This window comes from Amblyraja radiata, chromosome 3 (assembly GCF_010909765.2).
Source record: "Amblyraja radiata isolate CabotCenter1 chromosome 3, sAmbRad1.1.pri, whole genome shotgun sequence".
Taxonomy (NCBI): domain Eukaryota; kingdom Metazoa; phylum Chordata; class Chondrichthyes; order Rajiformes; family Rajidae; genus Amblyraja; species Amblyraja radiata.
This window is the reverse complement of record NC_045958.1, coordinates 110,876,436-110,998,331: the sequence shown is the minus strand read 5'-3', so window position 1 is coordinate 110,998,331 and position 121,896 is coordinate 110,876,436. Positions and strand designations below refer to the sequence as shown.

At 46.3% G+C, this 121,896-nt stretch overlaps 2 protein-coding genes across 2 annotated transcripts; both read right to left on the bottom strand.

The window, feature by feature from the left end:
• Positions 1-3,094: 3,094 nt before the first annotated feature.
• On the bottom strand, positions 3,095-19,995 carry ccnb1 (cyclin B1). Its single transcript, XM_033018579.1, has 9 exons — positions 19,852-19,995; positions 15,933-16,058; positions 15,464-15,553; positions 10,952-11,122; positions 9,187-9,345; positions 8,266-8,502; positions 6,095-6,235; positions 5,903-6,013; positions 3,095-3,315 (listed from the first exon to the last, which is right to left on the bottom strand). Exons 1-9 carry the CDS (start codon positions 19,873-19,875, stop codon positions 3,205-3,207), a joined length of 1,170 nt encoding a protein of 389 aa, XP_032874470.1. The 5' UTR covers positions 19,876-19,995; the 3' UTR covers positions 3,095-3,204.
• Positions 19,996-24,537: 4,542 nt separating this feature from the next.
• Positions 24,538-68,547, bottom strand: slc30a5 (solute carrier family 30 member 5). Its single transcript, XM_033018578.1, has 16 exons — positions 68,259-68,547; positions 61,045-61,167; positions 57,866-57,932; positions 56,586-56,671; positions 53,808-53,895; positions 52,903-52,990; positions 52,697-52,773; positions 46,506-46,676; positions 42,003-42,291; positions 39,755-39,963; positions 38,505-38,662; positions 36,329-36,458; positions 35,873-36,110; positions 31,161-31,387; positions 28,113-28,241; positions 24,538-25,487 (listed from the first exon to the last, which is right to left on the bottom strand). Exons 1-16 carry the CDS (start codon positions 68,327-68,329, stop codon positions 25,317-25,319), a joined length of 2,322 nt encoding a protein of 773 aa, XP_032874469.1. The 5' UTR covers positions 68,330-68,547; the 3' UTR covers positions 24,538-25,316.
• Positions 68,548-121,896: the final 53,349 nt, after the last annotated feature.

Here is a 121,896-nt window from a genome sequence, read left to right as displayed (position 1 = left end):
CATCTACACTAGCCCCACCTCTCTGCGTATGGTCCATATCCCTCTAAACCTGTCCTATCCATATACTTGTCTACCTATTTCTTAAATGATGGGATAGTCCCAGCCTCAACTACCTCCTCTGGCAGCTCGTTCCATACACCCACCACACCTTGTGTGAAAAGGTTACCCCTCAGATTCTTATTACATCTTGCCCCCTTCACCTTGAACCTATGTCCTCTGGTCCTCGATTCCCCTACTCTTGGCAAAAGACTCTCTGCATCTACCCGATCTATTCCTCTCATGATTTTGTACACCTCTGTAAGATCTCCCCTCATCCTCCTGCGCTCCATGAAATAGAGACCCAGCCTACTCAACCTCTCCCTATAGCTCACACCCTCTAGTCCTGGCAGCATTCTCATGAATCTTTTCTGAACCCTTTCAAGCTTGACAATATCTTTCCTATAACATGGTGCCCAGAACTGAACACAATAGTCTAAATGTGGTCTCACCAACATCTTGTACAACTGCAACTTCTGAAGGGCAACGCTGCCCATCTTTCTCCAGAGATGCTGCCTGGCCAACCGACTAACTCCAGCATTTTGCATCGATCTTCAGTGTTAACCCATGATTAACTGGATTATACATCCCATGGCTTTTATTTACTTATATTGTTATAAATTTGTATTTTTCTACACAGTAATCACACCTCGTTTTTGACCTAGTCAAATCTGCAACCATAATTCCTCACTTTAACCAGACACCAGCCCAACCCTGTGCAAGTGACCATCTCCTTCCTTTCTATGTCCCATGAATTGAACCCCGATGTTCTACACTGCAGAAGAAACATCTTCACATTTACACCTTTAGCCGCGACTCAATATTCTGAACACCTTCAAAGGCCAGACGCTATTTCTAGGATGAAGCGCAGATTATTTTGATTGTCAACAGGCGAAAAAAGGATAGATTTGAATTTCAGTAGGGACTCAATGTGGGGCAGTACCAGTGGAATATCTGGTCATTTCTATTGAACATTTAACCCAGGCTCAATCCCAACCTCGAGTGCTGTCTGTCTGCAGTTGGCATGTCCCATGACCTAGTGTATTACTGTTTTAGAGTCTAAAGAACTGGGTTTCAGCAACTAAGTTACAGAGAAAGGTTGAATAAGTTAGGTCTTTATTCTCTGGAGCGCAGAAGGTTAAGGGGGGACGATAGAGGTCTTTAAAATGATGAGAGGGATACACAGAGATGACGTGGACAAGCTTTTCCCATTGAGAGTAGGGAAGATTCACACAAGAGGACATGACTTCAGAATTAAGGGACAGAAGTTTAGGGGCAACATGAGGGGGAACTTTTTTACTCAGAGAGTGGTAGCGGTGTGGAATGAGCTTCCAGTGGAAGTGATGGAGGCAGGTTCGATTTTACCATTTAAAAATAAATTGGATAGGTATATGGATGGGAAAGGAATGCAGGGTTATGGTCCGAGTGCAGGTAGATGGGACTAGGTGAAAATAATTGTTCGGCACAGACTTGTAGGGCCGAGATGGCCTGTTTCCGTGCTGTAATTGTTATATGGTTATAAGTATGGCTATGGCAGGTGGAGGGAAATTGATATTTATACAGAAGGAAATTAACTGGATCCCCTCACTTTCCTTTAACATTACTGGAAACCAAATACCTGCTACCTCCGCTAGTTCTCTCTCCCACCCCCCACCCCCACCTCAAGAAATTGATCCCAGCTTACCACCATTATGAATTTGCATTTTACAGGCAGGTTAACAAGGCCAAGATTAAATGGTAGTGAGCATCACAACATATAAGAAACATTTGGACAGGTACATGGATAGGACAGGTTCAGTGTCATAAGCAGGTAGGTGGGACTAGTGTAGATGGGACATGTTGGGTGATGTGGGCTGAAGGGCCTGGTTCTATGTTGTGCGACTATGAAATACTGAAGTGCATTTATCTTTAAGCAAAGAACTTTTAAGGGCCTGTCCCACGAGGTCTTTATTCTCTGGATGCGACTCCATGCGGCAAGCGCGACCTAACAGGGTTGCTTGAGCCGTACGGCCTCGCGGGGCCGGTCCCACTTCGCTCGCCGGAGCCGTATGGAGTTGCGTGGAGCTGGTCCCGACATACTCCTGGGCTCCGAAAAACTGACCCGTGTTCAAAAATTCCGCACGGCAACGGCCTGCCCACAGCCGCCGTACGTCACACACGAACTTCACGTCACTCACTTGACCGCCGCTCAGCCCCTGCTTCCGGTTTGGTCACGCTCGCCGCATGCAGGTGGGACCGGCCCTGTACGGGGATCACTCAACCTCCGCGCGGACCCCGCTTCCGGTTTGTGTTCAGTATTGGGCACCATGTTACAGGAAAGTAGTTCAGTTGGAAAGGGTACAGAGAAGATTTGCAAGGATGCTGCCGGGACTCGAGGGTCTGAGGTACAGGGAGATGTTGGGCAGACAGAGCAGAGCGCAGGAGGATGAGAGGTGTATAAGATCACGAGAGAAATAAATTGGATTTGTGCACAGAGTCTTGCCCAGACCGGGGGAAATCGAGAACCAGAGTTTAAGGTGAAGGGGGAAAGATTTTACAGGAACTGGAGGGGTAACATTTCCATGCAAAGGGTGATGGGTGTCAGAGGTAGGAAAGAACTGCAGATGCTGGTTTAAATCGAAGGTAGATACAAAATGCTGGAGTAACTCAGTGGGACAGTCAGCATCTCTGGAGAGAAGGAATGGGCGACTTTTCGGGTCGAGAATCTTCTTCAGACTGAATTACTCCAGCATTTTGTGTCTGCCAGAGGAGGTAGTTCAGGCAGGGACTATTGCAATGTTTAAGGAACCATTAGACAGGTACATGGATAGGACAGGTTTAAAGGGATATGGATCGAAAATAGGCAAGTGAGACTAGTGTAGCTGGGACATGCTGCTCAGTGGTCAAAGGGCTCATTTCCACGCTGTACGACTACTGCTGTTCTGAGATCAAACAGGTGTACTGAACCAGTAACATTGACTGTGGCATTGATACCCCCGAGGACAGCCCAGCATTGCAAGAGGCAGAGATCAACTCAAATTCAATTAGTTATCAAACTCAGACTGGCACTAAACTTTTAAAAAACGCCATTTATTGGTGAAAGTAAAATAGTAACTACATTTATTTACAGTAGCACATAGTGCTGCGAAACATGCAAGGGGCAAGACTATACAAGAGGTGGTAGGGAAGTTATTTACGAGTGATCAGATGTTTGGACAAGTTTATAATCACACTAGATTTGAGCTGTGGAATGGTGCTGATCTTCAGAAGCTTGCAGTTGGCATATTTGTTCTTGATGGTCTGCAGAGAACATGAAAGAAAGTTACGACACCAGCATCCAGTTGCAAAAAATTAGTTTAGAGATACAGCACGGAAATAGTGATCCCCGCACACTAACACTATGCTACACACACACACACACACACTAGGGGCAGTTTACAATTATATCAAGCCAGTCAATTGACAAACCTGTACATCTTTAGTGTGAGAGGAAACCAGAGCTCCTTTCCTACCTCTGGAGAAAACCCACACAGGTCACAGGGAAAACAGGAAAAACACCGTACAGACAGCACCCGCAGTCAGGATTGAACCCGGGTCTCTGGTGCTGTAAGGCAGTAACTCTACCGCTGTACCACCGATTTGATAAAAGTATTCAATGTCCAAGACTTCAATAAATAGCCATTCTGGTTATGTTAATAGACTTGTTTTTTCCAATTATGAGGCAGAGTAAAATCACATCAGACCTGGTACTTCATTGATGTGATCAGTACCCAGTGATATTTCACCCTAGACCATAGCTGATCAAAGTGAGAGCATCTTCACAGTAGATTATGCACTTTCCTCAGAAGCTGACCCCACTATTCAAAGTGACCATGGCCCGTCCTGTACCAACAGCATGTGCTGCTCCAAGAGGCTGAACATGCAGATCAGACATGACCTGAAGCACAATGGAGGCCATCAACAGCATCCCCTGACCAGGCTCCACCATTTTCAACTTGAAGGTTGCAAGATGGCTTTGGAAATGCAGTGGCTTGTGTACTACCCCAATGTAATCTACTCGTTCATTCTTACCCTCAAGCAGGGTTGCGTCGTAAGATTTTACTGAAATGCAAAGGAACTTCATTGCGCAAAGGTACGTGCGGCAATTTGGGTGGCAGCGGTAGAGCTGCTGCCTTACAGCGCCAGAGACTCGGGTTCAATCCTGGTTACGGGTGTGGTCTGTACGGAGCTTGTATGTTCAAGTCAAGAGTGTTTTATTGTCATATGTCCCAGATAGAACAATGAAATTCTTACTTGCTGCAGCACAACAGAATATGTAATCATAATAAATAACATAACAAAAACTCAGGAAAAAGACAATAACAGTGCAATAATAATTATAGTCTATTGAGGTTCAGCGCTTATGAGGTTGTCGTGTTTAATAGCCTGATGGGTGAAGGGAAGAAGCTGTTCCTGAACCTGGACGTTACAGATTTCAGGCTCCTGTGCCTTCTTCCTGATGGCAGTGGTGAGATGAGTGTGTGGCCAGGATGGTGTGGGTCTTTGATGATGTTGGCCGCCTTTTTGAGACAGCGACTACCATAGATCCCTTCGATGGTGGGGAGGTCAGAGCCAGTGATGGCCCAGACAGTAGTCAACCCTTTGCAGTCTTTTCTGCTCCTGGACGTTCAAGTTGCCGAACCAGGCCAGAAGGCCTGAAAGGAGCAGAATTAGGTCATTCATCAGGCCTACTCTGCCATTCAATCATGCCTGATCTCTCTTTACCCTCTCAACCCCATTCTCCTGCCTTTGCCCCATAACCCATGGCACCTGTACTGTGACATGACCAGCTCTTCAGTCTCAGATTTACCTCTGCTGGCTAACTTCATCTAGACCAGGGGGTCCCAACCTTTTGTCCCGTTTGCCCCAGGCAACTTTAATAGCACATAACAATGTTATTTCACTTATTTATGAACTAATGAACTGATACTGGTATACCAGAACCAAACAGTCAGTCAATAAGGAAAAAAAAGTACAAATCCAGAATCAACAAATTTACCCCCTGGGTAGGCAAAATTTAATCCAGGCTGGGAACCCTTGACCCAGAGTGATAGTGTGGAAACAGGTCCTTTGGACCAACTTTCCCACACTGACCAACATGCCCTGCCTACACTAGTCTCACCTACTTCATATCCCATTAAATCTATCCAGTCCAAATGTTTCTTAAACATTGTGATAGTACCTGCCTCAACTACCTCCTCTGGCAGCTTGTTCTATATACCTACCACCCTTTGTGTTTATAAAACATAAATAAAAAAATTGCCCCTTGGGTTCCTATTAGGATTTAAGAGGGTTAGATAGAGCTCTGGGGGCCTAGTGGAGTCAAGGGATATGGGGAGAAGGCAGGCACGGGTTATTGATTGGGGACGATCAGCAATGATCACAATGAATGGCGGTGCTGGCTCGAAGGGCCGAATGGCCTCCTCCTGCACCCATTTTCTGTTTCTACATTTTCGGACACCCTCACCTTAAACTTCTGTCCCCTGGTTCTCAATTCTCCTGCTCTGGGTAAAGGATAGTGCATTTAAACGATCTATTCCAAAGCTTACATCTGGTATCCCAAAGCTTACATCCGGTATTCCAAAGCTTACATCTGCAAGCTTTACCCTTACGTTAAAGTCTATAATTAAACTGGAAAAAAAAAACGAGGGGATGGATGACAAAACTGTGGGACTCACTAGTAATGATCTTGTTGCAAGCAACGTCTGAAGATTTTGCTGCTCAAGGATGCAATGGACTTCAGTGCTACTTTGACCAGTTTGGCCTTTGGACATTACACCTCATTAAGAGGCAGAGATGTATATAGCAAGAGGCATTGATGGAGAGCAAGAATTACAGACGGGCTTACCAGATGCTTAGTGAGGCCCTGGTCAACCTTGACAATGTTCTTGGCAATGTGCTCCATCACCGACACCAGATCCTCCTCTTTATGGTCCATGTAGTACTGCAGTAGCGGGGTCTGAAAGAATGACGTCAAAATAGTCAAGAGAAGCAGCGCATTAAAACATTTACTAAAAAGTCCAAGTGGTTTAATACTCACCCATTCGCCCACACTCAGGACCTTCTGAGCAAGGCAAAAAGCAGCAGCTGCAATCCGAGACGGGGGATAGTGCGCCATTTCATAGTCCACTATAGTCAGCTCCATGAAGTATTTAGCCAGGGTGTGATGCTCGGAGGTGACCTGCAATTAGGGTAAAGTATAAACAGAGGAGTCTAGTAATTTAACAAGATATAGCAAGATCCAAATGGTAAAAGGGAACAGGGAGAAACATAGAAAATAGGTGCAGGAGGCCATTCGGCCCTTCGAGCCAGCACCGCCATTCATTGTGATCATGGCTGATTGTCCCCTATCAATGACCCGTGCCTGCCTTCTCCCCATATCCCTTGATTCCACTAGCCCCTAGAGCTCTATCTACCTCTCTCTTAAATCCATCCAGTGATCTGGCCTCCACTGCCCTCTGTGGCAGGGAATTCCATAAATTCACAACTCTCTGGGTGAAAAAGTTTTTTCTCACCTCAGTCTTAAATGACCTCCCCTTTATTCTAAGACTGTGGCCCCTGGTTCTAGATTCGCCCAACATTGGGAACATTTTTCCTGCATCTAGCTTGTCCAGTCCTTTTATAATTTTAGGTACACAAAAATGCTGGAGAAACTCAGCGGGTGCAGCAGCATCTATGGAGCAAAGGAAATAGGCGACGTTTCAGGCCGAAACCCTTCTTCAGACTGATGGGGGGTGGGGGGGGGGAGAAGGAAGGAAAAAGGGAGGAGGAGGAGCCCGCGGGCAGGGGGATGGGAGGAGACAGCTCGAGGGTTAAGGAAGGGGAGGAGACAGCAAGGGCTAGCAAAACTGGGAGAATTCAACGTTCATGCCATCCGGACCCAAGCAACCCAGGCGAAATATGAGGTGCTGTTCCTCCAATTTCCGGTGTTGCTCACTCTGGCAATGGAGGAGACCCAGGACAGAGAGGTCGGATTGGGAATGGGAGGGGGAGTTGAAGTGCTGAGCCACCGGGAGTTCAGGTAGGTTATTGCGGACTGAGCGGAGGTGTTCGGCGAAACGATCGCCCAACCTCCGCTTAGTCTCCCCGATGTAAATCAGCTGACATCTAGAGCAGCGGATGCAGTAGATGAGGTTGGAGGAGTAACAGGTGAACCTTTGTCGCACCTGGAACGACTGCTTGGGTCCTTGAATGGAGTCGAGGGGGGAGGTGAAGGGACAGGTGTTGCATTTCTTGCAGCATTTATAATTTTATATGTTTTTATAAGGTTTCCCCTCATCCTTCTAAACTCCAGTGAATACAAGCCTAGTCTTTTCAATCTTTCCACATAGGACATCCCAGGGATCAATCTGTAAAGCAGAAATGGCACATTGGGTCAAGACTCTTCTGACTCTTTCCCTCAACCCGATTCTCCGGCCTATGACACATCTCAGGGCGACTGACAGTCAGCATGGTCTAAGGTCTGTATGAACAGAATACCCCAAACGTAGATACACAAAAAGCAGGAGAATCTCGGCAGGACAGACAACATCGCTGGAGAGAAGGAATGGGCGACGTTGCAGGTCGAGACCCTTCCTCGGATCCAAATGTAGAATGGAATTCCATCCAACTTTAGTGATACAACACGGATACAGGCCCTTCAGCACACCGAGACTTGCAATCCCTGTACACTAGCAGTAGTCTGCACACTAGGGACAATTTACAACTTTAACCGAAGCAAATTAACCTACAAAAGTGGTGGGGGGGGGGGGGGGGGGGGAGGAAACTGGAGCTCTCGGGGAAACCCAGTCACTGGGATCGCCCGTAGTCAGGATCGAACCTGGGTCTCTGGTACTGTAAAGCAGCAACTCTACCACCCTGCCCTTGGGCAAGTGTTAAAGGGCCCATTTCCATGATGTATCTTTCAATCATATCTTAAAGATAGCAGAGTCAGGGGATATGGGGAGAAGGCAGGAACGGGGCACTGATTGGGGATGATCAGCCATGATCACATTGAATGGCGGTGCTGGCACGAAGGGCCGAATGGCCTACTCCTGCACCTATTGTCTATAGGGGCTATAGCAAGATATAGCCAGTGGCGGACTGGCCATGGTGCCCCTGATGAAGTGATAGCAAGTCTATTGGATAGTAATATATACAGCAAGGAAGAACGTTTCAACTCCATTGTCCACAATGCTTCCCCCATGAAGGCAATTGAGATGGTCGACTAACCCCCGTGATCTTTGAAGCTCGCCGCAGAAAGTGTAGAGGCAGAGGGCGGCCGAGAGAAAAGTCGAGCTTCTGCAGAATCCTCCTCTCCATCTCGCGTATCGCAGCTGAGGTGTAGGTGTGGTCCGTGATGTAGACAAAGTCGCTAATCTCCGGAGGGTACATCTCCTCGTACTTGGAGGCCACCAGCATTGCCGTCACGCCAATCAGCTGCAAATTCCTCTTGGTCACTGGGCTGTCCTAGGAGACAACAGTTGCATTAGGACTTCTGCCACACGAGGTGGAAAGGGCACGTTGATAAGTGATAGGAGCAGAATTAGGCCATTCAGCCCATCAAGTCTACTCTGCCATTCAATCACGGCTGATCTATCTCTCCCTCCTTACCCCATTCTCCTGCCCCCCCCCCCTAACCCCTACCAACTATGCCAAGAGTCTATCTATCTGCCTTAAAAATATCCATTGACAAGTCAAGTCAAGTTTATTCGTCACAAACACATACGAGACGTGCAGTGAAATAAAAAGTGTCAATGCTTGCAGATTGTGCAAACAGACTACAAAACAGAATGGAACAGAATCACATATTTGTGGGAGGAAATAAACCCAGCAATTTTAAAAAGACACCACACAACAGTAAATTGGTTCGGTAAAGTTAGTCCCCAGTGAGATAGGAGTTTACAGTCCTAATGGCCTCCTTTTCATCCTCTCCATTTTCACAGCATGGCAACGGAGGCGTTTGCCACCGAATTCCAGATTCACTTCCCTCGGACTAAAGAAATTTCTCCTCATCTCCTTTCTAAAGAGCATCCTTTTACTCTGAGGCCATGACCTCTGGTCCTAGACTCTCCCACTAGTGGAAACATCCTCTCCACATCCACTCTATCCAGGTGTCCCATTCGACAATTCAAGTCCACGAGACATTCTTACCTGCAGGAATCGATCTATGATTGACACGGTCATGTACAAGGTTTCTTGAAGCAGCTGGAATTTTTTCTGAACCTGCACAAGCCAGTCGATCAGGATAGCGCGCATATTCCCCGTTATATCCTTGCCCTCGAGGAACCTTGGCCTGATGGGCTGCTCCATCTTAAAGGGGGGGGGGGAATTATAAAGCATATTTAGCAACAAAAAACAAAACAAAATTCTACTTTAGAGCAAAGCCTCTTCCTTCATGTTGCCCACTATAAGGGATCCCACAGAGTAAGGGATTTGCTCCAATCATCCAGTGGTCACTTCGTGAAAAGAGACATTCAAATACAAAGTTATTTTCAACATACTTTTGTTACTGCAAGCTCAAAATACTAAAAGGCTGGTTGTTACATTGCTTAATAGTGCATCACTGCACTAGTGTCATGGAGGAAATTGCTTGTCAATGTTAACGACCTCCCGTTAGAGAAGAGGTCTGTAGTAACGAGGGAAGACTATGACTTGCGCTGCCACATCATCTATAGTTAAGCACCCAATATCCTAGTATTCCGAAACATTAGTAGTCCAAGGTCAGATTTTAAAGGGCAGCAGCACCTTCCTAGTCGCTGCCACGCCCCAAAATAAAAAAACACAGATTAGGAACCCAGCCCATTCCTACTGCAGGGGATGAAGTTGGATCCAAGACCTTTACTTATTCCACACTAGCAGGGCTGCACAGTGGCACAGTAATGGAGCTGCTGCCGCCTCGCAAGACCAGAGTCCCAGGTTCGACCCCGGCCTCGGGTGCTGTAAATTGCCTTTATGGTGCAGTGGGATCAGATGGTCAGCAGTTGGTGTGGATCGTGTCGGGCCGAAGAGCCAGTTTCCTTGCTGTGTCCCTAAAACTAAAAGCTCACCCAAGGCTACCTCAACATATTTGCTGGTTATGGAGCATTAAATACAACGACAATTGCCAAAGCAAGATTAAATAACGGGCTTTCAAATGCTCGTTAAAATAGAAACCATGAATATTCAGTTTACTATTGCAATGATCATTTACATGAGAGCAGTAAAGATTTTTGGCAAAACCTAAAATTGCACATCCTCCAGACTCCTCCAGGTGTATAAGAGTGCATTGGAGACCAGAACGGCACAAGAGAGACGAGTGATCTAGGAAACGGTGAGTGCGGGCGGGAAGAGAATCTAATCCGCAGAACACAATTTGGCATTACATAGAAAATAGGTGCAGGAGTAGGCCATTCAGCCCTTCGAGCCTGCACCACCATTCAATTGATCATGGTTGATCACCCAACTCAGTATCCTGTACCTGCCTTCTCTCCATACCGCCTGATCCCTTTAGCCACAAGGGCCACATCTAACTCCATCTTAAATATAGCCAATGAACTGGCCTCAACTACCTTCTGTGGCAGAGAATTCCACAGATTCACCACTCTCTGTGTGAAAAATGTTTCTCTCATCTCGGTCCTAAAAGATTTCCCCTTATCCTTAAACTGTGACCCCTTGTTATGGACTCCAACATCGGGAACAATCTTCCTGCATCCAGCCTGTCCAACCCCTTAAGAATTTTGTGCGTTTCTATAAGATCCCCCCTCAATCTTCTAAATTCTAGCGAGTACAAGCCGAGTCTATCCAGTCTTTCTTCATATGAAAGTGCTGACATCCCAGGAATCAGTCTGGTGAACCTTCTCTGTACTCCCTCTATGGCAAGAATGTCTTTCCTCAGATTAGCATTGAGAGAATATCTTGGATGAATTTTATAACCAACCTCCAGCTGCCGCAGGTATTTGTAGATGTCTTTGACGTATTCGCTGCACAGCATGGGGTCATCGCCATCATCTGCATCGACATCTGTCACAGGGAGCAGCACTTCAGAGAAGGCCTGACACAAGTCTTCAGATACACAGTCTATTGCTTCAGTGGGTGGCGGCACTGGAACCTGCAAACAATGGCGGCAAAAGTCAATGTACATTCAGCGTAGAGGGGCTAGAGGGATCAAGGAATATGGGGAGAAGGCAGGCATGGGGTATTGATTGGGGACGATCAGCCAGGATCACAATGAATGGCTGTGCTGGCTCGAAGGGCCGAATGACCTCCTCCTGCACCTATTGTCTATGTTTCTATTTCTATGTCATGTGAAGCATCAACAAGAAGCAACTAGACTTCCAAGAAAGATTAACATATATTTTAGTTTAGTTTAGAGATACAGTGCGGAAACAGGCCCTTTTGGCACATCATTAACTATCCTACACCCTCTAGGGGCAATCATTTACATTTACACCAAGCCAATTAACCGACAAGCCTGTACCTCTACCGGAGATCTCACGCGGTCACGGGGAGACCGTACAAACCCCGTACAGACAGCACCCGTAGTCGGGATCGAACCTGGGTCTCCGGCGCTGCATTCGCTGTAAGGCAGTGACTCTACCGCTGCGCCACCGTGCCTCTCATAATATTCTATTGGTTATTATGGTCCTTTATAAAGTTCAACTTAACATTCTGTTTTTAATTTGTGTCTCTGTGATGACTTTATTACTTATTTTATTTTATTCTGATTATATGTTTTTATTCCTATTGATCTATGTAAGGTGTCCTTGAGATGTCTGAAAGGCGCCCATTAAATAAAATTTATTATTATTATTAAAATATATGCTTCTAAATTCCTGTAGTGAGAGTAGTCAGAGTGATACAAGTGTGGCAACAGGCCCAAAGAGAGTCCTTCCTTCAGAGTTGATGGGCTTCCAGCAGCTCTTGATGTCGGTCTCTGGGAACAGCCGGCAAATCTGTTAAGGAGCCATTCAGGATGAAATGGAGGACCCTTGCATCATTCTCCACACTCTGCAAAGAGGTTGGCAACCAACACCTCTCCACGGCAGATACACAATGCTGGAGTAACTCAGCGGGACAGGCAGCATCTCTGGAGAGAAGGAATGGGTGAAGTTTCGGGTCGAGACCCTTCTTCAGACTGGTGAGGGATAAGGGAAAGGAGAGATCTAGACAGGGATGTGGAGAGATAAAGAACAATGAATGATACACAAAAAAGTAACGATGATATAGGATGGAAACGAGAAGCTAGTGTGACTTGGGTGGGGAAGGGATTGAGAGAGAGAGAGGGAGGGAATGCCGGGGCTACCTGAAGTGAGAGAAATCAATATCCATACCACAGGGCTGTAAGCTGCCCAAGCAAAATATGAGATGCTGTTCCTCCAGTTTGCGTTTAGCCTCACTCCGGCAATGGAGGAGACCGAGGATAGAAAGGTCCGTGTAGGGAAGGAGAATTAAGGTGTCCAGCAACCGGGAGATCAGGTTGGTTCAGGCGGGCTGAGCAAAAGTGTTCTGCGTTTGGTTTCGCCGATGTACAAGAGTCCACATCTTGAACAACGGATATAGTAGATGAGGTTGGAGGAGGTGCAAGTCAACCTCTGCCTAACCTGAAAGGACTGTCGAGGTCCCTGGACAGAGTTGAGGGAGGAGGTATAGAGACACGTGTCGCATCTTCTGCGGTTGCAGGGGAAGGTACCTGGGGAGGGGGTGGCTTGTGTGGGAAAGGACGAGTTAACCAGGGAGTTGTGGAGGGAACGGTCTCTGCGGAAGGCGGAAAGGGGTGGAGATGGGAAAATGTGGCTAGTGGTGGGATCCCGTTGGAGGTGGCTGGAGCAGCTGGGCTTGTACACTCTGGAATTTAGAAGGATGAGAGGCGATCTCATTGAAACATAAGATTGTTTTTACTCAGAGAGTGGTAGCTGTGTGGAATGAGCTTCCAGTGAAGGTGGTGGAGGCAGGTTCGTTTTTATCATTTAAAAATAAATTGGATAGTTATATGGATGGGAAAGGAATGGAGGGTTATGGTCTGAGCGCAGGTATATGGGACTAGGGGAGATTATGTGTTCGGCACGGACTAGAGGGGTCGAGATGGCCTGTTTCCGTGCTGTAATTGTTATATGGTTATATGGTTAATGGTTTGGACACGTTAGAGGCAGGAAACACGTTCCTGATGTTGGGGGAGTCCAGAACCAGGGGCCACAGTTTAAGAATAAGGAGTAAACCATTTAGAACGGAGACACTTTTTCCTCACAGAGAGTTGTGAGTCTGTGGAATTCTCTCCCTCAGAGGGCGGTGGAGGCAGGTTCTCTGGTTACTTTCAAGAGAGCTAGATAGAGCTCTTAAAAATAGCGGAGTCAGGGGATATGGGGAGAAGGCAGGAACGGGGTACTGATTGGGGATGATCAGCCATGGTCACATTGAATGGCGGTGCTGGCTCGGAAGGGCCGAATGGCCTATTCCTGCACCCATTGTCTATTGAGGTGGGAATGTCAGAAGATTGTGCATTGTATGCGACAGCTGATGGGGTGGAAGGGAAGGACTAGGGGGAGTGGGAGTAAGGGTAGAGCTGCAGGGTACCGAGGAGACATGATGGGAGAGGGGAACCCCTGTTCCCTAAAAATGAGGACATCTCATTGAGAAGGGAAGACCCATCACCACTATAGGAGGGACCTAGCAGTCAGGCCACGTGGTGTGGGAGTTTACATCGTGGAAGTCGTGGGCCTGGAACTCAGGTGAGCCGGCAGTTTCTGTGGTCTCTACCAAGGATCACAAGCTTGCCCGCCTCCAAGACCTGGGTTCGGCGAGGCGGTGGATGTTGGCGCCGCTCCTCGTGGCGGCAATCTCAGACTCGTGGTCTTGGAGGCGGGCAAGCTTGTGATCCTTGGTAGAGTCCAGAAGCGTTTGGGGTTGAGGGCGTGGATCTGGCATAGAATGAAGTACAGTTGGGGCCCATTGCCGGTGTGGGTGAGTGAGTGAGGCCCGGAGCTGCAGGAGAGTCCGTGCGAGGGTCTGTTCGTGCCGACGCATCGCCGCCAGCGTAGAACGCAGGACAAAACCAGCACCTGCAGTTCCTTCTTATACTTCTCCATGCTAGCTATCCAAAGGGGAGCATGCATCAGGGGCAACACTGACAGTACAAGAATTATCCGACTAGGAGGGCCTTACCCCAACAGCCAAGCGTGGTCTTGGTACTTGGAGCTCTGACGATGGGGCATGTTACCAGGGAATCACATTTCAGGAGCCATAGAGTCCTTGTCCTGCAGGATGTTCTGTGCTGGCCACAGCCCGAGACTTTTGGTCAAAGACGTTGGCCTGGAAGAACATTTCCAATGGGCAGGTGGTGGAGCAATGTCTTGGTGACTGGTGCTGTGTGACATTAGTGCCAGGCCCTTCCTTCAACACCTGGGACAGGTAGAACCTCAGCAGGTAATGACACCTGGTTCAGTGGGATGAAGCCACACAAAAAGGCAGCCACCGGGATGAGGGCAACATTGGGTACGCTTTCGCCCCTGTTGTGTCGACTTGCACATCGCGATCCATTGGACCTGCTCCATCATTGACGGGTGGGAGACCGCTTTTCCGAGCTCCGCAACGGCAACTTCTCCCGCTGGAAACGCGCTGTTTAAAGGACATGGAGCTGGGGGCCTAACATCGCCCGGCGCGGCTTAAACGGCCACAGGACTTATCATCGTCCGCCTGGGGGCTTTAACATCGGGAGCCCCAGTTCGCCTTGACGCTGCAGGTGGACTGCTGGACCGCGGGAGAAGAACAAAGGGAACAGATAAAGACTTTGCCTTCCACCACAGTGAGGAGGTGTTGGAGACTCACTGTGATGGATGTTTATGTAAATTGTGTTAAGTTTGGGTCTTGGGTTTTTTTGTAATGTAAAAAACTGTAGAAATGAAATTTCGTTCAAACCTAGGTTTGAATGACAATAAATAGCATTCATCGTCATCATCATCATCATCAAGTGGAAGATGGTCTGGGCGGTCGCCAAGGCAGAGGAACAGGAAATGGGCCACACCCATGTTGTTAATAGACAAAAATGCTGGAAAAACTCAGCGGCCCGAAACGTTGCCCATTTCCTTCGCTCCATAGACGCTGCCTCACCTGCCGAGTTTCTCCAGCATTTTCGTCTACCTTCGATTTTCCATCATCTGCAGTTCCTTCTTAAACTCATGTTGTTAATGTTGGTCGGTGGCCTTTTCCACGAGGACACGTTGGAAGCCATGCTTCAGTATACTGCCATTTGCTGTGAAGTCACTTGCACACAGGGACTTTGGATTTTTAAAGTCCAACTTCTCCGATCTAGTTATATTATAGCAGGATGGGTGGGGGGGGTCAAGTTTAACTTTATTGCAATGTTAACAGGTACAAAGTTTAGAGTATTTATACAAATGCAAAAGACTTAACACTTGCCATTCTATTCTGCAATAGCCAAGAGTCCTCAAATTACCTTTGATAAGTCTTCATATATTTCAGTTAGTGGAACGGCAGGTTTAACAACCTTGGCTGGTTCGGCCTTCGCCACCACAGTACTTTTCCCCTGCAAAAGTCCAAATCGACAGCACAAGTTGATTATCTCACCACTTTTTGAAATACAAAACACTCCGCTGAAGTAGCCCATAAGGTTTCTCAGGACTCATTGTGGGCCTGTCCCACTCAGGCAATTTATTTGGGAGACTACTGCCGCAAAATTGTCAACATGCTGAAATTTTTTCAGCGACAATTTTTGCTGTTGTAGGTCGATGTAGGTGTTGTCTAAGTTGTCGTAGGTTGACGCAGGTTGTCGCCAGGTGTCATAGGTGAATTCCATTAAATAGTCCCTGGCAGTCGCCTAAAGAGTCGCCCAAGTGGGACAGGCCCACTACCAATATCCAAATTGTACTAAGCAACAATGAGAAAAAACAAAACACTTAACATACCTTCGTTAAAGGTTGTGTACGGTTCCCGATGTCCACCAGAGCCGTTCTAGGTCTCAGGCCAATTTTTGCCGCAACTTTTGCTTGAAGAACATTTGGCTCAACATTGCTTTTGCCAACACGAGTAACCTACAAATGAAAGCAGATTATATAAATAGATCAACCTCGAAAATGGCCATTCCTGGGAAAAATCCAATCATGTTGCCCCTCCTGTCCGAAACTCAGGTGGTCACTAAATTCTATGCACAGTGAAAGTTGCATACAAACAGTTTGCATCATAATTCTAGTGCATCTATTAATCAGATGATTACATCTCAAGAACAGCAATGGTGGTGGGGGTGCTGCCTCAGCACCAGAGACCTGGGTTCAATCCTGATCACAGGCTACCTGTGTGGAGTTTGTATGTTTTCCCTGTGACTGCATGCATTTCCTCCCACCTGCCAGAGACAGTGGCGCAGCAGTAGAGTTAGGTTCGATCCCAATTACAGAGTTAGGTTCGATCAATTATCCCGATCCAGAACCAGAGACCTAGGTTCGATCCCAATTACAGGTGCTGTCTGTAGTTTGTACGTTCTCCCCATGACTGCTTGGGTTTCCCCTGGATGCAGCGGCTTCCTCCCGCACTCCAAAGACGTACAGGTTTGTAGGTGGTCAAAAATGCTGGAGAAACTCAGTGGGTGAGGCAGCATCTATGGAGCGAAGGAAATATGCAACGTTTTGGGTCGAGACCCTTCTTCAGACTGATGTGAGGGTGGGGTGGGGTGGGAAAGAAGAACGGAAGAGGTGAAGACAGTGGGCTGAGGGAGAGCTGAGAAGGGGAGGAGAAAGTAGGGACTACCTGAAATTGGAGAAGTTAATGTTCATACCGCTGGGGTGCAGACTGCCCAGACGAAATATGAGATGCTGCTACTCCAATTTGCGGTGGTCCTCACTCTGGCCATGGAGGAGGCCCAGGACAAAAAGGTCAGATTCGGAATGTGAGTGGGGAGTTGGTGCTGAGCCACCGGGAGATCAGGTTGGTTTGTAGGTCCGTCTGGGGTCCTTGCGTCCTTATGGCATTAACATTGAATTCTCCCAATTTGGCTAGCCCGTGCTGTCTCCTCCCCTTCCTTAACCCTCTAGCTGTCTCCTCCCATCCGCCCGCCCTCGGGCTCCTCCTCCTCCTCTTTTCCTTCTTTCTTTCCCCACCCCACATCAGTCTGAAGAAGGGTTTCGGCCCGAAACGTCGCCTATTTCCTTCGCTCCATAGATGCTGCTGCACCCGCTGAGTTTCCCCAGCAATTTTGTGTGCCTTTGGTTTGTAGGCTACTTGGCTTCAGTGAAGATTGTGAATTGGTCCTAATGTGTAGGATAGTGTTAGCGTACAGGGATTGCTGGTTGGCGTGGACTCAATTGGCTGAAGGGCCTGTTTTCACACAGTATCATGATTATAAGGAAAAAGGGAATGAAATGCAAAGCCAGAGGGAGTGATACTGGTGAAAGGGGGCAGGGGAAAGGGAAATCTGAGACATTGGGGGTGTGGGTCGGTAACTTTTCCCAAGGGGAATAAGTACTGTTTACCCAGTTTGTACATGGCCTCATTCTTGCCAAGGACAGAGAAGCAAGTATGGGAATGGAAAGAAAAGTTAAAATGGCCAGCAACTAGGACCTCCAGTAGGCCTTGGTGCACTGAGGTACAAGTTTAGTTTATTGTCACGTGTACCGAGTTAGTGAAAAGTTTGTTGCGTGCTAACCAGTCAGCAGAAAAGACAATACAAGATCACAATCGAGCCATCCACAGTGTACAGATACACGAGGGAATAACGTTGAGCGCAACGCAAACCCAGCATCCAATTAAGGATAGTCCTGGGAAATTCATTTTCGGAGAGAGGAGGAGAACGTCTTCAAAGTAGGCATACCTTAATAAAGGATAGTCCTAGGGTCGCCAAAGAGGTAAATAGTAGTTTAGCATTGCGAGATCAGGAAATATTGGAAATATCTGAGGGGAACAGTTAATGCTTCATTTTGATAACCAAGAGAATTGCCCAGCTCTCTCAACAAGCTGGGATTGTTGTCATCTCACAAACAGAAGTCAATGACAAACCCTAGGCTTTGAAGCACATTGTATTATTCACTGGAACAGGGCAAAAGACCACAGTGAGAGCCAAATAATAAACGTTAGTCGACTAGAATGGAGGCCTAGGCAAGGCTGTATTGTATTGGGTGGGGCACAAGGCCACCAGAGGTTTCCGTTCAGGTTTCCTAAGTGGGACAGGGGCATATGAACCAGCCGACAGGTTCAAGGAGAGGGGTAACATATTTATTTTTACACAAGGGTGGTGGGTGCATGGAATAAGCTCCCAGAGAAGTATGGAGATAGTGCAGAGAAATGGCAACCACCAATGGCAGGTCAAACTCAAAAGGCAAAACACATGTTCTTAAAGGAAGCAGCCGCACACTCCTAAGACAAAAGCAGTTATGCAATGCAAATTGTTTCTTCAATAAAGTGTAAAGATCGGAAGCAAATCAGTTTTCTACTTGTGATTAAAGATTAACCAGAAGATAGACAAAAAAGCTGGAGGAACTCAGCAGGTGAGGCAGCATCGCTGGAGCAAAGGAAATAGGCAATGTTTTGGGTCGAAACGCTTCTTCAGAAGATATTGCCCATGTTTCTTCTTAAGTGTTAAGCAAGTTACTCTGCTATGCATTATTGTCCCCCCTAGGCCAACTGTTCGGGGAATGATTTTTTTTTTTGGGTGGGCGTGGGGAATGTGGTGTAGAGTGGTGGTTCAATAGGTGCAGTAGACCATTCAGCCCCTCGAGCCAGCACCGCCATTCTTTGTGATCATCCACAATCAGTACCCCCTTCCTGCCTTCCTCGCCCCCTCCCATATCCCCCGTCTCTCTTGAAACCCTCTGTGTGAAAACGCTTTTCCTCATCCATAAATGGCTTACCCCATACTCTTAAACTGTGCCTCCAGTTCTAAATTCCCCACAACAAAGGTTGCTTTTATGGGCTCAGTTCCAGAAACACACTTCCTTCCCAATGCAAACCCTCAGAAGCACCAGCTTAACTTTCTATTCACTTTTTAGCGGCCGTCGTCTGCCAAGAAACAGCTGAAGAGAATGGACTATCGGCTTCCGAGACAGACGTAGGAAAGGCGGGTTGGGGGGGGGGACGGGTTGCAAGTGCAGGCTTTAAGGCGAGGCGGCAGAGTTTTGCTGCACCTTAACTCTCACCAAGCCTGCAAAAGTGTTTTACAGGACGCTATATTAAAAATCAATTCAAAAAGGAGCTCGTACGAAGTAACCGGACAAATTGCATAAGTGCACAGTACAGCTCGTCCCACCGCACACACACAACGGCCAGATCTTGTGCACCCGCAGCACCATGCAGCCCTGTACGCACTTCACACGTTGGCCGTCCGCAGACATGAACAGACTACAAACCTCATACTTTGGCCACACCCTGCCTTGTCCACCCATGGCTCCAAGAGCAGCAGCTCACACCGAGCGCCGCGGACAAGCCTATATAGACTACACACTAGCTTGCTCACCACCCTCAGCGCCATGCCAGCAGCAACTCACACTGACTGAGCGCCGTGCCTCCAGCCCTGCACACACACTAGACTAGACTGACCTTGCTCACTCTCAGCGCCATGCCTCGTATACACACTGACCTTGCTCACTCTCAACGCCATGCCCTGCACCCACAATAGACTAGGCTGACCTTGGTGACTCTCAGCGCCAGGCCTGCTCCAGTGCTCACACTGCACCTTGGCCACTCTCAGCTGCTGCTGCACCGCTTGCACAGACACACTGAGCGCCGTGCCTCCAGCCCTGCACACACACTAGACTAGACTGACCTTGCTCACTCTCAGCGACACACTACTACTGCTGCTGCTGCACCGCTCCCACAGATATATAGATACACACACTATACCTTGCTCACTCTCAGCGTCGCCATGCTGCTGCTACTTGTGCTCCGCTCCCACACAACACTGAGCGCCGCGGACCAGCTGGGGTTTAAACTGCCCGCCACCCCGCGCCCATTGGCCGCCGCCGAGCGGCCCGCCTGCTCCCATTGGTCGGAGCCGCCGCCTCTGGGATGCGTTACCATGGCGCCCCATTGCTGACGTCACAGACGTGTATCAGTTTGGACGCAAAGATCTTTGGTTGGACGGCGCGTCACGTGGCCGCGGCCAGCAGAGGGGGGGCGGGGCGCCGGGCTCGGCTTTGGTCACGTGTGGTGCAGGAGCGGGGGCGGGGCGCCGAGTTCGGCTGTGGTCACGTGTGGTGCAGGAGCGAGGGGCGGGGCGCCGGGCTCGGCTGTGGTCACGTGTGGTGCAGGAGCGGGGGGCGGGGCGCCGGGCTCGGCTGTGGTCACGTGTGGTGCAGGAGCGGGGGGCGGGGCGCTGGGCTGGGCTGTGGTCACGTGTGGTGCAGGAGCCGGGGGCGGGGCGGACGTCGGGGAACACGTGGTACAGCTCAGGCGGGTCTGGAGTCACGTGGTGGGCCTGCCAGGGCGGGGCAGCGCTAGACACGTGGTGCTGCCCTGGGCTTGTTGGCAGCCAGTGGGATCACAAGGTCACAAGTGATAGGAGCAGAATTAGGCCACTCAGCCCATCAAGTCTACTCCGCTATTCAATCACGGCTGATCTATCTCTCCCTCCTATCGCCATTCTCCTGCCTTCTTCCCATAACCCCTGGTACCCGTACTAATCAACAATCTATCTATCTCTGCCTTAAATGCATCCATTGACTTGGCCTCCACAGCCGTTTGTTGCAATGAATTCCACAGATTCACCACCCTCTGACTAGAGAAATTCCTCCTCATCTCCTTCCGAAAGGAACTTCCTTAAATTCTAGTCCGAGACTCTCCCACTAGTGGAAACATCTTCTCCACATCCACGCTATCCAAGCCTTTCACTATTCTGTACGTTTCAATGAGGTCCCCCCTCATTCTTCGAAACTCCAGCGAGTACAGGCCCAGTGCCGACAAACGCTCGTCATAGGTTAACCTACTCATTCCTGGAATCGTTCTCGTAAACCTCCACTGGACCCTTTCCAGAACCAACATATCCTTTCTCAGACATGGTGCCCAAAATTGCTTACAATGCTCCAAATGTGACCAGTTAGACACATCAGATAGACACAAAATGCTGGAGTAACTCAGTGGGACAGGCAGCACCTCTGGAGAAAAGGAGTGGGTGACGTTTCGGGTTGAGACCCTTCTTCACACTGGCAAGAAAGCTTTTGAGCAGGGCTGTGGAGTAGATACCCAAAACACCAGACTCCGACTCTTTGGTTTCTTATGTTTTCCGACTCTGACCTCGAGGTATAATATTAACATATCAGAGTGATGGCAAGAACAAAGTATAGAGAGAAGGAACTGCCCAAGATCCAAAGCATACCACCTCATCTGTGAAACACGGTGGTGGGGGTGTCATGGCCTCACAGATACCTTCCTACGACCGGCAGGCTCTTGAACCAATTCGCACAAACCTAATCCCACCTCAGCAACAGAACACTATGGACCACCTCTTGCACTACAAAATGTGTAGGAAAGAACTGCAGATGCCGGCTTAAATCGAAGATAGACACAAAAAGCTGGAGGAACTCAGCGGGACAGGCAGCATCTCTGAAGAGAAGGAATGGGTGACGTTTCGGGTCGAGACCCTTCTTCAGACCGACCTCTTGCACTACCATGGACTTGTTTACTAATTGTGTTTTTTGCAGTGGTCTTGTTTTTTTGCAGTCCTTTCCTTATTAATTTGTCTAATTTATGTCTTTGTATGTTTGTCGAGTCAACGCACCTGTGATGCTGCTGCGAGCACGGTTTTCATTGTACCTGCATCTCACCGTACTTGTACATAGGACAATAAATTCAACTTAACTTGGCCGGCAGTGGAACCGGGAGCCCGCTCGGCGGACCACGGCCTGTGGAGGAGTGTCACCCTGTTTGTCCCCCGAGGAGCCAGTGAGGATGGAGTCGCTGGAGAGATGGGCACGAGCGAGGAGCAGGGGCCGGTAGGAGTAGGGTTGCCAACTGTCCCGTATTACCTGGGACAACCCGTATATTGGGCAAAATTGGTTTATCCCATACGGGACCGCCCTTGTCATATATTTGACTGCTACCACTCGGGTCGGAGCGCCCCGCCCCAACGTAGTGCAGCCCATGGAGTGCAGCAGCACCAGCAGCGCCTCGCCCGTGGCCCCGTCGGTCGGCAGCCCGGCCAGCTGTCCGACCTTCGGACCTTCGCTTACCGCCAACTCCACCACCCCCTCCTTCTCATGGCCAATCATCGGTACATGAGTTGGGTGGGGTGCCGGACTTTGACCGCTGCTGGGCTTTGTGTGCAGTCCAGTTGTTGGAATTTTTGGAAAATTTCAAATTCTCTGCCAGGATGAATTCCAGACACATTATAAAGTTACAAAATCACATATTTTTAAATGGGTTGCCTAAAATTATAATATACAAAGAAAAATCCGATGCCAACAAAGAGCTTCAATGAATTTTGTTTCATTTTAATGTAGTACATTCTCCACCCTTCCATTTGCATGAAGTTTCCCAGTAAGAGGCAGCAAACATTTTGTCAGACTACAATAATCTGTAATTAAAAGACATGTGGACAGGTACATGGACAGGATAGGTTTAGAAGTGTATGAGCCAAGTTGGGCCGAAGGGCCTGTTTCCACGCTGTATGACTATCTAATAGATCACTGGAACAGAATGTCATGATCCAGTTTTAGGTACTGTTAGTACAAAGGGAACTTACTTTGCTTATATTTACAGAAATGGTACCTGTATATTTTTGAAACACCTAAAAAGTGGGATATTTCAGCTCTGACTGAAGATTTGAAATCATATTCAGAATAATTGATTAGTACGGGTGTCGTGGGTTATGGGGAGAAGGCAGGAGAATGAGGTTGTAGGAAAGATAGGTCTGCCATGATTGAATGGCGGTGTAGATATCACAACTCAACTCAAATCACAACTCAAAACACACCTGTTTAGATTAGCATACCCGACATAACTTCCACCATGTTCACCCTGATTTTAATGACTTAAAATGTTTTGTGTATTTTTTGTCTTTTGTTTTTAATCAACTTGATTTTAATATTGATAAATGTATTGTGATTTTATGTCCTGTAAGGTGTCCTTGGGTGTCCAGAAAGGCGCCAGCAAATAAAATGCATTATTATTATTATTATAGATATGATGGGTCGAATGGCCTAAGTCTGCTCCAAGAACTTATAATATATGGTAGGTACCGCTTTAAGGGCCTGTCGCACTTGGCGATATTTTTCGACCACTGCCGGCATCATTGACTGACGTATCAGGTCACCAAAAAAGTCGCGGCGTGATGACACGCGGTGTTTCCTCAAGTGTCGCAACATTTTTTTTGTCGCCGCTGGATTTTGAAAAAAATCGGCAAGTGGGACAGGCCCTTTAAACGCCAGCAACTTAATAAAGAAAATCCCAATGGGATGCTGGAGGATATCAGCGGGTCAGCCAGCGTCTGTGGAGGGAAATGGACAGACAATTTTTTACGTCGAGACCCTTTATCTATACAAAGAGAAGGGGGGGGGGGGGGAGGATAGGCAGTGTTAAAGAGATATTTATACTGGCTGTATCATCGTCATGTTGCATGTGTATTTCCCTCCACAGAGGCTGCCTGACGCTCTGAGTTCCTCCAGCACCTCGTCTATTTTGTCCCAGATTCCAGCATCTGAAATCTCGCATGTCTCCATTCCACCATGGACATGTTGGGAGCAATACTGTGACAATTGACTCTCAAATAAGAAGCCAAATTAAAATCACACTGAGACATGATGCGTATTTTGGTTAGTGCAAAGAGTAATTCTGTCCGTTTTGGTTACATCTATAAAAAGGAGTGAAATAGGTAGCGCATTCTCAATGGAAATATTCATGATCTAGACCATCTGATCCATCCTACAGTGGCTTGGATTGGGGGTGGGGGTGGAAGCTATATATGCAGGCAAGGTAATTCAGTAGATAAGAGTATAATTATTTAAGGTAGACAAAAAGCTGGAGAAACTCAGCGGGTTTATTCCTTTCAAATGGATAGGTGCTTTTTACTTACATTTCCCCCCCAAACATCTTACTGAAAATACAGGCAGAAAATGGTGGAAACAGTCAGAGAAACTGCTAATATTTCAGGTCGATGACTTTCATCAGATGAAATCTTCTATTTGATTGTCTCCACAGATTTAGCTGCCCGATTTAGTTTCATTTATTTTAATTTTGAGATAGAGGGTGGAATCAGGCCCTTCGGCCCACGGAGTCCACACCGATCGGCGATATCCCATACGCTAGCTCTCTTCTACACACTCGGGACAATTTACAGGAGATAATTAACCTACAAAACCTCTACGTCTTTGGAGTGTGGGAGGAAACTACAGGTCTCGAGAGAAAACCCAAGCAGGTCACGGGGAGGACGTACAAACTCCGTACGGGCAAGCACCCACAGTCAGGATCAAAACCAGGCGTCTGGTGCAAGGCAGCAACTCTACCGCTGCGCCACCGTGCCGCCCTATTTGCTGAGTATTTTCAGCAATGTCTGTTCTAGTTCAGATTAACTGCGTGTACAGCCCTTTTTTCTTCTTCATTTTACTTATTAAAAATGTGGATAAAGAATAAAGCAGTATTTGACATCCAATGGTCCAACAGAAGATTGTTCACAACATACATGCAAAATATAACAATGATACAAAGCTGATATAACAACTGCAAATTGTTGGTCAATTATCCACAAGCCTTTTCCCACACCAGTTAAACCGAACGCAACGTTCGTCCAATCTCAGTCAGAGATTCTCTTCCTTCTGTTACCTACCCCCAACACTCAATGTGAACTTTGTGTAGAGTGCAAGGAAAATAACAAAAATGTGATCCTTTTAGCCAAAATGTAAACACGATCAGTAACCTGCAGAAGCACAGTACCAATGGAGAATATTTTGTAACAGGCATTTAATTCTGAAAATGCCCAAATGTTGCTGACATTTCAGAGCTTTTATTTAAATTTCTATTCACCAATCTGGATTTTAAAACTGTTCCCAAACAATTTTATATTGTGTAGAAAGGAACTGCAGATGCTGGTTTACACTGAAGTCAGACACAAAATGCTGGAGTAACTCAGTGGGGCAGGCAGCACCTTTGGAGAGAAGGAATGGATGACGTTTCGGGTTGAGTCCCTTCTTCGGACTGAAACGTCACCCAATTCTCTCCAGAGGTGCTGACTGCACCGCTGAGTTACTCCAGCATTTTTTCCTCTGACTATATGATTTTGTCCAGTTTTTCTTAAAATAAATATGCTATTTATAAAACCCTGTTACATTGAAGTGCCACTGCTCCTTTTGCCATAGACTCCTCGGTTTCTGGGCTCGTTACATGATATAAGTACCATCTTTCAGATACTTCACGGCTTCCATTTGCTGCGTCATTGCAAGGATGTCATGGAAGCCTGCACTTAGCCCCGACATGTGCTGGAAGTACGTTTCTTTCTCCACCTGGACCGACAGGTTATTTACGCCAGCATCTTTTAAAGCAGCCGTCACCTAAATGCAACACACACGGGAGAGATATATAATCAATAATTGTGGCTTTTGAATCCTATTTCATAGTTCCTTTTGAATAGAACAAGTTTTCTAAATAATCAAAACTGAGCTTTGAGTTAAATAATCAGAATGAATGAATGTTTTGTCACATGTGACAAGTCACATTGAAATTCTTTGTTTTGCATACCCAAGCTATGCAAAGGCCCTCCGTTAGCACCCCCCACCCCCCCACCCGAGCTCAGTTGGTAGAGATACAGCCTCAAGGGTCTGTCCCACTTGGCGATTTTTTTGGCGACTGTCAGCATCATTGACTGACGTATCGTGTCACCGGAATACGCGGCGTGATACAGTGTGACGACGTATGACGCGGCGGTGTTTTTTTCGAGTGTCGCAACCACTTTTTTGTCGCCGCTGGGTTTTGCAATTTTCAAAATCTTTTGGCGACGCTGATATGATGTTGGCAAAATGGCCAAGTAGGACAGACCCTTTACAGCGCCAGAGACCCGGGTTTGATCCTGGGCTCAAGTGCTGTCTTTGTAGAGATTGCACGTTCTCCGTGACCACGTGGGTTTCCTAAAGATGGTTAATTGTAAATTACCTCCAAATAGGCTCCACACTATATAGACTTGGGGGATATTATTTTTGACTTTGCACTACTATTGTCTATTTATTTGCCTGTTTTTTAAACATATATACTGAACTTTTTCTTGTTTGTTATGGGTTTTACAGGGTACTATATTTGTATATCTGTTGTGATGCGGCATGCAAGAATTTCATTGTTCCGTTTTGGGACATATGACAATAAAATACTGTTGACTCTTAAATGACCCCAACATCTAAGTGACCGTCAGGATCAGCAGTGGCTTGTCTCCTGGACTCGGAGACCCTATTCTAGAGAGCAGAACATCAACATCTAAGCAGCCACTCCAGTACAGGACTGGGGAATGGCAGGAGACAGGAGATACCTATCTTCTAGATGTAAACTCAAAGTCCCTTCAGCTTTAAGTGGATGTAAATCAACCCCCATGGCATTGTTTTGAAGTCCGCAATGGTAATGTCATGGACGGCACGGTGGTGCAGCGGTAGAGTTGCTGCCTCACAGCGCCAGAGACCTGGGTTCCATCCTGACCACGGGTGATGATTGTGCGGGGTTTGTACGTTCTCTCCGTGACCTGCGTGGGTTTTTCCCAGGTGCTTTGGTTTCCTCCCATACTCGTACAGGTATGTAGGTTCATTGGCTTTGGTAAAATTGTAAAATGTCCCTAGTGTGTGTGTGTGTAGGATTGTGTTAGTGTGCGGGGATCACTGGTCGGTACTCACTCGGTGGGCCGAAGGGCCTGTTTCTGTGCTATATCTCTAAACTAAACTAAATGTTATCACTTCGTTATCATTAATTAAATGCATATCTGGTCATTCCTCATATTGTTAGAGACGTTCGAAGTAAATTAGCTGCTGTAATTCCTACATTAAAACTGTGACCACACTTCAAATAAATATTCCTAGTTCTATGGCACAGATGTCCTGAGACGAGAGATATCAGCCAACTGAACTACCATCTCACCAGCTATAGTCCGGTCCTGACCTCCCATCTACCTCATTGGAGACCTTTGAACTATCTTAAGTCGGACTTTATCGGATTTATCTTATACTAAATCATATACCCTTTATCCCGTATCAATCTGTACACAGTGGGCGGCTTGTTTGTATTCATGTATTGTCTTTCCACTGGCTGGATAGCACGCAACAAAAGCTTTTCGCTGTACCTCAGTACACATGACGATGTCACTGTACAGATGAATTGCATTTTTACTACATTAAAAGAGATTGGACAGGTACATGGATAGGAAAAGTTTGGAGGGAAGTGGCCAAATGCGGGCAGATGGTACTAGTGTAGATGGGGCATCTTGGTCAGCGTGAGTAAGTTGGGCTGAAGGGCAATAGACAATAAGTGCAGGAGTAGGCCATTCGACCCTTCGAGCCAGCACCGCCATTCAATGTGATCATGGCTGATCTTCCCCAATCAGTACCCCGTTCCTGCCTTCTCCCCTGACTCCACCTTTTCCCATGCTGTATGACTCTATGACTCCATATGTATTTATCATTGGGGCTAACCAGATGATTTTTAAAGATGTCTTCTGTCGAGGCAAACGTGGATAGTTCATGAGCTTGCTTCATATTCGTGCTTTCTTAAGTAGCATAGAAACATAGAAAATAGGTGCTGGAGGAGGCCATCCGGCCCTTCGAGCCAGCACCGCCATTTATTGTGATCATGGCTGATCGTCCCCAATCAATAACCCGTGCCTGCCTTTACCCCATGCATGTAACTAGGATGGGAGAGATGTCGGCAACCTTCTCGTGGTCTCTCCTGTTAATCCAGTTAGGCTTTGCTCGTGGTATACTTCGTGGAGACAGATGCTGATAACACGAAACCAAACCACTCATCTCTGGGTGCCCGCTCTACCACCCACCAAATGGAGCTCAGGGCCTGGCAGACATTGACGCAGAGACAACAACCTGGCTGCTCAACACCCAGCTTGAGATCTAACTATTCCTTTGGTTTATGTTTCATTCGCAAGAAGAAGATGTAACTAGGAAAGCACCATGTTTATTAAAGTGATACTGCACCTGCTGTATAATTCTCTGCTCCACAACATCGGGCATGACCTGCACATGGATGGTTCCTCCGACTATATTCGCTGAATGGCGCCAGAAATGAGGATCTCGAAAAGATATAATGCCTTCAATTTTCTGGATCTGAAAATCATATGTCAACAAAATAAATAGGTGTATTTTAAGTACATTCAAAGACGACTATAATGTCTACATCACTTTAATGGTAGTAGTAGTACCAGAGTAGTAAATGCCTACTATTTTTCTGTGTGCTTAAGCAAAGCAAGAATTTCATTGTCCTATACAGGGACACATGACAATAAACTCACTTGAACTTGAACTTGAATCAAGAGTGTGCAACTGTCATATGTACTAGGCACGCAACAATGACTATCTTATTTGTTGCAGCTTTACAGGCCCATTAATGCAATATTGTAAATAAATACAGGACAATCAATAATACAATAAATGAATAATCAGTAATACTAGGTACACAGAATCAAGCTGATATTTGTGTAGTGAGTGCTTTTATAAACATGCTGGAGGGCAGCAACACAAGGTTTTGGGTGTTGAATTGTAGTTGAAGATAAATCCAGGTTATTTATTTATTTATTGCCACGTGTACCGAGGTACAGTAAAAGGGTTCAAACTGTCACAGTGAAAAAATGTAAGATAAGATGGTTGTCAAAAATCACAGCAGGAATCACAGTGATGTCGCTGGGAGATAGGGAGGTCAGAAAGGCCTATGGCACTTTGGCCTTCATCAGTCAGAGTTTTGGGTATAGAAGTTGAGAGGCCATGTTGTAGTTATACAAGATGTTGGTTAGGCCACATTTAAAGTATTCTGTTAAGTTTTGGGTACCACGTTATAGGAAAGATGTTGTCGAGCTGGAAAGGGTGCAGAGATGATTTACGAGGATGTTACCAGGACGAGAGGGTCTGAGCTATAGGGTGAGGTCGGGCAGGCTAGGATTTTATTCCTTAGAGTGCAGGAGGCCGAGGGGTGTTCTTATAGAGGTGTATAAGATCATGAGGGGAATAGAAAGGGTGAATGCACAGAGTCTTTTACCCAGAGTAGGGGAATCAAGAACCGAGGACATAGGTTTAAGGTGAGAGAGGAAAGATTTAATAGGAACCTTTTCATAGAGGAGCAATTTGATTCTATGATTGTTAGAATCTGAGAGTAACAATTCTTAAAGATAAAAGAGATTATTGATTAAATATTAAAAATACAAAAACAAATGGAATGCAGAGAATAATTAAAAGCTAAGAGAAGAATCGAGGACCAAAGAACATAGGTTTAAAGTGAAGGGGAAAAGATTTAATAGGAAAGTGAGCGGTAAGTTTTCACACAATTGTGGTGGGCGTATGGAACAAGCTGCCAGAGGAGGTAGTTGAGGCTGGGTCTATCCCAACATTTAAGAAACAGTTAGACAGGTACATGGATAGGACAGGTTTGGAGGCATATGGACCAAACTCGGGCAGGTGGGACTAGTGTAGGTGGGACATTGTTGGCCAGTGTGGGCAAGTTGGGGCAAAGGGCCTGTTTCCACACTGTATCACTCTATGACTAAGAACTAAACTGAAGAAACACTCGAGTTGTCAGCTTCCAGAATGAATAGTCACTGGGCATTTTAAATGCTGAATCAACCTTGACATTCAGAAGAGAATAGGATCTTGTTTTTGGTAGTGTGGAAAAACTGTTGGTTTAAAGTAGGGCTAAGATAAGAATTTTAAAAAATTCTCTAAGGTAAAGTTGATAGTCAAAACTTGGATGAATGAACGGGTTAAATATACAGCTCAATCCTGTCCTCATAAAATTATAAAAAGCTGAAGTAGCTGATAATACTGATCCATCATCACTATTCTGGCACCCCAGGTTCCACAGCTTTGCTGGCCATCTGTTTTTGCCAGACCAAGAGGTCACGGCCTCGGACGAGTAAAACGGTTCCTGACGGTCCGTCCGCCAAGACTGTCAGAGGGCCGAGACACCAGCCTGTAAAGTCAGCCTCGGAAGTCGGCTGTTGGCATGGATCTGGTGGTTCCTGCGGCTCTGGGTGGCCGGAGTTCCAGAGCCCCGGTGGCAGAGGGCAAATTCCACCCGCCTAGCGGCCCGATGTGGTTGAGATCGGCTGCCTCATCTGGCCCAGGCGCCACATTTTCGGGGGGAGTTCCGGAGGGGATTTCAATAGACAATAGGTACAGGAGTAGGCCATTCGGCCCTTCGAGCCAGCACCGCCATTCAATGTGATCATGGTACTTTGCAAGGGCGCTCTCGTAATTTTGCTTGGTTTAAAGGATTGGCCAGACCACCAGTTATTGGGAAAATCGGTGGAGGACCTGTATATAATAATCCAACTCTCACATCAAAGCAAAAACCCTGCATGTACTACACCCTTGCTGTGCAGTTTGAGAACGCTTTTGACATGTCATTCTGTAGTAACATTTAATCAAGTTGCAATGTTAGACAAGACAATAGGTGCAGGAGGAGGCCATTCGGCCCTTCGAGCCAACACCGCCATTCAATGTGATCATGGCTGATCTTCCCCAATCAGTACCCCGTACCTGCCTTCTCCCCATTTCCTCGGACTCCGCTATCTTTAAGAGCCCTATCTAGCTCTCTCTTGAAAGCATCCAGAGAACCTGCCTCCACCGCCCTCTGAGGCAGAGAATTCCACAGACTCACCACTCTCTGTGAGAAAAAGTGTTTCCTCGTCTCCGTTCTAAATGGCTTACTCCTTATTCTTAAACTGTAGCCCCTGGTTCTGGACTCCCCCAACATGGGAACATGTTTCCTGCCTCTAGCGCGTCCAATCCCTTAACAATCATATATGTTTCAATGAGATCCCCCCCATCCTTCTAAACTCCAGAGTGTACAAGCCCAGCTGCTCCATTCTCTCAGCATATGACAGTCCTGCCACCCCGTGGAATTAACCTTGTAAACCTACGCGCACTCCCTCAATAGCAAGAATGTCCTTCCTCAAATTAAGTTGCATTCAGAAAGTGTGGCATTTTATGAGCAAAGAGTATGCAGTAGATGTTATGAAATGTACAGATGCTGACCTTATTCAGGGCACTACTGAGTTGCTTCTCATATTCAGGTGGGGTACGGAGCAGCAACAGCTGACAAGCGTCTTTCATCAGTGGGATGACACTGAGAAAGATTAACACAGCAATGAAGAGAGAACAAATAGGATCTGCAATTAGCCATCCAAACTGGCGGATTAGAAGAGACGAGATGATCACTCCCACGCTGCCCAGCGTATCTGCCAGCACGTGCAGAAACACTCCTGCAACAGAGATGCCATTTTGCAAAAGGAACGTACATTCATGTCTCAAGACTATTTTGGCTGTGCAAATACATTGGATCATAAATATCTATTTTTCTATCAATTCATTCAACTTTTATCAGGTGGTGCAGTGGTAGAGTTGCTGCCTTACAGCGCCAGAGAACCGGGTTCGATCCTGACTACGGGTGCTGTCTTTGCGGAGTTTGTATTTTCTCCCCGTGACCTGTGTAGGTGTTGTTCGAGATCTTCGGTTTCCTCCCACACTTCAAAGACGAAAGGTCAATTGGCTTGGTATAGGTGTAAAATTGTTCCTAATGCGTGTAGGGTAGTGTTAATGTGCCGAAGGGCCTGTTAGTGTTAGTGGGCCAAAGGGCCCGTTTCCGCTCTGTGTCACTAAACTACACTAAAATTAACTGAAGGTACTATTGGGACGACAGATGGCACAATGGGCTAAGTGTTCGGCTGGCAACCGGAAGGTAGCCGGTTCGAATCCCGCTTGGAGTGCATACTGTCGTTGTGTCCTTGGGCAAGACACTTCACCCACCTTTGCCTGTGTATGAATGTGTGTGAATGTGTGTGAGTGATTGGTGGTGGTCGGAGGGGCTGTAGGCGCAGATTGGCAGCCACGCTTCCGTCAGTCTGCCCCAGGGCAGCTGTGGCTACAGAAGTAGCTTATCACCACCGAGTGTGACTGAGGAGTGAGGAGTGAATGAATAATGCGATGTAAAGCGCCTTGAGTATTAGAAAGGCGCTATATAAATCCCATCCATCATTATTATTATTATTGTTGCCTGTGACAGTCCAGTCCATGGGAATTTTGCTGTGTACAAATTGACTGTTGCTTTACACCTATTCCATACATTCATTACTGTCAACATAAACCAAGATTGACTATAGTGGAGTAGGGTTTCGGCCCGAAACGTCACTTATTTCCTTCGCTCCATAGATGCTGCTGCACCTGCTGAGTTTCTCCAGCATTTTTGTGTACCTTTGACTAGCAATGTTACAAAATTTTGAGATTTTAAAAATCAAGTCTGTAATTTATCCCATCAGATAAAGCTTAAAAATAAGTTTAATTTAACACCTAATTCACTTTCATATCTCAAGTATTTAAAAAGTTATGGCCATTTTCATACTCGGAAATGAGCATCTTGTTCCCTATTGATTTTCTATGGACATAACAAAAAAGCTGTGATCGTGAACAGTCAAAAGCCCATAACTTTCTTAAAAATTAAGAGAACTGAATGAAATTTTCAGTTATCATAGATTGAAGCATTCTGAAACAAATATAAAATAATCTTACTTGGATTACCTGAAATTAAAGCATATAATTAGTTAGTTACCTAATTGTAGCTAATTTCAGACTTCAATTACTAGATCTAAACATCTATCCATTTCTTAATAAATGATTAACATTTTTAAATAGCCTAAATGTCCAAATAATATTCACAAATAATTCACAATAAAACATGATTTTTAAATCTCATTTACATTAATTTATAGGCCAAATGGAAGGAATTCAGTGTTCAATTGCTGTAAATAAATGCCCATTTAAATCAGCTTTCTAGTGGGATCCTGTGAACGCGCTGGTTTAGAACGTTCACATTGCGGTAGATTTGTGCCCTCAAATGCCCAGAAAAATACTGCGGGATATAATGGGCCCAAAATGAGCTACTCGCAATATTAAACTTTGTATAAAGGGATCTTTAGAAGCCCTTTTTAATGTAAAAATATACAGCATACCTTCAGCTGTCTGCTTTATGAGACCCTGCGGTTGCTGGCGGTCGCGGGTTTAGAGATTGATTTTTAAACTACCATAACTATTATACGAGGCCTTTAAAACTAATAATAGCTTTTGCGACGGGGTCTTCCAGCGATTTTTCGTTAATAATTAACTAGGCTGAACATCTTCGATTTGAACAGCCTAGAGAAAATCGCGTTTTAAACCCGCCCCCCTCTAAACGGCGCCAAAATCGCGCACACTCGCACCGGCAGATTTTCAACGACGCTTCAGGTAGGCTTTGCAACATACCTACTTTGACTATCTCACATACTCTTAGTCGATGCATGTCCTTTTGTTTTATAGTGTGGCTACTAAACATATAGTTTAAAAAAAAAATACTCAAGGATATGAACTAAACGTAGCATCTATTCTAATAATGACAGCCAATCTGTGCACGGCAGTGACCCAAAAAGAGAACTGTTGTAGATGATTGTAGGATCAGTTTCTGTGGCATAGTCGGATAAAACAAAATTGGCAAGGACACGGCTGAGATCTCCTGCCCCTCATTAAAAACATGTTTACTTTACAGTGGAAACAGGCCCTTCGGCCCACCACGTCCGCACTGCCCAGCCATCCCCGTACACTACGCACGAGGGACAATTTACAGAAACCAATTAAGCTACAAACCTGCACATCTTTGGAGAACGGGAGGAAACCGGTGCTCCCGGGAGCATGCGGTCACAGGGAGAACGTACAAATTCTGTAGACACCACCCATAGTTAAGATCAAACCCAGGTCTCTGGCGCTATAAGGCAGCAACTCAACACTGCACCACAGTGCCACCCCTTAATAAATAAGCCTGTTATGTTAAGTAAAGAAATGAACACCCAACTTATGGGGTCAAGCCTCTGGAGTAGAACTTAAACTAACAATCATACGGCAGTCAGCTGCATGGGGAATTCAGCATTATATTTTTTCCAAAAATATTATTAACAACGCCACTTACGCCAAAGACATCTCAGAGTCATACAGCGTGGAAGCAGACCCTTCAGCCCAACTTGCCCACACCGACCAATATCCCCCATCTACACTAGTCCCACCTACCTGCCTTTGGCCCATATCCCTCTAAACCTGTCCTATCCATGTACCTGTCCAAATGTTTCTTAAACGTTATGATAGTCCATGCCTCAACTACCTCCTCTGGCAACTCGCTTCATACACCCACCACCCTTTGTGTAAAGAGGTTACCCCTCAGGATCCTATTAAATCTTCCCCGCTCATCTTAAAGATGTGTTCAAGTAGTATTGAATTATAGGCATGTTAGTGGGTTAATCTAAAGATTATGGGCCAGGATAAAGTAAAACCTGCAGATGAGAAAGATAAAATATAATAGACATAGATATTTAAATTTGATTAATAGTTGATAAAATGATCACTGCTAGGCAGGCATAGAAGTAAACTTTTCATGCAAGTGATGATGTTAACAGTTGGTGCTTCTTTATTTTATGAGGGGGCAAATTTTCTTCCAGCCAGGTCCAGGGCTCAAAATGAGGTATTTAACCTACTGTACATGTTCACTACAGAAAAATGCTGCCCATATTCTGCTGACTACTCTGCTGGAACATCTTACTTGCACAGTAGTTGAATTATTGAAACAATCTCAAATATAAGGTTGACGAATGAATAATCCTGCATTTCATTCAGTTTAGTTTAGAGATACAGTGGGGAACAGGTCCTTCGGCCCACCGAGTCAACGTCGACCAGCGATCTCCTCACACTATCCTTTGTACTAGGGACAATTTACTATCTTTGCCAAAGCTAATAAACCTACAAACCTGTACACCTTGGGAGGAAACTGGAACACGTGGAGGAAACACCACGCGGGCATGGGGAGAACGGACAAACTCCACACAGGCAGCATCCATGGTCAGGATGGAACCCGGGTCTCTGGCGCTGTAAGGCAGCAACTCTACTCTGCGCCACCCTATTAACATTTACATATTTACACATGCACCCAGAGGTGGGGGACATGTATTGGGGTTGGATCAAGTGAAATAGATGAGGCCAACAGGCTTGCAGACAAAAGCTCTGGTATTTGTCTTGCTATACTGGAACATCCTATGATTCATGGATTTAAGTTTGAGTGTTATAGAGTCATACAGCACGGAAACAGCGGTATTTATAAAACAGCCTTTAGTCTAACTCGTCCATGCCAACCTAGAAGCCCCATCTGCTCATGTTTGGCCCACATCCCTTTAAACCTTTCCTATCCACGTATCTGTCCAAATGTATTTTAAATGATGTTATAATATCTACCTCCTCTGGCTGCTAGTTTCAAATACCTACCATCCACTGTGTGAAAAAGTTGCCCTTCAGGCTCCTATGCCCTTTGATTTTTGATTCCCCTACTCTGGGTAAAATACTCTGTTCATTCACCCGATCTATTCCCCTCATGATTTTGCACACCTCTGTAAGATCACCCCCCAGCCTTGTGAGCTCCAAGGAATAAGTCCTAGCCTGCCTGCCCAACCTCTCGCGATAGCTCAGGCCCTCGAGTCCTGGCGATTAAACATAGAAACAATGTCCGCGTAAATCTTCTCCGCACTCGTTCCCGCTTAATGGTTCTTACACAACAAACAACTTCATATAAAAGGACCAATTTTTAATACACTAAATGATACTTTAAAAAAAAAAGCCAAAATTGCTATTTATGTGGATTTGGTATTTAGTATAAAAGTGTTCAATTGCACCAAACACGTTACCTCTCATGTTGGCGTTCATCCCTCCTTGGGATGGTCCTTGGGAATGGCCATGGTTGTGGCTGTGACTGTGGCCATGTCCTCCATGCCCATGGTCACTATGTCCATGCCCGTGCCCGTGCCCATGGCCGTGGCCGTGTTCATGCGATGAGCAGCTGCTTTGAGAGCCACCATGGGAATGGGCATGGCTAAAGGCGCAGATACCAATCAGGTTCACGATCAGACCCCCAATGGAAACAGGCTGTGCAAGATTAAAGAGGAGTAAAACAGAATATAGCATTGGTACCATAGTTTAGTTTAGAGATATTTTTTGGAATAACGCACTCAGGTCACGTACATGCCTAATTCACGCATTTCTGAACAACGCGCTACTTTTCAAGCGCTTAAATCCGGCGTAAAACATAAAGAGCCTGTATAGAGTGAAATGCATACGTTCAGTGAGCATCAAGAATCACCCACCGTTAACATCTCTGTGTCTATGTCTGGAGGATCGAAGACTCTCGCCACAGATTCAATGAAAACAAAAAATGCGATGACCATTAAGAAAAGGCCGTTAATAAATCCAGACAGAATCTCGAGGCGGCCGTATCTGCAGTGAGGAAAAGAAAAATAGTTTCATTTGTTTGATGAATCGCTGTTAAAGTCAACGAGCAATGCTAAAATTGAAGGCACTAAAGGAAGATTCTGATCATCTGCAGTTCAACTATTTAGAAATCCTAATGGCTCGGAATTATGTCTGACATGGTGATAAGTCATAGAGTGATACAGCGTGGAAACAGGCCCTTCGGCTCAATTTGTCCACACCGGCCAACATGTCCCATCCACACTAGTCTCACCTGCCTGCATTTGGCCCTTATCCCTCCAGACCTGTCCTATCCTTGTACCTGTCTAAATGTGTCTTAGATGTTGGGATAGTCCCAGCCTCAACTACCTCCTCTGGCAGCTTGTTCCATGCACCCACCGCCGTCTGTGTGAAAAACGTACCCCTCACATTTCTATTAAATCTTTCCCCCTTCACCTTAAAATGATATTTGCTGTGCTCATTTTTAACAACCTGGGGCCCTGATTACCACACTCCCTTTCAACTCTCCAGGTTCACGAGAAAATTTATAATACTGCATCACAGTGGTGCAGTGGTAGAGTTGCTGCCTTACAGCATCATGTTCAACCCTGACTGCTGCCTGTTCGGAGCCTGCACGTTCTCCCTGCAACCGTGTGGGTTTTCTCCGGTTTGCTCCATGCCAAAGACATGCAGGATTGTAGGTTAATTGGTCTCTGTAAATTGTCCTTTGTGTATTTGATAGGACTCATGGAATGGCGATGGTTGGTCGGCACGGACTCGGTGGGCTAAAGGGGCCCGTTTCCACACTGTATCTCTAATCCAAGCTGCGTAACAAAGTTATAGAGTCATACAACATGTAAGGCCCGTCGGCCCAACTTGACCATGCCAACCAACATACCCCACCTACACTAGTCCCACCTGCCTGCATTTGGCCCATATCCCTTTCAACCTTTCCTATCCATGCTCCTGTCCAAATGTATTTTTCAAAAGTATAGAGTAACATTCAAATGTTGGAAATATCTGCCAGACTGTAACCAAAGTCCAGTTTGTGCTGGATTATCAGAGTTTTGCTGTGCTTCAGAAAGCACTATGATAAAATGATTTGAAATAGCAAAAGGCAACCAGCTTAACTTGGGCCGAATGCTAACCGGCAACGATTAATTAGGTCAGGATATTTTCTCAGTGAGTGATTAGTGAGCATCAAATGATCATTTGCTCCTTTGCCATTTCCTGTGCATTACTGGAATCGCACTGCACTTGTACGAGAGCAGTTGAGACTTGGCTTGAGAAATTCATTGCCACAGAATGCTGGGGAGGCCAAGTGAATCGTTATTTTTAAGGTGGAAATTGATAGGTTCTTGATTAGTAATGATGTCAGGGGTTATGGGGAGAAGGCAGGAGAATGGGATTGAGATAAAGATTGATTAGCCATGATTGAATGGCAGAGTAGACTTAGAAACATAGAAAATAGGTGCAGGAGTAGGCCATTCGGCCCCTCGAGCCTGCACCGCCATTCAATATGATCATGGCTGATCATCCAACCCAGTATCCCGTACCTGCCTTCTCTCCATACCCCCTGATCCCTTTAGCCACAAGGGCCACATCTAATTCCCTCTTAAATATAGCCAATGAACTGGCCTCAACTACCTTCTGTGGCAGAGAATTCCACAGATTCTGTGTAAAAAATGATTTTCTCATCTCGGTCCTAAAAGACTTCCCCCTTATCCTTAAATTGTGACCCCTTGTTCAGGACTTCCCCAACATCGGGAATAATCTTCCTGCATCTAGCCTGTCCAACCCCTTAAGAATTTTTAAAGTTTCTATAAGATCTCCCCTCAATCTTCTAAATTCTAGCGAGTACTAGCCAAGTCTATCCAGTCTTTCTTCATATGAAAGTCCTGCCATCCCAGGAATCAGTCTGGTGAACCTTCTCTGTACTCCCTGGGCCGAATGGCCTAATTATGTTCTTGTGACTCATGAGAAATGAAGTCCGATCTCGACAGCAGAATGACTTCTCCGCACTCGTGTACATGAGCACGATGGGATGCATAGACCAACATTAGAGACACTAACCCATACGAGTAAATTCGAGTTGCCTTCCACCTGGTCATCAGAGCTGCAAAGAGACCCAAGACTAGTGCTGAGCAGTCAAACAGCATGTGGAAACCATCAGAAATAAGCCCAAGGCTGTTCGTCCACACTCCATAGAATAATTCCACAAATGTAAAGGCCTAAAGCAAGAACGGGATGACTCAGTATTTGATTGTTTGCTCATCGCTGGATTAACATACAAGATTGCACATGCTTTTGATTATTTGATTACTTTCTTACCAATATCCGAGATAGGATTAAAAATACAGAGAATACATGGATATGCGTGAAGCCAATGGGCAAAGATGTCACCAAGTGTCTTTGGGAATGATTATGATACATTATGTCAAAAGGTAGGTTTTCTGCACATCACGAATGTCCCACTTTATTTCCAGCATGTTGTCTCGCTGCATCTTTATGTAGTTGGCCCACTCTGCTGAAGCCATCGCATTTGCCCTTCTCACCTCAATGTTTATTTATTGTAGTGACTATTTACATGCGTGACCTTCCATTCTCCATCAATGTCCGAAAAACTGCCTTTTTCTAATGCCATACCAATTAATCATCCTTGCAAGTGTTAATTTACCATCCCAAACTGAAGTAATTCTTACAGTAAATTTTCTTCACAGTGTCTTTCTTCAACCTCATTAACCTGCAGTAAATCCATATCCTAACCTCTCCCTTTCCAGCCTCCTTCCATTTTCCCCAACCAATGACGGTTTCGCACATAAAACCTTTCACACCGCACTTTAGTTTAGTTTAGATACACAGCGCAGAAACGGGGCTTTCGGCCCACTGGGTCCGCGCCGACCAGCGATCCCCGCACACATACACTATCCGACACACACTAGGGACAATTTACAATTATACCAAGCTAATTAACCTACAAGCCTGTACGTCTTTGGAGTGTGGAAGGAAACCGAAGCACCCAGAGAAAACCCACGCAAGTCACGGGGAGAACGTACAAACTCCGTACAGACAACACCCGTAGTCAGGATGGAACCCGGGTCTCTAACGCTGAGAGGCAGCGACTCTACCCCAGCGCCACCGTTCCCTCACTTCAAATTCTTGTTTAAAGACAAAGCTTTGATCAAGCTTAGAGTCATCTCCCATAGACATCACCCCAGTCTGCCATATGTATTCAATATCTTGCTAAAACTCTTTCACGATAGATCCTTGCTGAAACAATATTTATTTTATTTAATGCATGAAGAAAAGCAGCAAGCACTTACAAGGTTAAGGCAGAGAAAGTAGAAGATCTGCCTCGAATCATACTCTTCCAGAATTTGTTTTAAGGAGTCTTTGATGAACCTGGGCAACGACTGTGAAGTGTGCTGCAAAGCATCGCCCATGAAGCTATACAGTGGGGTCCCTTCAGGCGAATATCCAACGAGAGTACCCTTCTGGCCCTTCTTGGAAGGCGAGGACAAGATGCTGGCAGCTAGGAAAAGAAAATATTGGTGAATTAAATAATTAGCTGTTTTGTCCTGTTTTGGGCTTTAATTTCTTGGAAACCTTTTTTACGTATTATACTCCGACAGTGAATATATCGAACAGGTTAAAAATGTAAATCTGTGGAATTAATTGCCACAGAAGGCTGTGGAGGCCAAGTCAATGGATGTCTTTGGAGTGTGGAAGGAAACCGGAGCACCCAGAGAAAACTCACGCAGTCACGGGGAGAACGTACAAACTCCGTACAGACAGCACCCGGCCTTTACATTTGTGGAATTATTCTATGGAGTGTGGCAAACAGTCTTGGGCTTATATCCGATAGTTTCCACATGCTGTTTGACTGCTCAGCACTAGTACTCATGTACACTAGTGTGGAGGTCATTCTGCTATCAAGATCGGACTTCATTTCTCATAAGTCATAGGAGCGGAATTGATGGGGAGAAGGCAGGAGAATGGGGGTAAGAGGGAGAGATAGATCAGCCATGATCAAATGGCAGAGTAGACTTGATGGGCCAAATGGCCACATTCTGCTCCTATCACTTATGAACTACATTTCCAATTTGACATGGAACTGTAACCCAAGTAAGACACCAGCCAATATCTGTTACATTATTAAATTCCAATTAAGCAACGGTATCAAAAGCTTGCACGTTTCAAATGAAGGAAGGGAAGAATGAACACTATATTTTTCTTTGCACAGTGTGAGATTAATAGACGTAAGGAGCAAAATGGTGGAAACTACAAAGAACAAATTGCTCAGTAGGTCAGGCAGCATGTGTGGAAGGTAATTGACAGACAACGTTTCGGATCGGACTCATCTTCAGTCTGTCCGTTTTTCTCCACAGAGGCCTGCCGAATTCCTCCAGCAGTTTTTTTTTTTTTGCTCAGGATTCTGGCATCTGCAGTTTCTTGTATCTCCAAATGGTGCAAAGTGATTTGGTTTTAAGTGATAGGTTTGAAGGAGGAATATTAGATAAGAATTTAATAGCTACTACAACATTCAATTTGAATGCTGATGCATAAACTGCAAAGCAAAATAGAATATGTTTTCCAAAATAACATTACTGAATACGGAAGTGTATAGTATGAATACAGTAGAATAAAAACGGATGCAATGCTGAGGCTTTACAAGGCCACATTTGGTGTATTGTGAGCAGTTTTGGGCCCCATACCTGAGGAAAGATGTGCTGGTGCTGGAGAGGGTCCAGAGGAGGTTTACAAGAATAGTCCCAGGAATGATTGGGTTAACATATAATGAGCGTTTGACAGCACTGGACCTGTACTTGCTGGAGTTTAAAAGGACATAATTGAAACTTACAGAATGGTGAAAGGCCTGGATAGAGTGGATGTGGAGAGGATGTGGAGAGAGTCCAGGACCAGAGGGCATCGCCTCAGAATAAAAGGATGCGCCTTTAGAAAGATGAGGAGGAATTCTTCAGGAAAGCTCTGGAGGCCAAGTCAATGGATATTTTTACGGCGGAGGTTGACAGATACTTGATTAGTACCAGTGTCGGGGGTTATGTGGAGAAGGCAGGAGAATGGGGTTGAGAGAGAAAGATAGATCAGCCACGAATGAATGGCGGGGTGGACTTGATGGGCCGAATGGCCTAATTCTGCTCCTATAACTTCTGAGCAACACAAATAACAAAGGGAAGAGATAAGACTTTTGCCTTCCATCACAGTGAGGAGGTGTTGGAGATTCACTGTGATGGATGTTTGTGTAAACTGTGTTAAGTGTGGGACTTGGTTTTTTTTTGTAATGTAAGACTGTAGAAAATGCAATTTTTTTCAAACCAAGCTGTTTGAATGACAATAAAAGGCATTCTACTCTATTCTATTCCATTCTATTCTAATCATCTCCTGGAGAAAGGCTAGTGGGGCTAAACAGGAAAAACTGAACAGATTACTCCAAAGGAGTTTATCAACATCCGGCAAAAGGAAAAATAGGGCCAAGTTCTGGGACCAAGGGTGTCGGAAAAACCGGTGGACCACCTGCATTGTAAAATACCTGAAAATGAGATTACTCACCGAGGATGAAGAAGACAGCACTGACCAAAACTCCACCTGACAGGACGTGTTCCGTGCTGTGCTGCAGCGTTTGTTTGTTGATCACACGCAGCTGGTCAGTTATTGGATGTGTCCAGAAATTTGCAAGGAGTAAGGCCCCAAAGACGATAAGAAATGAGCTGTACTGTGCGCACTTTGAAACTTCAATCTTGGCTGAACACACGGATTCCACATAGAAGTCCAATATTAGCACACAGAAGATGACAGTCCCGAATGGCATGATGAGAGAAGACCAGGATTCAATTTTATTCTTTAAGATACAAAAGGCAAATAGTTAGTAAGGCGCTTGTCCTTGTTAAAGATGCTTTCAGCCTTAAGGGCCTGTCCCACGAGCATGCGACCTGCATGCAGCAAGCCCGACCAAACCGGAAGCGGGGGCCGCGCGGAGGTCGAGTGAGTGACGTGAAGTTCGAGCGAAGTCCGCGGGAAGTTCACGCCTGACGTACGGCGTCGAGACGTGGCGTATTCCTGTCGAGGCGGTGCGTACGGCGTCGAGGCGGCTGCGGGCCGGCAGGCCGTTGCCGCGCAGAATTTTTGAACATGGTCAGTTTTTCGGAGCCCCGCGCGATGTCGGGACCAGCTCCGCACAACTCTATACGGCTCCGGCGATCGAAGAGGGACCGGCCCCGCGAGGCCGTACGGCTCAAGCGACCACGTTAGGTCGCGCTTGCCGCATGGAGTCGCATGCTCGTGGGACAGTCCCTTTACTTTAGAGATACAGCGGGGAACCAGGCCCTTTGGCCTACTGGGTCCGCGGCGACCAGCGATCCCCGCACACAAGCACTATCCTACCCACTAGGGACAATTTTACTGGCTAATTAATCTACAAACGTCTGTGGAGTGTGGGAGGGAACCGGAGCTCCCGGAGAAAAACCCACGTGGTCACAGGGAGAACATACAAACTTCGTACAGACAGCACCCGTGGTCAGGATTGAACCTGGGTCTCCTGCTCTGTAAGGCAGCAACTCTACCGCTGCGCCACTGCGCTATCCTTCAGCATCACATTGATGCTATTCCAATCAATGTGCTGTAGCATTAAACTGTTGAATATTAGTCAAACCCTTGCATGAAGATAAATGATGGAAAAATATTGTGAAAACGTAACTAGACGCCTCTATCACCGTGAAGCAAATTGTATTATTGAAATAAATGTTGCAGATGCCCTCAAAAGCTTAGACATGTACTGCAACGGAAAAGGATTTCATGGATTGTAAAAGTCCATTAACGTACTTGCACTAATGTGTCACTTTAGTATAATGTTCCTTGTTTAAAAAGCACTGTGTAGTATTTTTCACCCATGTTTAAAAACGGTACCAGAATTGCAATGTGCCTTACTGCACCAGACCTAGGTTCGATCCTGATTACGGGTGCTGTCTGTATAGCATTCGTAGGTTCTCCCCGTGACTGTATTCACTGGAGTTTAGAAGGATGAGGGTGTATCTTATAGAAACATATAAAATTATAAAAGAACTGGACAACCTAGATGCTGGAAAACCTGTTCCCAATGTTGGCGAGTCCAGAACCAGGGGCCACAGTCTTAGAATAAAGGGGAAGCCATTTAAGACTGAGGTGAGAAAAAAACGTTTTCACCCAGAGAGTTGTGAATTTGTGGAATTCCCTGCCACAGAGGGCAGTGGAGGCAAAATCACTGGATGGATTTAAGAGAGAGTTAGATCGAGCTCTAGGGGCTAGTGGAGTCAAGGGATATGGGGAGAAGGCAGGCACGGGTTATTGATTGAGGACAATCATCCATGATCACAATGAATGGCTGTGCTGGCTCGAAGGGCCGAATGGCCTCCTCCTGCACCTATTTTCTATGTTTCTATGACTGCGTGGGTTTTAACCGGGTGCTCTGGTTTCCTCCCACACGCCAAGGATATACAGGGTTGTAGGTTAATTGGCTCCCGTAAATATTGTAAATTCTCGCATGTGTGTAGGATAGTGCCAGTATGCGGGGATCACTGGTCGGTGCGGACTCGGTGGGCAGAAGGGCCTTTTTTCCCCACGCTGTTTCGCTAAACTAAACTAACTGTACCATGAAATCTTCTTTAGTAAAAGTCAGACATTTTCATTTAGGTACAATCGAGCTCCTTATCCAAGGAGGAATTATTTCTTGATGAAAAATGGGTGCTTAATTAAGAGAAAATATATCCATGATAATAATGCAGTCATAAATTACCCTGAGCATTTATAACCAGTGCTTGTCAAAATGAACATCTCTTAATGGAATTGAAGGACATAAAAATACCAGTGGACGTTCTTGGATGAATTAGTGATTATTAGATGCTTAGTGAATCGAGGTTTTTTTAATTAACCTGCTCACTGCCAAGTGTTTTCCCCCCCCCCCACTATTGGCCATGACCCGAGTATACTCAGGGGTGGCACTGAACAGGTTAAAATCGAATTCCTGAACAGCACGGGAACATTGAAAATACAGGAGAGTCAAGGAGAATTCATTTGAGAAGATCTGGGAAAAATGGACCGTTTATTTGAGCCATGACACCAATTAGATAAATGCCGAGCTATATATGGGAAGATTGCGTTATATAGAACTCGATGGTATGTTTGTATGAATGTTGAATTATCTCCAGATAACTAATCAATGTAGTGTTTTTTCTTTTTTTAATTTGGTAAGTGAACCACATGGTCTTATTCCAATTTCTTTATTTATTTACTTCTTTTTTCCCCCCCCCTATCTACTTATTTTTTTATTTTGATTGCTGTTTTTCTTACTTTGCTTTATTTATGGTGATGGTGTTGCACTGTTTTGTATATATCTCTTAAAAATCAATAAACATTTAAGTGAAAAAAAAAGAAAATACAGGATATCAGGTTGACGCTGAACATGAAACGCAGTAACTAGCCACCCCCAAAATACGTATTTATCGTGTAACATTCAGTTGTGTTTCAAACAATACATGTTTGCAACAACCTGAACGTATGAATTTTTAAATCTATACATTTTTCAGAACCTCTTTGTGATAGGAAGGCACAGAGAGAAAATTGACTTTGTGGACTAACTGTTGCAGTGTCTTAGTGGTGGAAATAGAAGCAAATTGTTTTGTGGACAAGGATGCCGTAGATTTGGTAAAACTGGGGAAAGCCTCTGAATCGATATGGGGGAGAAAATTGAGTTTTTAAATAAATTTAAAGCAAGAGCTGATGGGATAGAACAGTGCCGTGATCCCTTCGAGCCGCCATTCAATGGCTGATCATCCAAATTCAGTACCCGTTTCCTGCTTTTTCCCCATATCCCTTGATTCCGATAGTCCAAAGAGCTAAATCTAACTCTCTAAATGTGATCATACACACAAAGGCAATGTCATTCATGAGAATTAAAATATTAATTTTAAATGCCGAGTTTTATGGTATCAATGGGTGACTGACAAATTGTGGATGATCAGCCATGACCACAATGAATGGCGGTGCAGGCTCGAAGGGTCGAATGGCCTCCTCCTGCTCCTATTTTCTATGTTTCCAAATGGAATTCATGGTGAAACAATGTAGAAACAAGGAACTGTAGATGCTGGTCACACTACAAAAGATAGATACAAAAAGAATTGCTGGAGTATCTCAGCTTGGTCAAGCAGCATCTCTGGAGAGAAAGGATGGGTGACGTTTCGGGTGAGATAAATTGAGAGGTGAACGAAAAGGAAGTGTTTTTGGCAAATATGGAAAATACAAGGGCCATGGCGGTGGAGCACCATTATAGTTGCTGCCTGCATCTCCAAACTAAACTCAACATGGATTCAGATTTAGCCTTGGGTTCCCGATGTTGGGGGAGTTCAGAACCAGGGGCCACAGTTTAAGAATAAGGAGTAAGCCACTTGGAACGGAGGCGAGGAAACACATTTTCTCACAGAGAGTGGTGAGTGTGTGGAATTCTCTGCCTCAGAGGGCGGTGTGGACGCTGGTTCTCTGGATGCTTTCAAGAGAGAGCTAGATAGGGTTCTTAAAAATAGCGGAGTCAGGGGATATGGGGAGAAGGCAGGGACGGGGTACTGATTGGGGATGATCAGCCATGATCATATTGAATGGCGGAGCTGGCTCGAAGGGCCGAATGGCCTACTCCTGCACCTATTGTCTATCGAGCAAGGTGATGTGCATCAAGCTTAGCCTGTGTGAAGACTAGGACAGAGATGATGTTATCAAGAGAGAGTTAGATTTAGCTCTTTGGGCTATCGGAATCAAGGGATATGGGGAAAAAGCAGGAAACGGGTACTGAATTTGGATGATCAGCCATGATCATATTGAATGGCGGCTCGAAGGGCCGAATGGTCTACTCCTGCAGCTATTTTCTATGTTCTGTGTTTCTATGATACAAGAGAACTGCACCATTAGCAAAACTGATGTTTGGTTTGTTTTCAATTATAGTGGCTCATTTTCCAAAGCCAATATACATTCATATATATATATATATATATATGCTTTAAAACCTGATAAGCATATTCCATGCAGAATTACCTCTGTAGTTGCGGTCAATATGATCACCCATGGAAACAGTAATAGGGCTGACATTAGAGTAGACAACGTATGGAGACGCTTTGCTCCGCCAACATCCACAGACAGTTTTCTGGAGGCTGTATGAAAACCAACCTTAAAACATAACGACATCACGAGTAGCAAAACCCCACCCTAAAACAGACAAAAGCAAAACAAATGGTGAATTTCCACGTACACATTTTCATAAAAGTTACAGTGTGCAAATTAAAGCTGTAAAAGTTAAATCTGAATTTGTTTATTTAGTTTAGTTTAGAGATACTGCGCGGAATCAGGCCCTTTGGCCCACTGAGCCCCGCACGCTAACACTATCCTACACACACTAGGGACAATTTTACATTAACACCAAGCTACTTAACCTACAAATCTTTGGAGTGTGGGAGGAAACCGAAGATCTCGGAGAAAACCCACGCGGGTCACGGGGAGAACGTACAAACTGCGTACAGACAGCACCCGTAGTCGGGATCAAACCCGCGTCTCTGGCGCTGTGAGGCAGCAACTCTACCGCTGCGCCACCGCCGCCCATTTATGTATTTGTTTCAGAAACTAATGATCTAGCCTTCATTTGGCTTGGAAACGTTTTGCACCAGCACCCGAGTTATATCGTGAAGTGACAACCATGAGTGTTCTGACTTTTAATACTATCATTCGTAGCTAGCTTCTTGGAGGAGATTAAATCTGAGCAGTGTGTCTGAGAATACAAATATGGTGCATTCAATGTTTCACCTGGATGTACGGACCAAAAATGGCAACTCATTACACAGGAAAAATCAATAGCTCAAATCTGCATCTCATCATTCTGTTGGTGAACTATTTCACTTTGTGCACTAGACCTGAGAGTCACATAGAACCGTTTAGTTTAGAGATACATCATGGAAGCAAGGCCTTCAGCCTACAGAGTCCGCACCGACCATCGATCACCTGTTCACACTAGTTCTGTTATCCTACTGTAGGTATGTTGCAAAGCGTACCTGAAGCGTCGCTGAAAATCTGCCGCTGCGGGTGTGCGCGATTTTGGCGCCGTTTAGAGGGGGGCGGGTTTAAAACGCGATTTTCTCTAGGCTGTTCAAATCGAAGATGTTCAGCCTAATTAATTATTAACGAAAAATCGCTGGAAGACCCCGTCGCAAAAGCTATTATTAGTTTTAAAGGCCTCGTATAATAGTTATAGTAGTTTAAAAATCAATCTCTAAACCCGCGACCACCAGCAACCGCAGGGTCTCATAAAGCAAATAACTGAAGGTAGGTTGTATATTTTTACATTAAAAAGGGCTTCTTAAGATCCCTTTATACAAAGTTTAATATTGCGAGTAGCTCATTTTGGGCCCATTATATCCCGCCGTATTTTTCTGGGCATTTGGGGGCACAAATCTACCGCAATGTGAACGTTCTAAACCAGCGCGTTCCACAGGGACCCACTGGAAAGCTGATTTAAAATGGGCATTTATTTACAGCAATTGAACACTAAATTCCTTCCATTTGGTCTATAAATTAATGTAAATGAGATTTAAAAATCATGTTTTATTGTGAATTATTTGTGAATATTATTTGGACATTTAGGCTATTTAAAAATGTTAATCACTTATTAAGAAATGGATAGATGTTTAGATCTAGTAATTTAAGTCTGAAATTAGCTACAATTAGGTAACTAACTAATTATATGCTTTAATTTCAGGTCATCCAAGTAAGATTATTTTATATTTGTTTCAGAATGCTTCAATCTATGATAACTGAAAATTTCATTTAGTTCTCTTAATTTTTAAGAAAGTTATGGGCTTTTGATTGTTCACGATCACAGCTTTTTTGTTATGTCCATAGAAAATCAATAGGGAACAAGATGCTCATTTCCGAGTATGAAAATGGCCATAACTTTTTAAATACTTGAGATATGAAAGTGAATTAGGTGTCAAATTAAACTTATTTTTATGCTTTATCTGATGGGATAAATTACAGACTTGATTTTCAAAATCTCAAAATTTTGTAACATTGCTACCTACTGTTGTATCCACTCCCTACACATTAGGGGCAATTTATAGTGGCCAATTAACCTAAAATCCTGCACTGGCACATCTTTGGGGTGTGGGAGGTAACCGGGGCACCTGGAGGAAACCCACGTGATCATTGGAATATGCAATCAGCAGGATCAAACCCGGGTCTCTGGCGCTGCAAGATGGCAGCTCTGCCAATTGTCCCACCGTGCAGCCCTTGGAACTTGTAACATTCATTTTAATTTAGTTTAATTATATTCCATGCCAAAGATAGACACAAAAATGCTGGAGTTAACTCAGCGGGACAGGCAGCATCTCTGGAGAGAAGGAATGGGTAACGTTTCCGGTCGAGACCCTTCTTCAGGCTGAAACATCACCCATTCCTTCTCTCCAGAGATGCTGACTGTCCCGCTGAGTTACTCCGGCAATTTCTGTCCATTTTTGTCGATTTAAACCAGCATCTGCAGTTCCTTCCTGCACATATTCCATGCCAAAACAGTTTATACTATAGATTAAATAAACATGATGCTTATTCTTTCTGGTGAGTGAATTCACCACTCTAAATTGTTTCTTTAGATTATTAAACTTGAGATAAGAAGTATGTGACTTTTGATATGATTCATAGGGAAATGACTAAACTTGGAGCGTAGACAGGAAATAAATAATTCAAAACAGTAAATGACAAAAATAACAGGCAGCTAAATTGCCTAACTGATCGAACCCAAACATTTGAATAAACAAATGTGCAGCATTGACAAATAAAGTTTTGCCTCTTTTCATTATGTTGAAAGTTGGGCAAGAAAAAAATTGTTGGAGGAACAGGAGGTCAGGACCCGTTTATGCATCTGTCCAGTTCTTCAGATGCTGCCTGGCCCATTGAGTTCCTCCAGCACTTTGCGTTTTACTCACGAATCCAGCATTTGCAGTTCCTTATGTCTCCATATTAAAACCAGGTTTTAGTTTCTGGATAGGGTTGGAAACCAGGAGGATTTAGATTTTAGTTTAGTTTATTGTCACTTGCAAGGAGTAGAGTGAAAAGCTTTTGTAGCGTGCTAACCAGCCAGCGGAAAGTCTATGCATGATTACAATCGAGCCATCCACAGCATACAAGATGCATGATCAAGGGAATAACGTTCAGTGCAAAATGAAGTCCAGTAAAGTCTGGCTAAAGATAGTCCAAGGGTCTCCAATGAGGTGGATAGTAACTCGGGACCGCTCTCTAGGTACTCTCGGGACCACTCTTGTAGGGGGCGCTCCTCTGTGTGCAGCCATGTCAGCAGCGCGTCAGTTTTTCCAGCTTTTTTTAATTTTTTAGTATGTTTTAAAGTGTGTATTTTGTGTTTCTTCGTGTGTTTTGTGTGGGGGGTGGTGTGGGGGGGTAAGGGGGAAACCGCTTCGGTCGCCTCCTCCATGGAGAGGCGACTTTTTCCAGGTCGCCTCCCCCGTGGCCTAACATCAAGGATCGGCGCGGCCTTTCCCGGAGACATGCCCGGGGCTTCAGCGGCAGGCGCAGCGTGGACTCTCGGCGTGGAGCGGGCGACCCTCGCTGGGGCTCGCTGGAGGGGAGCGCTCCGTTTCGCTGGCCCGGGGCAGCCGGCAGCCTGAAGTCGCAGCCTGAAGCCGCGGTCTGCAGAGCTCCAGCTGGTGCGGCGTCTACAGCCCGGGATCCCTCGTGGGGGACCCGGGGGAAGAAGAAGCCATCACTGCCGGCCCGCGGCCAACTTCTACCGCGGGTGCGGCATGGACTTACCATCACCCCTGGAGGGGAGCTTCGACCGCCGGCCCTGCAGTCTACGGTGCTTCTGGCTGCGGCGGGGACTTTAAATCTCGACCGCCGGCCTGCGGCCTACAACAATCTAAAGCCGCGGTCTCCGGTGAGGAAGAGCCGATCCTGGACTGACTGGACTCTGGTCCTGTACACGGGGGGGAAATGGAGGAGGACTGGCCAAATTTTTGTGCCTTCCACCACAGTGATGAATGCTGTGGTGGATGTTTGTGTTACAGTTTTATTGTGTGTTCTTTATTATTGTACTGCTGCTGACAACCCAAATTTCCACCAACCCTGGTTGTGTGGCAATAAATTATATCTATCTATCTCTATCTATCTAGGTGTCGATAAGATGGTTCAGTTGCCTGATAACAGCTGGGAAAAAACTGTCCCTGAATCTAGAGATGTGCGTTTTCACGCTTCTGTACCTCTTGCCTGATGGGAGAGGGAAGTATTATGCATCATTTAATAAGTTTGAATGTTTGCAAAATCACAAGTTAAAGGAGTAGAATTAGGCCATTCGGCCCATTGAGTCTACTCCGCCGTTCAATTATGGCTGATCTCTGCCTCCTAATCACATTTTCCTGCCTTCTCCCCATAACCCTCGACACCCGTTCTAATCAAGAATGTGTCTGTTCCTGCCGTAAAAGTATCACTATTCTGGGGGCCAAACTATTTAAAGTCCAAACAACATGTAAAATGCCAGATGAAAATGCTTCAGGAGTTGACAGCATAAGAATGAATGTATTAAATTGAATTAATCTTATAGAAACTTCTATCTTATAGAAACTTACAAAATTCTTAAGGGGTTGGACAGGCTAGATGCAGGAAGATTGTTCCCGATGTTGGGGAAGTCCAGGACAAGGGGTCACAGCTTAAGGATAAGGGGGAAATCCTTTAAAACCGAGATGAGAAAAACTTTTTTCACACAGAGAGTGGTGAATCTCTGGAACTCTCTGCCACAGAGGGTAGTTGAGGCCAGTTCATTGGCTATATTTAAGAGGGAGTTAGGTGTGGCCCTTGTGGCTAAGGGGATCAGAGGGTATGGAGAGAAGGCAGGTACGGGATACTGAGTTGGATGATCAGCCATGATCATATTGAATGGCGGTGCAGGCTCGAAGGGCCGAATGGCCTACTCCTGCACCTAATTTCTATGTTTCTAATACAATTCAAGGGGACCTAAGCGAGGATCCAGTTTGTTGATTTTAGCTCTGCATTCAACACCATTGTGCCAGAGCAACTACACTCCAAACTTTCCAAGTTGACTGTGCCTGAACCCCTCTGTCGGTTGATCACCAGCTTCCTGAGACAGGAAGCAGCATGTGAGGCTGGGAAAGCACATCTCGGACCCGCAGACCCTCAGCATAGGAGCACCGCAAGGCTGTGTACTCTCTCCTCTCCTCTACTCTCTCTACACCAACGACTGCACCTCCACAGACACCTCTGTCAAGCTTCTCAAGTTTGCGGACGACACAACCCTGATTGGACTGATCCAGGATGGGGAGGAGTCTGCCTACAGACAGGAAGTATCACAGCTGACGTCCAGGTGCCGTTGTAACAACCTGGAGCTCAATGCTCTTAAGACAGTGGAATTGATTGTAGACTTTAGGAGAGCTCCCCCTCCCCTAACCCCACTCACCATCAACAACACCACAGTCACATCTGTGGAGTCTTTTAAGTTCCTGGGAACCATCAAGTCCAAGGACCTTAAGTGGGGGGCTACCATCGACTCAACAGTCAAAAAGGCACAACAGAGGATGTACTTCCTACGGCAGCTGAGGAAGCACAATCTGCCACAGGCAATGATGGTCCAATTCTACACAGCCATCGTAGAGTCTGTTCTCACCTTCTCCATCATGGTCCGGTTTGGCTCAGCCACCAAGCACGACACCTGGAGGCTGCAGCGAATCATCCGATCAGCAGAGAAGGTTATTGGCTGCAACCTTCCCTCCATTGATGAATTGTACACTGCAAGGGCCAGGAAGCGAGCGGGCAAGATCATCTCTGACCCCTCTCACCCTGGCCACAAATTCTTTGAATCGCTTCCCTCTGGAAGGCGACTCCTGATTGTCAAAGCTGCCACAGCCAGACATAAAAACAGTTTTTATCCACGAGTAGTTGCTCTACTCAACAGCAAAAAATCTGTAGCCTCCCTTTGATCTGGTATTATGTTGGTTCACATGCTTGATCAATGGTGTTTTATCATGAATGTTTTATTATTATTAATGTTTAGTGTTTTCTGAGTCATTCGTAACTGTCACTGTATGTCATGTTGTTACTTGTGGGCGGAGCAACAAGGCAAATTCCTTGTATGTGAATAGTTGGCCAATAAACTTACTTACTTACTTACTTAATTGGCAGGCTAGTGCCATGTATTTTTTAATTACAAATGACGTTACCTTGTGGTCTGCAACCCCCAGGAGAGAGATAGCTGTATACAGTGCATGGGTTAAAGCACTGTCATGATGTCCCTCAGCTGGATGGCACATTTGGTTAAGGAACAAAATACACCAGGGGTTTAAAATACTGATATTCAACAGCAAGGTAAATTATTTACTGCTAAGCAATGAACAAAGTATTTTGCACTCAAAGACATAAAGGATACGGTGTTCTGCCATCTTGGCCATTAAATCATCATTGTCAAACAACAACAAACAAATGACGGCAATAATGAAGAATGCAGTTCCTCGTGTCTGGCGATCGGGAGGAGGGTGGACAGAGAAAGATTACACGGTTGGATTCATGAAATAGGAATTCAGTAGTCTTCAGAGTTTTTACTCGAAGCCAAACATTAAACCAGTGGCTTTCACACTTATGTCTGGTGGATCTCAGATATTGACTGACTGATTGAATTACAATTAAAACTACAAAGGTACTTGTGCTAGAACACCAGGATAAGCGCTCAACCAAGAAAACCAAGCCCAAAGCCAAAGTACTATCTAAACAATTATACCAACTTATGCTAAGGACGATAGCTAACGTCATATGCAATCGTCAGCTACCTACATCTTGACAAGCACATTAACACAAACTGATAGTGTGGTTGCAAGTATATGGTTGGGGTTATCAAGTGGGCTCCTCCCTTCACCGGTGTTTTGTTGAGTTAGGCCCACGATGCATCGGGAAGGCTCAACATTTGGTTCTGGTGGGGTCCCAGAACAACCCCCCTCAATACCACCTCCTCTCACCACCTACGTGACCTGTATCTACTAAATAAAGGAACCCAATATCCCTCCTGGGATAAATAAAGATCTATTGTATCTTATCGTACTGATTAACTCACTCCAACAAATGCTAAGCACTCCCATCCTACCTTCCACTTATCCTAACCCATCGTTAAACTGGTACTTTATGCTTTATTATCACGTGTGCTAGGTACAGTGAGGTTCTTAGTTTGCATACAAGTATGCAAGAGTGGCCACGTAAAGGGCGGCGACAAAGTTACAAAAGTATTTAATATAGTCCCTCTTCGTTCCCCCGAGGTGCCCGTACACTAGCAATGCACAGTACCTTGGCCGGGCTTCCATCAGAGCTCGTGAACAGCACACCGAGCAGTGAGATGACCACAATGTCACTGTGTTCAAACAGAAGTATTGTTCTGTGGAGGGAAAGCGCACGCACAGTGTTAATACATCAAGTTTCCCATCAATACCATCAGAAATCAGCAGTGCCGTGTCAAAGGGTGCATAATCGCGCAATATCACAAAGTGTCACAAGGGGGCGGCATGGTGGTGCAGCGGTAGAATAGCGCCAGAGACCAGGGTTCCATCCTGACTACGGGTGCTGTCTGTACAGAGTTTGTACATTCTCCCCGTGACCTGCGTGGGTTCCCTCCTGATATCTTCCCAGAAGTTTGTAGGTTGAATGGCCTAGTATAAATGGAAATTTGTCCCTAGTGTAGGATAGTGTGGGGATCGCTGGACAGTGTGGAATCGGTGGGCCAAAGGGCCTGTTTCCGCGCTGTATCTCTAAACTAAACTAAGTAGTCGAGAAGGTTATGTTGATAAATTTTGCAAAAGGATTACAACAGTTTCAAATGGATTATAAGGAATCACTAAACTGATACAAGGACTTAGAGGTGAAATCATCTTTTGAATTATTGTAACACACTCTACGTTGCACGACTTCTGGAAGACAAGTTTCAGTGATAGATTATAACCTTGCGTTTGTCAAATGTGATCTATTAAGTTCTACCAAGGAAAAGAAAGTCAACACAACCTTTAAATATAAGTCACTTGCATATTCCCTCATGCCCCGCTGAACAAGAGACAGAGTCATAGCGTCATACAGCACTGAAACAAGGCCTTTAGCCCACCTTGTCCATGCCAACCAAGATGCCCCATTGAGGTTAGTCCCATTTGCAGGGGGTTTAGCCCATATCCCTTTAAACCACATTATCCCTTTAGCCCATATCCCTTTAGGTTAACTATTGTCACATGCACCGAGGTACAGTGAAAAGATTTGTTTTGCCTGCTATCCAAAACGATCAGATATACCACCAGAGATAGACACAAAAAGCTGGAGTAACTCAGCAGGACAGGCAGCATCTCTGGAGAGAAGGAATGGGTGACGTTTCGGGTTGAGACCCTTCTTCACTAAGAAAGTTCCCCATTATGTTCCTATTAAATATTTCCCATTTCACCTTAATTCTATATCCTTTGGTTCTTGATTCCCCTTTCCTGGGTAAAAGACTGTGCATTCTCCCCTCTCTAGTTTAGTTTAGAGATACAGCCCTATGGCCCACCGAGTTAGCACCGACCAGCGATCCCCGCATATTAACATCACCTTACACACACCAAGGACAATTTACACATATACCACTCCAATTAACCTACAAACCTGTACGTCTTTGGAGTGTGGGAGGAAACCGAAGATCTCGGAGACAACCCATCAGGTCACGGGGAGAACGTACAGACAGCACCCGTAATCGGGATCAAACCCGGGTCTCCGGTGCTGCATTCACTGTAAGGCAGCAACTCTACCGCTGTGCCACCGTGACTGCTGAGGCAGGTACGATAACAACATTTAAATGACATTTGGACAGAAAAGGATTAGGGGATCTGAGCCAAATAGTACTAGCTTAAGTGGGGGCATCTTGGTCAGCATGGACGAGTTGGGCCAAATGGCCTGTTTTCCCACTATACGACTATGACGCTATGAATGCAGGCAATAATCACACAACTGGGACATTTTTAACTTTAATTATGATTGCAAATTAAGGACTTAATAGATCACGATTGTAAAAAAGCGAGGGTATAATCTATCACTGAAACCTGTCTTCCAGAAGTCGTGCAACACAACATTTCAAAAGATGATTGCACCTCAAAGCAAAGATGAAGATAATTAATCAATCAGATTCAGTGGAATTGTGTTACAGCACAAATATTCTATGACTAACTACAGGTGGGCCTAATTAGTCATATCATAAACGTTTTAGTATTCACAGGATTAGTTGAGAAATAATTTAAACCTGGGATAATTTTGAAATAACCAATGTTAAGAACAATCACTTTAAAATGGACCATAAAGTTATGCAAAATCCAAATCTGTTATTTAAGGTTACTACATTTTAATGTTGGTCCTTTATTTCTTAGTCATAGAGGGGGGGGGGGGGATCAAAGGAGGACCTGGCGTGGGATACCCTGAAACTTTGGCGGGGCCATTTACGTGGTGTACATTGGGTGTGCAAAACAAAGAATTTCACTGTTACTTGTCACACGTGATAAAAAAAGTATTCATTCATTCATTGAGTCTTACATCTTAGTAACAGGCCTTTCGGCCCAACTTGCCCACACCGGTGAACATGTCCCATCTACACTAGTCCTACCTGCCTGCGTTTGGCCCATATCCTTCTAAACCCGTCCTATCCATGTACCTGTTGAAAATGTTTCTTAAACTTTGCCTCAACTACCTCCTACGGCAGCTCGTTCTGTGCATCTACCACTCTTTGCGAGAACAAGTTACCCCTCGGGTTCCTATTAAATCTTTCCCCCTCTCACCTTAAACCTATGTCCTCTGGATCTCGATTCCCCTACTCTGGGCAAGAGACACAGTGCGTCTACGCGATCCATTCCTCTCGTATATCCATACACCTCTATAAGACTCTTGTGCCGGCTTCTCTCAATACTGTTTTGTTTAACCTCCCATAAGACACTCAACATACCCAGTTAATGCATGAAAAACCTGGCCTGTTCACTGGTTCTTCCAATTGTGCGGCTGAGACCAGAACAGATCAGAATTGCGTTAGGACTAAACAAATGTAATCGGCAAGTTTTCTTTTACACTTACCTCAACGGTCCACAAAGTGTGAGACCAAAGAACCACAATAGCAAAATAACGCAGCCACCAATTGCATGTTTGCAAATTTTGATCCACTGCAAAAATAAATTAAGAGCGTGCAATTCAGAATCAGGTTATCACGTATTTCCATTTAGTTCAATCTGACAAAATGTATTTACCTCCAATGGATTGTAGGCAAAACGCTGGAAAAAATCATCAGGGTGAGGCAGCATCTATGGAGCGAAGGGATGGGTGACGTTTCGGGTCGAGACCCTTCTTCAGACCGATGGATTAATGATCTTACTATACAAATAGGTGCAACTTATGATACCTCTACAATGGAGAACAGGTAGCTCCATCTTTCTGACACAAGGTTTAAACTTAGAATCAAAACTTGGCAGCCCAGCAGATTTTCAAGTAAAAATATCTGATGTTCTCTGTAGGCCAATTTTCAAAAAAATCGCCTGTGGGACAGATCCTCATATATGCATCTCCTCAGTGGATCACACTTAAAACCATTCAACACCCACTACAGAAAGTCCGTCTCCTCTTCTGATATCAATGGTTCAATAGTTCTTTGTTGTCACTTACGCACCGCGCAGTGGAATTCTTTTTGCATAGCTCACACATGCGCAAGTGGCCCCATTTTGGTGGCATGTACCTGAATAGGATTAATAATTTCAAGTATCGCGGGGAGTTTTGGAACCCATATCTGAGGAAGAATGTGCTGGCATTGGAGAGGGTCCAGAGGAGGTTTACAAGAATGATCCCAGTGATTAGGCATGATGAGCATTTCACCGCACTGGGCCTGTACTTGGAGTTTAGAGGAATGATGGGGGACCTCTGAGAGAGGATGTTTCCACCAGTGGAGAGTCTAGGGCCAGAGGGCACAGCCTCGGAATAAAAGGACATAGCTTTAGAAAGATGGAGAGGAATTTCTTCAGCCAGACGGTGGCGAATCAGTGGAATTCATTGCCATAGACGGCTGTGGTAGCCAAGTCATTGGGTATTTTTAAGGTGGAGATTGACAGATTCTTGATTAGTATAGGTGTCAAGGATTATGGGATGAAGGCAGGAGAATGGGGTTAAGAGGGAAAGATAGATTAGCCATGATTGAACAGCGGAGTAGACTCGATTGGTCAAATGGCCTAATTCTGCTCCTATGACATGAACTTAATAAAATTGAATGAAAGTCACTTAGTCAATAGTTGGATACATCTGGCTGATACCAGGATAGGTTATGGTTAGTGATAATAACAGTTATGCTACCTCAATACCATTTAACTCACCTGCCGTTTTGAGATTGGCTTGCTAGAAGAAAATGGTTTTTGGAACAAAACCAAGAATACTGCAGATCTGAAAACAGCGAAAGAGAATAGAATGAGTGTTTAAATATTGCTCAACTTTTCAACTTAAGATATATGGACCAATAAGTGTTTTTTGGCTACATCCCAAATCAGCTGCAAATGTTAATGGATGCAGGAGAGTATATTGTTATAAATTCATCAACAATCTTTTCTTTTTAAATAATTCCCTCTTATTTATTATCTGAACAACTAAGATGCAAGGTAGTGCGCTGGCGAGTATTCCACAGAATCCACACAAGGCATTCTCATTTGTGGCCCACCCATAGTTCTTCTCTCGCTCCCCCAACCAAGAAGGGACAAGGATAGAGTTCCGCAGGTTCTTAACTTTCACTCCCATCAGCCGCGGCCTCCAACACATCATTCTCCAACATGATCCCACCACAAGTCATATCTTCCCACCCCTACTCTTTCCGCCTTCCGCAGAGACCGTTCCCTCAGCAACTCCTTGGTTCACTCGTCCCCAGCAGCCCTTCCAGGTAAGACAGAGATTCAGGTGCACCTTCTCTAATTTCATTGACTGCATCTGATGCTCCCGACGTGGCCTCACTTGGTGACCGATTTGCCAAACACTTGCGCTCGGTCCGCCAAGGCCGACTGGTTGCCAACCATTTTAGCTCCTCTTCCCATCCCCACACTGACCTTTCTGTCTCGGACTTCCTCTGTTGCCAGAGGAAGGCCACACACAAACTGGAGGAATAGCACCTCATATTCCGCTCGGGCAGCTTATAACCCAATGGCATGAACATTGAATTCTTCCATTTTAGGTACTTCAAAACCTTCATTCCTCCCCGCCCCATATGCCCAACCTGGGGTCACACCTATTTTCACCTCACCCATCTTTTCCACCTACATTCTATCCTTTAACTTCGAAACTCTTCAATCCTTTTGTCTCACACCTTCTGTATTTTCTTCTCTGGCATTTGTCCAACAATCTGCCTATGAAACCTTCCCTCACCGGTATCCACCTATTACTTGCCAGGCTTTGTCCTGCCCTTCCTCTCTTCCCACTTTCTCCCCTCTGTTCTTCTCTCCCCCCTCCCCCCCCCCCCCTCAGTCTGAAGAAGGGTCCTGACCCGAAATGTCACCTATCCACATTCTCCAGAGATGCTGCCTGACTTATGCTCCAAGCAAACTTGTCACCTTGGTTATCCAGCCACCAATATCACACCAATCTTTTATATTTTTCTGCACGATTGACATTCCTAATTAATGTGAAATTAGGAATGTTTTAGGTTGAAAATGGCAGATTGAGTTTACTAATGACTCTCAGATGATTTCACTTCAGCAGTCAAAGACAAGAACAGTACTACACAAACCACTCATTTTCCACGCCACGTGGAATCTACTTTTTTAGATTCATTAAACAGATTTCATAACAAGTCAAAACATAATAACAGAGATAGGAATATATAATAGATAGGTGTTAAGGGTCAGGTAAATCCTACCTATTTTGCAAAAAATATATAGGCATTGGGAAAAAAGAATACAAAGTACTGGTGTGTAGGAAAGAACTGCGGATGTTGGTTTAAATCGAAGGTAGACACAAAATGCTGGAGTAACTCAGCGGGGACAGGCAGCATCTCTGGAGAGAAGGAATGGGTGACGTTTCGGGTCGAGACCCCTCTTCAGACTGATCATCGTCTCGACCCAAAACGTCACCCATTCCTTCTCTCCAGAGATGCTGCCTGTCCCGCTGAGTTACTCAAGCATTTGGTATCTACATACAAAGTACTGGACTAATTCAGCAGGTCAGGCAGCACCTCTGGAGAACATGGATAGGTGACTTGGATACACATTTTGAAAAGCTGGCTAAAATGGAAATAATTATGCCATTTTGGTTTTGAAAGATACTTACAAAAGTATCAGAAGCCTAATATCAAATTGCTTTATACCATAATATTTATTTTCCTTAAATGGTATTGGTAAAGGGATATAATTACTTCATACACCCAGATCTGTGAAATCATTTCCCTCCCAGCCTAGGTGGGGCAAGTTATATCAATGTCTAGAATAGGAATTGCTGTCATCATTGCAACTAACACACTATTAAAGTATGAACAAGGCAGAAGTGAATAGGTTAGTGAGTCTCTACTTGAATTCCAAAGCATTTTTTTTTAAATGGAGCTTCAGGTTGGATATTAAATTAAATTTAGAAAGGAACTCAATTGCTGAAAGGTTATTTGTAAAATAACCTGGTGTGAAAAAGTATCCCAACCCGAAACGTAACTCATTCATTTTCTCCAGAGATGCTGTCTGAGTTACTCCAGCATTTTGTGTCCTTTTTTGCAAACCAGCCTTATTTCGACAGTTATAAAATCAACAAAGTTCCCCTCTGCCCAACGAGACACGTAAACCCTCTCCATCCTCTGTTTCTGGTAAAAACACATTAGCTTTAATAACATTGTGTTCGGCACGGACAATGTGGGCCGACTGGCCTGTTCCTGTGCTGCACTGTTTTATGGATTAACAGAAAATGATAAACCTTTCACATGGACAGTAGCCTTCTTTTTTTTATTTTTATAAAGTTAACCCTTTGTGACTATCTACAGGAATGCCTAGAGAGGTCCACAGCCGTTTAAGTTACTGCACTGTTACAAAATTACATTATATGCAACCAGTGATCAGCCATGATCACAATGAATGGCGGTGCTGGCTCGAAGGGCCGAATGGCCTCCTCCTGCACCTATTTTCTATGTTTCTGTTTCAGTGCCCACGACCAACATAATTAAGTGTGAGACCACACCTGGAGTATAGCGTACATTTTTGTCTCCTAATCTGAGGAAAGACATTCTTGCCATAGAGGGAGTACAGAGAAGGTTCACCAGACTGATTCCTGGGATGTCAGGACTTTCATATGAAGAAAGACTGGATGGACTCGGCTTGTACTCGCTAGAATTTAGAAGATTGAGGGGGGATCTTATAGAAACGTACAAAATTCTTAAGGGGTTGGACAGGCTAGAAGCAGGAAGATTGTTCCCAATGTTGGGGAAGTCCAGAACAAGGGGTCACAGTTTAAGGATAAGTGGGAAGCCTATTTTCTATGTTTCTATAACTTACAGCATCCATAGAATGATAGTGAATTATTTTCAGATTAAACTTACCCAAGTTGAATTATGAAGACAAATTGGACAATGTGGACGACTTTAAGGAGGTCGTATGATTCAAATATTCCAATAACCTTAAGGAACTTAGCCAGGCACAACAGCGAGATATATCGAGTTAACCTGAAGTAAAAATGTCAAACATGGATGAGTTACTCTTGAATTAATAAGACAAATTCTAAATCACAGTATAATGCTCATAACATTTGGACTGCAGCTATAGGAAGTTTGTGGATTTATAAGACATTATTTGGTAGCATTTCATCTTCTCATTAGCAAGTTTTATATCCCCTTCCAACATTTACAAAGCACAGTACTCATTTTATCAAAGCTGCAGTTTACCAGAAACACAATTCTCTTATTGTTCCCTATTTTACGGGCATGGGGAAAGGACAGGAAACATTTTCAATCCTCCTGAAAGTTATTGATTTATCTACTTTAAACATCCCTTCAGGCAGTACGTTGCCAGTCATAAATTACTATGTTAAAAAAATTAATTGTTCCTTCGTCATCATTTCTCTGCTGGGAGACAAGATGGCTGGGTTTCTTGGCCAGGGTGTTCCATTAGTACATCTTGTGCCACTTTTATTCCTTCTCCGCTGCTTGGGGAAAAGCCTTTATTCATCCATGCGGTATCCTCCATTTTGATCACAAAGAACAGGATTAAGGATGTCAGACAGAGAACGGTGGCGATATTTCACACCCTAAATATCGCCACAGATGGCTAAAGATAGATGCAAAATGCTGGAGTAACTCAGAGGGACAGGCAGCATCTCTGGAGGGAAGGACCGGGTGATGTCTCAGGTGGAGACCCTTCTTCAGAAGCACCACCCATTCCTTTTCAACAGAGATGCTATCTGTCTCGCTGAGTTACTGCAGCATTTTGTGTCTATCTTCGGTGTAAACCAGCATCTGCAGTTCTTTCCTGCACAATAGTAAATGAAAAAGGTTCGTCAAAAGCCTGGAGATGTTAAGCATTCTGCTCACGCTCCATTTTATGTTGATCCAATTCCTCGAAACCCTTCCTATCGATGACCCTCTCCAAATGTATTTTCAACGTCACCATTGTACCTACTTCTACAGCTTTCATGGCAGCTCATTCCATGCATGCACCACCCCCAGGATGAAGAAAATGCTGCTCCGATCACTTGAATCTTTCCCCTCTCACCTTATACATGCCCTCAAGTTCTGAGGTCCACTACCCTTGAAAACCCTTAAAGCCCTGTCCCACTGTACGAGTTCATTCAAGAGTTCTCCCGAGTTTGCCCTGATTCGAACTCGGAGATTTACGGTAATGGCCGCTCGTAGGTACTCGGGGCTCTCGTGGACATTTTTCAAAACGAGTCTTCCCGAGCTTACCCCGTTTCCTGAGTACCTGCCGTTAGTGTTACGAGCCGCTAAGAGACATCCCCGAGCTCCGACATACCCGCTACGTACATTCTACGTGCTTCCACGAGTTTGATTTTGTTTTTAAACTCGGGAGAGCTCTTGAATGAACTCGTACAGTGGGACAGGGCTTTTACAACCTACTTACAGTCTTAAAGATTAATTAAAACATTGGGTGAAATAAAGAAAAGTAAACAACCACTTAGCTGCTTCTGTTCTTACTCAAGGTCAGCAATCCCATTGAAATAAAATTTTAGTTTTAGTTTTCGAGATACAGTGTGGAAACAGGCCCTTTGGTCCACTGAACACGGCGACAACCAGCGATCACCCGTACACTAGTTCTATCCTACACACTCGGGACAATTTACAGAAGCCAATTAACCTGCAGGTCTTTGCAATGTCGATGGAAACCGGAGCCCCCGAGTAAAAACCCACGTAGTCACAGAGAGAATGTGCAAAATCCGTTCAGACAGCACCGTCGTTAGGATCGAACCTGGGTCTCTGGAGCTGTAAGACTGCAACTCTACCGTTGCGCCACTGTGAAAGGAATGGGCTCATGCCACATAGAACAGTGCAGCATAGAATAGGTATGTTACAAAACTTACCTTCAGCGGCGCTGCCGTTCTGCCACTGGCCGTGTGCACGATTTTGGCGCCTTTGAGGGGGGGGGGGGGTTAAAATGCGGTTTTCTCCTGCCTGTCCTGGATATATTTTCTCGGGCTGCTAGCTAATGCTGAAGAATTGTTCTGACTGCCGTTCTGTGAATTTTTTTTTTTTAAATCGCGGGACAATTTCAGCGCTGTAGAAAAATTAAAATCCGCTTCTAATGCCGTGAACGCCGATAACCGGGACAGATTTCACGTACGGGACAGCTAAAGGAAAGCCGTTTATTATACATATAAACGTGCTTCTTAGGATGACCTTAATCCAAATTCTACGTTGCGAAAAGGTGATTTAGGCCCCATACGAACCAGCAGTGTTTTTCCTGCCGATATGGGGTTTAAATTCACCGCAACCGCAACGTTCCAATCGATCGCGTTCCACAAAATCCCACTCGCAAGATGATTTAAATGGCCATTAATTTATGGGAATTAAACACTAAATTCCTTCCTTGGCCTATAAATTAATGACAATGAGATTTAAAAATCATGTTATATTGTGAATTCTTGTGTGAATGTTATTTGGACACTTAGGCTATTTAAAAATGTTAATCTTTTTAAAGAAATGGATAGATGTTTAGTAATTGAATTTTGTAATTAGCTACAATTAGGTAACTAACTAATTATATGCTTTAATTTCAAGTCATCCAAGTAAGATTGTTTCATATTTGTTTCAGAATGCTTCAATCTATAATAACTGAACATTTCTTTCAGTTCTCTTAATTTTTAAGAAAGTTATGGACTTTTGACTGTCCTCGATCACAGCTTTTGTGTTAAGTCAATGGAAAAGCAATAGGGAACAAGATGCTAATTTCTGAGTATGAAAATGGCCATAACTGTTTTAATACTGAAGATATGAAAGTGAATTAGGTGTCAAATTAAACTTATTTTTATGCTTTATCTGATGGGATAAATTGCAGACTTGATTTTTTTTAAATCTCAAAATTTTGTAACATTGCTACATAGAACAGGACAGAACCCTTTAACTTCTTAGGATGACCTTAATCCAAATTCTACGTTGCGAACCCTTTAACCCATGTCTATGCCGGTCGCAATATAACAAATTATTTCCATATCCCTGCAGATAGACTGTATCCCTCCATCCCTTGTACGTCACTTATCTGTCTAAATTACTCTTAAATGTCATTATCTGTTTCTACAACTTCCCCAGCCAGCCTGTTCCAGGCATCTTCCACTATCTATAAAAAAAAAAAAGTTCATGCCGCTGGGTTGTAAGCTGCCCAGGCAAAATATGAGGTGCTGTTCCTCCAGTTTGCATTGGGCCTCACTCTGACAATGGAGGAGGCCCAGGTCAGAAAGGTCAGTATGGGAATGGGAAGGGAAGTTAAAGTGTGTGGCAACTGGGAGATTATTAACGTGCAGATTGCGGCAAAAAAAATGATATCTACCATTTCATATCTACTATTTCTTTGCTTCCTGTTATTAATTGACAAACCTTGTTCTCAAGAGGTTTCATACTTATCTTTCTTCTTCATATTTACATATCTATAGAAACTCTTCCTGTTTATTTTGATATTATACAGATTTTCTCTCAAATCAATCTTTTTAGTTTTTAGTTGCCCGATTCTACAAACTTCCCATATCTCTGTCCTACCACTCACCCATGCCACTTAGAAAGCCTCCTCATTTTAATATTATCCTTCACCCTCCTTGTTAATCATAGATTGTGACTCTTTTTCAGGCTGAGAGTCGGGGGAGAGGGAAATTTGTCCGATGAAGGGTCTCGACCCAAAACATCATCTGTTCCGTTTCTCCAGAGATGCTGCCTGTCCAACTAAGTTACTCCAGCATTTTGTGTCTATCTGGAATGCTTTAGTTGGCTTTAGTAGGAAGTGACACCGGAAAATGCCTGTTCACCCACAAGGGTTCAATCTCAGGGTTCAATAGGTGGTGGGTGTAAAGAACGAGCTGCCGGAGGAGGTAGTTGAGGCAGTGACTATCGCAATGTTTAAGAAACGTTGTAAACTGGTACAGGTTTAGAGGGATATGAGCCAAAAACAGGCAGGTGGGACTAGTGTAGATGGGGCATGTTGGCCAGTGTGGGCTGGTTGGGAAAAGGGCCTGTTTCCATGATGTATGACTCCATGACATGGAATATGTCCTGATCTTCACGGAAACTTGGCTCAACACCGACGTTCCGGACAGCGCCATCCAGCTAACGGGGCGTCATTTACTCCGAGCGGACAGGACATCAGACTCCGGTAAGACCAGAGGTGGGGGTCTGTGCATTTATGTAAATAAAGCATGGTGCACGGACTCCACCATCATCGAGAGTCACTGCTCAGCTAACCTTGAGTTCCTCTTGGTTAGATGCAGACCGTTCTATCTGCCCAGAGAGTTCACCTCCACTGTTGTGACTGCAGCCTATATCCCTCCTGATGCTAATGCCAAGCTTGCAATGAAAGCTGCATACTTCCATTAGCAATCAACAGACGCACAACCCCGAGGCAGCCTTCATTGTTGCGGGTGACTTCAATCACTCTAACCTGAAGACTGTACTCCCCAAATTCCACCAACATGTCTCCTTCCCCACTAGAGTAGACAAGACACTGGACAAAGTCTACACCAACATGGCTGAAGCTTACAAAGCCATCCCCCTCCCCCACCTTGGTCAGTCTGATCACGTCTCATTGTTCCTGCTCCCTAAGTACTCCCCACTCATCAGACGGGTTAAACCAACTGTGAGGACAGTTAAAGTCTGGTCAGAGGAAGCGGACTTCACACTTTCAGCAGTGTTTTGGAAACACTGACTGGAAGGCGTTTGCAGCCCAGGCCACCCTTGACTCCCACACGGACATTGATTCCTACACATCCTCTATTCTGGACTTTATAAACTCCACCATCAATAGTGTCACCTCCCTCAAACAGGTGACCATATACCCGAATCAGAAGCCATGGATGAACAGCGAGGTCAGGCTACTGCTGAAAGCACGGGACACCGCTTTCAGGTCAGGCGATGCTCGAGCCTACAGCTCATCCAGGGCTAACCTGAAGAGGGGCATCAAGAAGGCCAAGCACTGCCATAAGCTCAGGATTGAGGAGCACTTCAACAACAACTCTGACCCCCGACGCATGTGGCAAGGCATCCAGGCCATCACGGACTATAGACCCTCCAACACCACCCCCACATCCAGCGACGCCTCCTTCCTTGAGGAGCTTAATCACTTCTATGGCCGCTTCGACAGGGACAATCTAGAGACAGCCATCAAGGCTGTGCTCCCTGCCGATCACCAACCCCTCACACTCACCCCCTACGACGTATACGTGGCACTGAGTAGGACTAATGCACGTAAGGCTGCTGGCCCTGACGGCATCCCCGGGCACGTGCTCAGGGCCTGTGCTGCGCAGCTGACAGACGTCTGGACCGACATCTTCAACCTGTCACTTGCCCAAGCAGTTGTCCCCACGTGCCTTAAAACCACCTCCATCGTGCCAGTGCCAAAACACTCCACTGCGGCAAGCCTCAACGACTTCCGCCCAGTTGCACTTACCCCCATCATCACCAAGTGCTTCGAGAGGCTGGTCCTGGCACACCTCAAAAGCTGCCTACCCCCCACACTGGATCCCTATCAGTTTGCCTACCGCAAGAACAGGAGTACGGAGGATGCCATCTCAATGGCACTTCACTCCGCCCTCTCCCACCTCGACAACAGAGACACTTACGTAAGAATGCTGTTCATCGATTACAGCTCAGCATTCAACACCATTACACCATCTAAACTGATCACCAAACTCGGTAACCTGGGCATCGATCCCTCCCTCTGCAACTGGATACTGGACTTTCTAACCAACAGACCACAGTCTGTTAGGTTAGACAAGCACACCTCTTCAACCCTCACCCTGAACACCGGCGTTCCACAGGGCTGTGTGCTGAGCCCCCTCCTCTACTCCCTCTTCACCTATGACTGCACACCTGTACAGATGATACAACGGTGATTGGCCTCATCAGCAACAACGATGAGTCGGCCTACAGGGAGGAGGTCCAGCACTTAGCAGCATGGTGCGCTGACAACAACCTGGCCCTTAACTCCAAGAAGACCAAGGAGCTCATTGTAGACTTCAGGAAGTCCAGGGGCGGCATGCACACCCCCATCCACATTAACGGGACGGAGGTGGAACGTGTTTCTAGCTTCAGGTTCCTGGGTGTTAACATCTCCGATGACCTCTCTTGGACCCACAATACCTCAACTCTGATCAAGAAGGCTCACCAGCGTCTCTTCTTCCTGAGGAGACTGAAGAAGGTCCATCTGTCTCCTCAGATCCTGGTGAACTTCTACCGCTGCACCATCGAGAGCATCCTTACCAACTGTATCACAGTATGGTATGGCAACTGCTCTGTCTCCGACCGGAAGGCATTGCAGAGGGTGGTGAAAATTGCCCAACGCATCACCGGTTCCTCGCTCCCCTCCATTGAGTCTGTCCAAAGCAAGCGTTGTCTGCGGAGGGCGCTCAGCATCGCCAAGGACTGCTCTCACCCCAACCATGGACTGTTTACCCTCCTACCATCCGGGAGGCGCTACAGGTCTCTCCGTTGCCAGACCAGCAGGTCCAGGAACAGCTTCTTCCCGGCGGCTGTCACTCTACTCAACAACGTACCTCGGTGACTGCCAGTCACCCACCCCCCCCGGACACTCCTCCCACAGGAAAAACACTATGTCTGTATATATGCTAATGTAAATATTTATTCAAATCATATGCTATGTCGCTCTTCCAGGGAGATGCTAAATGCATTTCGTTGTCTCTGTACTGTACACGGACAATGACAATTAAAGTTGAATCTGAATCTGAATATATAGAGGCACAAGAGACTGCAGATGTTGGAATCTTGAGCAAAAACACACAAAGCGCTGGAGTGACTCAGTGGGTCAGGCAGCATCGGTGGAAGGAATGGATAGGTGACATTTTGGGTCGGGACCCTTCTTCAGCCCATTTTGCTCTTTTTTTTAAAACACAGTTTAACATGACTGGACCAGCGACATTGGACCCAGTCTGAAGAAAGGTTTCTCCAGAGATGCTGTCTGACTTGCTGAGTTCCTCCAGCAGTTTGTGTTTATCTTCAGTGTAAATTAGCATCTGCTTTTCCTTCCTACACCCTCCTGGTTGTTGCCGTCTATACATTAAATAACTACCTAACCGACTGGTCTGTACCTGGAGCTGGGCGCATCGACAGGGCCCAGGCGGGCGCTGGAGATGATGTTGCTGCTGTACTTGTCCTCCATCCTCACTCTGATCCCGGGGAGGGCGGGTTACTCGGGCTTCTCCTCACCCCTCGTCCCGGACCCACACATACACAGACCCTCACACATACACACACCCACAGATCCTCACACAGACACCGTCACACACAAACCCACACACCCTTACACACACCCAGACCCTCACACACACACCCTTACACAAACACACCCTTACATATACACCCAGACCCTCACACACACACCCAGACACCTATACACAGACCCTCACACACTCACCCTTACACACCCACAGACCCTCACACACTCACACCCCTTACACACAGACCCTCACACACCCAGACACCTACACACAGACCCTCACACACTCTCCCTTACACACCCAGACCCTCACACATGCACCCTTACACAACACACCCCCTTACACACTCAGACCTTCACACAGACACCTACACACACCCACAGAACCTCACCCTTACACACCCACAGACCCTCACCCACGCACCCTTACACAACACACCCCCTTACACACCCTTACACACTCACCCACATACACACACCCGCACACAGACACCCTTACACAGACCGTCACGGAGACACTCACACAGACCGTCTCTCACACACACACACACACTGGGTGTAGTGCAGGCCTCAGTGCAGCCGCTCGGGCCTAGGTCGGGCCTCGGGGCCTGCGGCTGGAGTGTGGAGCGGGGCCGCGGGACGCTCCGTGTTTCCCCAGCGGGAGAGGGAGCGGACACAAGCGGCCACGACGACAGCGGGAATCCGCCGGTACAGGGAAGCCTAGCAACCGGGCCTGGCCAGGCCTGGCCTCCCGCTGCCGCTCCCCCTCCCGGCCACCGCCTCATTTGTGTATCTGTGTGTCTCTCCTCAGTTTAAACCAAAGATAGTGGAGCTTCTCTATAGGATCTTTGCTTTAAACCAGCATCTGCAGTTCCTTCCAACACATTCCCGATTCACACCTCTATTAGACACACACAGACATCGTCAATAGGTGCAGGAGTAGGCCATTCGGCCCTTCGAGATCATGGCTGATCATCCACAATCAGTACCTGCCTTCTCCCCATATCCCCTGACTCCGCTATCTTTAAGAGCCCTATCTAGCTCTCTCCTGAAAGTATCTAGAGAACCGGCCTCCACTGCCCTCTGAGGCGGAGAATGCCACAGACTCACAACTCTGGGTGAAAAAGTTTTTCCTCGTCTCCGTTCTAAATGGATTACCCCTTATTCTTAACCTGTGGCCCCTGGTTCTGGACTCCCCCAACATCTGGAACATGTTTCCTGCCTCTGGCGTGTCCAATCGCTTAATATGTTTCAATAAGATACCCTCTCATCCCATCTCCCTCCTCCTCATTTCTCTCATCCTCCGCCCCTCAAGCCCATTCCCTGCCCCAGGACCTACCTTGGTCATAGAGCATCGCCAGGGCCCGGAACTCGGCCCGGCCCTGGCTGTAGACTCCAGCTGTCAGATTGGCTGCCACCTGGGCTCCAGTGCGAGCCCTGTCTTCATCTCCGGGCTCGTCCCTGACCCCCGGACCCAGGCTCGTCCTTGGTTCCAGCGGCGGCTTCTTTCTCGGCCCCAGACCCGGCCCCATCGCAAGCCCCGGGCTCAGCCTGAAATGGCTGTTTTTAAAATTTAAATGATTATTAACTTCGTAAATATGAGTGGGAATGCGACGGGAAGATGTTTATCGCCACGACGGGAAAAATATGAGTAGGATATGTGAAAAAGGGAAGGCTGTGGCCTAGGGTTTGGAGGAAGGTAGGAAAAGCAGATTGACACAATGTGGGCACATCGTCGGTACAAACACAAATAATAGAAAGACCTTTAGTATTATAGAGATGTATTTGTGCGTCTTGGTGCTTTTTGGTAATGGTATGGTAATCGAGTTTCACTGTACCTCAATTGGTACGTGTGACAATAAACAGACCTTGAAACCTTGATATCCCATTTTATGATCTCCACATTCCCATGTTCCCTGCCTACCCACTACCACATACCACCATTCACCTACACATTGCTCCCTACCCATGGGGCAGCGCAGTGGTAGAGTTGCTGCCTTGCAGTGCCAGAGACCCAGGTTTGATCCTGACTACGGGTGATAGATACCTGTATGGAGCTTGTAGGTTCCCCCCTGTGACCGTGTGGGTTTTCTCCAGGTGCTCTTGTTTCCTCCCACATTCAAAAGGTCTGCAGGTTTGTAGGTGAATTGGCTTCTGTACATTGCCCCTAGTGTGTAGGATATAGAAATAGTGCATGGGTGATCGATGGTTGGCGTGGACTTGGTGGGCCGAAAGGCCTTTTTCCACGCTGTATCTCTAAACTAAATCTCTCCCCGCTCACCTTAAACCTATGTACTCTGTTTCTTGATTCCCTTACTCTGGGCAAGAGAGACTGTGCGTTTACCCAATCTATTCCTCTCATTCGGGGAGTTAATTTGGGATGTTATGTTGCAAGATTGTAAAATATTGGGTAGCCCGCACTTGGAGCAGCTCTGGTCACCACTGTGGAAACAATGTGGTTACTCTGGAGAACGTGGGGCGGAGATTCACCAGGTGTACCTATCATGGGTTTCCTGCATTTATGGAGAGTCAAGGACAAGAGGCTACAGCCTCAGAATAAAATGATGTACCTTTAGAAAGGAGATGAAGAAGAAGATGGCTGTGGAGGTCAAGTCAATGGGTATTTTGTAAGGTGGAGATTGACAGATTCTTGAAACGTAAGGGTGTCAGCGGTTACGGGGAGAAGGCAGGAGAATGGGATGGAAAGGGAGAGATAGATCAGCCTTGATTGAATGGCAGAGTAGACTTGATGGGCCGAATGGCCTACTTCTGATTCTAGAACTTATGAACTTTGTTTTCATCTCCAATTCCTGGTTATTTTTATTAGCTGAAAATTATCATAAACTAAAACAAATTCTTTTTCATGCCTTTGAAAATGTTGTACACATAACTATCACCTAGAAAAATATCTGGTAATCACTATTAGCATATGCTCACAATACTCCCAAGCGCGGACTATCCAATGTTTGATAACCTTGCAACCTAACATCCCATTTTATATTCTGTACATCAAACTATGAAGGCAGGAATGCCTTCTTCACCATCCTAACTACCTCAGGAAACTATGGACTTGAGCTTCAAGGTCCAATGGGGAATAATTGAATAATGATGGGGGTAGAAATATGTTTGGATCTCTCTCCAAGGGAATTTTATAAATGTGCTTTGATGGAATATTTTGCATTGAACGCTGACAATGTCTGTTCTTATCACTGTTAATTGATGATAATTTCATCGAATGCCTCACTGAAATTATTAAACCTCATTAATTTCCCCCTTATCTCAGGTCACGTCAAGTTTGAGTTTATTGTCCCATACACAAACACGATGAGTTACAGGTACAATGAAAATCTTGCTTGCAGCAGCGTCACAGGGTTTTTCCAAGTGTCCATCAAAAGGGATGTAATGCTGAGGCTTAATATGGCACTGGGCAGGCGACATTTGGAGCATTGTGAGCAATTTTAGGCCCCATATCTGAGGAAGGATGTGCTGGCTCTGGAGAGTGGTCAGAGGAGTTTTACGAGAATGTTCCCAGCAGTGATTGGGTGAACATATGATGAGTGTTTGTCGGCACTGGTCCTGTACTCGCTGGAGTTTAGAAGGATGAGGGGACACGTCATTGAAACTTACCGAACAGTAAAGGCCTGGATAGAGTGGATGTGGAGAGGATGTTTCCACTAGTGGGAGAGTCTAGGACCAGAGGTTATAGCCTCAGAATAAATGGACCTCCCTTTTAGAAAGGTGATGTGGAGGAATTTCTATAGTCAGAGGGTGGTGAATCTGGAGAATTCATTGCTATGGATAGCAGTGGAGGCCAAATCAATAGATATTTTTAAGGTGGAGATTGACAGATTCTTCATTAGTACGGGTGTCAAGGGGTTGTGGGGAGAAGGCAGGAGAATGTAGTTGAGAGGGAAAGATGGATCAACAAAGATTGAATGGTGAAGTAGACTAATTCTGCTCTTATCACAATAGACAATAGACAATAGGTGCAGGAGTAGGCCATTCGGTCCTTCGAGCCAGCATCGCCATTCAATGTGATCATGGCTGATCATCCCCAATCAGTACCCCGTTCCTGCCTTCTCCCCATATCCCCTGACTCCGCTATTTTTAAGAGCCCTATCTAACTCCCTCTTGAAATCAACCCGCTTCCACCACCCTCTGAGGCAGAGAATTCCACAGACTCACCACTCTCTGTGAGAAAAAGTGTTTCCTCGTCTCCGTTCTAAATGGCTTACTCCTCATTCTTAAACTGTGGCCCCTGGTTCTGGACTCCCCCAACATCGGGAGCATGTTTCCTGCCTCTGGCGTGTCCAAACCCTTAACAATCTTACATGTTTCACTGAGATATCCTCTCATCCTTCTAAACTCTGGTGTATAAGCCCAGCTGCTCCATTCTCTCAGCATATGGCAGTCCCGCCATCTTGTAAACCTACGCTGCACTCCTTCAATAGCAAGAATGTCCTTCCTCAAGTTAGGGGACTAAAACTGTACACAATACTCCAGGTGTGATCTCACTAGGGCTCTGTACAACTGCAGAAGGACCTCTTTGCTCCGATATTCCTACACTTATGAACTGATGGTGGAAGAGACACAAGGGTGCCAAAATGATTCCCACAAGCTCCCAGGAAATGTTAGACGTGTCCCCGCAAATGGGCACAACGTGCTGGAGTCACTCAGTGAGTCAGGCAGCATCTGCAGAGAACATGGTAAGGTGACGATTTAGGTTGAGATCCTTCTTCAGATGTAAGTGCTTGAGTTTGCAGGACCTTTCATCGCTCGGCGCGGCTTAAAATCGGCCGCGGGATCTTCCATCGCCCGGTGGGGGTGCTTCAATATCGGGAGCCTCGATCGCCTCGACGCAGCAGTTTGACTGCCTGACAGGGGGAGAAGAAGCAAGGAAGAGATAAGACTTTTTTTTACCTTCCATCACAGTAAGGAGGTGCCTGGAGGAGAGTCACTTTGATGGATGTTTGTGTTAAATTGTGTGTTTTGTTGCTTTCTTACCATTATGACTGCAAGGCAACGCAATTTAGTTCAAACTTGTTTTTGAACGACAAATAAAGAAATCCAATTCAATTCAATTCAATTCAATTAATTCCTGAGACGGGGCAGCCCAGTGACATAGCTGTAGAGTTGGTGTCTCACAGCGCCAGGGACCTGAGTTCGATCCTGACTATGGGTGCTGTCTGTATGGAGCGTATGTTCTCCCTGTGACCGCATGGGTTTCTTGCGTGTGCTCCGGCTTCGCCCACACTCCAAAGACGTACAGGTTTGGAGGTTAATTGGCTTCAGTAAAATTGTAAATTGTCCCTAGTGTGTAGAGGATAGTGTTGGTGTACTGGGTGATCATAGGTTGGTACCGACCCGGTGGGCCGAAGGGCCTGTTTCCGTGCTGTACCTCTAAAGTCTAAAGTCTAAAGACTATCTGTTCTCTTTTCTGGTCAGGTAACATTGGAACATAAACAATTTCTGAACAATCTGCACTGCTCTGTCTTGTTGTAAAGGAAATTTTACTCATGCTAAATGTCATGTTTTTAAGGGGGCCCACTGGATTCTCACTAATATGTAGTTTTGGCAAAAGATAGTTTGGCGAGACAGGCAGGTTGTTTCCAATTTTTTATTTGGAAACAACAAACAAAAGGGAACCGCGTGCTGGGTCAGCCAAATATATAATATCTCCTGCTCCTCGGGACTGTCGACTGAGGAGAAAACCCCACGAAAACACACCCGCGATCACGAGATGGCGCCAGCCAATAACAATAATAATAATAATGGATGGGATTTATATAGCACCTTTCTAATACTCAAGGCGCTTTACATCGCATTATTCATTCACTCCTCAGTCACACTCGGTGGTGGTAAGCTACTTCTGTAGCCACAGCTGCCCTGGGGCAGACTGACGGAAGCGTGGCTGCCAATCTGCGCCTACGGCCCCTCCGACCACCACCAATCACTCACACACATTCACACACAGGCAAAGGTGGGTGAAGTGTCTTGCCCAAGGACACAACGACAGTATGCACTCCAAGCGGGATTCGAATCGGCTACCTTCCGGTTGCCAGCTGAACACTTAGCCCATTGTGCCATCTGTCGTCCCAAGGGTTCACATTTCCCCAAGTCACCACTAGGCCGCCACAATAGTCACAAAACGCTGGAGTAACTCAGCAGGTCAGGCAGCATCTCTGGAGAAAAGGAATAGGTGATATTTTGGGTCGAGACCCTTCCTCGGTGGTTTTGGCGCATGGATTCTCATCTTTTATGGAACATAGAGCATAGAACAGCACAACACAGGAACAGGCCCTTCAGCTCACAATGTCTGTGATGAAAATGATACCGAGACCAACTAATCTCATCTGCCTGCACGTGATCCATATAATTCTCCATTCCCTGCATAGCCATATGCCTATCTAAACATTTCTTATATGCCACTATCGTATCTGCCTCCACCACCAACCCTGTCAGTACATTCGCCATCTGTCTAAAAAAATAATTGCCCCGCACATCTCCTTTAAACTTTGCCCCTCTCAAAATAAAAATTTGTCCTCAGGTCTTTGATATTTCCACCCTTGGGGAAAAATGTATTGGTCTTTAATATTTGTTAAAAAAAACACTAAAGAATTGTATAACACAGTTGAGAAGTGGGGGTGGTTAATTCAGGAAGTTGAGTCAAATTGATACGCCCAGACTTGATTTTAATTATGAACATTTGACTATGCATAGGTGATAATTTATTGGAAATGTACTGTATATTAGCGTTAACATTCCTCTAATGTCACATTCATTAAGTCCATACAGCTCAGAAGCAGGTTCTTCAGCCCAACTTGCCCATGCTGACCAAGATGCTCCATCTAAGCTCGTCCCATTTGCTTGCATTTGGTCCAAATCCCTTTAAACCGCTCTCATCCATGTAGCTGTGCAAGTCTCTTTTAAATGCTTGCAGATATGGACAGAGTAGAGTTTTGTTCTCTTTAGAGCCATAGAGTCATAGAATCATACAGTGTGGAAACAAGCCCTTCTGCCCAACTTGCCCATGCTGACCAAGATGCCCCATCTAAGCTCGTCCCATTTGCCCGCATTTGGCCCATATCCCTCAAAACCTTTCTTATTCATGTACCCGCGCAAGTGTCTTTTAAGTGCTGTTACAGTGCCTGCCTCAGCTACCTCCTCTGGCAACTCGTTCCACACACACACCACCCTCTGAGTGAAAAAGCTGCCCTTCAGGTTCCTATTAACTCTTGTCCCTTTCACCCTACAGATTGGTTCTCTGCTGCTTGATGTCCCCTACCCTGGGTAAAAGGGTCTGTGCGTTCATCCTATCATAAGAGTTCATGAGAGCTAGGGGCAGAATTAGGCCATTTGGCCTATCTATTCCGCTCACGAAACATAGAAACATAGAAAATAAGTGCAGGAGTAGGCCATTCGGCCCTTCGAGCCTGCACCACCATTCAATATGATCATGGCTGATCATCCAACTCAGTATCCTGTACCTGCCTTCTCTCCATACCCCCTGATCCCTTTAGCCACAAGGGCCACATCTAACTCCATCTTAAATATAGCCAATTAACTGGCCTCAACTACCTTCTGTGGCAGAGAATTCCACAGATTCACCAATCTCTGTGTGAAAAATGTTTTTCTCATCTCGGTCCTAAAAGATTTCCCCCTTATCCTTAAACTGTGACCCCTTGTCCTGGACTTCCCCAACATCGGGAACAATCTTCCTGCATCTAGCCTGTCCAATCCCTTAAGAGGTGGTTCTTAAGGTTCTTAACAAGCTAGATTTCTCTGCGTAAACTCTTGTGCTAAACGTTCCTGTTTGAGTGAGGTAAAATCTGTTTGGTTTCCGGTGTAATTTATTTGCGTGAGAAGTGGCCGATTCGGAAACTCCAAGCCACTGAGAATGTTCTTCCGTTCTGACGTTGGAGTTCCAATCATCCCGGCGAGAGGGCCTGAACATCGGGCCGCCGTAGCGGCGACTGCGGAGAGCTTAAAAGGCTCCGACCACGGTGAACAAAGAGGAAGATGACTGAACTTTATTGCCTTCCCTCACAGTGGGAAACGTTGATTCCGCTGTGTGGGGATGTTCATGTTAAATTCTATCGTGTGTTGTGTTCTTTTCATTCGTGTGGCTGTACGGTAACTCAAACCTCACTGTACCAATTGGTTCATGTGACAATAAATGTAAACTTAAACTTGAATATTATCCTTTCCAAAGGTCAGAGAGTAATTATGGTTGATGAAATCTATTTCTTGATTGATTACTAATTGATTAGTACGGGTGTCAGGGGTTACGGGGGTGAAGGCAGGAGAATAGGGTTGAGAGGGAAAGACAGGTCTGCCATGATTGAATGGCGGAGTAGACTAGATGGGCCGAACGGCCTAATACTGCTCCAACCACATGATCTTGTGATCTTATTTGGCTAATCATTGTTACTTTGTTGGAAAATGTTAAAATTCTCCTTTCGGGCACTCATTGATTTATTTAAAAATCATATTTCTTTTCATCTCCAAAAGTCGACCTTAATGCCTATTTTCTCTTGACCTGTTTTCATGACAGCCAGGGACTTTTTAATATCAGTCATAAATCTCAGATCGCCGCTCAGCAGTTTCATTTCAAGGAAGGAAGGAACGAAGTATACCCAATACCCAGAAATAAAGCCATTGCTGGAAGAATAATGGATGGGATTTATATAGCGCCTTTCTAATACTCAAGGCGCTTTACATCGCATTATTCATTCACTCCTCAGTCACACTCGGTGGTGGTAAGCTACTTCTGTAGCCACAGCTGCCCTAGGGCAGACTGACGGAAGCGTGGCTGCCAATTTGCGCCTACGGCCCCTCCGACCACCACCAGTCACTCACACACATTCATACACATTCACACACAGGCAAAGGTAGGTGAAGTGTCTTGCCCAAGGACACAACGACAGTATGCACTCCAAGCGGGATTCGAACCGGCTACCTTCCGGTTGCCAGCCGAATACTTAGCCCATTGTGCCATCTGTCGTCCCAATGCTTTCTTCCAAATATTCAACGTAATTTTCTCACATTGCAACACTAAAGGCGCCTGTCCCACTTACGCGATTTTTTTTGGCGACTTGGTGGTACCCGTCATAGACGCAGCAGGTGGCCGAAAATTGTCACCATGTTGAAAATCCAGCGGTGGCCAGAAAAAGGTACGACTCTTTGGGCGACTACTCACGACCATACAGTCGTCACGTGTTGACATGTCGTGGGGTGACTCCTGTATGGTCGTGAGTAGTCGCCCAAAGAGTCGTACCTTTTTCTGGTCGCAGCTGGATGCTGGATTTTCAACATGTTGAAAATCTTCGGCCACCTGCTGCGATTATGACGAGTGCCGGCAAGTCGCCGATAAAAATCACGTAAGTGGGACTGGCCCTTAATCAGTCTTCAAAACTCCACTTAACTGTTTGTAAAGTATAATGGGACATTTTGAGATCGTAAGGGGTGGCAAAGTAGCGCAGCGGTAGAGTTGCCGACTCGCAGCACCAGAGACCCGGGTTCGATCCTGACCACGGGTGCTGTCTGTGTGGAGTTTGCGCCTTCTCCCTGTAACCTGCGGGGGTTTTCCCCGGGTATTACATTAATTTAGTTTATTTTTGTTTAGTTTAGAGATACAGCGCAGAAACAGGCTCCTCGGCCCACCGAGTCTGCGCCGACCGGCAATCCCCGCACATCAACACTATCCTACACACACTAGGAACAATTTACACATACACCAAGCCAATTAACCTACAAACATGCACGTCTTTGGAGTGTGGGAGGAAACCGAAGATCTCTGAGAAAACCCACGCAGTCACGGGGATAGCGTACAAACTCCGTACAGACAGCACCGGAACTGGGGTCTCCAGTGCTGCAAGCGCTGTACGGCAGTAACTCCACCGCTGCGCAACCGTGACGCCCATTGATTGATACTTTATTGTCACATGTACTTGATACAGTGAAATTCTTTGTTTTACCTACAACATGCAATGGGCGACGACAATGTTACAAATGTATTTACAATGACAATAAAGTACATTATTATTATTTTATTATTAAAAGTATTCATTATAGTCACGATGGTCCCTCTGCCTTCTCGCCCCCCCTGCCGGGCCCTACTTTGTTGCCTCCCACACTACAAATCACAGGTTTGTATGCTAATTTCCTTCTGTAAATAGTCCCTAGTGTGTAGGATTGAACTAGTGTATTGGGTACGGATTCCGTGGGCAGAAGGACCTGTTTCCATACTGTATAACCAAGAGGTTATCCACTTTGGTGGCAAGAACAGGAAGGCAGATTATTATCTGAATGGTGTCAAGTTAGGAAAAGGGGAAATACAACGAGATCTGGGTGTCCTTGTTCATCAGTCACTGCAGGTACAGCAGACAGTGAAGAAAACTAATGGCATGTTGGCCTTCATAACAAGAAGAGTTGAGAATAGGAGCAAAGAGGTCCTTCTGCAGTTATAGAGGGCCCTAGTGAGACCACACCGGGAGTATTGTGTGCAGTTTTGGTCTCCAAATTTGAGGAAGGACATTCTTGCTATTGAGGAAGTGCAGCGTAGGTTCACGAGGTTAATTCCCGGGATGACGGGACTGTCATATGTTGAAAGAATGGAGCGACTGGGCTTGTATACACTGGAATTTAGAAGGATGAGAGGGCATCTTATTGAAACATATAAGATTATTAAGGGATTGGACACACTAGAGGCAGGAAACATGTTCCCGGTGAGGGGAGTCCAGAACCAGGGGCCACAGTTTAAGAATAAGGGGTAGGTCATTTAGAACGGAGATGAGGAAACACTTTTTCACCTAGAGATTTGTGAATCTCTGCCTCAGAAGGCAGTGGAGGCCAATTCTCTGGATGCTTTCAAGAGAGAGCTTGATAGGGCTCTTAAAGATATCGGAGTCAAGGGATAAGGGGAGAAGGCAGGAACGGGGTACTGATTGTGGATGATCAGCCATGATCACAGTGAATGGCGGTGCTGACTCGAAGGCCCGAATGGCCTACTCCTGCACCTATTGTCTATGGTCTATTGTATTTCTAAACTAAGCTAAACTATTAAGAGATGACATATAAATGAAAGCCTCTGTTTTCTTTCTTGCTTCTTGTGATTCTTTGCCTCTTTATTTACATCTCTCTTTTTCCTCTCTCTCTCCCTTCCTTTCTCTCTTTCTCTGATCCTATATTTTCTCTATTTCTCTTCTGTCTCCCTGAGTTTGGTGGATATATGGAATGAGTTGCCAGTGGAGGTAGAAACAAAAAACTGGTTAATACACAAAAGGACGCAAAGTGCTGGAGTAACTCAGCAGGTCAGGCAGCATCTCTGGAGAACATGGTAAGGTGATGTGTGAGGTGAAGACCGAGAAATGTCTCGACCCAAAACGCCACCTATCTACGTTGTCCAGAGATGCTGCCTGACCCACTGAGTTACTACAGCACTTTGTGTCCTTTTGGGAATTGAGGTATTTAAAAGACACTTGGACAAGTACAGTGATAAGAATGGTTTTGAGGGATATGGGCCAAATGTGGGCAATTGACACTAGCTTAGATGGGGCATCTTGGTTGGCATTGGAATGAGTTGGGCCAAAGGGCCTGTTTCTGTGCAATGACTGTGACATTGGACTGGATGAGTCATAGAGTCATGCAGCATGTAAACAGGCCCTTTGGCCCAACTTGCCCACACTGCCCAACATGTCCCATCTACATTACACCCACCTGCTGACAGTTGCCCCATAAACCTGTCCTATCCATGTATCTGTTTAAATGTTTCTTAAACGTCGCGATACTACCTGCCTCACCTACCTCCTCCGGCAGCTCGTTCTATATACCCACCACCCTTTGTGTGGAAAACGTTACCCCACAGGTTTCTATTGAATCTTGCCCCCCTCACCTTAAATGGGAGGGAGGAATGCAGTTGCGAATGCTAATTTAATAGACCGTTTCCAATAAGTTACCACCTGTCCATGGTCAAATGGTTGAAACTAAAATTAAAACTTAGAGACCTTCTAGAGATACAACTTGGAAAGAAGGTGAAGAAGGGAAAGAAGGAAAGAGCAATTTTGGGCCACATATCTGAGGAAGGATGTGCAGGCGTGCAGAGGGTCCAGAGGTAGTTTACGAGAATAATCTCAGGAATGAGTGGGTTAACATATGATGAGTTTTTGTAGGCACTGGGCCACATGCTGGAGTTTAGAAGGATGAAGGGAGAACTCATTGAAACTTAAGACCCTGTCCCAAGATGCTCTTATTATCCAAGAGCTCTACCGAGTTTAAAAAAAAATCAAACTCCTGGTAAGTATGTAGAATGTATGTAGCGGGTACGTCGGAGCTCGTGGATGTCTCGTAGCGGCTCGTAATGCTAACGACAGGTACTCGGGAAACGCGGAAACTCGTGAAGTTTTTTCAACAGTGTGAAAAATTTCCAAGAGTAAAAAAATACTTGTGATGAAGCACCACGAGTTTGATTTTTTTTTACCTCGGGAGCGCTCTTGGGTAAACTTGCATCGTGGGACAGGGGCTTTACCGAATAGTGAAAGGCCTGGATAGAGTGGGTGTGGTGAAGATGTTTCCACTAGTGGGAGAGTCGTGGACCAGATTGAATATTGAAACATGTAAGATTATTAAGGGTTTGGACACGCTAGAGACAGGAAACATGTTCCCGATGTTGGGGGAGTCCAGAACCAGGGGCCACAGTTTAAGAATAAGGGGTAGGCCATTAGAATAGAGATGATGGAAAACATTTTCACGCAAAGAGTTGTGAATCTGTGGAACTCTCTGCCTCAGAAAGCAGTGGAGGCCGGTTCTCTGGATGCTTTCAAGAGAGGGTTAGATAGAACTTTTAAAGATGTCGGAGTCAAGGGATATGGGGAGAAGGCAGGAACTGATTGTGGATGATCAGCCATGATCACAGTGAATGGCGGTGCTGGCGCGAAGAGCCGAATGACCTACTCCTGCACCTATTGTTTATTGTCAGAGGTCATAGCCTCAGAATTAAAGGACGTTCCTTTAGGAAGGAGATGAGGAGGAAACAGGACCTTTGGCCCAACCTGCCCACACCGGCCAACATCTACACTTGTCCCACCTGTCCCTGTTTGGTCCATATCCCTCTAAACTTGCCCTATCCATGTAACCATTGAGGTAGATGGCAGCTTGTGACAGCTCTCTAGTTGGTGAACTTATGAACTCTTATGAACTTATGACTCTCTGTTTTTTTTATTCTTCAGCAGTTCAATCTGCTCGAGTGACGCCGGGGAGATGGCAGCCCTGCTGGCCGTCTGTTCATTTTTTCTTTCTTTTCGTTATTTTTAGTTTGCTAAAAGTTTTGTTTTAATGTTCTTTGGTATGTTTTATGTGGGGGGAGGGGGGAGGGGATCGGGGGAAACCTTTTTTTCAAGTTCTTACCTTCCCGGAGATGTGATCAATTTTCGGATCACATTCTCTGGTGCGCTCTGCGGCCTACCATCGATGGAGTTGGAAGTCTCCTTGGACTGTCGTGAGCCCCACCGCTGGGCGTGGACTTACCATCGGACCTGATCCCTTACCTGGGATCGCTCCCACCGCGACCACCGTGGACTTACCACGTGGGCTCACAGTCTCGGGTGAGGCTGGTCGGGAGCTCCAACGCCGCAGAAGGTTCGACCAGCCCCGACGTGAGGTTTGATCGCCCGGCGCGGGGGAGCTGACATCTCCCCGATGCGGGAGCTGAACGCCTCGACGCGGAGGGCCCAAACGCTGCCGGCTACGGGAGTCAAGACCGTCCTGTCAACGGAGGGCACGAGGCCCCCGACCGAGGAAGAACAAAAGGAAGAGACTTGAACTATATTTTGCCTTCCATCACAGTGAGGAATGTGTAGGAGTCACTGTGGTGGATGTTCATGTTAAAATGTGTTTTTGAATGATCTGCTGCTTTTAATTGTATGACTGACCTGGCCAATGAAATTCCTCGTATGTTGCAAAACATACTTGGCGAATAAAGTGCGATTCTGATTCTGATTCTGATTCTGATTCTGAGCTGCGATTTTAGCCCGACTCTGTGGGAATCATTAAAAACCCAGCGGAAGACATCCGCTTCACGTCCTGCCACAGTTCGTTCCTCATTAATTTCAATGAAGAATAAAATTGGACAAGTGTAGAATGAGCATTCAACCTGAACCTGGACTCCTCCTTGTCAAAGAGAAGTGGTGAAAATTGGAACCCCAAAATTCATGAAATATTTATGATTGAGATATTCATATCTCTGTGCTATTTATAAAGCCAATGAATCACTCAATTAGCAATTAAAATTAAGGCTACAGAATTTCTTGCTGTCAGCTGCACTTTTATTGCCTTATATATAATTGTGAGCAATTTTGGGCTCCATATCTGAGGAAGGATGTGCTGGTTCTGGGGAGGGTCCAGATAGTGTTGCCAACTGTCCCATATTAGCCGGGACATCCCGTATATTGGGCTAAATGTGTTTGTCTAATATGGGACCGCCCTTGTCCCGTATTTGACTGCTACTACTCGCGTCGAGGGGGCTGTCGGGTCGGAGCGCCATGTCACACGTCCCGACGTAGTGCAGCCCATGGAGTGCAGCAGCAGCCCCTCGCCCGTGGCCCTGTCGATTCGGCAGTCCGACCTTCGGACCTTCGCTTACCGCCGACACCATCACCCCTCCTTCTCATGGCCGATAATCGGTTCATGAGTTGGATGGGGTGCCGGACTTTGCGCGCGGCCCGGTCAAAAACGCCTCAGCTGGCCCGCCGGCTGGGCTTTGTGTACAGTCCGACTCATCATTCATCCAGCCATGGCCGAGTCGGTCAACGAATTGCCGTGGGAAATTTGTCCCGTATTTTGACCTTTCGTCCCTTATTTGGGAGTGAGGAAGTTGGCAACCCTAGGTCCAGAGGAGGTTTACAAGAATGATCCCAGGAATGAGTGGGTTAACATATGATGAGAGTTTGTCGGCACTGGGCCTGCACTCGCTGGAGTTTAGAAGAATGTGGGGGGACCTCATTGAAACATGCCGATTAGTGAAAGGCTTGGATAGGGTGGATGTGGAGAGGATGTTTCCACTGGTGGGAGAGTCTAGGACTAAAGGTCATTGCCTCAGAAATAAAGGATGTCCTTTTAGGAAGGAGATGAGGAGAAATTTCTTTAGTGAGAGGGTGGTGAATCTGTGGAATTCTTTGCCACAGAAGGCCGAGGAGGCCAACTCGGTGGATAGTTTTAAGGCAGAGATTGATAGATTCTTGATTGCGTGGGAGAGTGGGGGCTGTCCCGAGGGATGCGCTCCTTCGGCCGCTTACACCTTGGTGCTCGGGTTCAGAGCGCCCAGTCACCCTCCAGCCCGGGCGGTCTTGTGTGGGAAAATGACCCCCACCCTCCCGTCTCCCCTGGCCAGTGATGTGATGGATGCGGGGGTCTGGACCAATCGCTGACAAGTCCCGCCCCCCAGGTGACGTTTGGATTTTCGGCATTGCGGCCTTTTGGTGAATTGGCGTTTCGACATTACAGCCTTTCGGTTAGTTGGCTTTTTGGCTCTGTACACTTTTATTTTGGGCATTTTGGCTTTTTGGCTTTCAGTTCGGTTATTTGGTTTCCACTTCTTCACTTCAGCTTCTCGTCATTCGACGCCACGTCCGCACACGCTTCCTCAATGCTGTGGAGGAGGGAGTTCCATAACTTAGACCCAGAGGCGATGAAGGAATTGCTGTTTAGTTCAAAGTTAGGCAGATGTGCAACTTTGCAGGGGGGCTGACTGGTGATGGAGTTCATTAGTGCCGGCTGCCCTTGTACTTCTTGTTGTCACAGGTTACCCGTAGAGGGGTAGTGTGGGCATCAGGGACGGTACGGTGCTCCCTCTACCTCACCCGGCGTTCCTTTAAGAAGGAGATGAGGAGGAATTTTGTTCATCAGAGGGTGGTGAATCTGTGGAATCCATTGCCACAGACGGCGATGTGGGCCGCCAATGGATATTCTTTAAGGTGGAGATAGATAGATAGATTCTTGATCAGTACGGGTGTCAGGGGTTATGGGGAGAAGGCAGGAGAATGGGGTTAGGGAGAGATAGATCAGCCATGATTGAATGGCAGAGTAGACTTGATGGGCTGAATGGCCTAATTCTGCTCATATCACTTATGAACCTATGAGTTATGGGTCAGGGGATGGGTGTTGGAGCGGCCTAGGAGAGTAATGCAGTGCATTGAAGTTCAAGTTCAAGTTCAAGTGAGTTTATTGTCATGTGTCCCTGATAGGACAATGAAATTCTTGCTTTGCTTCAGCACACAGAAAATAGTAGGCATTTACGACAAAACAGATCAGTGTGTCCATATACCATAATATAAATATATACACACATGAATAAATAAACTGATAAAGTCCAAATAACAGATATTGGGTTATTAATAATCAGAGTTTTGTCCGAGCCAGGCTTAATAGCCTGATGGCTGTAGGGAAGTAGCTATTCCTGAACCTGGTTGTTGCAGTCTTCAGGCTCCTGTACCTTCTACCTGAAGGTAGCAGGGAGATGAGTGTGTGGCCAGGATGGTGTGGGTCTTTGATGATGCTGCCAGCTTTTTTGAGGCAGCGACTGCGATAGATCCCCTCGATGGAAGGGAAGGTCAGAGCCGATGATGGAATGGTCAGTGTTTATTACTTTTTGTAGTCTTTTCCTCTCCAGGACGCTCAAGTTGCCGAACCAAGCCACGATGCAACCGGTCAGCATGCTTGAGATGGAATGAAATTCTTGAGATTGAATTAAATACTTGTTCTTCCCCGTAACTCAGCGGGTCAGACAGAACCTCTCGAGATCCTCCTTCAGATGCTTGTCAATGTTCTCCAGAGATGCTGCTTGACCCAGTGTTCTTTCGAAAATTACACTCTTCACCAGTAGAGGGAGCTGCATGCAAATATCATAAGCAATTCAATTAACACACATCACAAAAGCAAAAACCTGCAGAAAATTGTGTAGGAAGGAACTGCAGATGCTGGTTTAAACCAATGATAGACACAAAATGCTGGAGTAACTCAGCGGGACAGGCAGCATCTCTGGAGAAAAGGAATGGGTGACGTTTCGGGTTGAGACCCTTCTTCAGGCACAGAGTCTCCAGAGATGCTGCCTGTCCCGTTGCGTTACTCCAGCATCTTGTGTCTAATCCGCAGAAAATGTTGGCCTTTGCTGATAAACGGTGATTTTATTCCCCTCCCGTTGCACAGAAACTGCCAGATCTACTGGATATTTACAGAACATGGAACACAGAACAGTGAAGAAGAGTCTAGACCCGAAACGTCATCTATCCATGTTCTCCAGAGATGCTGCCTGACCTGCTGAGTTACTCCAGCACTCTGTGAAACGTCACCTATCCGTGTTCTCCAGAGATGCTGCCTGACCCGCTGAGTTACTCCAGCACTCTGTGAAACGTCACCTATCCGTGTTCTCCAGAGATGCTGCCTGACCCGCTGAGTTACTCCAGCACTCTGTGAAACGTCACCTATCCGTGTTCTCCAGAGATGCTGCCCGACCTGCTGAGTTACTCCAGCACTCTGTGTCCGTTTGTGCTGAACCATTGGGATTTCTGAAGCAGAGAAGACAAAATGTGTAGAAAGGAACTACAGATGCTGGTTTATATCCAAGATAGACACAGATATAGGGAATAATGTTTAGCGCAAGATAATGTCCGACTTGCTAAAGACATTATATGGCACCCAAAGTGTTGTGAATCTGTGGAATTCTCTGCTGCAAAATGCAGTGGAGACCAATTCACAGGATGTTTTCAAGAGAGAGTTAGATATAGCACCTAAGGCTAACAGAATCAAGGGATATGGGGACAAGGAAGGAACGGGGTACTGATTTTGGATGATCAGCCATGATCATATTGAATGGGTGTGCTGGATTGAAGGGCTGAATGGCCTACTCCTGTACCTATTTTCTATGTTTCTATGTTTCTATGTTTACCCTCCTAATTCATTGTTTGAGTTCTTTCCTGCTTCATTCATCATGGGCTTAGTCTGATTTCAGTTTCCAAATCCGTACATATGCTTGCTTATTCGTAAACTAAACTTACAATCTCCTGTCATCGGAGGTTCTGGAACCTTGCCATCTTGGCCTTTCGTCTACATGTGGGTCCTGAACACACATCATCAGGCCTTTTATGCCCCTGTCCCACTTAGGAAACCTGAACAGAAACCTCTGGAGACTTTGCGCCCCACCCAAGGTTTTCGTGCGGTTCCCGGAGGTTTTTGTCAGTCTCCCTACCTGCTTCCACTACCTGCAACCTCCGGCAACCACCTGCAACCTCCGGGAACCGCACGGAAACCTTGGGTGGGGCGCAAAGTCTCCAGAGGTTTCCGTTCAGGTTTCCTAAGTGGGACAGGGGCATATGATACTCGGCTTTGGCACCAAGCAGCTGATAACAATCTACTCTCCCCACATCTTGTCGCAATTAACCCTTCCGCCATTTTATTGCTCTGACAAACTCCACAACAGTTCCGTCTAGAGACGGATTCCAGCTGTTCGAGTTCATCAACACTTCAGATGTCTTGTCTCCTGGTTTGACTGGAGTCAGCAAGGCTTCGAATCAACTTTTGTTTTCCTTGGCGCCTATAGTTAAGAAATTGGACTCCTACCTTCCATCCACACTTCACGCTGCCTCGGGAAAGCAGCCAACGCACTCAAAGATGTTACCCATCCCCGGTCATTCATTCTTCTCCGCACTCTCATCCATCAGGAGATACGGAAGCTAGAAAGTGTACAGCATCAGATTCAAAACCAGCTTCCCCTCTGTTTATCAGGCTTCTTACATAAGCTAGGATACTGATACTAGGATCTCTACTCCATTAGGGGCATAAGGCCATGAGGAATAGGAGTAGAATTAGGCCATTCAGCCCATCAAGTCTACTCCACCTTTCAATCATGGCTGATCTACCTCTCCCTCCTAACCCCATTCTCCTGCCTTCTCCCCATGACCTCTGATACCTGTATAGAATCATAGAGGCATACCCCGTGGAAACAGGCCCCTCGGGTCAACTTGCCCACACCAATCAACATGTCCCATTTACACTAGTCCCACCTGCCTGCGTTTGGCCCATATCCCTCCAAACCTGTCCTATCCATGTATCTGTCTATATGTTTCCTTGGCACCTTTAAATAAACTCCGTACAGACAGCGCCCGTAGTCAGGATCGAACCCGGGTCTCTGGCGCTGTAAGGCAGCGACTCTACCGCTGCGCCACCGTGCCGCCCTCGCGTCTGCTTGGAAATAACGCAGATAACAATTAGTAGAAATTGTTACTGAAGACGACGTGCCATAAATAGAAAGGCAGATGTGGAAAATACTTCAGCCATGAATGACCTTTGAAACCACATTGTTAACATGAAAGCATCATTAACATTCTCATCTCTATACACAGTTGGGCTTTTAATTCTTTTTAATGAATTTAAAGTGTTCATCTGGACTCGTAGTGGTGAGATTTGCAGAGCCCTTGGTATTACACAACCAAAACGTATTGTCACGCTCATTCCCCCCCATCTCCAATGAAGGGAACAGCAAGCTTTATATTTTGTTTTCATGCCAAAAAGGAAGCTCATGTGCACCAATATGCTTAAAGGTGGCACAGTGGTGCAGGCAGCGGCATCACCAGAGACCCGGGTTCGATCCTGACTACGGCTGCTGTCTATACGGAGTTTGTACGTTCTCCCCGTCACCGCGTGGGTTTTCCACGGCAGCTACGGTTTCCTCCCACACTCCGAAGACGCGCAGGTTTGTAGGTTAATTGGCTTCAGTAAAACTGTAAAAATTGTCCGTTGCATGTAGGATAGTGTTAGCGTACGGGGTGATCGCTGGTTGGCGCGGACGATTCTGTTTTCACGCTGTTGTGGCGGCCCCTGGTGGTGAGCTACGCGCAGTGCGAACCCTCGGATCTGGAGGGGGGAGTCACGTGTCTGTCTTGGTGATGGGAGGTGGAGATCACGGGGACTCCCCTAGGGAATATTTAAGGTCGGGAACGCCTGTGCCGAGGGTGATAGTAGGGAGCTGTATCGCGGATTAACATTAAAGATTTTACTGGCTGGACAAACTTCGTGTCCCGCCTTATTCTTGTCTGGACAGCATCGAGTCCCGCTCACTGTATTTTGAAAGTCTAAAGCCAAATGCATTCAATCCTCTCCTCATCTATCAAGCCTCGAGGCTACTGATAGGAGACACAAATGCTGGAATATTGAGTAAAACACAAAGGGCTGGAAGAACTCAGTGGGTCAGCCAGCATCTGTGGAGGGAACGGAGAGATGATGTTTTGAATCAGCAAGTGTCCCGATCCAAAATGTTGCCTGTCAATGTCATTGGAGTGCCTCATTGGAAACTAAACCAAGATGGGGCAAGTTGCTTTCCTATGCCAAGAGTTAAAGGTGTGCAAAAAGTATAATTGTATCATTGGCTCAGTATCATTGTAAATTGTCCCTAGTTTAGTTTAGTTTATTGTCACGTGTACCGAGGTACAGTGAAAAGCTTTCGTTGCGCGCTAACCAGTCAGCGGAAATACAATGCATGATTACAATCGAGCCATTCACAGTGTACAGACACACAATAAGGGAATAACGTTTAGTGCAAGGTAAAGCCAACAAAGTCCGATCAAGCATAGTCCGAGGGTCACCAATGAGGTAGATAGTAGTTCAGGATTGCTCTCTGGTTGTGGTAGGATGATTCAGTTGCCTGATAACAGCTGGGAAGAAACTGTCCCTGAATCTGGAGGTGTGAGTTTCCATACTTCTATACTTGATGGCAGAGGGGAGACGAGGGTGTGTGTGTGTGCGTGTGTGTGCGTGTGTGTGCGTGTGATAGTGTCAGTTTACGGGGATCTCTGGTCGGTGCGGACTCAGTGGGCCGAAGGGCCTGTTTCCACGCTGTATCTCTAGACGAAACGAAACAAAATGCAGCCCAGGCAAGCAGACAAGAATAGCATTGTCCTTTAGCATGGCAAGCAAGGCTGCTGGCTCAGATAGAAGTTTAACAAGTCGGCCACAGGGGAAGCGTTTAAAATTTCGCTTCACCTAATTCATCTTGCTCAACGTCAGTTTTTTAATTAAACATATATGACGGACCTGTTCAACAAGACTGTGAGGCGATGTTTCAGGTGCATGTACAGTAATTAGTAAAAGAGTTGCTGTTGTCGTCGTTTGAAGCCAACAGATATACTAATGTTCCCTGCAAACCGCTGGGGCTCTTTGTCAGCACGAGGACAGAAATGTATTCATCTTCTTTGTGAAGATATTTGAGTGTCGGCTCGTGATAACGACTCTGAGGAAATGTTCCTTGTTTATCACAGAGAATAACGCACACATACCCTCCCTGTATTTCTCAACCTTCTGGCTGGCCTGCTGATTCTATGGACATGCATTCCCCGATTACGTTCTCAGAATACAGCAGTTGCAACTTTCCAACGTTGAGGACATTTGTGAGCATGTTGTCAAGATATTAGGGGTCTCGACAGAGTACAAGGCAGGTGAGGAATGGCTGTACGCAGACAACTGCCGAACAGGTTCACTATCAACAGCATTGTTCAGCACGTGAATGATCTCTTATTGCTTTGCTTTCTTTATGACAGACATGACTTAAGGGCCTGTCCCACTGTACGAGGTAATTCAAGAGTTCTCCCGAGTTTTCCCCTGATTCGAACTCGGAGGATGTCCGTAGTGGGTCCGCAGGAGTTCGTGGATGCCTCGTAGCGGCTCGTACGAGTAAAAAGCAACCATTTTTTTCATCACGAGTATTTTTTTACTTGTGGACATTTTTCACAGTGTTGAAAAAACGTTACGAGTTTACCGGATTTCCTGTGTACATATACGGTTACTCGTATGAGCCGCTGTTACTTCTGTAACTTTGTCCATGCCCTTGAGGTGGTGACTCTTTGCATACTTTTGTACTGTATGACATCCACAAACTCCTACATTAAGAATAAGGAGTAAGCCATTTAGAACAGAGACGAGGAAACACTTTTTCTCACAGAGAGTGGTGAGTTTGTGGAATTCTCTGCCTCAGGCCGGTTCTCTGGATGCTTTCAAGAGAGAGCTAGATAGGGCTCTTAAAAATATCGGAGTCAGGGGATATGGGGAGAAGGCAGGAACGGGGTACTGATTGTGGATGATCATTGAATGGCGGTGCTGGCTCGAAGGGCCAAATGGCCTACTCCTGCGCCTATTGTCTATTGATACTGACTACGGGTGCTGTCTGTACGGAGTTTGTATCTCCTCCCCGTGGGTTTTCTCCGGGATCTCCGGTTTCCTCCCGCACTCCAAAAAAGTACGGGTTTGCAGGTTGTGTAGGAAAGAACTGCAGATGCTGGTTTAAATCGAAGGTAGACACAAAATGCTGGAGTAACTCAGCGGGACAGGCAGCATTTCTGGAGAGAAGGAATGGGTGACGTTTCGGGTCGAGACCCTTCTTCAGACTGAACACATAAACACATATATGCACACACACATAAATGTAAAATTTTAGAGATACAATGCGGAAATAGGCCCTTAGGCCCACCGAGTCCATGCTGACCAGCGATCCCCGCACACTAACACTACCTTAGACACTAGTGACAATTTGCAATTTTCCCAAGTCAATTAACGTACAAACCTGTACGTCATTGGATTGTGCGAGGAAAACTGAGATCCCGGAGAAAACCCACGCAGGTCACGGGGCAAACGTACAAACTCCGTACAGACAGCACCCATAGTCAGGATCGAACCCGGGTCTCTGGGCGGGACGGTGGCACAGCGGTAGAGTTGCTGCCTCACAGCGCCAGAGACCCAGGTTCGATCCTGACTACGGGTGCTGTCTGTATGGAGTTTGTATGCGCACACACACACACACACACTGATAAAAAACAAACAATAATAGTGCAATATGACAAAATCAATGCCTTCAAGCCTTGTGTAGGTCAGAGCTTATTGGAGGTTGTGGTGTTTAATAGCCAGATAGCTGTTACTGATGCTGTGTGGATTGACGAGTGAACCGACGGCCCTCTCCGTGCCTGTTTCAGCTGAAGGTGATAAACCACACTCGCTGCAAGGCTGAACGCATGGGAATAGCGGCAGCTAGAAGCATGACTGAAGTAGTCTTGTTGAGTCTCATTGTTGGTAACTCGTTTTCATCTAGCCCACAGCTAACAATGGCCTGTCTCCTTTATCATCGTAACTTTTTTTGCATATCTTTCATTCATTTGCTCTCAGTATATCTCTCTACATCGCCGTCTATATCTCTCGTTTCCTTTTTTCCCCTGACTCTCAGTCCGAAGAAGGGTCCCGACCTGAAACGCCACCCATTCCTTCTCTCCAGAGATGCTGCCTGACCCGCTGAGTTGCTACAGCTTTTCATGTCTACCTTTGACGCATGGCTGGTTTTATTTCCGCAGGCTATTCAGACCCAGAGCTGGCAGATAACCTTTGCCACGGTATCTTTTACGTATCGGAGCTGTCCCCGTTTGCTTCACAATCCAAATGCGAGCACTTTAATCAATGAAAGGTGGAAAGAAATGTTAAACGGGGGTTGTTTGTCATATAGTGTGGGTTAGCACACTGATTTATTTTTAGAGTTGACATTATTATAGCTTTCATTCTCATTTGAAATCGAACGCGGGGCAGTTTTCAGTACATTAAGTGCACGACCTATGCAAATTATCTGTAGACCAAGGTGAGAAAATTATAATATTACCTTGGATTATACAGAGTGTGCATGCTTCCACGGATTGCCCATTTCAACATTGGAAAGGGATGGCGATTGAAAGTACGACATTTTAAAAAGGATATGTTTATCCGTTACAAAGAACATCAGAAATCAGAAACAAAGTAGGAAACTCATCCCCACTAACCTGCCCTGCTAGTCAGAGAGCAGTACAGCACAGGAACAGGCCCTTCGGCCCACAATGTCTGTACTGACCATGGGGCTAATTTATAGTTGTAGAGTATTACAGCATGGAAACAGGCCCTTCAGCCCAACTTGCCCGTGCCAACCAAGATGCCCCATCTACACTAGTCCCTCCTGCCCCCATTTGGCCCATATCCCACTTAACCTGTCCTATCCATGTACCCGTCCAAGTATCTTTTAAATGTTGTTATAGTACGTGCCTCAATTACCTTCTCCGGTAGATTGTTCCATATACCCACCAACGTTCTCCCCGTGCCCTGCGTCGATTTTCTCCGAGATCGTCGGTTTCCTCCCACTCTCCAAAGACGTACAGGTTTGTAGGTTCATTGGCTTGGCATGAATGTATAAATGTAAAATGTAAAATTGTCCCGAGTGTGTATAGGGTAGTGTTTGTGTGCGAGGATTGCCGGTCGGCGTGGACTTGGTGGGCCGAAGGGCCTGTTTCCGTGCTCTATCTCTAAACTAATCTACAGCATATTTGCTGATAAAATTGCACCTCTCCTGCTATCTGTGCAATTGTTATCAATTCTTTATTCACAAGCGTAGACTAATGTCCTCCTTTCAAAGCCATCTTTGTGTTATTGGGGGAGTTGGAAAAAAATGTCACCTTGTTATATATTAAACAGTGCCGCGTCAGTAACCGTGGTTGGGGAGTTGAGATTGAAAAGCGTATTAAAATGGAAGGACTGCCAATGGCATCAGGGTGAGAGGGGTCGCTCTGCGTTAGTGCTGGAATACTAATTGCGGCTTTCACCCAGAAGGATAGTTAAGCTAAATAAGAACTTGGATGTGAGAAGGTGATTTGAATGTGGCAGCAAAGTGTGAGGTGACATTTTGCCACTGAGTCTAGTTTAGATTATTATTGTCACATGTACCTATGTGTATATACAGTGAAAAGCTATTTAGTTCATGATCATACTTTATTAGCCAAGTGTGTTTTTGCAACATACGAGGAATTTGATTTGCCGAGTCAGTCATACAAATAAAAAGCATTTTAACATAAACATCCACCACAGTGACTCCTCCACATCCCTCGCTGTGATGGAAGGCTAAAAAAAGTTCAATCTCTCCCTTCTTTGTCCTCCAGCGGTCAGGGGCCTCTAACCTTCCGTTGACGGGATGATCTTACTCCATAGCTGGTGGCGGGCATCCTCATCATAGCGATCGGGGGCGGAGGGATCTCAGCTCCCCCGCACCGGGCGATCTACCCCGGGTTGGGCTTAGTCGTGTGGCTTTTGGAGCTTCCTGATGTTGGTCTCAACTTGAGACTGCAAGGTCCTTGATGTTAATGTTTAGTTTAGTTTAGAGATACAGCGCGAAAACAGACGCTTCAACACAGGGATCGCTGGTCCGCGCCGACCAGCGATCCCCGCACATTAACACTATCCTTCACACACTCGGGACAATTTACATATACACCAAGCCAACTAACGTACACACTTGTACGCTTTTGGAGTGTGGGAGGAAACCGTAGCACCCAGAGAAAACCGACGCAGGTCACGGGGAGAACGCGCAAACTCCGTACAGACAGCGCCCGTAGACCGCATCGAACCCAGGTCTCTGGAGCTGTGAGGCAGCAACTCTCCCGCTGCACTGCCGTGCTATCCGGTTTCAGTTCCATGAGTACATTTGACCAGGGGCCACAGTTTAAGAATAAGGGGTAAGCCGTTTAGAACGGATATGATGAAACACTTTTTCTCACAGAGAGTTGTGAGTCTGTGGAATTCTCTGCCTCAGAGGGTGGTGGAGGTCGGTTCTATGGATAGTCTCACGAGAGAGTTAGATAGAGCTCTTAAAGATAACGGAGTCAGGGGATAGGGGGAGAAGGCAGGAACGGGGTACTGATTGTGGATGATCAGCCATGATCACATTGAATGGCGGTGCTGGCTCGAAGGGCCGAATGGCCTACTCCTGCACCTATTGTCTATTGATATAATGCAAGGATATAGTATCTATTCCAGGAACATTTTACTGCTGAGGTGAAATGTAAAAGAGAGGGGGAATAGAATGAAACATCTCAGAATGCACTGACTATCCGTGAAAGCACAAATAATCTTTAACTGACTATAGTCAGTTAAAGTCTGGTCCCAAAAGGTCATTAGTCATTAGTTTAGTTAATTGTCATCTGTACCGAGGCACAGTGAAAAGCTTTTGTTGCGTGCTTACCAGTCAGCGTGTGACACGGTGGCGCAGCGTTTAGGGTCGCTGCCTTATAGCGCTTACAGCGCCAGAGACCCGGGTTCGATCCCGACTACGGGTGCTGTCTGCACGGAGTTTGTACGTTCTCCCCGTGACCGCACGGCTGTTCTCCGAGATTTTCGGTTTCCTCCCACACTCCAAAGGCGTACAGGTTTGCAGGTTAATTGGCTTGGTGTAAGTGTAAATTGTCCCTAGTGTGTGCGAGGTAGTGTTATAATGCGGGAATCGCTGGTCGGCACGGATGCGGTGGGCCGAAGGGCCTGTTCCCACGCTGTATGTCTATACTAAATTAAATACATGGTGGCAGCGTCAATTGAGCCGTTCACAGTGTACATGATAAGGTATAGCTTAATAAGAGTCAGAGGGTGGTGAATCTTTGGAACTCATTGCCACAGAAGGCTGTGGAGGCCAAGTCAATGGATATTTTTAAGGTAGAGATTGATAGATTCTTGATTAGTGCGGGTGTCAGGGTTTATGGGGAGAAGGCAGGAGAATGGGGTTGAGAGGGAAAGATAGATCAGCCATGATTGAATGGCGGAGTAGACTCGATGGGCCGAATGGCCTAATTCTACTCCTACAACTCATGAGGTTTGTTGAAAAGCGCCACGGCTATGATTCGGTGTCCGCCACGAAATACGGAAGGACAGTTTCGGCTTTAATAGATTGCAGCCACAAAAAAAAAAGCCTCTTGATCACAAGGTGCGACGGCATTAAATCCGATAAGAAGGCTGTATCGCTGGTTTCTATATCTGGAACATGACTCACGTTTACACCGCGTGGAGGAAAAAAATGACATCACCCTCTCCGTCTGCGTCTGTTTCTCACATTAATGAAATCAGGGGACGGGTTTGAAAATCATTAGAGTGATTGTTACTTCTTATCACTGTTAAGAGAAAGCTCAAATTTACAGCCAAGGGCGACAGACTTGAAGGCATCATTTTTTAAGAGGTGTGTGCAAGGAATTGCTTAGCAGTTAGCGTGTGTGTGTGTGTGTGTGTGTGTGGGGGGGGGGGGGTGTCATCTGAATCAAGATTTAATTTAATACTAATCAGTCGGCGGAGAATGCAGAATATTTTTATTGCAGCATTGTTTGTTTTGCCTCCACAATATGCTTAATATACTTTTGGGAATAGGCTGTCAGATTGGCTCAGAATTTTGCATAATCCCCTTGGCTGAAATATAAATACTGAGATCGTTTTCTTTTTTTTATTATATACCTGGTCTATATCCGTAGTATATATTTTTAATGCTCGCTTCTGGCTGAGTTATAACAACCAAGAACCAGAGGACATACTGTAGGCTTAAGGTGAGGAGGGGGGGAAAGATTCAATATGAATCCATGGGGTAACTTTTTTACCACACGAAGGATACACAATGGATGTTGTCGAGCTGGAAAGGGTGCAGTGAAGATTTACGAGGATGTTGCTAGGACTCGAGGGCCTGAGCTATAGGGAGAGGTTGAGCAGGCTGGGACTTTATTCCCTGGAGCGCAGGAAGATGAGGACTGATCTGATATTGGTGGACAAAATCATGAGTGGAATAGATCGGGTGGGCGCACTGAGTCTCTTGCCCAGAGTGGGGGAATCGAGGACCAGAGGACATGGATTTAAGGTGAGGAGGGAAAGATTTAATAGGAATCTGAGGGGTAACCTTTTCACACAAAGGGTGGGGGGTGTTTGGAACGAGCTGCCGGAGGAGGTAGTTGAGGCAGGGACTATCCCAACGTTTAGGCAGGTACATGGATAGGACAGGTTTAGAGAGATAATGGGCCAAATGCAGGCAGGTGGGACTAGGGTAGATGGGACATGTTGGCCGGCATGGGCAAGGTGGGCTGAAGGGCCTGTTTCTATAGTCGCCACTTACAGCACTGACAAAGTTACAAAGTACCTCCACCGGCTCCTCCTTTCAGATCAGATTCAGATTCAGATTCAATTTTAATTGTCATTGTCAGTGTACAGTACAGAGACAACGAAATGCATTTAGCATCTCCCTGGAAGAGCGACATAGCAAATGATTTAAATAAATAATAATAAGTGATAATAAGTGTCCGGGGGGTGGGGGGGGGTGATTGGCAGTCACCGAGGTACGTTGTTGAGTAGAGTGACAGCCGCCGGGAAGAAGCTGTTCCTGGACCTGCTGGTTCGGCAACGGAGAGACCTGTAGCGCCTCCCGGATGGTAGGAGGGTAAACAGTCCATGGTTGGGGTGAGAGCAGTCCTTGGCGATGCTGAGCGCCCTCCGCAGATAACGCTTGCTTTGGACAGACTCAATGGAGGGGAGCGAGGAACCGGTGATGCGTTGGGCAATTTTCACCACCCTCTGCAATGCCTTCCGGTCGGAGACAGAGCAGTTGCCATACCATACTGTGATGCAGTTGGTAAGGATGCTCTCGATGGTGCAGCGGTAGAAGTTCACCAGGATCTGAGGAGACAGATGGACCTTCTTCAGTCTCCTCAGGAAGAAGAGACGCTGGTGAGCCTTCTTGATCAGAGTTGAGGTATTGTGGGTCCAAGAGAGGTCATCGGAGATGTTGACTCCCAGGAACCTGAAGCTAGAAACACGTTCCACCTCCGTCCCGTTAATGTGGATGGGGGTGTGCGTGCCGCCCCTGGACTTCCTGAAGTCTACAATGAGCTCCTTGGTCTTCTTGGAGTTAAGGGCCAGTGTGATCCTTCGGGCTCCAGCCTTTAATAACCTTCGCTCAAGGGAACATACAAGTGGGGAAGACCAGAACAATGGTGATGGTGATGGTGACCACAAAATCCAACAGAGAGCTCAGGAGAGCCTCGATGTGGTTTAAACCAGCATCTGCAGTTCCTCCCAACACACAATGTCGCTGGAGAACATGGATAGATTTAGTTTTAGAGATACGGTGTGGAATCAGGCCCTTCGGCCCACCGAGTCCGTGCCAATACAATACAATACAATTTATTTGTTATCATTTGAACCTCTTGAGGTTCAAACGAAATTTGGTTTCTGCAGTCATACACACAAGAAAAAGTACCAAGACACAACACAATTTACACAAACATCCATCACAGTGAATCTTCTCCTCACTGTGATGGAAGGCAAAGTCTTATCTCCCAGAGTCTGCACCACTAGCAGTCGCCCATGTACTAGATCTATCCTACACACTTGGGACAAATTTTACACACACCAATTAAAACCTACAAACCTGCGCGTCTTTGGAATGTCGAAACGACACCCTATTCCTTTTCTCCGGAGATTTTGCCTGACCCATTGAGTTACTCCAGTAATTTGTGTCTATCTTCGGTGTAAATCAGCATCTGCAGTTCCTTCCTACACTAGTTGAGTTTTAGTTTAGAGATGCAGCGCTGAAACAGGCCCTTCTGCCCATCGAGTCCATCCCGACCAGCTATCCCCGCACATTAATACTATCCAACATTAGGGACAGTTTTTACATTTTTACTAAGCCAATTAACCTCCGGGATTCTTTGCCACAGACGGCTGTGGAGGCCAAGTCAGTGGATATTTTTTTTAAGGCAGAGAGATAGATAGATGCTTGATTAGTACCGGTGTCTAAACGCATTCCCCCGGCAGGGGAATGGGGTTAGGAGGGAGAGATAGATCATCCATGATTAAATGGCGGAGTAGACTTGATGGGCCGAATGGCCTAATTCTACTGCTATCACTTATAATCCACAAACCTGAATGTCTTTGGAGTGTGGGAGGAAACCGGAGTCTCCGAAGAAAACCCATGCAGGTCACAGGGAGAAGGTACAAACTCCGCAGAGGCAAGCACCCGTAGTCAGGATTGAAGCTCTGGCGCTGTAAGGCAGCGGCTCTACCGCTGCGCCACCGTGTCAGCCCGTGTGTGTGTGAATATTCCACGCTGCGAACCGCCATTTTGCCTATCGATACGGGTTCTGTTGCGCCGTGTATTTACTTGGAGCTGCGTGGCCAGATCTCAGTGGTCCCCTCGAACACGGTTCGTGGATAAGGACGTGTGGGAAGGAACTGCCGATGCTATTTTCTGCTGAAGATGGACACAAACTGCTGGAGTAACTGGGCGGGACCGGCAGCATAGAAACATAGAAACATAGAAAATAGGTGCAGGAGTAGGCCATTCGGCCCTTCGAACCTGCACCGCCATTCAATATGATCATGGTTGATCATCCAACTCAGTATCCCATCCCTGCCTTCTCTCCATACCCCCTGATACCTTTAGCCACAAGGGCCACATCTAACTCCCTCTTAAATTTAGCCAATGAACTGTGGCCTCAACTACCTTCTGTGGCAGAGAATTCCAGAGATTCACCACTCTCTGTCTGAAAAATGTTTTTCTCATCTCGGTCCTAAAAGATTTCCCCCTTATCCTTAAACTGTGACCCCTTGTTCTGGACTTCCCCAACATCGGGAACAATCTTCCTGCATCTAGCCTGTCCAACCCCTTATGAATTTTGTAAGTTTCTATAAGATCCCCCCTCAATCTTCTAAATTCTAGCGAGTACAAGCCGAGTCTATCCAGTCTTTCTTCATATGAAAATCCTGACATCCCAGGAATCAGTCTGGTGAACCTTCTCTGTACTCCCTCTATGGCAAGAATGTCTTTCCTCAGATTAGGAGACCAAAACTGTACGCAATACTCCAGGTGTGGTCTCACCAAGACCCTGTACAACTGCAGTAGAACCTCCCTGCTCCTATACTCAAATCCTTTTGCTATGAATGCTAACATACCATTCGCTTTCTTCACTGCCTGCTGCACCTGCATGCCTACTTCCATACTCTCCAGAGATGCTGCCTGTCCCGCTGAGTTACTCCAGCATTTTGTCCATCTTCATGGAGGACAGAAATAGCAGGGGGCTGTCGAGACACCAGGTGGCAGACTAACCATGTCGGGCATCGTACACACTGATATTCTTCAGGCTCAAACACAACCACCTGGCAACAGGGAAGGACAACTAACTGCATCCAGGGAGGCTCCAGCCCAGCCAGGAAGTAATCGAGAAGCTGTTATTCATAGGTTCCAGGGGCAGAATTAGGCCGTTCGGCCCATCAAGTCTACCCCGCCATTCAATCATGGCTGATCTATCTTTCCCTCTCAACCCCATACTCCCGCCTTCTCCCCTTAACCCCTGACACTCGCACTAATCAAGAATCTGTCAATCCCTGCCTTAAATATATCCATTGACTTGGCCTCCACAGCCTTCGGTGGCAATGAGTTCCACAGATTCACCGCCCGTCTGACCGGATGTGGAAACATCCTCTCCACATCCACTCCATCCAAGTCTTGTGCCCGCTGAAGGGGGTTTGCAACCAGCCTCCACCAAAGGAATGGAGCTGTGAGCAGTCACGATGATCTTTGCATGCACCACCTCCATCTCGGTGTAGACTTAGCACGAGGGGCTGAAGCAATTGTGGCCAATTAGCTTTGCCTGGATGTGTAAGAAGGAATTGCAGATGCTGGTTTAGACAATAGACAATAGGTGCAGGAGTAGGCCATTCGACCCTTCGAGCCAGCACCGCCATTCAATGTGATCATGGCTGATCATCCACAATCAGTACCCCGTTCCTGCCTTCTCCCCGTATCCCCTGACTCCGCTATCTTCAAGAGCTCTCTCTTGAAAGCATCTATAGAACCAGCCTCCACCGCCCTCTTGAGGCAGAGAATTCCACAGATTCACAACCCTATGTGTGTAACACAAGGAACTGATTGTGGACTTTGGAAGGGGTAGGATAGGGACCCACAATCCCGTTTATATCAGCGGGACAATGGTGGAAAGGGTCAAGAACTTCAAATTCCTGGGCGTGCATATTTCCGAAGATCTTTCCTGGTCCCAGCACACTGATGCAATTATAAAGAAAGCACATCAGCGCCTCTACTTCCTGAGAAGATTACGGAGAGTCGGTTTGTCAAGGAGGACTCTCTCGAACTTCTACAGGTGCACAGTAGAGAGCATGCTGACCGGTTGCATCGTGGCTTGGTTCGGCAACTTGAGTGCCCAAGAGCGAAAAAGACTACAAAAAGTAGTAACCACTGCCCAGTCCATCATCGGCTCTGACCTCCCCTCCATCGAACGGATCTGTCACAGTCACTGCCTCAAAAAGGCTGGCAGCATCATCAAGGACCCACACCATCTTAGCCACACACTTATCTCTCCGCTGCCATCAGGTATTAGGTACAGGAGCTCGAAATCTGCAACATCCAGGTTCAGGAGCAGCTACTTCCCCACAGCCATCAGGTTATTAAACTCGCCATCTAACAAACTCTGAACTGTAACAGCTTATTGCACTTTATCTGTTTATTTATGTGTATATATAGGGTCTATGCTATATAGACACTGAACTGTTCTGTGCTGCAGCAAGCAAGAATTTCATTGTCCTATCTGGGACACATGACAATAAACTCTCTTGACTTGACTAAAAGTTTTTCCTCATATCCGTTCTAAATGGCTTACCCTTTATTCTTAAACTGTGGCCCCTGGTTCTGGACTTCCCCAACATCAGGAACATGATTCCTGCCTCTAGAGCGTCCAAACCCTTAATAATCTTATATGTTTCAATGAGATCACCTCTCATCCTTCTAAACTCCAGAGTATACAAGCCCAGCTGCTCCATTCTATCAACAGATGACAGTTCCACCACCCCGGAATTAACCTTGTAAACCTACGCTGCACTCCCTCAATAGCAAGAATGTCCTTCCTCAACTTTGGAGACAAAAACTACGCACAACACTCCAGGTGTGGTCTCATTAGGGCCCTGTACAACTGCAGAAGGACCTCTTTGTTCCTGTACTCAATTCCTCTTGTTATGAAGGCCAACATGCCATTCGCTTTCTTCACTGCCTGCTGTACCTGCATGCTTATTTTCATAGACTGATGAACAAGGAACCCCCAGATCCCGTTGTACTTCCCCTTTTCCTAAATTGACACCATTCAGACAATTATCTGCATTCCTGTTTTTGCCACCAAAATGTCTACATCAAAAATAGACACAAAATGCTGGAGTAACTCAGCCGGTCAGGCAGCATCTTTGCAGAAAAAGCATAGGTGACGTTTCGTGTTGAGACCCTTATTCAGACTGAGATTCAGGGAGGATTCAGCACCTTCTCAGACCTCTAGTTTCCCCCTCCCTGACTCTCAGTCTGATGGAGGGCCTCGACCTGAAGTGTTACCTATTCCTTCTCTCCAGAGATGATGCCTGACCCGCTGAGTTACTCCAGCATTTTGTGTCTAGCTTTGCCTGGAGATGCAATGTATTGTTTACTAGACTAAGTGGGACCCGTCGGGTCCCAGCTTCACACGGGAGGGCTGGTCCCCCAACGCAATATTCCACCTCTCCACCAATTCCAATATTGCTGGCCAGTGGGTGGGGGGCTTCACAGCTCCAACTTCTTCAGTTCTCATTAACCAACCTGATCTCCCGGTGGCTCAGCACTTCCTCCCCCTCCCATTCCGTATCCAACCTTTCTGTCCACGGCCAGAGTGAGTCCCACCGCAAATTGGCGGAACAGCATCTCATGTTTCGCTTGGGTAGTTTACACCCCAACGGTATGAACATTGACTTCTCCAATTTCAGGTAGTCCTTGCTTTCTCCCTCATTCCCCTCCCCCTCCCAGCTCTCCCACAGCCCACTGTCTCCTCCTCTTCCTTTCTTCTTCCCCCCCCCCCCCTCAACCCACACCGACATCAGTCTGAAGAAGGGTCTCGACCCGAAACGTCACCTATTCCTTTGCTCCATAGATGCTGCCTCACCCGCTGAGTTCCTCCAGCATTTTTGACTACCTGCTGAGTTACTCAAGTCATATGAGACCCTTATGTGCATTAACCAGCATCTGCAGTACCTTGCTTCTACTAAACGTTTACAAACTTTGCTAATGCCATAACCCACAGGCAGTACAGGTGCCTTTCTTCCGAGTCAAACTACAATAATCAGTAAGGCGGATAAAGCATTTAGACTCGGGGTGCTAATATGCTGCGGTAAATGGTGACATTCCTAACAGTTTCAGCTTCACAGGTTCATTGTGAACGCAGAAGACTGCCACATTACTGTTCCATTTTCTTGCCCTTAAGGTTACGCAATTATATCATCTCTAACGATGAAAGTAAATGTTGCAGCTCTATTTTTGTCGCCCCTTTTCTCGACAGATTTCCGAAACCACGAAAGTGCGCCCTGCACACAATATGTTTCGGGCAGGCTGCAGCGTGTGTTACCTGGGGAGAGCTTTCACTCAGTGCCAATGACATCATGTGCTAAAAGGAGAGGGTGAGGTAATGCTAACGTCGAGAGAGAGAGAGAGAAAAAAAGGCGTCCTTTAACAAGTCAGGCTGCAGCCTGTCAAAATAATCCTCTGCCTCCGAAACTAGGCTGTGCGATGACTTGTGGAAGGGGGGAGGGGGAGGGGAGAGGGGAGGGGGGATCTCATTATTTAGCTGTTCTTCTACCCCTTCTCTGGAGAGCTTTCTCCCACAAAAGCAAAAGAAAAAAACACAGCTTGCAATTAAGCCTCAGTGAATTAGGAATGATGGTTTGTGAGTTAGGAATGATGGTTTGGGTACTACTCCCTCCGCCCCCCCTCTGTCAAACTCCTGATCCTTACCTTGTGCCCGGGGATGATGTCATTCCCATTCTCCATCTCAGGCAGAGGGACTGGTATCGCAAGGATGCAGATTTGAGTTAATTGGCAGAGGAGGGGATGTGGGATTTATTTTATGCAGCAGTTTAATATGCTCTACAATGCACATGGGCTGAAAGCATGTTGGAAGCAGGTTCTCTCATTTTTCAAAATTAAATTGGATAAATACTTGAAGGGGGGGGGGGGGGGAGAATTGCAAGGGTCATGGGATAAAATAAAATGCTTTAGATTTAGACTGTAGCATTTCTGGATAAAAGGAATAGGTGATCTTTCGGCTCAAGAACCTTCAGACTCAGAAACATAGACAATAGGTGCAGGAGGAGGCCATTCGGCCCTTCGAGCCAGCACCGCCATTCATTGTGATCATGGCTGATCGTCCCCAATCAATAACCCGTGCCTGCCTTCTCCCCATATCCCTTGACTCCACTAGCCCCTAGAGCTCTATCTGACTCTCTCTTAAATCCATCCAGTGACTTGGCCTCCACTGCCCTCTGTGGCAGGGAATTCCACAAATTCACACCTCTCTGGGTGAAAAGGTTTTTTCTCAGCCGACTCGAAACGTCACCTGTTCCTTTTCCCCAGAGGTGCTGTCTCAGGCCCTCTGAGTTACTCCAGCTTATTGTGGCCATCTTCGGTGTAAACCGGCATCCGCAGTTCCTTCCTGCTCACTTCAGACTTTAGACTTCAGGGATGCAGCCCGTAAACAGGCCCTTCGGCCCACTGAGTCCGTCCGCGCCGACCAGCGATTGCCCCATACACTAACCTGCACATACGAGGGACAATTTTACAATTTACCGAAGCCAATTAACCTACAAACCTGTACGGCTATGGAGGCCGATTCATTGGGCATTTTTAAAAGTTGGAGATTTGATAGGTTCTCGATTAGTTCGCGTGTCAAAGGTTATGGGGAGAAGGCAGGAGAATGGGGTTGATCGAATGGCAGTGCAGACTCGATTAGCAGAATGGCCCTAATTCACCTCCTATGTCTTAACGGTCTCATGAACCTGTTCTTTGTCCAAACCCAACACCCGGAACTACTACAGTGGTTCCAGACAGCTTCTCACCATCACCTGCGCGAGGGAACGAGCTAAGATGGTACCCCAGCCAGCGACTCTCTGCGGGCTGGCCCCAGAAGTGGATCTGCAATCACGCATTAGATTCCCTCCACTCTTTCAAACCTCTCTCCCCAACACATTCCCTTTATGATCTACTGCATCCGCTGTTCCAGGTGTCAACTTCTCTACATCGGCGAGACCAAGCGCAGGCTTGGCGATCGCTTCACTGAACACCGCCGCACAGTCCGTCTTAACCGACCCGATCTCCCGGTGGCCCAGCACTTTAACTCCCCTTTCCATTCCCAATCTGACCTTTCTGCCCTCATGATCTGTTCAGCCCCTCATATTTCGCTTGGGTAGTTTACACCCCAGCGATATGAACATTGACTTCTCTAACTTCAAATAGCCCTTGCTTTCTCTCTCCATCCCCTCCCCCTTCCCAGTTCTCCCACTAGTCTTACTGTCTCCGCCCACATTCTATCCCTGTCCCGCCCACTCCCCTGACATCAGTCAGAAGAAGGGTGTCGACCCGAAACGTCGCCCATTCCTTCTCTCCAGAGATGCTGAGTTATGCCCCTGTCCCACTTAGGAAACCTGAACGGAAACCTCTGGAGACTTTGTGCCCCTACCCAAGTTTTCCGTGCGGTTCCCGGAGGTTTTTGTCAGTCTCCCTAACTGCTTCCACTACCTGCAACCTCCGGCAACCACCTGCAACCTCCGGGAACCGCACAGCTTGCCCTGCACATCTCCTTTAAACTTTGCTCCTCTCACCTTACAGCGATGCCCTCCAGTGTTGGACATTCCCACAATGGGAAAAAAGGTTCTGACTCTCACTCTCATAAACCACTTCCATGGACAAAGTCCAATGTCCACAATGGGGTAGAGGTGAATCGGCCAGTGCCCCAGCTTATGCAAGGACCGTTCAGAAGCCTGATAACAGATGGGGGGAAAAGCCGTTTTCTCTCCTTCCTTCAAAACCTACCGACAAAATGCCTCCGCAAAACTTTTAAGACAGCAGAAAACTTGTGGGTACACAAAAATGCTGGAGAAACTCAGCGGGTGCAGCAGCATCTATGGAGCGAAGGAGATAGGCAACGTTTCGGCCCGAAACGTTGCCTATCTCCTTCGCTCCATAGATGCTGCTGCGCCCGCTGAGTTTCTCCAGCATTTTTGCGTACCTTCGATTTTCCAGCATCTGCAGTTCCTTCTTAAACAAAAAACTTGTGGGGATTTCCCATGTGTAATAGTTTTCTGAAATCCACCATTTTAACCAGGTTCTGTCGGTCAATCTGTTCAAGGGAATTAGGTGACTAACTTCACTGGTTCGACAATAACTTCCCTAATATACTAATCATAATTGGCACATTTCCAAATTATCTTACAAGGCATTTAGCCTGTTGAGCCCTTAGTTTAGTTTAGTTTAGCGTAGAGATACAGCGCCAGAACAGGCCCTTCGGCCCATCGTGTCCGCGCAGACCAGCGATCCCTGCACATTAACACTATCCTACACACACTGGGGACAATTTTACCGGAGCCAATTAACCTACAAACCTGTACGTCTTTGGAGTGTGGGAGGATCCCGGAGATCCCGGGGGAAACCCCACGCAGTTACTGGGAGAACGTACAAAACTCCATACAGGCAGCACCCGTGGTCAGGATTGAACCCGGGTCCCAGGCGCTGTAAGGCAGCAACTCTACCGCTGCGCCACCGTGCCGCCCAGACGAAACGATCCAAGCACTACGTTGATGGACATTCCTGGACAGAAATGCTCGAGGAAGTACAAAATCTTTGTTGATACCCGAAACTCCCAGTGTTACACCTTACTATATTTTGAGTTAAACACCGTTCCAACTGCACGTGGTTAAATCTGTCACAAATTGGAACAAACACAAAGTCTGCGTTAATAAATTTGGGGTAAAAAATTTCAATGTGAAAGTAATAAGAATTTAGACACCAGGGCAAACACTTATTTCCTCACCCCCTGCACACCACGAGAATAGTTGAGGGCTTAAGCACAAGGAAGGAGGATGAAGGCTGATCTTATAGAGGTGTAGAAAATCATGAGAGGAATAGATCGGGTAGATGCGCAGAATCTCGTGCCCAGAGTAGGGGAATCGAGGACCAGAGGACATAGGTTCAAGGTGAAGGGGAAAAGATTTAACAGGAACTTGAGGGGTTAACTTTTTCACACAAAGGGCGGTGGGTGTCTGGAACGAGCTGCCGGAGGAGGTAGTTGAGGCTGGGACTATCGTGACCTTTAAGGAACAATTAGACAGGCACATGGATGGGACAGGTTTAGAGGGACATGGGCCAAACGCAGGCATGTGGGGCTGGTGTATTTGGGGCAAGTTGGTCGGCACGGGCAGGTTGGGCCGAAGGGCCTGTTTGCACGCTGCATCACTATGACTAACTGCAGATGTTGGTTTACAAAAGAAGACACAAAGTGCTGGAGTATCACAGTGGGTCAGGCAGCATCTCTGGAGATCATATTCTCCAGAGATGCTGCCCGACCCGCTGAGTTACTCCAGCACTTTGTGTCTCTCTTAGCTTAGAGTTGAGTTTAATTTAGATGAACAGTATGAAGAAGACCCTTTGGCCCATCGAGTTCATGCTGACCATCGATCGCCCATTTACACTAATTCCATGTTAATCCAGTCTCTCTGACCTTTACACATGAGAGGCATTTTTTTTTACAGAGACCAATTGACGTACTAAGTAATAAATTTATTTATGGGCGCCTTTCAAGAGTCTCAAGGACAAAGTGGTAGGTCTTTAGGTTGTGGGAAGAAACTTTCTTTGCACATTGCCTTTAAAGATTGTACCTCCCACCTTGACACCCTCTAGGTTTTGATACTTCCACCGAAGAAAACGGCTGTACTCGTATGATTGATTGAAATTTACATATAGTTTAGAAGAGTCCTTAGTTGATGTTTAGTTGCGTTTAGAGATATAGCGTGGAAACAGGGTCTTCGGCCCACAGAACCTGAGCCAGCCAGCGATCCCCACACACTTTTGTGGGGGGAAACCTGAGCACCCGGAGAAAACCCACGCGGTCACAGTGAGAACATACAAACTCCGCACCCGTGGTCAGGATGGAAACAGGGTCTGGGGCTCTGTAAGGCAGCAGCTCTACTGCTGCGCCACTGAGCCGTCCAATGCTTAAAGTACATTTAAAATACTATGTGAGGCATATTTCTGATCTTGGAATTTTTAAATAAAAGTGCCAACTTTTGGAAGAAGTCAATACAGGGGGCAGAGGTAGGGTTGCCAACTTTCTCACTCCCAAATAAGGGGCAAAAGGTCAAAATCAGGGACAAATTCCCGACGGCAATTCGTTGACCGACTCGGCCGTGGCTGGGTGAATGATGGACTGCACACAAAGCCCAGCCGGCGGGCCCGCTGAGGAGTCTTGGCCCAGGGCCACGCGACATCGCGTGCAAAGTCCGGCGCCCCATCCAACTCATGAACAGATGATCGGCCATGAGAAGGAGGGGTGGTGGTGGTGTCGGCGGTAAGCGAAGGTCCGAAGGTCGGACAACTGGCCGGGCTGCCGACCGACGGGGCCACGGGCGAGGCGCTGCTGCTGCTGCTGCACTCCATGGGCTGCACTACGTCGGGACGGGTGAGGCGGGGCCGGACGTGGCGCTCCGACCCGACAGTCCCCTCGACCCGAGTAGTAGCGGTCAAATACGGGACAAGGGCGATCCCGTACGGGACAAACCAATTTAGCCCAATATACGGGATGTCCCGGCTAATTTGGGACGACAGATGGCACAATGGGCTAAGTGTTCGGCTGGCAACCGGAAGGTAGCCGGTTCGAATCCCGCTTGGAGTGCATACTGTCGTTGTGTCCTTGGGCAAGACACTTCACCCACCTTTGCCTGTGTGTGAATGTGTGTGAGTGACTGGTGGTGGTCGGAGGGGCCGTAGGCGCAGATTGGCAGCCACGCTTCCGTCAGTCTGCCCCAGGGCAGCTGTGGCTACAGAAGTAGCTTACCACCACCGAGTGTGACTGAGGAGTGAATGAATAATGCGATGTAAAGCGCCTTGAGTATTAGAAAGGCGCTATATAAATCCCATCCATTATTATTATTATTAATACGGGACAGTTGGCAACTGTAGGCATAGGGAAGACCCATGAAACACGGACATGTTCTAGAGAGCTAGGTGGAGCATTACTGAGTAATGCATCAATTCCACTGTGGAGATGAGCTCAGATTAAACCAGAGATAGCAATGACATGGCCCAAAGGCCTCCACTGGCTCCAGCAACATGGAACAGGGTTTTGTAATCTCCAGCAGTGATGACTACAACAAATCAGCAAAACAGGCCAGCAGTTTCATGCCACTCAACACCTCCATCTTGCACTAGAAGAATTATCAATGGTCAATAGAACTTTTTTAGTCACATATGCAACTGCACAGCGAAATTCTTTTGCATATTTTACACGTGCGGGCGCCGCCATTTTTGGCGCCATTATTCACAGTCCAAAGTCCGGTCGGCCCGCGCGCTCGATGTCCCTCTCCTCTCCTCGCCCGGCCATCTTTGTGTCTCGGGGGCACCTCCTGCCGCCGACCTTGGCCTCCCACCGGCCTTTGCTCCTCACGCCCGACTTCTCCGGCTCACTCCCGGTTACACCGACCGATGAGCCATCGGGCGGGCTCCCATTGACCAAATCGTCCCTAGTGTGTGTAGGATCGAGCTAGTGTGCGGGGATCGCAGGTCGGCGCGGACACGGTGGGCCAACAAGCCTTCGGACGGGTTCCCGATGACCAACAAGCCTTCGGACGGGTTCCCGATGACCAACGAGCCTTCGGGCGGGTTCCCGATCCCACCGGAGGCCCGGCGACTCCACCTGTGAGCTGGGTCCGCGGCGGGCGAGCCAAACCCGATTGCCGGGAGATCTCCATACCCGCTGCTTTCCGGGTAGCTCCCGGCTGAAATGTCTGAAACATTGGTCAGCAAGGCCATCACTTTGATCTCCTTTTGCACTGAACGGAATGAGTGTCCACAGGCCAGCACAGTCTCGAGCGATAATTGGTTGCTGCCACACGATGCTGCCAGAACATGAGCTTCGATTAGCAAGCAACACAAAGCCAATCGTAGCTAACAGTTCCAGAGAAAAGTCCAATGTCACTTTTGGACAGGCACATGGATATGCAGGGAATGGAGGAATCTTGTTCATGTGCAGGCAGATAAGAGTTAGTCTTGTTATCATGTTTGGCATGGACATTGTGGGCCAAATGGCCTGTTCCTATGCTGTATTGTACTATGTTTTATGTGCTGTGTCCTAATAGTGTCATCCATCAGGATCAGGAACTTGGGGAGGGGCGGCTTGGGGAGGGGTGCAGCGGTAGAGTTACTGCCTTACAGCACCAGAGACCTGGGTTCGATCCTGACTACCGGCGTTTGTCTGTATGGAGTTTGTACGTTCTCCCCGTGACCTGCGTGGGTTTTCTCCAGGTGCTCCGGTTTCCTCCCATTCTCAAAAGACGTGCAGGTTTGTGGGTTAATTGGCTTGGTATAATTGTAAAATGTCCCCAGTGTGTGTAGGATAGTGCTAGTGTGCGGGGATCGCTGGTCGGCGCGGACTCGGTGGGCCAACGGGCCTGTTTCCGCGCTGTATCACTAGACTAAACTTAGCGGAGGCTGAGCTTGGGTGAACATCAAGCCCATTATCTATGACTCACAGGGAAAGCTGTGAAAAGTTAAATTGAACAGAGCGAGAGGCAGGGTTTCAGTTAAACATGGATGATGACGCAGTGTAGTGTGCAGATGTAGCAACAGGGGTTTATCCTTGTCTAGTGTTAGAAGACTGAAAGTCCTGGTGTCCACAAGTCATCACTGCCTGGGCAGATAAATGGAAATGTACTAAATGCATTTTTATGGTCGGAGAGTGATACAGTGTGGAAACAGGCCCTTCAGCCCAATCCCTCACATCGACCAATATGTCCCATCTACACTAGTCCCATCTGCCCCCGTTTGGCCCCTATCCCTCCAAACCTGTCCTATCCATGTACCTGTACAAATGTTTCTTAAACAAATAAGACAACATTATTACCGAAAGGATTCTCAATACTGTGGCCAATAGACAATAAACAATAGACAATAGGCACAGGAGTAGGCCATTCGGCCCTTCCAGCCAGCACCGCCATTCAATGTGATCATGGCTGCTCATCCCCAATCAGTATCCCGTTCCTGCCTTCTCCCCGTATCCCCTGACTCCGCTATCTTTAAGAGCTCTATCTAGCTCTCTCTTGAAAGTATGAAAGTATTGAAAGTCCAGCTGGATAGAAGAGGCAAAACATTGTTCAACTCACCATTGAATTTGCTACAACAAGTTTAGTTTTTAGTTTTCGCTTAGAGTTACAGCGCGGAAACAGGCCCTTCGGCCCACCAAGTCCGTGCCGACCAGCGATCCCCGCACACCTACACTACCCTACGCACACACTAGGGACAATTTTACAATTTTACCAAGCCAATTAAAACCTGTACGTTTTTTTGAGTTTGCAGGAAACTGGTGTTCCCGGAGAAAACCCACGCAGGTCACGGGGAGAAAGTACAAACACCCGTAAAGACAGCACCCGTACTCAGGATCGAACACAGGTCTCCGGCCCTGTAAGGCAGCAACTCTACCGTTGCGACACCTTGCCCCCCGATAGACACAAAATGCTGGAGTAACTCTGGGTGGGGTTGGTGTAAATAACTGGGCGGCACGGTGGTGCAGCGGTAGAGTTGCTGCCTCACAGCGCCAGTGACCCGGGTTCGATTCTGACTACAGGTGCTGTCTGTACGGAGTTTGTACGTTCTCCCCCTGACCTGCGTGGGATTTCTATGGTTTCCTCCCACACCTTCAAAGATGTACAGGTTTGTAGGTTAATTGGCTTCTGTAAATTGTAAATTGTCCCGAGTGTGTGTAGGATAGTTTTGGTCATTGATCGGCACGGACTCGGTGGGCCAAAGGGCCTGTTTCCGCGCTGTACCTCCAACCTAAACTAAACTAAACTAAACTCAACGGGTCAGGCAGCATCTGTGGAGAAAAGGAATAGGTGGCGTTTCGGGTCGGAACCCTTCTTCCCCCCCACCCCCCCCCCCAGCACTTTGTGTCTATCAGCGGTATAAAACAGCACCTGCAGTTCCTTGGTATCAGAAGAGCAACATTCATAGGAATCAGAGCTACAATAATCTGTCGAGCTTTTCCTGAAGTGAATCATATTTAACTGTCCCAGATACACCTATTGCCAACTGCTAATTTGCTTTCACTTTTCCTCAGGCTGTCGAAGTCTACAAATAGTGAAAACAATCTTTTTTTCAGCTTTATTTTAATCTTTTTTTCAGAACGTCCTTCCACCCTGAGCACAATATGTTATACCCGGATTGCAAAGCGCAGCCACGATCTGGATGACTGTGGCTGTGAATGACTTCATGTGCTAAAAGGAGACAGTGATGTAATGCAAAGAAAGGAGACGTCCTCTTTCAAGTCAAGCGCTGCAGTGCATAAAACATCCTGCCAGCCTAGAACTAGGTTAGGCGCAAGATGGTAATTAATTACAAACTTTATTTCTTTTGCTGGAAGAATAATCCCATCGGAACAAAATAAAATATGCAAATCGATGGCGGCGCGTTGGCGCAGCGGTCGAGTTGCTGCCGTTCAGGTGGCGCCCAGCCCAGACGACTATTTGCCTGCCAGCCACAGAAGCAGACCTACAGTCACATATAGTACAATCGCTCCACACTCTTAGATCTCTATTCCTGCAGCAACATTATACTCTCTGGCTTTTCCTTGCACTAAACATTATTCCCTTATCTATACGAAGGTAGACAAAAGTGCTGGAGAAACTCAGCGGGTGCAGCAGCATCTATGGAGCGAAGGAAATGGGCAACGTTTCGGGCCTGGAAGAGCAAGACGCTAGAAAGACTATAAGGAAATGAGAATATTTTTAATTCTGCAGCGGATTGTTAGCGGTCGCTGTTGTGGAAGGATATTTGAGAAACGTTCAGTAGAAGCTTTGAAAAGGGAATTGAATGTAGGTTTTGCAAAAATAAAAATGCAGGCAAAACGCCCACAGCCTCAGAATAAAAGGACATACCTTTACAGGGCCTTCGGGTTTTCTGAGCAGGCGCCATGGCAGCGGCTCCTTGGGAAGGCCTCTGCCACGAGGTATCCCAAAAGGGTATATTATTCTATTTAGAGGTATTGGGGGTACTGGCTGCAAGGCGATGTTGGACAAACTCGGATTGTTTTCTCTTGAACTCCGGAGGTTGAGGGGACATGGGGTTGCCACACAGAGATCCATACAGTCAGGCTCAAACCCGGGTCTCTGGCGCATGCGAGAAAAAGGGTGGGCGACGTTTCGGATCGGAACGCTTCTTCAGAGCCCTCTCCAGTCTGAAGAAGGGTTCCGACCTGAAACACTGCCCATTCCTTTTTCTCCAGAGATGCTTCCTGACCCGCTGAGTCACTCCAGCACTTTGTGTCCAACTTACGAAGCTGCATGTCTTTGGGGTGTGTGAGGAACCCGGAGCACCTGGAGGAAACCCACGAGGACACGGGGAAAAATTGCAAAGTGTCTACAGCCAGCAGCTGTAGTCAGGATTGGACCCGGGTCTTTGGCGCTGTGAGGCAGCAACTCTACCCCTGCGCCACCGTGCCGCCCAGGGACAAGCCATTTAGAACGGAGACGAGGAAATACTTCTTCACACAGAGAGTTGTGAGTCTGTGGAATTCTCTGCCTCAGAGGGCGGTAGAGGCCGGTTCTCTGGATGCTTTCAAGAGAGAGCTAGATAGGGCTCTTAGAGATAGCGGAGTCAGGGGATATGGGGAGAAGGCAGGAACGGGGTACTGATTGGGGATGATCAGCCATGATCACATTGAATGGCGGTGCAGGCTCGAAGGGCCGAATAGCCTATTCCTGCACCTATTGTCTATTGTCTATAATGGACTCTAAAATCTTACCAACCATCAATGCCAGACTAACCAGCCTATAGTTCCCACTATTCTGCTTTGCTCCCTTCTTGTGCAGCGGGGTAATATTGGCAATTTTTCCTACTCCTGCACCTATTGTCTATCTCTCAGTGGAGACAAGTGGACAGTTGACGTTCCAGGTCAAGAGTCTTGCTCGGGACATTATTTTATCTACTAGTTCAAATTCCAGCATCTTTTAGTTTAGTTTAGAGATACAGTGCGGAAACAGGCCCTTCGGCCCGCCAAGTCCGCACTGACCAGCGATCCCCGCACACTAACACTATCCTACACACATTTATACCAAGCCAATTAACCTACAAACCTATACGTTTTTGGAGTGTGGCAGGAAACCAGAGCTCCCGGAGAAAACCCACGCAGGTCACGGGGAGAGCGAACAAACTCTGTACAGACAGCACCCGTGGTCAGGATGGAATCCGGGTCTCTGGCGCTGCAAGGCAGCAACTCTACGGCTGCGCCACCGTGCCGCCCGTTTGCAGTCTTTTGAGTCTCCACTTAATTGAATGTCCCGTCTCCATCACTGTCTCACAGACAGAGAGCAGCCAATTACACCAATACATCGTCTGTCTAGATGCGTATGGTTCAGCACCACACTCACGGTACATCTTCATGCTAAGCCACACGTTCCAACTGACTTCACCTAATTATCTGATGTAAATTAGCAAACTCGATCGAAAGGAATTGACCTGAGGTCTGTAACGAGATTTCCACCCGCTCGTCGCAAGCAGGAGGAAGCTGCAGCAGTCAAATTAGCTGCCAATTGTACCCCCCCCCGTCGCAAAGGTTGCGGTGGAGGTGATCCTCCTATATACACTCAATGAGTCTTGAGGGTCGCTAAGGGAATGTGCAATGGATTATTTAACTGGCCCAGTATGAAGGGGCACGGTGGCTGCAGCGGTAGAGTTGCTGTCTCACAGCGCCAGAGACCCCGGTTCATAAGTTCATAGTTTCATGTCGTCGGAGCAGAATGAGGCCATCCGACCCATCAAGTCTACTCTGCCATTCATTCATGGCCAATCTCTTTCCCTCTCGACCCCATTCTTCTGCCTTCTCCCATGACACCCGTGCTGGTCAAGAATTTATCTATCTCTGCCTTTAAATATATCCATTGACTTGGCCTCCACAGCCTTCTTCCAATGCACCCTCTCGCACTTTTTTTAAACCTGCACTTTCTCTTTAGCTATCTTACTGTATTCTGCCCTTCGTATATTTTGTCGTTTACACTGCCTGATGTCCTCATGTATGGTATGATTTGCCAGGATAGCACGTACGGCATGCACAGTGTTATCTGATTTGATTAGATAGCATGCTAGCTATCTAATCACTGTATCTCATTACAGACAACAATAATAAACCAATACCACCATCAATAAACCATCATCCCATGCCTAACCACTTCCTCTTCCCACGGCACACTCATTCCCTTGTTCTCACAGGAAGAGGAAATGAATCTTGAGAAGAAAGAAACTGCAGATGCTGGTTTTATAAACAGAGACACAACACGCTGGAGTAACTCAGCGGGCCAGGCAGCATCTCTGGAGAGTAGGAGTAGGTTACGTTTCGGGTCGAGACCCTTCACTAGACTAAGTTATCTTACACATAAAAGTATCAAACCTATTGAACTCAGTGGGCCAGGGAGCATCTATGGAAGGAGTGGTTAGACAAGGTTTCGACTTTGAGGAAGGGTCCCGGGCTGACGCGTGGCCCCTTAATTGCCCCCACACTTGCTGCCTGACACACCCAGTTACTCCAGCACTTTGTGGTTTTACCCCTACACTTACATTCTCTCACTGCGGTTTATTCAATGAACTTAAAGCCTGTTGCCAATGGCAACCCTACTGATAATTTGCGGTAAAGACCATTTGCAGAAACACTTAAACATCAACACAAACTTATTTTGTCTGTAAGGCTGCCTAGTGAGACAGAATAAAAGCTTCCAAATAGATGTGTTTCAGGGATATTAAACCATCAGCTACAATCTGGTAATGTGGAAAAATAATGTAAAGGAATTGATTTTGTTATAAACCATTATACAATGAGCAGGAAGCACTGGAGTATCTCAATGTTAACAAGCATAAAATATTTGTATAAAATATCATCAGGAGCTACTTATGGCTTGTCAATTTGTTCCTTTTTTTGAGCAATCAATAGATAATAAGAGAAGAATCTTGCACGCAGACACATTCAATAAGACACAAACAGTCACAAAACTCTCTGGTCTGCAAACACAGTGAAGTAAAAAAAGTTGAAACAAGCAACTGCAGATTCTGGTTTGCGCAAAAAGTGTGCTGGAGTAACTCAGCGGGTCAGGCATCATCTGTGGATAACATGGATAGGCGACGTTTCAGGTCTGGACCCTTCTTCAGACTGAGCCCTAATCATGGAGTTATAGTCTTTCAGTGTGGAAACAGGCCCTTCGGCCCAACTTGCTCACACCGACCAACATGTCCCATCTACACTAGTCCCACCTGCCCGCACTTGGCCAATATCCCTCTAAACCTGTCATATCCATGTACCTGTCTAAATGTTTCTTAAACATTGGGATAGTCCCTGCCTCAACTACCTCCTCCAGCAGCACGTTCCATACACCCACCACCCTTTGTGTGAAATAGTCCCCCCCCTTATTCCTATTAAATCTTTCCCCCATCACCTTAAACCCATGTCCTCTAGTTCTCGATTCACCTACTCTGGGCAAAGGACTGCGCATTTACCCGATCTATTCCTCTCATGATTTCTTACACCTCAATAAGATCAACTCTTATCCTCCTGCGCTCCAAGCAATAGAGTCCCAGCCTGCTCAACCTCTCCCTATAGTTCAGGCCCTCGAGTCCTGGCACCATCCTCGTAAATCTTCTCTGCACCCTTTCCAGCTTGACAACATATGCTCTATGTAGGAAGGAACTGCAGATGCTGGTTTAAACCGAAGATAGACTCAGAATGCTGGAGTAACTCAGCGGGTCAGGCAACATCTCTGGAGGAAAGGAATAGTTGACATTTCGGGTCAAGGCCCTTCGTCAGACTCTGCAGACATCTGAAGAAGGGTCCTTTTCCCCAGAAATGCTTGCTGCCTGACCCGCTGAGTTACTCCAGCTAGACGTATGTTCTACGTTCTAAAGATGGAGGCTTGGTCAGTGAATAATTTCACTGGGATAACGTGTGTGTTTGTGTGTGTGAGATGAACGTTTCCTGTGTCAGTACTTCCCTTCGGTGACAGCTTGCCTTCCCACACATAGACATGTTGCTTCTGACCACATCCCCGCTGGGAGAGTAATGTGATGGCAGTCAGGCACGTGGTAGGATTCAACGGATGATGGTCTGCTCAGAGCAGGTCCTGCCTCTCCCACCGCTGGAGTATGTCACGACAACCCACCTCCTGCTGCCGTTTCTGATGAGGCTGCCACACTGTCGTTAGAGTCACACAGCCGCGGAAACAGGCCCGTCGGTTCACCGAGTCCGCGCCGACCAGCGATCACCCCGTACGCTGCTGGCGCTGTCCGAAACACAATTTGACAATCTTTATGAAGCCAATTAGCCTCCAAACCCTGTACATCCTTGGAGTGTGGGAGGAAACCGGAGCACCCGGAGAAAACCCACGCAGGTCACAGGGGGGAATGTACAGACAGCACCCATAGTCAGGATGGAACCTGGGTCTCTGGTGCTGAAAGGCGGCAACCCTACCCGCCTAGCCACCGTGCCATGGTGATGAACGTCAGGGTGGCATTTGCCCAACAGCTGTCTGAACGAACTGGATGCCCAGCTAATAAGTACCGGGAGATGGTACTTAGTACTATTACTACATTTAAAAGACGCTGGGATATGTACGCGGCAGGATCATTATGCGGGCAACTGGGACTAGCTTCGGTGACATCTTGGTCAGCATGGAGTTGGGCCGAATTGGACATACTTTAGACTTTAGAGATGCAGTGTGGAAACATAGAAACATAGAAGCTAGGTGCAGGAGGAGGCCATTCGGCCCTTCGAGCCAGCACCACCATTCATTGTGATCATGGCTGATCGTCCCCTATCAATAACCCGTGCCTGCCTTCTCCCCATATCCCTTGACTCCACTAGCCCCTAGAGCTCTATCTAACTCTCTCTTAAATACATCCAGTGACTTGGCCTCCACTGCCCTCTGTGGCAGGGAATTCCATAAATTCACAACTCTCTGGGTGAAAAAGTTTTTTCTCCACTCAGTCTTAAATGACCTCCCCTTTATTCTAAGACTGTGGCCCCCTGGTTCTGGACTCGCCCAACATTGGGAACATTTTTCCTGCATCTAGCTTGTCCAGTCCCCTTTTATAATTTTATATGTTTCTATAAGAGAAACAGGCCCTTTGTCCCATAGATTCCAGCAACCAGCGACCATCCTATTCACTAACACTATCCGACACACACCAGGGACAATTTACAATTCACTGAAGCACGTTAACCTACAAACCTGTACGTCCTTGGAGTGTGGGAGGAAACCGGAGAAAACCTGTATCGAACCTATATATCTGGCACTGGCTCATATTGAAATGTGAAATCCCTGAAGAAGGGTCTTGACCCAGACGTCACCCATTCCGTCACACCAGAGACGCTGCCTGACCCGCTGAGTTACTCCAGCATTTTGTGTCTATCTTCGGTTTAAACCAGCATCTATCTGTATATTCCTCCCTGCACATTGCTTGAAAGCCAGGAGCGAGCTCCTTGAAAGCAACTGGAGTGGAAATTCTGCTGAATCTTGATCATTGTAACCAAGCCAAACGAGAAAAAGCATAAATATAGAAAACATCGATGACCATGTGGTTGGAAACAAAACCTGTTTGTGGTCATAACACTGTCCTTCAGTTGACGTCATTAGAAGAGAGGTCTTCAACAAGCTTTATACATTTTCCAACCACCGACACAGGAAATCTCTTTACTTACGGAGCTGAACGGACGTCACCATAGAGTCCAAGTCACAAGGCATGGAAAGTGGCCCTTCGGCCCAACTCGTCCATGCTGACCAAGGTGCCCCATGCAAGCTGGGCCCATTACATTAAATTGGGCCAAATCTCTCCTGCCCATGTGCCTCAGTTTCAGTTCAGTTAAGTTTCACTTTCAGTTTCGGTTTAGTTCATTGCCACATGTATTTACAATATTTACAATCTACATTGATGATTTAGATGAGGGGATTGGGGGTAACATTAGCAAATTTGCAGATGACACAAAGCTGGGTGGTAGAGTGAACTGTGAGGAGGATGCTATGAGGATGCAGGGTGACTTGGACAGGTTCGGTGTGTGGGCAGATGCATGGCAGATGCAGTTTAATGTGGGTAAATGTGAGGTTATCCACTTTGGTGGCAAAAACAGGAAGGCAGATTATTATCTGAATGGTGTCAAGTTGGGAAAAGGGGAAGTACAATGGGGTCTGGGTGTCCTAGTTCATCAGTCACTGAAGGTAAGCATGCAGGTATAGCAGGCAGTGAAGAAAGCGAATGGCATGTTGGCCTTCATAACAAGAGGAGTTGAGTATAGGAGCAAAGAGATCCTTCTGCAGTTGTACAGGGCCATAGTGAGACTACACCTGGAGTATTGTGTGCAGTTTTGTTCTCCAAACCTGAGGAAGGACATTCTTGCTATTGAGGGAGTGCAGCGTAGGCTCACAAGGTTAATTCCCGGGATGGCGGGACTGTCATATGTTGAAAGAATGGAGCGACTGGGCTTGTATACACTGGAGTTTGGAAGGATGAAACATATTAAATCTTATTGAAACATATAAGATTATTATGGGATTGGACACACTAGAGGCAGGAAACATGCTCCCAATGTTGATGAAGTCCAGAACCAGGGGCCACAGTTTAACAATAAGCTGTAGGCCATTTAGAACGGAGATGAGGGAAAAGTGTATGGATACATGATAAGGGAATAACGTTTAGTTCAAGGTATAGTCTGGTCAAGATAGTCCGAGGGTCACCGATGAGGTAGATAGTTCAGCACTGCTTTCTGGTTGTCGTAGGAAGATTCAGTTGCCTAATTACTGCTGGGAAGAAACTGTCCCTGAATCTAGAGGTGTGCGTTTTCACATTTCTGTACCTCTTGCCTGATGGGAGAGGGGAGAAGAGGGAGTGGCCAGGATACGAATTGTCCTTGCATGTTCACGTCTGTCTGTCTGTCTGTCTGTCTGTCTGTCTGTCTGTCTGTCTGTCTGTCTGTCTGTCTGTCTGTCTGTCTGTCTGTCCTATTACTGAAATTCTCATCTTGACCACTGTCTGCGTAGTAATTAAATTTGCGCAAAAACGATCCCCCATAGCGCTATGATTTTTCGCCACCTTACTCATCATTCTCCTCTGCTGCAAGTCAAATAAGTTTTGTTCCGATCGGTGAAATAGTATAAAAGTTATGAAGGTTTTGAAGGTTCCCCCTGCCCCACAACCCCTACCCCACACATCCCCAACCCCCCCCCACACCCGCTCTCCCCCACACCCCCACACCAGCCACTCCCCCCCACCCTGACCCCACCTACTGGTATATTTTAAATGCTGCTATTGTACATACCACACCTACCTCCTCTGGCAACTCTTTTCATATATCCACCACCCCCAGAGTGAGAAATAATAATTCTTGCCCCTCTCACCTTCAACCCATGTACTCTTGTTCTTGATTCACCCAACCCTGAATGAAAGACTGAGTATTCACTCTATCTATTTGGTCCACCCTATCTGGGCGGCGCGGTGGCGCAGGGGTAGAGTTGCTGCCTCACAGCGCCAGAGACCCGGGTTCGATCCTGACTACGGGTGCTGTCTGTACGGAGTTCGGACGTTCACCCCGCGTGGGTTTTCTCCGAGATCTTCGGTTTCCTCGCACACTCCAAGGACGTGCAGGTTTGCAGGTTACTTGGCACCGGTAAAATTGTAAATTGTCCCTAGTGTGTGTAGGATAGTGTTAATGTGCGGGGATCGCTGGTCGGCACGGACTCAGAGGATCTGTTTCCGCGCTGTATCTCTAAACTTTAAAAAAATATTTATTTATTTTTTATTAGAAGCAGCATAAACCGCGGCATATGACATAATACATTTATTGTACAGCTTCCATTTTAATTTTTAGCTAAGATGAATTAGAAAAAGAGAGAAAAAGCAAGAGAGAGAGAAAATGAAAGAGAAAGTGAATGTGTAAGAATAGAACCCCTAGACCACCAAATAGGTGTGGTCGAAGAGTGAGTAAGTAAAATAAATGAGAAAAACGTAAAGAAATAAAAAGACAAAAACAGAAATCAAAACAAAAAGGGTTCGGTTTAAATCCGAAGTTGTGTTGCACCATACTATCCTTGTAATGAATCAATGAATGGAATCCATGTCTTCGAAAATTGCTCTGGTTTTCCTGCTAAGACAAGTCTCATATTTTCAAGATGTAGCGTATCAGACATGAATGAATGAATACGTTTATTGTCATTGCACAATACTGTGCAACGAAATTCCATTACATCTCCTCCGGTTAAAAAAATACAAACACGACAACCATTGACACATATGTACACTTATTAGTAAAAAATAAATAGGTATTTTAAAAGAATTTAAAAGAATTTAAAAGAATTTGGCGGCATTTCTTAGAATTACATTTTGCTTCCCCAGCATTCTCTTATTTATCACACATGGGTAGAAACTATTCTTTAGTCTACCGGTGCGAGCCTTCAGAGTCCTGAATCGCCTCCCAGAGGGCAGCAGAGTAAAAAGGTGGTTGGCAGGGTGGGATGTGTCCTGCTTGATATTTGTGGCCCGGCGCAAGCATCGGGCCCTATATATGTCATCCAAGGAACGCAGTTGGGCGTTTGTAATGTTCTGCGCAGTTTTTATAATTCCCTGCAACGCCCTCCTCTCAGCCACAGTACAGCTAGCAAACCACACCAGGATTCCATAGGAGAGGATACTCTCCACGGCGCATCGGTAGACATGTTTGTAAACCACATTTTAAGAGTAGGGGCGGATGTGTTTTTCCAAAATTTAAGTATTCGTTTTTTTCGCTGTTATCAGGCCATAATTAAGGAAACATCTTCGAAATATTGATAGTTCAGGGCAGGCTTCTGATGTTCCGAGAATAATCAGTTCCGTATGGGGGTCCAGTTTTGTTTTTAATGTTTTTGAGAAAATTTCAAAAATTCCTTTCCAAAAGTTATGTAGTTTTATGCAAGAGGCGAAGGAATGTGTTACAGTTGCTTCTTGAAGGAGACATTTGTCACAAATAGGAGATACATTTGAAAAAATCTTATTCAGTTTAGTCTTTGAGTAGTAGAGTCTGTGCAATGTTTTAAATTAGATTAAAACGTGTCTAACATTAATCGAACAATTGTGTATATATAAAATAATTTTTTTCCCATCTGTCTTTGGAAATTTTTAGGCCTAGTTCCTCTTCCCAGTCTCTTCTAATTGCGTCTGACGATGGCATTTCTATATTTAGAAGGGTGGTATTATACCTGTATCTCTAAACTAAACAAAACATTAACACTTTAGAATGCTTGTCAAGGCAAAATTATTTTTATTATATGTGCTGGCATCATCCCAGAGAGTGACTGATTCAGCCTTCTGCCCACGTCCATATGCTGGGAACTCTGAAGGTCTTTAGATTTTTTTCTGGAGAGGAGAGTCCGATTAAGTTTGAGAAATCTTGTGGGGATGAGCATTCTGGATCACCTCGCATCCTCCTTCCTTAACCCATGTAAACATAGAAACATAGAAACATAGAAAATAGGTGCAGGAGTAGGCCATTCGGCCCTTCGAGCCTGCACCGCCATTCAATATGATCATGGCTGATCATCCAACTCAGTATCCT

Excerpts from the sequence above, each read along its gene's own strand:
- ccnb1 (XM_033018579.1), bottom strand. The coding sequence starts at position 19,875 with ATGGCGACGCTGAGAGTGAGCAAG. Across the intron at positions 16,059-19,851 it reads CGACGCTGAGAGTGAGCAAG|GTTACTCGTGTTGGCAAAAG; the intron begins GTATAGTGTGTG and ends TTTCATTTGTAG. Across the intron at positions 9,346-10,951 it reads AATACCTGCGGCAGCTGGAG|ATGGAGCAGCCCATCAGGCC; the intron begins GTTGGTTATAAA and ends CCCCCCTTTAAG.
- slc30a5 (XM_033018578.1), bottom strand. The coding sequence starts at position 68,329 with ATGGAGGACAAGTACAGCAGCAACATCATCTCCAGCGCCCGCCTGGGC. Across the intron at positions 36,459-38,504 it reads ACTCGAATTTACTCGTATGG|ATACGGCCGCCTCGAGATTC; the intron begins GTTAGTGTCTCT and ends TCCTCACTGCAG. Across the intron at positions 28,242-31,160 it reads TCAGTAGTGCCCTGAATAAG|ATCCAGAAAATTGAAGGCAT; the intron begins GTCAGCATCTGT and ends TATGATTTTCAG.